Source organism: Equus caballus, chromosome 31 (genome assembly GCF_041296265.1).
Source record: "Equus caballus isolate H_3958 breed thoroughbred chromosome 31, TB-T2T, whole genome shotgun sequence".
Classification (NCBI taxonomy): Eukaryota; Metazoa; Chordata; class Mammalia; order Perissodactyla; family Equidae; genus Equus; species Equus caballus.
Genome location: NC_091714.1, coordinates 16,681,486 through 16,825,664, shown reverse-complemented (window position 1 = coordinate 16,825,664; position 144,179 = coordinate 16,681,486). Strand labels below are relative to the sequence as shown.

The following is a 144,179-nucleotide window of genomic DNA, read 5'->3' as shown; positions in this document are numbered from 1 at the left end:
GGATGCAGGCCCTTCTCTTCCATCAGAGATCCCACCAGGTCCTTTTAGGCCCTCCCATCAGAGGGAGAATCAGGACCTGAGTGAAGGGAGCAGATCAATTTAGTACTCTCTTTAGTCCTGAGCCTGAACGATTGGTAGCAGGGCCTGGGGCTGCCTGTGACGTGGTAAAGGGAGGAGGACATTGGTACAAGCTGCTGGACCCAGGGTGGGGGTGACAGGTGAGGGAAATACATGCCCCTCAGTGGGGGAAGGGCTCCAGATGGGGAGTGACTGGGGAGCTGACCCAGGACTTCCCCAGCCACTTGGACCCACACTGTTTCTTTTCCAAAGGCTGATGATGCCCCCAAGAAGCCTGTGAGAGTGCGGTCTGTGTCAGCAGCTCTGCCTTTGGTTGACCACCTTTGGATCACCTGCTGTTCATTTCTAGACCACCAGGAGCTCAGATGCCACCAATCCAGAGGCCACCATCAGATTACAATGAGACAGTCCACGCAGCATCTCAGGTCCCTTGTGGCCTTCCGCAATGCTGCTGCTCAGTGCTGTTGCTGGACACGTTGTGCCCGTTCCTCTCGGTGCTCAGTGATGGGATTCCTGCACTTCAGCTTGAACTGCTTGAACAGGAAATCTCAGCAAGGAGAACATTTTCCATCTTTTCCTTTGATTGTGGAAAATCAGATTCTTTTCTGCATCCTGAGCCTGTTCTTGCAAACGGTGTTGCCAGAAAAATATTGTGTAAGACTACAGAACCTCAGGGATGCTTTCTCTGTCCTGAGAAACAACCTCAGTGTCTTTCAAACAAACCAATACTTTAGTTAAGATTACTTCCTCTAGTCATTTATTACCTTATAATAGTATTCAAATAAATATTTTTATATTCTAAAAAACTTAATGTTGTAATTTTCTTTTACCACTCAGTAGGGAATTCATGGTATTTCACTCTTCCTCTACATTATGGGGCAAATGTAACCTGTGGTTCTGCTAGATTTCTTGTAGAAACAGAGAGTTTAAGGATCACTCTTAAATTAACAAGCAGTCTGGATGTCAGTCTCAAACTCTATGCGAATACATTGATGCAAACCAATACCCTGGGAGTTAAGGAACGAGAATCTTCCTGATTTCACCCCACAGCCCCCTGCCCCAGCGGTGACTGTCCTGTGATCCCTCCACCCTGGCTCGCCTCCTTCAGTGAGAAGTCAGTCTTCACAGCAGAAACAGCTCTACTTCTAAAGTTGTTTTGTTTCTCCCCAACAAGCATCAGAATCCAGAATATATAACGAACTCCTACAAATAAATAAGAATAAGTAATTCTCCTAACATTTGAGCAAATGTTTGGAGCAGTTCAGAGAAGGTGAATAAGCCTGTAAAAAGATTGACCATATCCCAGATCATCAAGATCACAGAAAAGAACAATGGGCACCCTTGCACACCCAGTGAATGGACAAACTGTGAAATGTATCAAGTGGTGGACAGGAAATGGAATAACAGGAGTTCTTATACATTGTTAGAGGAGTATAAGTGGTATTACTCCTTTGACACACATTTCACCAGATCCCAACCTTGGACGCTATGGTCTTCCTACGACACAGCCATCCTATGTTGGTTCCAGACGGGCAAATGTGGACCGCAAAGCATGTAGAGATATGATTGTGTATTGGAGTGTCGTGTGTCATAGCTCAAAATGAGCTTTAAGATATCCAAGTGAAGTAGAATATATTTTTCAATGTTGTTAAAATATCTCTGTATTTCTGTTTCTATTTCAGAATAGGTCATCTGAAATGTCTATTAAAAATGAAACCACCAAAATCCCAGATGAAAAAATTTTAAAACGTTCCAATATATAGTTCAATACTTTTGTTTTAAGCCTCTAAAATTTTACTTTGTTGGTTTTTGCAATAAACTTAGCCTACGTTGACGTTAGGCTTCATATTTTTAATCTTTCTCTTTCTTTTCACTTTAACGATGTCTCTTGAAAGCAATGTATGTCACTGGGTTGTTTTTTAATCCAAAATGAGAATTTCAGTATTTTAATTGGTGAGTTATAATTTACATTTATTATTATTACTAGGATATGGGACTTATTTCTCCCATCACATTTTTCGATTTTCATGCTTTTAAAAGAAAATTTCTCCTCCGTACCTGCTTCCCTTCTACTGAAATGAGTTTCCTTCTTTGGTGTAATTGTTACACGTTCTCATTTTTGCTCCTATTGATTGCCCTTAGCCTATGACCCATACTGATCTGTATTCACATTTACTTACTTATTACCACTGTTTTTGTTTATCCTTAATAAGAAAATATTTGGCGCACTTTCATGTGTCTTTTGTGTGCCGCCTCTGAGGCCATTTTTCTGATATTGTCTAGAATTTCATTTGTGAGATATTTATGGGCATACTTTTTCTTTTCTGTTATCTAAACTCTCCACCCCCTGCCCTTTTTTAGGCAACACTGATCTTTAACTAATTATTTGGTCACTCATTCTCCTATTTCTCTTGTGTTTCCTGGATGTGTTTCCCTCACTATTGGAGTAGTTTGTTCAAAAGTATTTTCAACCTGAATCTTTATGGGGAAAATATTCTTTAGACTTTATAGGTTCAAAAATATTTTTAAGCACTGTGGTTTCAGGATTCTTAAGATTTTTCTGTTTTCTGTCCCTTGGTTAATCAAACACTAATCTGGATACTGCTCCAAGGGGGCTTTGCAGATATGATTAAGGTGACTAATTAGTTGACCTTAAAATAGGGAGATTATCCCAGATTATCTGAGTGGGCCCAATGTAATCCCATGAGCACTTACACGGAAAGGACTTTCTGTGACTGGAGGCAAGAAGGATGTGGCAGAGGGAGAAGTCAGAGAGATCTGATGTGCTGTCGCCGGCCCTGAGATGTGGGGGCCATAGGCTAGGACTGGAAAGAGGCCCCAGGAGCTAAGGAGAGCCCCTGGCTGGCAGCCAGCAAGGAAGGGAGGGGTCCTTCAGTCCCCAGACTCCAAGGAAGGGGATTCTATCGACACTCTGCAAGAGCTGGGAGCAGATTCGTCCCAGGGCCTCCAGCTGAGAGCCCAGCTTGTTGGCACCCTCGTTTTGGCCTGGTGAGACCCAGAGCAGAGGAATTAACCAAGCCAGCTCAGACTTGTGACCCACAGAACTGGGAGAGAATGAATACGTGCTGATTCGAGCAGCTAGGTGTGTGGCAACGTGTTATGGCTGCAGTAGAAACTAATACAGGCACCCTCCTACCTAAATGAGAATTTGACCGGATATAAAATTCTAGGCCCCAAACTCTTCATTCACATGTTTGAAAGAAATTCTCCTTGGCCCTCCTGCAACCAGGATTGCTTTCGAGAAGTGGCTATTGGTCTGCCTCCTTCTCACGTCTGTAGTTTCTCAGGGATCATTTGGGGAGGGGCCAGAAGACTGTGCTCGTCTCCGTCCAGCTGACTCTGCTCTATCCTGTGCTGCCAGTCCTGGTCTCGTGGGGGAAAGTTTTAAAGTTTTTTCAACCAATCGATCAATAGATGCACTTAAAGGTGTGACAGGCTTATTGTGTTTCTTTTGTTCAGGTACTGCTGGTCTCCTGTCCCTCCACCTCTTATAAAAATCAAATTTATTTAGGTGTAATTTACAGACAAGACTCCCCTGCTTTGGGGCTACAAGTAGCCGGAAGTCCCTTATCTGTGGGAGTGTGAGAGAAACGTGGAGGCCTCTGGCCACGTTACAAGGCGTGTCCCCAGGCTGTGGGAGTAAAAGCAGATGAGTGATGCTGCTTCAGCCAGGACTCATCCTACCAGCCTCTGAATTCTAGAGAGAATTATGTGTCCAAGCAGTACCATCTTCAGGTTTGCAGAGGCAAAAGACTAATGATATTTTCAGTGAAACACTTGAGCTTTTCGACAAAGTGAGTGCTGGACCCAGATTAAGTCTCTTTCACTAGCGATCACTTTCATATTTTATACATTTCATAACATCAGCCCGCATAATCCTAGATTTATTACAAATATGATAGATATTTTAAGAAACTATCCAATCTCTTTCAGTCATTGGAAACACATATCAATTCTAGGCTTTTAAAAAATAGCCACATTGTAGAATATTAGCACCCTTTAAAAACTGAACTCAGCTGAATCACTCAGATTATTAGATATTTTGAGGACTGTAACAGAAGCTTAATGAAAAATTTTAAATAGTTTAAAATACATTTTTAGAATATACCTAAAAGGTGTGAATTATAGTAACACTTTGCTTTGAGGAGCAATCATTCATTTTGGATTTAACGTGTAAAGTCAGGAGACTTGCACCTTTCAGAGCACAAACGAGCATGAAAAGCCATATGACCAGAGCTCCTGCATATGATGCTGACACAGCTCCTTGCAAGGTGAGCATTTTTCTGCCTAGAAACAGCATAATTGGCTGTTGAGCTCTAGCTGGCAGACACCACGTGACATGGCAGCAGCAGGGCCAGGAAACCAGGAAAATGTTCTGCTAGAAAGTAAATGGCTTCAAGTCTTTTACTGCAAAGCACTTTGGCTAAAGTCCTCTAACTGCCATCAAGCTAATGCAAAGGGCACAACAGCAACAATGACGAACGACAGTTAAGCCTCTGCTTTCCGCAATATGGATGAAAATTCTCAATAGAGGGAAGAAACATTTATCTGGGAAAAAAACGCCTATGGACATAAAATGAAAAGATAGTAATAAGATATTTTTCATGAATGTGTTCTGTTTTATTAGTAGGCATGTGCTAAACATTTAATGACACCTCTAATCAGACAATAATTTTATTTTCCAATTTTTTCTAATTTTTTGTGCATTACAAGGCATTTTCTCTTTTTTCCCCACAATATTAGAGGTTGAAAAAATTGCTCCTGTCAGAGAATGCCATTGATTTTAATTACTGTCAAAATGTTTCTTCTCTCTTCATAAAAGTCATCTTTATCTCAAAAGGGACTGCTTGCCTTCTGTCTGATTGCTGCTTGTAGAACATTCTCACCCAATGTTATTTGAAATCTCTCTTATCCCTCTCTTTTTTTGTAAGGACCTTTCCTGGTCTCCATTTTGAGCCAAAAAGATTCATCTTCGTGATGGTAATTTTGAGACTCTCTGCTTGCCCCCGTGGAAACTTGAAGCCAGTCCGTGGTCCTCCATGGCTGAGTCAAAGGTTACCGCAAGCAATGCTCATTTTCTCACAAAGCCAGGTTTACTATTTGGTAGTCATTGGTGGGAAAGAGAATGGACTGGGCCATAGCGTGAGCGGTTAAGGACGTGCCCTGGAAAAGGAGAGGGAGAAAAAGGAGGAGGAGAATGAGAAGGAGGGGAGAAAGCTGAGACGGAGTCCTCTGTACCACAAACAGGTTCAGGTGGTGGTGCACGGCTATTGCTCACGGGACGAACACCTGCCCAGGATTGTCCCACTGATTTATCGCTGTCACCTCGGCTCTTTCTATTAGCCGGGTGGGGGAAACTGCTCTCGATGTTTCTTGAAGACACTCCACCTAGGCCTTTCTTTCAGAGCTCAGGATTTTGGAAAAAAGAAAGGAGTCTTTTCTATTTTCTCCTCTGCCTTGAATCTCTCCTGAGGGAAAACCTAGAAAGCTACTTGCTTAGATGGTGAGAAGGGAAGGTGGAAGTATTAAGAGAAAAATCTAGTGTTTGTCTTTATGTCACTGCCATAAAGTCGACTCAGCTGACATAGGTCAGATTAGGTTTTACTCTCTTGAAGTTTAATGTGGATAAGAACACATGAGAATCATTCACTGCTCCTCTTCCTGTGTGTTCTAACTGGCTAAGAGTCAAGATGAATTTATCCATCTTTCACTGAGACAGATGCTATTTTAGGCTTGGAGTTTTGGCTTTCAGTCTCCAAAGCGAGAAGGATGTGTAACTCCCATGTTAAAAGCACAGCTGAGTTTACATGGGAGGGAAATTTACAGGGGCCAGACGTGAAAAGAGAGCTGAAAAGCAGGGTGGTAAGACAAGGGTAGACACTAGCTTTCCAGAGGCTTGTGGAAGGGCAGAGGGTGGTGGGAGGGCAGATAAGGGAGGTGGGGGTGTTGGCCTCAGTGTGCAAGGGCCGTCCTCCATAGATTTTACTCCTCCAGGGATCAGAGATTAGGCTATTGGGTATATCAACATGAGAAACTGGAATGGGGACACCATGTAAAGCTGAGATATAGTGAAAAGATGGATTAGAAAAAAATGTGCTCGGGGCACAGAGAGACAATGTGAAAGGAGATGCAGGCAAAATTCTGAGTCTTGGCCTGGGTTCTGTGAGTAAAAACCAAACAAATGAATAAAAAATTCTTCTCTCACAATTAATAACTATAGGCTGTTCTTACCTGGCTTTCAGTTTAGAATTTACTCTGTTGAGAAGTTGATGCGGGATTCTTCAAGCCACAAATTTAGAGTTCAAATGACTCCTGGTTAGTGGAGCTCCCTGGGCGTCTAGCAGAATCAAACCCAGTACCCCTCCAGAAGAACACCACCTCAAGCAGGCTGCAGAGATTTCCTGCAGATAAGGCCCTGCCCAAGAAAAGCTCATAGTTTAAACTTACAGAACACGTCAAGACTCAAACCACAGTAGGCGAAATAAGCCCATCCAAGACGGTAGGTTAGGCCCTCAGGAACGATGCGTATCAGAACTACCAGAAGAACTATATGTATATTTATCATCAAAGGCACACAGGAAGGAATAAAAAACACATTACCAATAATGGGTCACCATCAAAAAAGACCAGCTGTATTTGAAATAGAATCAGAAGAACTTTCTAGCAAGAAATAATATGTTTTTTAAAATTAAAAACTCAACACACTGGTGAACCAGAATACTAGACCCAGTAGGAGAGAAAATCAGTGAACTGGATGATTAATCTGAAGGGATCATTCAAAAAAATTCATTGGAGAGATAGGGGCCAGCCCGCTGGCATAGTGGTTAAGTTCAGTGTGCTCCACTTCAGCAGCCCATGTTCGTGGGTTCGGATCCCAGGCACAGACTTACACCATTCATCAAGCCATGCTGAGGCAGCATCCCACATACAAAAATAGAGGATGATGGGCACAGATGTTAGCTCAGGGCCAATCTTCCTTAAGCAAAAAGAGGAAGATTGGCAACAAGTATTTGCTCAGGGCCAATCCTCCTCACCAAAAGAGAAAAAAAAATTCAATGGAGAGAGTTTCATTCTGAAACTATAAGAGAGAGGTATAAATTATGGATCTACAAGTTGAGATGGTCCAACTTACATTTAACAGGACTTCCAAAAGCAGAGAAGAGAGAGAATGCGGGAGAGGAAATTTTCAAAGAGCGAACAGCTAAGTATTTCCCAGATTTTATGAAAGACATTAATCATCCATTTCTGAAAACACAATAAATCCCAAGTAGGATATATAAAGATCAATTCACTCCTAAGAACATTGTGGAGAAATTGCAAAATACCTTTAAGATCTTCAAAGAGAAAACCTTAAAGGAGAAAAAATTTTAAAGCAACTATTGACAAGATTGCCTTCAAAGGAAAGACCATGAAATTGACAACAGATTTCTAATTAGTTTCAAAAATTTCTCAGCCATTACCTCTTCAGAAATAACACTTCCCTACATTCTCTTACCTCTCCCTTTAGGATTCCAACTAAATTTGGAGTAAACCTCACTGTGTCTGCTGTGTCTCTTACTCTTTCTTCTCGATTTCCCCAGCCTTTGGTCTTTCTGTAACTCATTCCACACAATGTCTTCTGATGCATGTTCCAGTTGATCAATTCTCTCTCCAGGTGTATATAATCTGCTGTTAAAGACATCCACTATGTTGTTTATTTCAGTTATTCAATTTTACGGTTATAGATTATCCCATAATCGAAATATCCTCGGTCACTCTTAAATGATTTCCAGTTCTATATTGAAATTTTTTAATCTTTTTTTAGCACCGTAAACATAGTAAGCATAGTTATTTTAAAATTCCTGCCTGATAATTCTAAAATCTAAGGCTGCAAGATCTAACACTGTAGTCACTAGTCACATTCGGCTATTGAGCACTTGAAATACGGCTAGCCCGAATTGAGTTGTGCTGTAAGTGTAAAACATACAACTGATTTTGAAGATTTAGCAGAGAAAATGCCAAATATTTCATTATTCATTTTTATATTAATTGCATGTTGAAATAGTGATTCAGGTTAAATAAAAATTTGAGTTAAAACATATTAAATTAAAATATTTCTATTGCTTCTTTTTACTTTTTTAATGTGGTTAGTACCAAATTTAAAATTACATGTGGGCACACCTCATTTTGCTGTGTTTTGTTTTATGGCACTTTGAAGATACTGCATTTTTTACAAGACCCTCCACCAGCAAAAAGAGTATGACCCGCTGAAGGCTCAGATGATGGTTAGCATTTTTTAGGAATATAATATATTTTAATTAAGATATGTATGCCACTTTTTTAGATATAGTGCTATTGCACACTTAATAAACTATAGTATAGTGTAAACATAACTTTTATATGCACTGGGAAACTGAAAGATTCATATGACTCACTTTATTGCGATAGTCACTTTATTGTGGTGGTCTGGAGCTGAACCCACAGTATCTCTGAGTTATGCCTGTATGTGGCTCACATCATGGCTCGCATTATAGTTCTGTTAGAGCACTGACCTAGAGCTTCTGTTTTCTGTTTCTATTGTAAGTTGCTCCTGGTGCTCCTTCTTGGTGTCTTATCTTCTCATGTGTTCGGTTATCTTTGTCTGTGTGCTGGGCAACATATTTCTTAAATGGCTGTTGAATTAGAAGGATTAGAAGTCTAAGATGACAGTTCCCTCCTCCAGAAATGACTTTCAGTTGGCATTTGGCATATCAGGCATTTGGCAGCTGTAAGTCCAGACTCACTTCCAGACATTTCAGGAATTGAGATATTTTGGCCACGCAGAAGCTTCGAGGCTGGACTGCAGTCTGTTTGAGAACCCGCAGTTCACCTCCACCCCCAGGGCCCAGCCCCTCAGGATCCCTACCCAAAAAGCAGGGAGTTTATCGGGGCCCCCACCCTTGGCAGCCCTGGACTGCAATATTTGTTTGCTTGGCCCCATGGAACTGTCCAAAGCCTGCATAAGCCACCAAAAGAGCTACTCCTTCTATGACCAAAAAGCTGCTGGTTTTATTCCCACACCACATGGCCACGATTAGGAAGCCATCACATATGGTAGGAAACCACTGTAATCAGGAAGTCACAACGATCAGAAGCCACAGCTGCTCCTGCTGGCTCGGGAACCACACTGCGGCTGTGATGATCTGTACAAACGGATGCCATGTGCCATGCGCCCTGCCAACAACACCTCAAAGCCTCTGACCAGAGCCTAGGGTCGCTGCTAATGCTGCTGCAGAAAAACCAGACGTCTCCACAACTGGGCCTGGCAGCGGGAGAAACTGAAGCCTCCCCTCTACTCCAATTCTGCCACATTTGAATCACAGAATCTAAATCACATCCAGGACGCTGGTTGTGAAGGATTCTGGGAAATGTAGTTTCTAGTTTCCTCTAGGAAGGTACACTAGAAAGACGATGGAATGGGTGTTAGGTACCCCTTTCCCCCATCTAACCTGGGTACACACAGTTATGATGCTATTTATTATTCTTTGGTATTACTTAATGAGTTGTTATAAGGCAAACGCCCAATATCCACCATCCAGGTTAGGAAGCAGAATTTTGTCAGCTCCCCAGAAGCTCCCCAGGACTGCATCCCAACCTAACCTCCTCCTTTTCCCCCAAAGTAAACACTTCCGTATGTTTACACCCAAGGACAACTTTGTGAATAACTCCAAACTATAAAATGTTTGGAGTTGCCCATTTAAAAAAACTGTATATATGGGGCAGACCTGGTGGCGTAGCAATTAATTCAGTGTGCTCCAGTTCCGTGGCCTGAGTTCACAGGTTCAGCTCCTGGGTGCAGACCTACATCATTCATCAAGCCATGCCATGGTGGTGACCCACGTACAAAAAATAGAGGAAAGATTGGCACAGACGTTAGCTCAGGGCCAATTTTCCTCACCAAAAAAAAAAAAAAAAGAAAGAAAGAAAAGTAGATGTCTCCTAATTCCATTTCAATCCACAAATTTCTCCCTTTAGCTGTTTTTCTTTTTTTAATTCTAAAATTGATCTTATTTATTTAAATTTATAACATACGCAAAATGACACTATACCTTGCTTGTTGATGTATCATATACACGTAAGTACATGCACATCCATATGTCAATATCTATATTTCTACATCTGTGTATACTATTTCTATAAAGGTGGTAAGACTAGTAGTGGCTTCATGCATGGGGTCTGGAATCAGGCTGCCTGGTTCAAAACCTGTATTTATGTGGCCTGGAGCACACAAGTTTTCACAACCTCTCTCTCAAAGCTTTTATTTCTCTATCTGTAAAATAGGTGTAATGATAGCACCTTCACAACATTGCTGTGGGGCTCAGATAAGATAATGCCTGTAATAGACTCAGCATAGCCCGTGGCTCCTGAGAGCACTGAGGAAATTTCAGCTCCTTTTTTTAAGGTGGCAGAAGATCTAAGTGCAAACCCGCCTGCTTATGCCACCTTGGCAAGACACTTCATTCTCTGGGTCTTGATGTCCTTGTCTTTCTGATGAGGGAGTTGTCTTACATGCTCTGTAAGCTGAGCTTCTGAGCCAACATTCTCCACATCCATTCCTGGAGAAAGTGAGGTGCTGGAAGAAGTTCTTTATCAGCACCTTATTAAGTAAGCAGGTTGGAAAGTCTGGCTTCTAGGCATTTTATTTAATAAATTCTTTTTACAAAGTTTTGTGATTCTAACTTATCTCTAGATGCTAATTAAGAAAAACAAGATTAACAACTCCCCCCCGCCCCCCACCATGAAGCACAAGGAAACAGGAGCAAAGGCCTCGAGTTCAGTTGCTAAAATGAAGAATAGCACCAGAGGGCGCTCCAGTTAAAGAGTGAGATGGGAGAAAGGTTGAATGTGTCCACTCTTTGGGTGAGAAAAAAGGGTGAGCAGAGGCTGGTGGAGAAGGTGGTAGGACATTATCTTCCATGAAAACCAAGTGAAAAGCTGTCATTTAATTTAGTCTTCAGTTCCCCTGATGGGCACGCCTTGGGAGAGTGGTTGTGTGTGGTTTTGTTACCCTGATCCGGATTGTTGTCATAAAGCTTAAATGGTCACACTAGTAAAACCAAAACAAATAACAAAAGCATAAACCTTTATCTTTTGCTACGCGTTCTTATGCAATAGAAAGTTCCTCTAGGATTCCAGTATTTGGTGAATGAGAAAGTGTCCTTTTTTACAGTGTCTGTCAGCACTACAGGCTTTCACGATACTTAGGGGAGATGGCCCCTCGAAATGAATTAGCCTTGTGGCAGTATACACACTGACTTAGTCACCAAGGAAAATTTAGGTTCAGAGAAATGCGCATGACGCCTGTGATAAATATTGGACATGGATCAAGATGGATGGGTAATAATTGAAACATAATTCATCAAAATTGCATTATTTAACTGAACCATTTTTTTTTAAGATTTTATTTTTTTCCTTTTTCTCCCCAAAGCTCCCCGGTACATAGTTGTATATTCTTCGTTGTGGGTCCTTCTGGTTGTGACATGTGGGACGCTGCCTCAGCGTGGCTTGATGAGCAGTGCTGTGTCCGCGCCCAGGATTCAAACCAACGAAACACTGGGCCGCCTGCAGCGGAGCGCGTGAACTTAACCTCTCGGCCATGGGGCCAACCCCTAACTGAGCCATTTTTAACTCTAACAGAGGTAACACATTTTAAAAATTAGAAATCGCCCCAGAGAATTCATAGAGACTAGAGCTTCTTGAATGTTAAAATCTACCCAGAGGTCTTAAATTATCTTCTAATATCTGTTTATATGATAATGGTTTCTATTCTGTCCTATATTCTTTCTTCCCAGTTTACATAATTTTAAGGGAACAAATGAAGCTCTTTATGCAAATGACTTCTTATAATTCAATAAACTGCTCTAAGCTTCAGAAATAATGAACATTGAGGCAAATGAAGCCTTTCATAGTTAACAAAAGGTTTCCATTAACAACTGCTGTCCATCCTCATCTCAGCACTGCGTGTTTAGACAATTGAAAGTCCGGAAAGTCTCATCAGCTGTAACTGGAGCTGACATGATCATAAAGAGTAACGGCCATTCCAGCTCTGACATATGAAAGTTCCGAAATCTGAGCAGACACTTGTACAGCGCCTCAGCTACTGCCATAAAAGGGAAGGCTTAAACACAATTGAAAAAATCCTTTTGGTCACCAAGAGCTATCAAAGAAGCTTGGATGCTTTGCTCAAGAGCTGATGATAGACTTGCTTAGTGGTTAGTAACTGATGGAGTGCTAGTTAACGTTTAATCTGAAGGTCTAGTTGTTGCACTTACTCTGAAGATCTGTGATACACTCAATGATTCAGATGTTACTTTCAGGTGGACAACTCTCTGCCTGGCTCATGGCTGATCCTCTTTGAAGGGACACTTGGTCCTGGACCAGGCTGGTATGAGTGGAAGTGGAAAGTTTGTCCCATTTTGAGTTCATGTAAATGTAAAAATCATAATTTTTAATTGTTCGCTTCTCAGTAGTCATTATCACTCCCAAGTGTGACTTGACCTCTTTTTATCTGAAGCCCAAGCGTAGGAGTATAAGATGTGGGGGGTGGGGATTTAAGAGATCTGTAATTCTCTGCATCTCACACCGGGGTGTGTGCACTGTTAGTACATGGCTGAGTGTCAGGGAGAACAAGAAACCACAGGATCAGCCCAGGAATCGCCCCAGAGAATTCATTTTAGTGAAAAATTTATACAGGATAAGCTGACCAATTTATGTTTATATTAAAACAAATCCAAGTGTGTTACACAGCAAAATGCAGAATTGCACATGATTTTTTAAGCAAAAATGAGACATCAGAGAAATTTCTCTCTTGTGGAGGACCCCTGTGGGCTGGGTTCCTTGGTCCTTAGGAGTAAAACAAATCCTAGCTGTACTCAAGGACTCATTTGGAATTTGTGTTTAACAGCCTCATTTGATGTCCAAGGAAATAAAACACAAGGAGTAAAATTCCAATTGATGAACATGATTTGGGCTTTATATATCTTCCCTCTCTGATTTAACCCGAATATATCTTCCCATTCCTAACCTCGGCCTTGGCCAACTAGAAAATTCAGAGAATGCACGATCTAGTGGGAATGAAGAGCATGATTTTAGTCCGTCTCTGCCACTGCCCACTGTGTGACTGAGCACGGGATTTGATGTATTAGTCCCTCAGCAATAAAGAAGTGCTTTTAAGAGTAAAGAAATCACAAGTAAAGAGATTGAAACAGGTATCAGAAACCTCCCCAAAAAAAGAAAGTCTAGGGGCCAGCCTGGTGGCACAGTGGTTAAGTGTGCACATTCCACTTCGGCGGCCTGGGGTTCGCTGGTTCAGATCCCGGGTGCGGACATGGCACTGCTTGTCAAGCCATGCTGTGGTAGGAATCCTGCATATAATGTAGAGGAAGATGGGCACGGATGTGAGCTCAAGGCCAATCTTCCTCAGCAAAAAGAAGAGGATTTCTGGCAGATGTTAGCTCAGGGCTAATATTCCTCAAATAAATAAATAAATAAATAAATAAATAAATAAATAAATAAATAAAAGTCTGGGACCAGACAGCTTCTCAGGAGAATTCTACAAAATATTCAAAGAAGATTTATTACCTATTCTTCTCAAACTATTCCAAAAAATTGAGGAAGATGGAAATATTCCTAACACATTCTATGAGGCCAACATCACCCTGGTACCATGGCCAGATAAGAACAACACAAAGAAGGAAAACTACAGGCCAATATCACTGATGAACATAGATGCGAAAATCCTGAACAAAATATTGGCAAACCGAATAGAACAATACATTAAAATGGTCACACACCACGATCAAGTGGGATTCATCCTAGGGACATAGTGATGGTTCAACATCCACAAATCAATCAACGTGATACACCATATTACAAAATGCAAACAAAACCCACATGATAATCTCCATAGATGCAGAGAAAGGATTTGACAAGATCCAACAACCATTCATGATAAAAACTCTCAATAAAATGGGTATAGAAAGAAAGTACCTCAACATCAAAAAGGCCATATATGTCAAACTCACAGCCAACATCATACTCAATGGGGAAAAAGTGAAAGCCATCCCTCTGAAAACAGGAACAAGACAAGGGTGCCCACTCTGACCACCCATTCAACATAGTACTGGAGGTTTTGGCAAGAGAAAGGAATAAAAGGAATCCAAATAAGGAGTGAAGAAGTGAAACTCTCACTGTTTGCAGATGACATGATTTTATACATACAAAACCCTAAAGAATCCATTGGAAAATTGTTAGAAATAATCAACAACTACAGCAAAGTTGCCTGAGTACAAAGTCAACTTACGAAAATCGGTAGCATTTCTATACTCAAAAAACAAACTAAAAGAATGAGAACTCATGAGTACAATCTCATTGACAATCACAGCAAAAAGAATAAAATATCTAGGAATAAATTTAACCAAGGAGGTGAAAGACCTATACAAAGAAAACTATAAGACATTACTGAAAGAAATTGATGATGACATAAAGAAATGGAAAGATATTCCACGCACATAGATTGGAAGAATAAACATAGTTAAAATGTCCATACTACCTAAAGCAATCTACAGATTCAGTGCAGTCCCAATCAGAATCCCAAGGACATTCTTCAGAGAAATACAACAAAGAATCTTAAAATTCATACGGGGCAGGGGCTGGCCCCGTGGCCGAGTGGTTAAGTTCACGCGCTCCGCTGCAGGCGGCCCAGTGTTTCGTTGGTTCGAATCCTGGGCGCGGACATGGCACTGCTCATCAAACCACGCTGAGGCAGCGTCCCATATAACACAACTAGAAGAATCCACAACGAAGAATATACAACTATGTACCGGGGGGTGTTGGGGAGAAAAAGGAAATAATAAAATTAAAAAAAAAAAAAATTCATACGGGGCAACAAACGACCCCAAATAGCCAAAACAATCCTGAAAAACAAGAACAAAGCTGGTGGCATCGCAATCCCTGACTTCAAAATATATTAAAAAGCTATAGTAATCAAAACAGTATGGTGCTGGTACAAGAACAGACACATAGATCAATGGAACAGAATTGAAAGCCCAGAAATAAAACCACACATCTATGGACAGCTAATCTTTGACAAAAGAGCCAAGAACATACAATGGAGAAAGGAAAGCCTCTTCAATAAATGGTGTTGGGAAAACTGGACAGACACATGCAAAAGAATGAAGGTAGACCATTATCTTCCCCCATGCACAAAAATAGATTCAAAATGCACCAAGGACTTGAAGGTAAGACCTGAAACCACAAAACTTCTGGCAGAGAATATAGGCAGTACACTCTTTGACATCAGACTTAGAAGCATCTTTTTGAACACCATGTCTACTCAGAAAAAGGAAACAAAAGAAAAAATAAACAAGTGGGACTTCATCAGACTAAAGATCTTCCGGAAGGCAAAGGAGAACAATATCAAAATGAAAAAACAACCCACCATTTGGTAGAAAATATTTGCAAATCATATTTGCTATAAGGGGTTAATTTCCATAATGTATAAAGAATTCGCACAAATGAACTATGAAAAAACAAACAACCCAAACAAAAAGTGGGGAGAAGATATGAACAGACATTTTTCCAAAGAAGATATACAGATGGCCAATAGGCACATGAAAAGATGCTTAATATAACTAATCATTAGGGAAATGCAAATCAAAACCACACGGAGATATCATCTTACACCTATTAGAATGTCTATAATCACCAAGACAAAAACCAACAAATTTCGGAGAGGTTGTGGAGAAAAGGGAACTCTCATCCACTGCTGGTGGGAATGCAAACTGGTAATAGTCACTATGGAAAACAGTAAGGATATTTCTCAAAAAATTAAAAATAGAAATACCATATGACCCAGCTATCTCACTACTGGACATCTACCCAAAGAACTTGAAGTCAACAACTCAAAGGGCTTATGCACCCCTGTGTTCATTGTAGCATTACTCACAATAGCCAAGATGTGGAAGCAACCCAAGTGCCCATCAACTGATGAATGGATAAAGAAGATGTGGTGTACATATACAATGGAATACTACTCAGCCATAAAGAACACGAAATCGTCCCATTTGCAAGCACATGGATCAAACTTGAGGGCATCATGTTAAGCGAAATAAGCCAGAAAGGGAAAGACAAACACCATATGATTTCACTCATATGTGGAATATAAACAAACTTATGGACAAAGAGAATAAATTAGCGGTTACAGGGGGAAGGGGGGTAGAGGATGGGAACAAGGGGTAAAGGGGCATACTTGTATGGTGTGTGACAAATAATGATGTACAACTGCAATCTCACTATGTTATAAGCTATAACGACCACAATAAAAAAAAAGAATGAAGAAATCTGAATACCCATTGTACCTGCCTTGTGTGATGGTTAGAAAATCAAATGAGGTAACAGAGGTGAAATGGAGTTTGAGGTGCTATAAAGAGAGATGGAGTCCACTTTTCAAGAAATGCTGTTGAGGAAACTGGATATCCACATGGAAACGAATAAATTTGGAACCTTACCTAACACCATTTACAAAAATTAACTCAAGGTGGATCAAGGTCCTAATGTAACACCTAAAACAATAAAGCTCTTAGAAGAAAACATAGGAAAAAGCTTCATGACATTGGATTTACAATGATTTTTTGGATATGATCCCAGAGGCACAGGTAACAAGAGAAAATAGACAAAGTGGAATTCACAAAAACTTAGAAATTTTATACAACAAAAGACACTAACCACAGATAAAAATTGGTAGCCCACAGAACGGGAGAAAATATTTGCAAAATCATATATCTGATAAGTGATTAATATCTAGAATATAGAGAGAAATCCTAAATCTCAACAACCAAAAGACAACTGGATTAAAAAATGGGCAAGGACTTGTGTAGGCATTTCCCAAAGAAGATATGCAAATGGCCAATAGGCACTTGGAAAGATGTTCAACATCACTAATCTATGGGGAAATGCAAATCAAACTATAATGACATCCCGCCTCACACTCGTTAGAATGATTACTATCAACCAAACAGAAAACAGCAAGTGTTAGTGAGGATGTGGAGAAATTAGAACCCCGTGCACTATTGGTGGGAAAGTAAAATGGTGCAGCCGCTGCGGAAAACAGTGTGGTAGATCCTCAAAAAATTAAAAATAGAATTATCATATCATGCTGCAATCCCACTTCCGGGTATATACCCAAAGAACTGAAAGCAGGGTCTCAAAGAGATATTTGTACACCACGTTCACAGCAGCATTATTGACAATATCTAAACCATGAAAGCAAGCTGTGTCCGTTGACAGATGAGCTGATAAGCAAGGTGTGGTATATACCCGCAATGGAATATTATTCAACCTTAAAAAGGAAGGAAATTCTGCAATATGCTGGAACATGGATGATTCTAAGGACATCGTGCTAGGTGAAATAAGCCAGTCGCAAAAAGACAAATACCGTATGACTCCACTTATATGAGAAACTTTAGAGTAGTCAACATCATAAAGGCAGAGTATCATGGTGGTTGCCAGGAGCTGGAGGGAGTGGTGAGGGGAGAGTAACTGTTGAATAAGTGTAGAATTTCAGTGTCACAGGATAAAAAGCTATGGGGATGGATGGTGGTGGTCACACAACAATGTGAATGTGTTTAATGCCACTGAACTGTGCCCTTAAAAATGGTTAAGATGGTAAATTTTATGTGCATTTTACAAAAATTTTAAAAAAGAAAGAGATGGAGTCCAAACACTAGAATCCAGCGCTTGAAGGCACTTTGACAAGGGACGGAAGTGGGTTTACCCTGAGCCATTCCGACTTCAGGCTAGTGTACCTACTCGGCTGCTGTTCCGTCTGGTGATCTGTGCTTGGTGATGCGTCACTTCGCCTCCGCTGCTAAGCTTTGCTTTGTTCCTTGGCTTCAGGCTTCCTCCTGATTCTGGCCCCTGGATGCTAGAAACTCACACCCAGGCCACCAAGATGGACGGGGAAGAGCAAGAGTGAATCACCACCGACCCATCACCCACTGTTGGGAACCAGGGTCCCATGGAGGGTAAGCCCCTGGGTGTGTGATCACCAGCATTCCTCTCTAATCCTCTCAGGAATGAAGTGAGGTTGGGTCTACACCTTCCCTCTTTTTATAGATGAAGAAATTGAAGACTATAGAAGTTAAGTGCTTCACTCCTGTGTCCTTCTATGTGCAACGCCTCCCCAACTCTTGGCTGTGAACTCCTGCCCCACATTTAGGACCCAGCTCCCTGTCACCTCCCCCAGGAGCCCTCCAGTTTAGGGGCCCATCCCAGGTGCTCCTGTGATGTGGCACACGTGGTTCCTCACTTTTCTCCCCAGCATTTGTGCCTCTGTCCCCTGAGATGGATTGAGAGCGCTGTGACAGCAAGATCTATGCATATATGAGTCAGTGTCCCTGTCACCTGGTGCAGACTGCCATAGCAAACGTCCCAAAATCCAAGAATAAATGAGTGAATGGATGCCTGAATGAATAAATAAATAATGTTTTAAAACAGTGGGTCCTTAAGTGAGAAATTCACTCTGGTTTATGATCCCCTAGAACTTCTTATCAACCACCCTCTTCTCAGCTATTAACAGCCTTGGCCGCATCCCAGCTGGCAGGGGCTCAAATATCATGGAGAAAATATTTAGAAAGGGGAATTTGCTCAGATCCTCTGGCTCCAGTCCAATCACCGTTTCCAAGTCATTGCTGAGCCTCGTGCTGGAAAGTTCCTTGAGGGGGCAGTGTCTTGTCAAGAATACAGAATTTGGGGGCCAGCCCAGTGGCTCAGTGGTTAAGTTCTCATGTTCCACTTCGGCAGCCCGGGGTTCCCCGGTTCGGATCCCAGGTGCGGACATGGCACCACTTGGCAAGCATGCTGTGGTAGGCGTCCCACACATAAAGTAGAGGAAGATGGGCACGGATGTTAGCTCAGGGCCAGTCTTCCTCAGCAAAAAGAGGAGGACTGGCAGGAGTTAGATCACAGCTAATCTTCCTCAAAAAAAAAAAAAAAACAAAAACCAAAAAACCCCACAATTTGAGTAGGAACAGGTCAGTTGAAAGCAGCTCCTCTGTTGGCAGTTGTTCTCAGGCCTCCATAATTAATTTTATACTAATTAATTCTTGTGTGCTGTGCAGAAGGAGAGCAAATCTCTGCAGGTCGGGCTGGTCTCAGAGAAGCTTTTAACGGCCCCCAAGAGTTCTCTCCTTGTGTGGGATCAAATAACCAGGACTGGAAGGGGCCTCCTCCAGAGAGGTTGAGAAACACCCTTGAGCACGGGCCTTGGTTTGCAGGGTCAGAGGGGGCAGTCATGTGACACGTCACCCACTGCTGTCATGACAGTGAGAGAGCAGCACAGCTGTGCCCCTGAGACCTTAGCTGCCAGCAATGACCCAGAGAGGGACACGCTGAGGGCAGAGAGTCTCCTGAAGGGTTTGAGCTGTGGGCTCCTTCCAGTTTCAAACTTGGACCATTCTACTTGAAAGTGCTATTTTACTAGCTGTGTCCTGGCTGCACCTGCGTCAGGACAACAGGCTGCTGACCTGACAGCTAAGTAAGTAACTGGGATGCACGTTCACCTCAGCCTGCTGGAAGGTCACAGAGCTGTTCCTCAGCATCCCCCAAAGCGCTCACCCAGGGCATCTCTTTGATTTGGTTGGGATACAAGGTACTGATGTTTGTCCTTCCAAGTGACCACTGTCCACTCTATGAAGCAGGGCCGGGCCCAGAGCTGGTTCACTCATTTCACTTACAGGACACTGTCACGTGGACGCTCTGTGGTCAGTATGTTACACACATGCATTCCTGTCTTTGATGCATCCAGGTAGATTGGGACCCAGTCCCACATCTCTGTGATCACTACTGTAACAGACAAGGGCCATGCAGAGGAGGAACAGCATAAAACATCACCTCCTCAGAGAAGCTGGCTCTGACTTCCCACGCCAGGTCGCATCTCCCTCTTAAGCCCCTACCTCACCTTGTGCATGAACCCCATAGAGTAGGACCATGTCTGTCCTGCTCAGCACTGTATTTCTGCCACTGAGCACAGTGATCAGCACATCATAGGTGCTTCATGCATGTTTGTTGAATGAGGTAGGAAGCATGGAGAGAGGTGGTGGCATTTGAGCTGTGTCTGGAAAAATCAGAGGAGTTTGCCAGGAGAAGTGAATGGATAATTTCTAAAACAAATGTGCTTGATTAAATGTATGTCCCTCCTGGTTAGCACAAGGAAAATCCCTCATGTTTACAGGCACTTTTTTTTTGAGCAAGTCTAGCCCTGAGCTAACATCTGCCACAAATCCTCCTCTTTTTGCTGAGGAAGACTGGCCCTGAGCTAACATCCATGCCCATCTTGCTCTATTTTATATGTGGGACACCTGCCACAGCAGTGCTTGATGAGCAGTGCGTAGATCCGCGCCAGGAATGAACCTGGTGAACCCTGGGCCGCCAAAGTGGAGCGCATGAAGCTAACTGCTATGCCACCGACTGGCCCCTGTTTGCAGGTACCTTTGAGGGAAGCGGGAGGCATAGGCAGATGCAGTGTTCTTCATTTCCTCACGGGGGCACCAAGTATTTGTGATCCTTCCTTTCGACACACTTGGGAAACCAATCTCGTGATGAGAATGGGGCTTGCTGATCAGGGCGGGATGACAGAACCTGCTCTTCCTCCATTCCTGCTCCATCCTCCTCTGAAAAAGCTGCCAGCCCCTCTTCTCCACCCCAACAAACTGTGAAGAATTAAGACTTGAAAGAAACTTTTGAAAGGTTGCTTTTCCTTTGGTTAGTATTTTTTTTTGGCTGAGGAAGATTTGCCCTGAGATAACATCCGTGCCAATCTTCCTCTATGTTCTTAGGATGTGTGCTGCCAGCACAGTATGACTGCTAACAGTGCCGTCTAGGTCTGCGCCTGGGAACCGAACCTGGGCCAATGAAGCAGAACGCACTCAACTTAACCACTAGACCACCAGGGCTGGCCTGATTAGGATCTTTTATTTTACCTTCCTCTACTTTCTAATTGGGGTGAATGTATTGGGGATAGGGCCTTTACCAGTGGCAGTCTAAATTAGGAATCTTCAGTTCATGATTCAGTTCAATTCAACAAATATTTAGGAGGGGGGAGGAGGGAGTGAACATTACGGGACCCCTGCAGCATGTCAAGGTCAGTGCTCCCTTAATCTCCATGGGGGGAGGGTGGAGCCTGTGAGAGCAGGTATTCTCTCTTCCGGCTCCCTGGCAGCCAGGCAGATGGCTTGTAGCCTGAGTGCGCTGACTGGATGCTTTCGGGGATCCTGACTGGAAAGAGTGGCCCCCAGTGCAGGGAGAGTCAGGGACACTCACAGGAGCAGCGTGGAGAGAGTGCCCAGTGGGGCAAGCCTGGCATCCTAAGCAGAATGTTCCTGTCGGTGGTCCTGGCTGAGCCTGGCCTGGTCCCTGCGGTTTGCAAGCCTGGCTCTCCAGCCCTCCCATCCATCCTGAGAGATGCCCTTTCAACAGACTCTTCCTGCTAAAGATGGTTTCTGATGTTTGCAGCTGAAAACCCAGCTGACGCTGCCAGGAAGAGGCAGAACCAGGGTTCAGATTGGGTCTCTCAGATACTGTAAACTCATTATTTACTCTTTTATACCCAAAAATGTGATTGGAATCTGAATGACTGCCAATCCTGTCCAGTTTAAGCCTTCATGGGAAAGTGATTTACAAGTAGATCAGTGATCAAAGAGATGAATGGTGATCACACACATACATATTCACACACACATACACACACACACGTTTAAATTTATGGGCAAGCTTCCATGAAAGAAATTGGTTAAGCTTTCTATTGCTGGCATTTCCAAAGGAGGTGAGCAGACATAACACTTACAGGGTGGTGTGAGTGCAAGAGGCAAGGGCGGGCTATGGAAGGGACATGTTGGTTAAGAACAGATTTGGGAGTCAAACATTTGATTCAATCTTACTATTTAATACATCTTTGTGACTTTGGACAAATTGTCTTCTTTGGACCTTAGTTTTCTTGTCTGTAGAATGGGGATAATAATTCCTATCTCATAGACATTCAAAACAGCACACATATTAGTACCGAACCCAGTGTCTGGCACATGGTAAGTGCTTGGTCAATGGGAATCATTATTGTTATTTAAATATGTTGCCTAGTTTAGTTCTCACAGCAATACTGGTAAATGGATGTTTGTCCTTTCTTGAATGAGTTTAGCAATCTTACTTGTTGGCATAACCTCTTTCCCCGTCTATAAGGAGCATGTGGGAGTTGGTGAGGAGCAGGTGAGATCAGGAGGAAGCCAAACATATCTTTATGAAAGTTCTCTTTGAGCCTAAGATATCACCTGTGTTGGCTGTTGTCAGGTTTGTTATTGAACTGTTAGTCAACGGTTAACTTGACCTGATCATTTTACTTGCTGTAATACCCAAGAGAAATATAGATTTAAAAGAGGCTGCTATAAACCAAGGCCCCTCAGCATATCATGACAAACCATGACACAGTTCCCCTGAACTGAGTTGGCCGTGTTGCCCCTGGTCTCCCGACACTCAGGTGCATGATACTCCCAGGCGAGGCCACAGCTCTGAGCATCCTGCTGTAGGATGCTGCTCCTGCAGTGCAGCGGGGACCACAGGCAGGTTTTGAGCAGCAGCAGCCAGAACAGCCCATCTCACCAGCAATGTGATGATGGCTTTGGAGGAAGCAACCAAACCCACTTAGACAATAAGTCAAGCAAAGCAGGCATTAATGAATACTGAATAGTCATCCACATTGTATTCTATTACATGAGGTAACAGATGAAAAGTCTTTATCAGCGTGCTAAGCAAGCAACAGGGGTATGGGAATGCTAAGTTCCCTTCTCCCTTTCTTATATAAACCCTTTTGGTGGCTTGTAAAAATTTGTCATCTGAATTAGCTCATATAATTCTATCAATGACTTTAAGAGATGTGTGTTGTTTTTAATCTCTGCTTTACAGAGGTAGAAATCTGAAATTTTGAAAGATTTTTCCAGGATTGTGCATTCTGGAAATGGTAGAACAGGGCCTCAAACTTAAATCTTTTGATACCAATCTTGTTTTCACTAATTCCTGACTTATGGGTCATCTACCACATCCCTGGAGCTGGGCTGGGCACCAGGGACCCGAGTCTTGGCCACGGCCCCCGGCGGCAAGGACTGGTTAGGAAGAGCCTTTCCTTTGCCATCCTGTCTGAGACAGCACCATCTTTTTTTCTGGCCCTAATTAATGATCCATTCATATCCCAAGGCCAGAGGATGAATGGCTATATTCAGGTGTCCAATTTATGGTAATTTTCTTTGGAAACCAACCAGTTTGGTCTCCATTTCAATCTGCCCACGCACTTCATCAACTCTCAAAATGATGTGGAATGTGGGAACATTTCTTACAAGGCCCCAAGGAGGGCATGTCAGGAGCCTGTGACACCCTGACTCTCTTCAGTCTGGGACACAGGGAGGGAGACCCCCAGAGTCAATGTGGGCCCAGTGGTTGTGTTGTTTGTTTTTGTTTTTAGTTTTTTTTACTCCTTTTGTTAGACAAAGCTGGGTGTGCTGCTTACCTGGTAAGAGACAGCTGCTTCACCTGAGGCTTGTAGCATCTCAGAGGGGTCAGGGTAAAGATGAGTATTTAGTGAGACTTTGAAGTCTAGTTGAATGCAAGTCTTTCAATGTTTTGCTCGATTAGGCTTGAGTTACTGTTTTAAAATTTGGGAAATGCTGCCTTGAGAGGAAAAGGATTAGAAAACCCTTTTAGGGTTTGGGGCTATTGTCCAGGTCTTCCTCTGGCCACATGGCAACATAATTAGTCCCAAGAAGTCCAGCTTTGGGATACACGGACCGAGACCCCGTGACCTGTCTATGAGTACGTGCGGACACTGTGATTTTTCTTAGTTCACTACAATTTCCCAATTTGGTCTAAGGATAAATCCTCTTTTCCTCCCCACCCTCCAACAGGTGGAAGTTCCTGGGAGCAACATATACATGATACAATAATAATTATGCCAATTGCAGTGATGGTAACATCCTATGTTGATTTACCCCTGACTCTGTGCAGGCAACTGGGCTAAGCACCTCACATGGACTTCTCTCATTAAGCTCCATAGCGATGCTGGGAGGTGGGTACTGTTTATTCTTATTTATAAATTGGGACAATGGAACTTAGCGAAGTTAGGTACTGGGACAAGGTGTTAAGAAGAGCTGGGGCCAGAATCCAAGCCCAGGCCATCTGAGCCCAAAGCCTTCACCGTTATGCTGTAGAAGCCCTCTCTACTTTTAAAAGTTATTGTTCCTACAACTCATTTCTCCATGCCAACATCCACACATTTGCCCACAAGGGAGAAGACTGACTGACTCTCTGGGGACAGAGTTCCTCTCTTCTCTCAACCTGGCGGGAGTTTCACTTCCATCCACGTCTGAGTGATGAGTAGATCCCCCGCTCTCGGGGTGGAGCTGCCCCACGTCTGTGCTGTTCTGCCTGGTTCCCAATTTCCCTGGGGAGCCTTCCAGGTGAAGATGGTTTCCCCAGTAACACAGTCCACCCACTGGCCCCTCTGCCTGTGGGAATGGATTGCCTTGTGACTCTTGGTTTCTTAAGGGTGTTTCTGTTGGGATATTCCTACTGCTCTGATGCATGCTATGACAAATTAGTAATGAAGAAGACACTTCCTTGGGGTAGAAGGAATGAATATTCAATAAATAAGAGAAAACTGTCAACCCAAACTGTGGCTGCCATAGAGTGGGAGGATTTAGAGCAGCTGGTTCATTTATTTCCCTGGCTTTAGGCAGAGATAGCTAATTGTTCCAGACAGAAATTCTACCAATTTAAAAGTTCCCTGTATAATGAGATTCCACTGTTTCCTATAACCTTGTTGGGTCATTATTTATAGCCAATTGAATAAACAGCTAATTGAATCTCCCACCTAGCAATCTCGAATTCATTTCTAATTATTTTCCCAGGGAGAAGTGGAGGAAGGGTTAAACACTTGGTAGAGGGGGTCACACTTGCTCTGCTTTATTGTCCTAGGAACAGCGACTGCAGTTGGGGACAGGACTCGCTGGCCTTCACGGAAGGTGGAAGATGAGGGGAGAAGTGAGCCCCAAGCTGAGGCTCAGAAAGTGGGGGGCCACGTCCAAGACATCAGGAACCATGATCATAGAACTTCTGGAATCTCCGTAAATGTCCTATTTAGCTAATGCCTTTGTTCCCATTGTGAAGACACTTTATAAAGACAGGCTCTATACACTTACTTCCTGGGCAGCAAACAAGAGGAGGAGGAGGTAGCAGGGTGATGGCGGAATTGACTTAGGGGACTGAGAGAGACCAGTCCTGGGGCGGAGTGAGACAGGGCTGCTCTGTCAGGAGGGGATGCAGCCTGAGTCTCGGCCACCTGAACTGACTAAGAGAAAAAAGCGAGGGGAGTGATTCGGGGTGTCAGAAAGGATCCTGACATTGAGTAGCAGAAAGACACCATGAGAGCCGACATGAGTCCTACTGCGGTCTTTAACACCCCCGTAAACCGTGAGTTAAGTTCACGGCATCCTGATATGTCTCTGGTGAAACTGTGCCTCCTCCCGAAGCATGGGGGTTTTCATTCTTTTTGTCGTTCTAGTGAAAGATTGTTATGTTATATGGAAAGGAAAAAGCAGGGAGAAGAAGAGGAAGCAGATTTCTTCAAACAGGTGGACTTTAAAGGAGTTTTTGGGAAGAGAAGCTTTCCATCTAGAAGGCAGATTTCTATAGAGCGTATTCTTTTTGTTTCCTTTTTCTCCTTTGAGATAGAACACACAAAAGTACAAATTTTGACGTATGTTTATCTCCATGGAACCAGTACCCAGATTAAAATCAATGTTTCTAGCACTCTGAGCCTTCGTTGCGCCCCTTTCTAGACAATATCTCTCTCCTTCAGAGGTCACTACTCTGTCACCTTTGACTCCTTTTTGCCTATTCTTTAACTTCCTATGAATAGAATCCTACGGTGTGTTCTCGTCCATGACTGTTTCTTTTGTTTTCACAAAAATTATGAGAGTCATCCCGGTTGCGTGTGCCAATAGTTGGTTCTTTCTGAAATGATGAGTGGTATTACGTTATATGACTATACCACAATTTTGTTGTCTATACCAACCATCCTGCTGTTGAGGGATATTTGGACTGTTTCTGGTTTCTAACAACCATCGGTAAAGCGGCTATGAATTTTCTTATCTTTTAATATTAACTTCTCATAAAATTTTCAGACGTGTTTCCTAGAAAACATTTTGACCTTGACAAGTCATGTGAAACATCAAACATGTCATTGAAGGCCCCTACGTGTAAAGGACAATGACAATTTCGAATGGCATCATTCTTTTAAGTAAATCATAACATAGGAAAGCAGAGCATCTGGCATTACTGTCCCCTTTGGCACACAAGCAGAAGAGTCCACAGCAGTGTTTTTCATACTGCAGACCAGGAACCATCCGTGTGTTGTAAAGCAAAAAAGAAATTTTTTTAGGAAATAGAAAATAGGAGAAAAATGCAAACTCTTTGCACAAGGTGAGGGCAAGAATCGTATCTTCAGACCCTGTTTCAGTGGTACATGCATGTGTTTTCTGGTAGCAAGGATGAAGGGAAAATTGTGCCAAACCATGCCTAGGACAGGACCCTGAGTATGGTGGAAGTCACAACCTCTGTCTGGGAAGAAATTAGCATTCCAGATAAAACACTGAAGTGATTTTCTGGTAAACTTCATAAGATTAAGAGCTGCTCAAGGAAACTTGTTAGCTACCCACCCACTTGACTGTCAGTGAATATCAGTCAAGAATCCAGCAACCTCCGGCCGGCCCGTGGCCTAGTGGATAAGTTCGCGCGCTCTGCTTTGGCAGCTCAGGGTTTCACTGGTTTGGATCTTGGATGAGGACCTAGCACTGCTCATTGGGCCACGTTGAGGCAGTGTCCCACATGCCACAACTAGAAGGACCCACATCTAAAACATACAACTATGTGCTGGGGGCTTTGGGCAAAAGAAGGAAAAATAGAATCTTTAAAAGAAAAAGAAAAAAGAGAAAAAAAAAGAATCTAGCAACCTTTACCCAAACGTTTATTTTCTCTTAGTAACAAGTCTAACGATAACCATCTTCTTCTTCATAAAATGTCCCCACCACAAATAAATCTTTGAATGGCCTACCAGAGGCCTTTTCCTTTGTAGCAAGATTGTAAAAATAACTGAAATGTGTTCATAATTAGATTGATGAAAAGTTTCCTTAATACTATGTAAAACATATTTTTTTCTGTGGGTCAGGATCAAAAAAGTCCAAAAGTCACTAATTGAAAGGGGACAGGTCAGGGGGACTGATGAGACAGAACACGTGGGACTCTGCAGTTTCCCAGATTTGGCGCCAGATCTCTGCGGTGGTCAGACACAGGTTTACAGGGTCTCTCATCCTCAGGTCACACTGTCAAGAGGGGAGACAAGGGAGGGGCTCCCCAAGGGAGCTTCAGCTGCGCACACAGGTGAGGCAAACAGGATCCACGTCAAGACGTCACCTGTGGGACAAGTCACACCTCTGCATGGGTGGGCTGAGTGGCCTCAGTCAGAGTTGACCAGTGTGGCCAACAGGTGGAGGGCAGGCTCTGAAGGGCAGAGAGTGAGAAGACGGAGTTGGCAACAGCCGGTGGGATAATCATCCGTGGGTCTTGTGTCTTCTTGGAGGTCCTGGCCACGACAAGCAGTATCTTGTGGCCTCACCAGATGGTGAGACACACGAAGGCAGGAAGCTGCCTGTCTTGCTGCGTGATATGTCCCCTAGCATATAGGGGGTATGAAATAATCATCTGTAGAGTGAATGAATGTGAACTTTCTCTCACCAAGGGATTCTGACATGTCTCCCTCTGCCCAGAAGTCCTCTCTGTGCTTCCTCAAGTAGGTCAGGGCCCAGCCTGTGGCTGGTTGGGGATTGATCTTCCTGGTTCTTGGGTTTCCATATTACCTGCTTCTTTCCCAAAGGGCCAGGGACTGGAGCCTGACAGGTCGGGTTTTGACCAGGGCTCCCCAAATATGTGATTACCTGGATTCTATTTCCAGGGACTTTGTGGAAGTTGCTGGCTCTTAGGATGACCAGTCAGAAGAAGGAGGAAATTAACAGAGAGAAAATGAAAGCATCGATGATTATTATAAGCAGGACAGAAGATAAAGGAAGTCCAATTTACTGTATCAACAAACAGTGAATGAAATAGTAGACGAGTAAATTCTTGATGATGACTGAAGATACCCGAAAATTCAAAAAAAGGGCTCACTATGTGATATATATTGTGTTGGTTCCCTGATATATACATTTTGAAATCACAAATTTTAGACCATAAAATCTAAAATCATGTTGCGTATCTCTTAGAGTGCTGACTCTGCTGGAAGCAATTCACCTGGGTTATAAAAACCACCTTTCAGAATGGGCTAGTTCTAAATATTCCAAAAAGTATGTCATCCTCTCTCCTTTCTCCACATAGTTGAATATTTAAAAGCATATCGATGATTTTATTTCATGCGCTTGTTTCTGTTGTGTCTTAGCCTGGGTTCTGCAAAAAGCAGAGGCTGAACAAAAGCCTTATGTATGAGGATTTTCTTGGGGAGTCGAATCCCAAGGAAAGAAGGAAGGCGGTATTATTGAGTTGTTTGCAGCACTCGTCATGGTCACTGGATCATGTGGGACCACCTGAGAAGCCACGTGACATGCATCTTGGGACTGTCCATCAGGGGAGGCAAAGGGGAAAGACTGCCTACCAGCTTCTGTTCCCTGTCGATCGTAGGCTTGTCGTGTAAGGTGTTAAGTCCTCCATATTCCAGGTTAGAGGGGTGCAGACGCCAAGAGGGTCCCTGAGGCATCTCGCTCTGTAGCGTCAACAGAGAGGCGCTGGTTTGGGTGGTGAGAGCCTCAAGGTGGCGGTGTGGCTGCCCCAGGTGACATTGAGTGGAGCTGTTCCAGAGCTGATACCCCAGCGAGGCTGAAATAAGAGATGGGTGAGGCTGAGGGGATCCATGTGGTAAATAAGAGGTGACCAAAACAGACGGTGGAGCAGGGACACCACCCGAGGGGATTCCTTGGGACAAGTTTTTGGTCAGCAGGATAAAGGATAAGAATATTTAGACATATGCTTCAGTCTCGGTTTCTGGTTTTTGCAGGTAGGGATCTTAGTAAAGTCTTCTTAACGTATCTGCTCAAAGCTAGAAAAAAGAATGCAGACTTCCAGTCGTGTGAAGATTTACCAGCAGACCTCAATTTTGAAAGCTATCCAATAATGGTGCTTCGTAAGGCAGGTATTGTCCCCAAGAGACCCTATCCAAACCCTGCATATTGATGTGATTCCAACTCTAAATTTCCAGCCTGTCTTCTGAGCTAAGGGTCCATTTACTTAATTACCTTTAAGAATCTTCCCATAGGGGGCCAGCCCGGTGGCACAGTGGTTAAGTTCACACGTTCTGCTTCTCAGCGGCCCGGGGTTCGCCGGTTCGGATCCTGGGTGCGGCCAGAACTGGGAGGGAGTCATCTCTGACTCTTTCTCTTTTGCTTGCTCCCCAGAGTCAACCAGCTGTGAAGTCCTGTCAACTGTGTCTCCTGAGCATCTTCAAGTCTGTCCTCTCTTTTGTGTTCACTGAGGTGGCTTGGTTCAGGCCCTCATCTCCTCTTGCCTGGATTGCGGCCACAAATGGCCTCCTAACTTGTCTCTCCACCTTCAATCTTCTCTTCCACCAATCCTCTGGGAACACTTCACTGACTATCCAGAGACTAGGGGATGACATGAGAAGGCATGTGGCCTGGTAAGCCCCAACCAACACAATAAAGAAATTGTCTGGGTGGTTTTTGTCACCATTCCGAAAACTGGCTCTTGCTGGAAGTGCAAGTCCACCAGTAAGTGTGATTGATTCCTGCTGTGCCGTCCTGCCGTGGTTCATCCGCCTGTGCCTTCTGGGAGTGGGTTCTTGGACCCTCAGGACGGTTCTTAATCCCCCTTAAGCAAGTGTTTATGACGTGCTGCTGCAGTGATTGTGTGTCTGTGTCTGGTGGTGGCTGGAGGTCTGGGGCTGATGTTGGATCCACAACACAGAACGTTCCCACAAATTCCACAGGAACGTGCCCAGCAAGGAGACAGTCACTGCCCAGCAGGGCCTTCCTGGCTCTTAGCCTGGCCTTGATTTCTTGTCTCACTTGCTGGTTAAGGGAAAAGAAGAGGATTTTAGTCAAACTCCCTGGGGAGAGGGAAAAGTTAATTGAGTGACTGTTGGAAAGCATTGTTTGAAAGTTTGAAAACTACTGAGCTAGGACAGCCCTGTACTTAATAACATGTAAACTATCCCCTAATGTTGTAGTAATAAGGATTTCCCTGGGCCAGCTGTGTTCAATCTTGTGAGAGATGTAGAACGTACAACACATATTCCCATCAACACGCAACTTATACACATGGACCACAAATACAAGGTCAGAGGACCAAGTGCTAAATTGTACAGGGTAGAGATGGAGTTGGTTAGAAAAGGAGATTTTATAGCATCTTGGAAAGCTGATTGTGGAACAAAATCTACAAAGGAACCACTCTGGCCTTATATTGTGTTTTAGAACTGTAGCTCACAACACATTCAATACATTTGTTTGTCTAGTTTTCATAAAGTAGTATGGTAAGAAAATATTTTACCTGATTGGAGTTCCATTGAAAGCTCATAAGGCACCTTTTTTTGTAATTCTAGTTCCTGGCTATTTTTCTGTGATGCCGAAACATGAACATAGAGAGAAAAACTCAATCATCTGTGTGGTTTCTGCTTACTTTGCATTATTGAATTTTAAACTGTTCCTCCAATGTTGGCAGCACATAAACTGAGACATGGCAAACGACAGAGCTTCTAATCATGGGTTAGTGAAAGCTGGAAGGAAATAATCCTGTACATGTGGCCTTCCATCACTGTTTACTGTATGACATCGAGATTAACGTTACTTTAATTAGCATCATCACTGTGGCCTCAATTTCTTTAATGAAGGCCAGGTTCAATCCATTCCCGATTTCACAGCTGTGAATGAGTTCCATTCTTTGTTAATATTTGCATGTTCCAGAGGTCAGGTTTTTCTTTCTTTATGTACGAGGAATTTTTCTTTTTGTGTCATGTTGAGGATATTTACCTTGTTGGTTTGATCGAAAGCTGAACAGAAATAACCTTTGGGACCACTGTTCCTTAAGCTGAATGGGCTCATTTGACTTAGGGTGAAACTTTCCAATGTCTAACCAAAAATGATTTGTTCTTAAGACAAATCTTAGATGATTCCTTCAGTTCGGTCAAACTCAACACGACTGTTACGGGCTGAATTGTGTTTCCCCCAGTTTATGTGCTGAGGCTCTAATCCCCAGGATCTCAGAATAAGACAGTATTCAGAGACAGAGTCTTCAAAGAGGTGATTAAGAAAAAAAACGAGGCCCTTAGGGCTGGTTCTAATCCACTCGGACTGGTATCCTTGTAAGAAGAGGAAATGTGGACACACAAAGAGACACCAGGGATGGGCACAGACGCACCACCGTGTGAGGACGTAGGGAAAAGGAGGCTGAGGAGAAAGGCCTCAGGAGAAACCAAACCTACCGATGCCTTGATCTTGGACTTCTAGCCTCCATTACTGTGAGAAAATACATTTCTTTTGTTTAAGTCATCGAATCTTTGGTATTTTCTATAAGCCTGGAATTTGGGGTTTAAGTTGTTTCTTCAGCTCGACTTTATCACAACCAGTGCAATTTCCACCCTCTTAGTTCACCTGGGAGTGTGAACTTAGCCACATATTTGGACTCCCCTCACTTCACAATGTCACATCTGACAGGTCATTAGTCCTTTCCATTCGACTTTTGCAACATTTCATAGATCTGTCTACTCTCCATTCAGAGTTGCCACAGCTACCTCTCTGAACAAAAGATGACGATGATGATTATGATGATGGAACACTGTTCCAGTGCCTTACAAATACAAAGTCACTTAATGTCACAACCTACAATCCAGGTACCATTATCATGCCGTTTTTCAGATGAAGAAATTGAGGTACAGAGAGTTTAAGTAACTTGTTCAAGTTCACACAGTTGCTCAGTGGCAGAGCTGCGATTTGAACCTTGTCAATGTGGCTTCCATTGCTTTCGAATATTTTTATGGCATTGACCACCCTTCAAGTCCCAGTGTCCCCTCTCAGTCTCTTCTCCCCTCAAAGACAACCCTCTACCCTTGACCACTTCTAAGCTTTCACTCTAGCTCCAGTCCGGATTGTTTCTGTTCTCCAAACTATTCCTGCGTTTGCCCACCTCTGCTTTATTGCTCAAGCTCGTCAGCCAGAATTGCTCTGTTTCCCATTCCGTCTCCCCCTGGCCCTGCCTGTCAACATCCTGTGCATCCTGCAATGCCCTACTCATTTGCCACCTCTTCTGGGAAGGCTTCCTTGGGTCATCTTCATTCAGCTCTCCCATAACCCCTTGCTATACTTCCTGTGGGCACTCATGGTTCACTTACTTGTGCACATGTCTATCTCTCTCCCTAAAGGATAAACCTTCCGAACTCTGGGGCCATTTTTCTTTGTCTTTGGATCTCATCTGTAAGTAAGAAGCACACTGCATTGTACACAGTCATTGGATTATAAATGCTGATTGCAATTAATTTAAAGGAAAGTTTCCTTGACTGCCTTGCTGCGAAACAGAAAATAATAGTGTTACCCCTTCTCACTTTGGCCACCGTGGCTTCGAATTTCCAATCACACTCTCTGAAAACGACTTTATTAACATTAGAACATGTTTCCTTCATTCCTCTCTCTGTTCTCATTTCTTGAGTTTGACGCTCTACTTCTCATCTGTGTCATGTTAGCAAATTGCTCCTTTGGTCTTTATATTAGAACTGAATTTCACAGGATTTCAATTATTTCTTAGCTTTGGTTTATTGATTAAGGGTAGTCTTTTATCCTGGTGGCATTTTCCAGCAAATGGTAATAAATGTTCCAGAGAGTTTAAAGGAAAGAGAAGGATACTGTACCTGCCTCTCTTTTTCCCTGAAAGCCTCACCTTTGAACATTTTGTAGGCACTTTGTCCTCTTCTCTTGGGGTGGGCAGAAAGCTGAAAGGAAAGTGGAGTTTGATCACTTCTGCCACAAGTATTTCTGGTTCAAATGCAGGATGGATTTGAAACTTGAATAAAACTGGATTTTCTCAGGACCTCCGTTCATCATTTTTCCTAAGATATGTTTGTGTTAATCGTATTCCTACATTGGGCTGCATTTTCCATGGTATGGCAGCCATCCTCCAAGATGGCTTTCAATGATCCTCACCTCCCGGTAGTCACGCTTTTGTGTTGTCCCCTCCCACGCTAAGTAGGGGATCAATTCTGTGTAAACAGTAGGATACTGGAGAAGTGATGGGGTGTGACTTCCAAGGCTAGATTATAAAAGACACTGGGGCTTCCATTTTACTCTGTTGGACCATGTTCTCTGGGAGAAGCCAGCCTCCATGTTGGGAGGAGGTCCATGTGGCAGTGAATTGAGGCCTCCTGCCAACAGCCAGTGCCGACTGAACAGCCATGTAAGGGAACCATCTTGGAAGCATATGCTCCATCCCCAGCCAAGCCTTCAGATGATTGCAGCTCCAACTGACATCTTGACTTCCATTCATGAGAGACTGGAGCCGGATCTGCCCGGCCAAGTTGCTTCCAAAATCCTGGCCTACAGAATCTGTGTGAGATGATAAATGTTTATATTTGTTTTAAGCCACTAAGTTTTGAGATAATTTTCTGTGCAGTGATCAATTACTAATATACATAGCATGTAAAGTTTGATTTTACTGGTTCTTTGTGAATCCACAGTCTTGTGTATTTGGTTCTAACAATATTTTTGGCAGTATATAGAGTATGAATCTTTGTGTGGTAGAAGTAAAAATCAATGGTAAGCCAGGAAAAAATCACCACAGTCGGTCAGATGCTCAGAAAAGAGAAATTACTTCAATTTCCTGCCTCAATTTGCATGGATCCTTGGAACTGGCCCAAGATGTGCTCCCCTTACCTGCTCCACCCCAAGACTCCTTTGCTCCCTCCCTCAGCCACCTCACCCCTCTCACAGGTGCCAGAACTGCCCTCAGGACTCAGAGGCACTCAGCAATACCCAGGTCAACCTGGACCTCCACGCATCTAACGTCTACCATGGCTCCCAACTGCTCTCATGGGGATGCCATAACTTTTAAGAGCTTTGTGAAATATTTTCATCATTTCTAGAAGGAAAGGCAAGATGCTGAGAAACTGCTATAAATGCAAAGTCACCGAAGAGGACAAATTTTCTTTTGGCAACTAGAGGAAAGGGCCGACAGCAGTGACGTCTGCGTCACACTGGGAAAACAGAACATGAGTCATTCATTACCTTAATAGAACGAACTAGCACCAGACACAGAGGACCCACGTGAGGGACCTCCTTGACACTGTTACCTGAATGAGGAAGTAAAACCACCAAAGGTAACTTGCGCAAGGCAGAACCTCAGATTGCGATCTGGCAGAGTGTCTCTTTCACAAGTACATCTGGAGACAGCCACACGTGGGCTGGATCAGGGGCTGCTTCCCTCTGGCCTTGAAAAAGGTGGCCTCGCCCACTCCTGGGTTTTCAGGAGGAGCCTCTGGCCACCTGGGGAATTCTGCATCACCTGCCTGGGACACGGAATCTTTCCCCTCTCCTCTCCCTCTCTCCTCCCCCTACACTCCTCCTCACTCTGACACACCGGCACAATTAAAAGCCCATCTTTACAATTCTAATGGTGCATTTGAGGCACTTAGTGAATTCTTGGAAATTCTGCATGGCTTTACAGGCAAGGAGTATGGAAAACATTGTGTAAAATTCTTTAAGGATTAATTCTATTACTTAAGAAAGATAAAAAATGAAACATATATTAAGTGTATACATGTTCCCTGTAAAAATGTTTAAGAACGCAAATCATCTCTAACTTAAATATTTGCCGTGGATCTGCACCACTTAGAGAGAAATGAAAGTTAAAATCTGCGTGGTTAACGTATTCAGTGTTCAAAACCATCCTGGGTAATTTAGGCAAGAAAATATACTTCATCTACTTTGATTAAATCCACAAGCTGCCATAGCTGCCAAATTTTCACTTGGCTCCGTACTACACAGGGTCTTTGAAAGATATTGTCAATGATTCCAGAGTAAGGATGTGTGCAACACCTGCCACGGCCCTGGCCACATCCCTTAGGGCTTTGGTTTGTGATGCTCCTGTCATATGAACAGGTCAGACTGGGCTAAACATCCATTGACAATGGCCTTTGGGGGTCTAAAGCATCCCTGGTAACTTGTCTGAGCCCCTGGGTCTAAGGGATGATGGAGGGTTCCGGTCCTTTCATGTCTTCTTGGATGTTCGGGTCTTCCCTGATGTTCATGGTCAACTCCACGCCTGCCTCTGGGACAGGGTGAGCTGTGTGCCCCTCCAGCTCCTGCCTTCTCTTGCTGGATCCCCGAGGCTGGCCCACCCAGACAGGCTCCAGGGAAGACAACACACTCAGAGACAGAATGGGGTCTGACTGCCTTTTCCACTTCACAGCATCCATCAGTGCTTTACAAAGTCGACCCCCATGCCGCCCCACCCACGCCCCAACAAGAGCTATTGTGTTATTGAAACTGCTGCGGGCACTTCCTGGGAATGTGGCATTCGTCAAACAGAAACCCACAAGGAGAAGTATGAACAAATCCTACAAGTGTTTGCTCCTGCGGGGCTGCCTGGGGAGGAGAGCACTTTGCGCCTCTTGCCCTTCGAGACATGCTGGGAGCTGCCCAGCGAGTCAGCACCAGCTCACAGCCAGGAGTCACATTCACACTGCTCCATACGGAAGGTCTGGAAGGGAACACCGTTCTCCAGGAGGACAATCCATCAGCCAGGGCAGAAAGGCCATAATTGTGATCGGTTCTCTGTTGAGGCCTGGACACCAAGGTACAACCTTGGGCAAATTCTGAAGGGGAGGCTTGTCTTATTGTCTCCCTACTTTGAGGCCTCTCTCCCCTGGCACATCCTTACCAGGTTTCTCATCCTTTCCTCTCACCACCCCTGTTCCACAGGTCACCCTGCCCTTCTCACCCCTGGCCCCTAATTCCCCGGCCTCTGGCTTCACCCAAAGCCACCCTCCCCTCCACCCTTTAAGACCCTCCACTCTTCACCTTCTCACCTTTTCCTCCAGGGTAGTAATCCTAGAAGGTCGGGACTCATGTGCCAATCAAAAAGACCCTAGTACCTCTACGACCTTTCCGCTTTTGAGGGAGCACACTACATCCTAAGATGCTCCGTACCCACATCCTAAGATGCTCCATTGCACGTGAGTAAAATTCACACCTCTCTGTAACCCAATAGTGACTACGGGGGCAGAAAGTGCAGCCTTGTGGAGGGGACATGACTGTGGGCTGGCTTGGAGACCATCTCTAGGGCAGGGGAGGTCTTGCTGCGCTAAGCCTCAGATGAGACACACCATTTGGCACATTGTGGAATCTGGCACACCACAGCTCACCGCTAAATAGGACTTAGGAAGGGCTTTTGTTTTGTTTGTGTAGTTTTCTTGAATTTTTACTTAGTTGTCAACTTTTTAAAATTGGGAGATTCCACGTTAAAAAAACCTGTAAGTCTGGATTCTCTTGAAAACCTGAAGACGTGGCCATGTGGGGCCTGAATGCCTCCTAGGGCACTTGAAGAAGGTTCGTGTATTTGATACGCAAGTGGCGGTGCTGTGCTCCCACCTGGGAAGGCCTTGCTGGTGCAGACAAGGTGCCCCTGGCTCTGGGCAACTGGTGGGAGTTTGGAGGAAGTCAGAGTCAGGATTCTCTGCTCAAAACTTGCAGGCCTCGGGGCTGGCCCTGTGGCCGAGTGGTCAAGTTCACGTGCTCCGCTGCAGGCGGCCCAGTGTTTCGTTGGTTCGAATCCTGGGTGCGGATATGGCACTGCTCATCAGACCACGCTGAGGCAGCGTCCCACATGCCACAACTAGAAGGACCCACAATGAAGAATACACAACTATGTACCGGGGGGGGCTTTGGGGAGAAAAAGGAAAAAAATAAAATCTTTAAAAAAAAAAACAAAAACTTGCAGGCCTGGGATCAAAAGAAGGTGACAAATGTGTAAGTGACAAACTTGCACCTGAATAAACACGGTTGCACAATGAAGTTGATGTCAACACTCCGAACAAACTCAGAGCTGTACTGCTCGGGAAGGTCCTCAGAGGTCAAGGAAAATGAATTCTGGGGAGGTGGGGCCTGGCGCTCAGGCTGGTCTCAGGGGCGTGTGACCTGTGCAGTCACACAGGGCCCGTGCTTGGAAGGATCTCAGGCTCGGTGTAATGGTCTGCTGATGATGTCTTGAAATCACTGATGATCTTTGACGGGTCCCACAGTTTCATCTTGCTCTCTGCACCCTCCCCAAATTATGTAGCCAGTCCTGGCAGAGCTCGACCAGGCAGGACCCCCTACCTCACCAAGGAGATATTTTTGAGACTGGATGCTTTCAAGAGACATGAAGTGCTGATGGACACCCTACAGCTCTGGTGCTCTGAGCAGAGTGTAATCTTGTGTAATACTGTGCTAATCAGGGGACTTGGAGAATCTGGTCAACCGATGACAGAGCTCCCAGGAGAATTTGGGACCAACTTAACTTATTGTTAAGCAACCAGAAAGCTGGTGCTGTCTCAAGAAGGGTGAAATTAGCGTCTTCTCTGCTTTAAGACATTTTGCAGACTGTTGGAGGGGCCGACAGAGTCAGCTAGGCCCACATGTGGAGAAACGCTGGTATGAAGCTGCAATTCCTTGCAGGCTTCACGTCCAAGTACGAGCTTTGGATCCCTCTGGAGAGTGGTCTACTCAGGATCGCTACTTCCCTTCCGAAGGAACACAGTATAAATATCAAGCTACCACAGCATTAACTCAACCATACGCTTTGAGAACTTAAACCCGCAAAATGAAATATTTCTGCAGGTGTATTATATCTGAGTCTTTGGCTAAATCTTCTAGTTCCTATACAGAACTCACAGTAATTAAAAAGTGACTTAGGGGGGACAATCCAGTGGCATAGTGGTTAAGTTTATGCATTCCACTTTGGCAGCCTGGAGTTCGCAGGTTTGGATTCCGGGTGCTGACCTACACACTCTTCATCAAGCCATGCTGTGGGAGCATCCCACATACAAAACAGAAGATTGGCACAGATGTTAGCTCAGGACCAATCTTCCTCAGCAAGGAAAAAAAAAAGTGACTTAGTAGGTTGTTATGGGTAGAATTGAACTATACCTCAGAATATGACCTTATTGAGAAATAGGGTCATTGTGGATGTAGTGAGTTAAGATGAGGTCATACTAGAAGACGGTGGACTCTTAGTCCGATGTCACTGGTGTCCTTAGAAGAAGAGGGGACACCCAGACACGTGAGGGAAGTCAGCCATGTGATGATGATGGAGGCAGAGACTGAAGTGCTGTGGCTGTGAGCTGAGCAGCATCAAGGCTTGACAGCCACCGCCGGAAGCTGGGAGAGGCGAGAGAGGCTTCTTCCCGCAGATTCAGAGGGAGTGTGGTTCTGCGGCGCCTTGGTTTTGGATGTTGAGCCTCTAGCGCTGCGAGAGGACAAATCTCTTTTGTTTTAAGTGGTCTTGTTTGTTATAGCCGCCCTATGAAACGTGTACGTAGGTATTCCTCATATACACATTTTTTCTTTTTGGGTAAATCTAGTTCTTTCTAGATGTACACATTGAAAATTTTTAAAAGAAGTGCTTTATATTTTTAGATATCTGGATCTCACTTTAAGCTCCCCAAATTTTTGCCTCACTAGTAGAAGTCAGTATTTTACATGGATACTGTCATAGGTAGTACTATAATACCCAGTGATTCTAAAATAGTCTGTGAGTACTACACTAAAAAAATAGCTGTCATTGATGAGTGTGCAGGAATCCTGGAATGTAGTCATGGGCAGCATCGTTTTTGTCTCTCGTCCCTTAAATTTCTCTGTGGGCCTAGTCCTGTCCCCTGCTCTAAAGGAAAGAACTAGAGCTTTCTGGTCAATTTCAGAGTCTTTCTGGTCACTTTCGGTTCACTAGGCTCAAGCCAGGCATCAACAGGCTCAGATCCATACAACCTCAGAGCTTGAACCTGCTCCCGAGTGTCTTTCTTCCTGGAGCTCTGGTCTGAGCAGGCTGGGAACCCGGCTGTGGCGCTGGTGGGGAGAGGAGAGGGTGAGGGTGGGCCTCATTGCCCTCTCTCTCCTCCCCAGGCAGCTCCCAGTACGTTGGGTCCTCCAGGGCTGGAGTTCAGGGCCCGAGAGGAGGTCCAGGGAGCAGGGAAGTTGACTTTTCGGGATTGAAATGGCAGCCTCACCCTTGTTCATGTTAACAGCTGGCTTTCCTTCTTAGAACTCATCACCTTCTAACATGCTTTATGTTTTGATTATTTGCTATGTTTGTCATTTGTTTTCTGTCTCCTCCCACTAATATATAAGCTCTGCCAAGAGTAAGTCTGTGTTTTGTTCACTAACGTATCCCGAGGTCCTAGAAGAATGTCCAGCGAACATTTGCTGAAGGAATGTATGAATGGAGCAAAAAGATGTGCCTCACCCTCCGGGCTTGACAGATTTGGAAAACTAACTATTTTTTTCTTGTGCCCTTTTGTGAGTGAGTGGGAGTCCCCCCACCCCCAGCCGAGTCCCAAACTCCTGTCACTGGGGTCCCTCACTTCCGGTTCTTTAATGTGGATGAAACATCTCTCTTGCCTCTGGTCAGTCGTGGCTCCCCGGCCCCCGTCACCTGGAAGCACTTCTTTAGCTGCCTTATGCTGAGATTCCTGAACCCTCCATGAAGGCCCTTCCATCAGGACCCATGATGACCTTTCACCTCCTCGGCTCCCTCCCAGCCACACCCGGTTCTCACTGGTGCTCCACTTTTGGTTTGCAGGAAATACTCATGCTTTCTTGACTAACTCTGGGAGTGGCCAGTCTCCACGCAGCCACTCTTCTTGCTCTGCTGGCCCAGCAGCCGGCCAGCCCGCCTCCGTCAGGTTCCCCAGGCCCACCGTGTTCCCAAGTGCTGCGTGAAGTGAAGCCCATCCCCTCAGGGCTCTAACATCGAGGGCCAAGCACCTTCGACCTGCCCCCTGGGGCGTGGGTGAGGGAGACTCCCAGCAACAACTCTTCCCCTCCCCCGCCTCCTCCCAATTAATACCCTTAATGTGAGAGACGGGTTTGAGAATGGCAGGATGACTTCCTTTTTGCAAGTCCTGCGTGCTTCATGGCGGTCTCACCCACTGCTTTGGCATGTGGTGTCTATTGGCATTTGGAGTCTCAGTGAAATGTGATTTGATTCCTGTTGCCAGGACTCACTCTGTACCAGGCCCGTGTTAACCATTCTGTCACACAGAGTCGAAGGGCGTGATCTCATGTGATCCTTCTAACACCTCTGTGAGACAGGTACTATTCCTGTACCCATTTTACTGAGGCTAAGACAATTTAATGTCTTGCCCAGATCGACCAGCTACTAAGTGATGGAGCCCAGATTCAAATCCAGGTCTACCTGACTTCTGAGCCTAATAGAGATTACTGTAATAGTCAAGATTTTCATCAGTCTGTAGCCCTAAAAACAGAACTTTAAAATATTAACAAAAAGTCTTCCTACAGCCTATATTGTTCAGAATGATACGTCTTTATTGAAAGTGGGAGATAGGGTTCAGGGTTTACCCATAATCGCCCAACTCATTGTGAGTCAGAGACTGCTAATGGCCCATCAAACCCTGTGCTCTCCTTTTCTCCTTGGGAACCTAGCTGGACTGGATTCCCCAGGTCCCCTTGAACAGCAGTGGCCCGTGGGGCAGCGTCTTACCCAGCAGAACGTGATGCGTGCTGGTTCCTAGACCTTTTCCTGGCCTCGTCTGGGAAAAACTACCCCACGCTGTCCTCCAGGCTTTCCCTCTTCTGAAGACTTGATTTGATCGATCAACACCCAGGACCACCTTGAAATTCTGGAGCTGAAGATGCCAGAGCTTTCATGAGCCTGGGTCTCTTTTTACTTACTTTATTTATTTTGTGAGGTAGATTGGCCCTGAGCTAACCTTCATTGCCCGTCTTCCTCTTTTTGCTTGAGGAAGATTTCCGTTGAGCTAACATCTGTGCCAATCTTCCTCTATTTTGTATGTGGGATGCCACCACAGTGTGGCTTGATGAGCAATGTATAGGTCCACGCCTCGGATCCGACACAGCGTACCCTGGGCTGCCAAAGTGGAGCATGCAAACTTAACCACTGTGCCATAGGGCGGCCCCCTGGGTCTCTTTTTAAAGGACGTGGAGGAGAGCTGTTTATCTATCCAGAATTAGTATGTGACTGCAGAATAAACTTCTAAAGTGCTGGAGCCATTATGTATTTTGGGTCTTTGCCATGGCAGTTAGCTATTCTAATGAACACACACTGCGTTACTGACTTGTACACAGGTGCATAAGCAGAGCATGTGGCTCGTTGGCCAGATGGCGACAGTGTCACACAAAATCCACGCACGGTATTCATTTCCCAGGAAAATAAATGTAGTGATTAAAGCTTTTCTGAATGATTTTGATATCGTTTTGTGCCATTTAATGACACTGGAAGGTGTCCTGGGGGGTTAAGGAGTCCATAAATAAACATGAGCCACATATTATCTTGACCACATCAGGTGAACGATCCTCATTAGCATAACTCCCTCAATTGCACTCTAATTTCTCACGTGCACTCAGAAAATGTGCGAAAACCTCCCAGAGGTTTGGCAAAAGGAAGTCATCCGTCTTCATCCTTCAAATAGAACCATCACTGCTGTCCTCTTGCTTGTCGGTTTAAAATTTAATTTCACTTCTGGCTGTCTTAACCACGTCCAGGGGAAATGTGACATCTGGAGAGATAGCTATTTAAGCGAACAAACAGTTCAGCTCTTTAAGTAAGCTGAATTAATTTATTGGCCAGCACTGACTTTCCCCCTTAGGAAGATCAGCCAGAATTCTAGCTCCTTCTCAATTACCCTGGGATCCGCATCTCGTTCCCGGGATGTTACGTTCGAAAGGATTCCCTGGACTCGCCTGACTAGGGAGAGAACTGAGTACGTGAGAGCCTGCTGAGTCAGAGCATCAGCTGTACGAGGGGGGCTGCGGGGGCATCAGATTCGTGGGTTTGAAGGAATCTGAGTGGCCCTTGACCAGGAGGATCTTTTCCTGCTGTGCCTCAGTGGCGTTTCTTTGTCTCAATGCAATGGCCAGATGCGGGGACTTCATAAACATTTGCTAGAGGAGCGAATTTTCACTAGAGGCTGCATAACATAGGGGGCTATACTCGTCGGCTCTGCCCCTTACTAGCTGTGTGATTTTAGGCAAATTATTTAACCTCTCTGTGTTTCTATTGCTTCATCTACAAAATGGTGAGTTGCCATGAGGATTAAACAGTTGGGAGACGTGAAAGCAGCAATGATGACAGTAGCTGGCATTTGGTAGGCTGTACAGTGATGTTATTGTTATTACAGTGGTGGTATTAGCATTCTCCTTGAATACTTTCAGATTGTTGAAGTGGTTCCCAATATTTCTCTCTTAACAAACTGTCTAGAACAGTATAGAAGTTACAGCTTATCAAGATGATACTTTTAGGTCCAAATAGCATTTGGTATTTAAATATCTTTATGCTTTTAAAAAAATTAACATATGTAATCACGTATTTAGTCATTAAATTTACCGCTTGTTAAATACCATGCTAGGTACCAGGACTGTCAACTAATATGAAAAGACAAATCATTCTTTGCTTTTCTTCTGCAATTTTATAATCTAAACCCTGTTGGTTCAAAATCATTTTTTCCAGCCCCACAAATTTTCTGAAACTACTTTGACTTCACATCTTAAATCCATAAACCTTTATAAGCTGGTCCTTTCTTGCAGGATCATTTTCTAACATCCTTTGGCCTACTAACTAGGTATTAGGTCCAGTTTCCATTAAATAAATCAACTGACATTCAGTTGCATTTGTGTAAGAATGAATAATTCCACTTTTTTTTTTCTTGATAAGGAAGATTGGCCCTGAGCTAACATTAGTGCCAATCTTCCTCTGTTTTATATGTGGGTTGCTGCCACAGCGTGGCTGACGAGTGGTGTAGGTCTGTGCCTGGGATCCAAACCTGCAAATCCAGGCCACGAAGTAGAGCGTGCCAAACTTAACCATCATGCCACAGGGCTGGCCTCTCTATTTTCTTTTTTTAAAGATTAGATTTATTTTAAAAAGACATCTGAAAAAGATTACTCCTAATTCTAAGTGTGCTACTTTGTATTCATTTCTTTCTTTCTCCTATAAAGTGAAAAACAGGAACCATTTCAACACAGTAGGATAGTTCACCATTTATCATGGTAAGACAATTCAAGATTTCAACATAGCAGAGTAGCGAGTGCTTGTGGGAGCCACTGACTAGAATGTGAGTGCTGAGGCTGTGAGCCCTGGGAGGTGTCTCCAGCAGGGCTGGAGTAGGTGGCTGAGCTGTCACTCTCTCTTCTGGGTCCATGGCAGACAACACTAGTGCCCGGTGACATTAGAGCCTGGACACTGCGTCACAGCCCAACTCCAAGCAGAGGCCCCTGTGAAGCAGCATGAGCTGCCCTGTCAGATGAAGCTGATTTCCTCCTAATTCTACAGGAGACCACACTTGGCAGCCAGCCCACACTTACCTTCAAGGATCTGTCTGAGTTTCTAGGGCTGGAGTAAAAAGTACCAGAAACTGAGTGGCTGCAAACAGCAGAAATTTATTCTCTCACAGTCCTAGAGGATCGAAGTCCAAAGATCAAGGTGTGCCGGGGCCACACTCTCTCTGAAGTCTCCGGGCGAGGATCCTTCCTCACCTCTTCTAGCTTCCGGTTGCAGCCGCTGATCCTCGGCATTCCTTGGCTTGAGGACGCATCTCTCCAGTCTCTGCCTCCATCATCACACAGACCTCTCCATGTCTCTTCACACCGTCTTCCTCAGTACATGTCTGTGTCCCTGTGGCTCTTTCCTTCTTGTAACACCAGCCATGTTGGATTAGCGGCCCACCCTACCTCAGTATGACCTCATCCTAACTAATTACATCTGTAATGATCCTGCTTCTGAAAAACGCTGCGTTCTGAGATTCTAGCAAAGACACGAATTTTGGGGGATGTAGACGCTATTCAACCCAGTACAGGCTCTTTGCCTTCTGGCATTATCACACAGCTGGTTTCTCCCAGTCAGTAGCTGTCGCCTCAGTCCTGGAGGAAGAGAAAGAGGGCTGGGGATGCGGAGAGAAAGGGTGGGAGCCAGCGGACAGGGGAAAGGCTTGGCAGAAGCTCTGCCAGCACAGGGCAGTGACAGAGGCCAGGGCACTGGGAACATGCACCTGGGGGAGGTGGGGGCCTCGGAGATGAGGAAGAGGGTACATATCCCCCACTCACAGCTTGGCTCACAGCCTGGAACCATCCCGAAACTGCATCCCAGGATTAGCAACTGCAGATGGCCCAGCTCCCCTCCCCATGTGTGGGGTCTGGCTTGTTTCTTACCCAGCCTGATTGCTTTTGGAGGACAAAATAGGGGATCCAGCACAATAGGTAAATTAGAGTCTTACGCCATTTCTCAGAAAGACTATACATTTCCTGGTTCACTAGAATCATGAATTTACTAGAATTTTCATTTGCTGAAGTGATGGCTGCAGACACAGTCGCAGCTCTACGATATGAGCAGTGATGGCTTTGGAGGTACCTTGAGGCTTCTCTTCATTATGCTCACAGCATTTCTGGGTTTTTCTGTACACAACCTCTTTCTGCGGGTTCAGACAGCCAAAGGGCATTGTGGAATTTTTAATAACTTTCTCTCTCTGGGTTGGGCAGTGGGGGCAGAGAAGGTTAATGCCATTTATTACTTATTCTACAGCTTATTGCTTTGCTGTCTGCACTGAGGACGTTATAGACACACTGCTTGGTTTATTTTCTGTGCTGTGACATTATTGCTGTACCATGACATGCGATGTTATAATTTTGGTCTGTTTTCCCGACATTTATGCATGCAAGACAGTGCAATAGATTTTTCTGTTATCTTAAATAGGAAAGCTGGAAAGAAATGCTGTTCTCCACTTTTTCAACATATTATGATTCCTAGGATCAACATAATTCTCTGCACAAAGATTTGACAGACTATACTCAAGTTTGGTATTTTTTTCTAGTTAGGTAATTAGCTTTTTTGGTAGTATGATTGATTTATTTATATGTACAATTATATAACCATGTCTGATCCATTTTTGTTCTATAATTGAGGCTTTTTTGTCTGTCCATAAAGATCCACTGTTTTTATATTTCAAAACAGTTGCCAAATTGATTCACCAGTTTCAAATTGGACAATGAAATTCAAACTATGACTGAATAGCACATTTCTATAGAAATTGACCTATTTGATTCAGTACTTATGGGGCAGTAGATGATGATGATTCTGAGGGTTTTGTGGAGCAATGACACAGAGGAGAGAGCAGTTAAGAGTGGGAAAGAAGGGAAGAAAGCTGAGAAGAGAGGGCAGTGTTTGGGTAGTATGTTTGTCACATATGATTGTCCCCAAATGGTCTGGGGCCGTGGTCCTCAACCCTAGCAGGATGGTGGAATCACCCTAGAATTTTAAACAGCACCAATGCCCAGATCAGCCCCCCAGATGCTTAGATTTCATTAATGTGTGTGTGTGGGGGGGGGTCTAGCTTCGGATGTACGTCCCACGTGGCAGGGAACAGGGAACTGAGCATCCAGCAGATGTCACAAATCATTGCCGATTCATTTCAGAGGCTTTCAGTTCTCAAAGCAGAGAAGAGGAAAGGAAAAAATGCCTTTATCAATAAAACAAACCTTGGCTACTCCACATTTGGACCTGGAGATCCTTGTGAGGGGTGGGCTTGTGTTCCTCTGGGGCTGACCACCCCCTGAGGCTTGCTCACAATGACCCCAGGCTCCACCAGGAAAGCTAGAATGGAAAGAGAGGGGAGGCTGTGTGTCAAAAACCCGGCGGCCCTGCCCTAAAGACCCTGTGCAGAACTGAGAGGAGGCTGGAACATTCAGTAAGATTTTACTTAACAACTAGGCCAGCAGATAAAAAATAAGATCCCAGCTTCACTACCCAGAAAACCTCAAGGGAAAGGAAGGGGTCCCTTAGCTTCTTGGAGCTTGGTTTCCTTATCTTTCAAAGGAGCATAATAATCAACCTTGCAGGTAGATTATCATGCAGGGTTGTGGGAAAATTTAATGAGATAGCATTGAAAATAAAGTATCTGACACATAACAGGTGTCAGGGATGGGTAGTTTTTGATATTAGTAGACCCAAGCTTCTATCAACCTGGGTCACCTGCCCCACATAAGACTAGCTCAAGACTTGCTGACCCTGGCTGTGGGTCCTCTTCACTATGGGGGACACCTACAAGCCTTATTAGGTCTAGACATCACCTCAGAGTCTAATCATGAGGCTTAGGAAAAATTGCTTCTCCCACCTCCCTTGGCAGTGCCTAAGGAGTCTGACTTCTAGAAGGACCTTCCAGTTCTTGAGATAATTGACACTGGGAATGTCAGGCCCTTCACGAATATCCAGCCATCTGTCCACTGGTATGGAGCCCATTGTAACACAAGGAAACACACTCAACACAATGCAATGACCCCACCAGCTGTGAGAGACATAAACAAAAACAGGGATGTGGATTTCTAAGGAAGAATTTTCATGTCATCCTCCACAGCACATGGTGTGCAAACAGTGCGGTGGCCATGCAGCCCCATTAGAAGTTGAACATCTTTTTGGGTCACTAGGATTAGCTCTATGTTTATCAAAGATTTCCAGAAGGGGAGATTAAAAAAACAGTGCCTCATTCTCTCAAGCTGGAGGACAAAGCCCGATTACTATTGCTATTACATTTATAAGCCATTCATAATTAGAAAACGAGACCTGCAGGATTGTGCTTTTCAGAGTGCGGTTCCTAAACTGATGCCAGTTGGTGAACTGTTTGCTTCTGGGTCATGGTAAGGTAAGTACAGAACCAGAGAGCCTATGTTTGGAAGGTTTATAGAGACATTTGACATGGTCACGGGACCAGTGGTAGAGACTAGTGTCAGAGAACGGGGTGTAGACCAGCCAGCGTTTTGTCAGACTCACTTGGAATGACGAAGATGGCACAAACTACAGATAAGTTGTGCACCGCAGGACCCCCCCAGGCCCACAATGACCTGGGGGAAAGTCAAAGTTGGTGTTTCTCCACCGATGCTGGAGGTGGTAGCTTTCAGAATCACTCCTACTTATGCAGATGCAAAGCCAATGGCTAGGGGATCATGACCTGCTGGTGGCAGAGGCAAGTAAGAGTAGAGTTGGGGAAATGATTTGATTTCACCACTGATTCCTCAGCTGCTGTCTTATAACAGCCTCAAACCCACGAGGTGTTGAAAAGCTGAAACTAAACACTGGAGGCAAAGGTGATTCAAGATCCAGCTCGTGTGTAGGACCTTGGGAGAACAGGGTGACAATTGTTTCATTTTTTACCATGGAGACAGTAAAAACCCATGGAGTGTCTCAGTAGAGGGAAGAAGTATGACTTCCTATGATTTAAAAGAACCACCACTACTAGATGGGGCCCAGACTGAGGACAGACGAAGGAGACCAGCATTTTTATGTATTCGTATTGGAGAATCACAAAAATGTGTCCAGCCAGAGACGAAGATAGCTTCACTCATTCATTACTTTGGGGCTCCTACCATGTGGTAAGCATTCTCCTTGGTCCTCAGAATACAAACTCCAATTGGCCACGTCCTCATCTTCAGGAGTTTGCAACCTAATGGGAGGGACAGATGACCTACAAGACTCTTCTGTTGGGCAGAGTGAGGTGGGTGTGTGAACGGGGTGGGGTGGGGGGTGTTTAAACACGGCCTTGTGTGCAATGCTAGTTGTTTGGACGTTAGCCTGAAGGGAATGGGGAATAAAGAGGGAATTTTAAGCATATGACATGATCACATTTGCTTTTAGAAATCTCTCTGTGGGAGCGACACAGAGAATGGGTGGAAGGCAGGACAGACAGACAAGCTAGGAGAGCACAGGAGGAATCCACGGGAGAGCATGGGGAAGGGGAGGAGGGGACGACCTGAGATCCAGACAAACATGGGACCATTAGGACTTGCTTGTTAATTGGATATGGTGCATAAGAGAAGTGTAGATGGTTCTCAGTTTCTAGACTGGACACAGAATGAATGGTGTCAAAGAGTCTGGACAAAAGGAAACCAGGCAGTGAAGCAGGTCCAGCCTGGGAAGAAGGCCATTTCAGTTTGACTCTGTTAACTTGGGGTGGCTGCCAGACATCCAGGGGGAGGTGCCCACAGAGGGAGAAGCTGGATTTATGCATTTACCTCCATTTATTGGGACTTGTCAATCAGGAGGATAACGGAATCATGCCTCAGAAGGAGTTGGAGCAGGGTCCCTGTGGAGAGGTCTTCCCACTGTTCTTGTCCCATCCCTGAAGTCAGGATGAGCCTGTGGCCATAGATTTTTTGGGCCATTGTTGGAACAGTGGTGAGTCAGTCCTCTCCCCTGGGTTTGTGATCTCTTCACACATAACAGCAAACATTGTTCTCTGTGCTTTACTCCCACTAACTCATTTCCCCTCAGGACAGCCTATGAGACAAGCTCTACTGGTCATTTGATGGATGGAGAAATGGAGGCACAGAGAGGTTAGGCAACTTGCCAAGGTCACACAGTGACTAAGTGGCAGAGGCCAGATTCAATCCAGGCAGTTGGGACTGGGGTTTGTCCTGGTAACCACCACAGTATACTTGTCCCCAAGCTGGGGGCTCTACTAATCGCTAATGGCCTTGTGATCTTTATCCTCCAGGCACCCCACCATTTCCTGAGAGAGCATGGAGGTCGAACAAGGGTGCTTTTTAATGCCCAGAATATTCTTCTTTTTTAGTTCTTTTGTGGCGTTTCCAGGATGATCACACACATGGCCTATCTATGTTGGCCATTTTGGGTCAGAATTGTTTAACAGAACAGTTAATAACTTAGTGATGACAGAAAGAATGGGCCAGGAAAGTAAATAACCAGCCTGGAGTGTGCCATTAAGACTATGGAGAGCCAGCGTTGGTGCTCACAGGAACAGTTCTGGCTGACATCAGCGTTTTTCAAACTCTGGGTTGCAACCTTTAGTGAGTTGGGAAATCAATTCAGTAGATTGTGAGCAGTATTCTTTAAAAATAATGAAGCAGAACAGAATGGACTAGAACGTGTCAGAGTGTATCACACGTAATATGGGTGAGCTATGTGTGTGGATTGATATGTAGGTCATGACATAAAGTGTATTTCTTGGTGGTTTGCGGTAAAAAAAAAATGTTTGAAAAGTTGTTGGCGAGATGACCCTTTACTGTGCTGACCATCCATGACCAAAAAAATATTCATGATTTTCTTCTCTAATGAACTGACACAGGTGTACATTTGCGGACTTTAGCGATAAACACATTTGCAAAGGGCATTGGCACTAAACCTGGGAAACCTGGAGATCTGAAGCTCACACTTCAACTCTGCTCTCGCTCACGATTTGGGGAGTTTGTGGCAGGTGGATGGCAGGTTGTCAACGTGGAAGCTTCAGCAGGAGACAAAATCCCCTGGTGAGTCTGTGAATGAGCAAAGAGCAGAGGATAGGATGTGCGAACCGTTTACCTGCAAGGCGGGGATGCAGGAAAGGGAGATCAGAAAACTCACTCTGATGGAAGAGACAGGTGGGAGGACAACCAGGGGAGCGTTGGTGTGGGAGCCAGGAGACGAGAGAGTTCGAAGAGCAGAGAGAGGTTCAAGATTGTCACATGTGGCAGGAGGTCAAGTTCGCTAAGAGCTGAAAAGCACACATTGAAATGAGCAACACGGAGCTCGCTGGTGACCTTGGTTGTGCCTTCAGTCGAGAGGTGGTAACAGGACGGCAGAGGGCCGAGCAGAGAGAGAGGAAGACAGAGACTGGGAGAATGGACAACTTTTCCAAAACATTGGGAGTGAAAGGGGGAGGGCAAGATGCCGTCAGCTGGACAGAGAATAACTGGCTCCTCTAGGAACAAGTTCAACCCTAGTTTTACAAGAGACAGAATATTCCACCGGCTAGGCTTCCCGGAAGGCACAGGGATATTTAATCTTTGTTAGAAGGGGCGAGATGAAGCTATGGATTTCCCCCAGACTTTTCATCATCTCTGAACAATCAGGTAAGAATTTCTGTCAATCGCTGAGACAAAATTTTAGAATTGTGACCATGACTGCTGCTGCGCTCGTTCTTTATGCAAGTGATGGTTAAGTTCGTTTGGGGATTATGATTCTAAATTGTAGTGCCCAATACAATCCAAGGCCCAGCTTTAGGAAGAGAAAAAAAAAGAGAATGAAACAGTAGCCAAAAGAAAAACTACTTTGATACCTTGTTAGCGACATTGTTGCCATCACGCTAGAAAAGTGCAAGAATGGACTGCATTCTGACAACTGAAAATGCTGTGGGCAACTGACAGAATCCCAAAGGAAAGATTAAATTTCTTCTTCTGATAGGATGAAAACCAGAATTAAAACTGCTTTTGATGTGTCTTTTTGCTTTATCAAATCTTTGAGAGAACTCGAATGCAGGCACCTTATGACTGACATGTATTACTCAAGACACGAATTCCGTGTTGAGCCTTGTGGCCCTTGGGGCTGTAACTATCACAGATCAAGGTAGGTTAGTAGATGTTGTATAATTATTGCAACATCTAGTCTTTAAGGAGTAAGGAAATTTGCACCTGAGTATAAACATTTGTATTTCATCCTTGTTTCCCTGGGGAGTGAAGAAAGCCCCGGAACTCCTGAATAAGTCACCTCGTCTAACAACCTTTGGGCATAAAGTTTGTTTTCAGAGACGAAGGATCGGTATAATTCCTAAAACAAACTTGCCCCAAATCAGAGAGTAAGTAAAAAATGTCCAAGTTAAGAAAACACAAAGCTATGCAGAAAGGATATTGACAAATGAACATTTCCTATGCTTCTCTCACAGCAGGGAGTAATTGCCTTAAGGTAAAAGCTCATCTCTTGTGTTCTAGAAAGTTCTTAAGCCATTCAATTCACTTAAAAGTATTCATGGTTTTGATTAACGAGCACTTTAAAAAACTTGTCAAAACGAGTTAGAAATGAAAGTGTTTGCTTTGAACAAATATATGCATTGGCCTTGTGGATCAGAAATATCACTGGTTTTGCTGAATTTAAATAGTCATCTACATAAAAGAGTCTCTGGCCTGGGAATAATGCCCTTATTCCCAAATAATTTGTCTTTGGCTTTTGAAATCTGCAGCAACAGTATTTCTATGGTCTGTCTAGATGTGAATATTGAGTTTTAATTATTCAAATGTGGAGTTAAGCCTGTGTGGGTGTTTGCAGTGGGGTCGGGGCTATAGAGTTTAATTCAAATGTAAATTATGCCCCTGGTGGAGCCAGCAGATTTATAGGAAGAGGAACTCTCATTGTAGTTCAACTCCTAACTGAAAGTCAAGCTGACGCATTTGGGCATCTGAATGTCAGTGTACCTGTGGAAAGAGACCCATGCCTCACTGGCTGTTTTTCTACAAGTAAAGATGCCTAAAATCCTAAATTTCTTCTTAAATGTCTCTTAGTACCTGTCATTTTTGAAGTCGTTAAGTGAAAGCTGAGTTCTAAGCACAAAGGAAAAAGCATCTATGCAGTGAGAAAAAACTGACACAAGAATTTCTCGGAAAGAACTTAGACAATTTTTATAAATCCTTTGAAGTCATTCTTGAATGACTGAATTCATTGTGCAAAGACTCAAAGGAAGGAGTTGGAGGTTCCCACTCTTTGCCGTGTTCCTGGATCACAGGCACAATTTTCAAAATAAATTGGTATGGCCAGGTCCTTGTGCCAGAATGAGGCAGAGATTTTATATGGTTTCTCCTTCATTAACTAAAACTTTAGCTATTTTGGTTTTGATTGAAATTCTCCTGGTTAGTTGAGTTGGTGAAAACGGGTGCTAGCTAACTGGGATATGTGCCCGATGTGTGGAGAAAGACAAGCTTATTCTGTGTGGGGAGACCGCTGTTGACTGCCACCCTCCTCCTCCTCCTGGCTGACAGAGTCCCACCTTTTTACTGCACAAAAATGGGGTTCTCCTACCCAATGCGCATAAACAAGCCAATTAATTACAGCAAAACTTTTGGGAAAAGAAATCAGCTTTATTCTGTGAGATCAATCTGCAGAGAGACAGGGGGCATGTGCCCTCAGGTTTGTCTCCCCAATTCAGGATTTGGAGTGAAATTTAAGAGGTTGGGGAGAACAAGCTGGCACTCAGAAACACTGGTGAGACAGGTTTTGATTGGCAGGCTTCAAGCATTGATGGTAAGGTTCTAAACATTGATGGTAAGGAGGGGAAGGGATTTTAACACCGATCTTCCTGAATGAGGGACCCCTCACTTTTGATCGGAGTCTGACTTTGAAGTTCCAGTCATGTCCCCGTCCTTTGGTTCCATTGAAACCAGCAGAGAGTCAGCCATAGATGATTAAGTAGCTAGGAACTAAAGTTTTTTTTTTCTTCTTGCAATTACTAATTATAGCTTTTAGCTGTTTAACTCACCCATTGTTAACTGTGCTGCTCAGGCAATATGCTATCTGACTCCCACTAGGCTCCTGTAGATAACATCTCCCTGGAGCCTGGGTCACCATGGGAATGGATGTGAGCTGTTTTTCAGGAATTAGAACCCCTTGTCCACTTCAGGCTGGTTGAGACCACCAACTCATCAACTGTGCCCACACAGATGTCCGATAGGCGACCTTTTCACGTCAAGAGACTAAAAACTCCACCCTCAGATCATGCTCACGCCACCATTTTGTGAACATGGGTCCTATGAACATGGAGTCTGACTGCACTTGCACAGACCATCAATTCCCTCACCTCTCCTCACCTGCAGTCACCTCTCTCCACATTTCAGAACACCTTGCCCCCTATCCCATAAATACCCCTGAGTCTCTATTTTTGGGGAAGCGAATTTGAGACTCATGCTCTCGATTCCTTTCATGGCTGCCTTGTGAGTAAACCCTCTCTCTGCTGCAATCTCGTTGTCTCGGTGTTTGGCTTTCTGGGAGGCAGGCAAAAATGAACCTGGCTCAGTAGCACCATGGGGAGGAGAATCTCTGGTTCCATGGTCATTTCAGGTCAAGATTTCTTCTTCTCTGCATGCTCTGGCTACATGACTGTACATTTTACGAAAGACAATTTCTTAATCACTCTGTTGATAAGAGATGGGGTTTGGGGGCTGGCCCTGTGGCCGAGTGGTTAAGTTTGCGCGCTCTGCTTCGGTGGCCCAGGGTTTCACCGGTTCAGATCCTGAGCACGGACATGGCACCACTCATCAGGCAGTGCTGAGGCAGCATCCCACGTAGCACAACCAGAAGGACCTACAACTAGAATATACAACTATGTACTGGGGGGCCTTTGGGGAGAAGAAGAAGAAGGAAAGAAAAGAAAAGGTTGGCAACAGATCTTCGCTCAGGCGCCAACCTTTAAAAAAAAAGAGAGAGAGAAAGATTCAGTCTGTTGAACTGACTCTAAATGGGTCTGTGGTTGCAATCTTGCTGAGATGCTCACCTCCTTGGCTGTGTGTTCAGAGTTAAAATGATCTACGATGCCCCAAGGCAGGAGTAGTTGGAGGTGACGTGGAGAATGGTCATCAATCTCCAGAGGCCAATCCTGGTAGTTCTCTCTCCTTCGTCTGTGACAGGCTGGTGGGAAACTGACCATCTTAAGGACAGCTGGCCTCTTCCATGGGGCAGAGATGTTTTAGCCTTGATCCTCTTCTTATTATGACAGGGGTCCAGGGCCCACATCAGCCACCCTATTTTGCACAATCCCTTCTGGATCCTTTCCTTTCCCTCTTCAAGGCCTGCCCTGTCCTGATGACGGGCTTCAGGCATGGAACATTTTGGGAAAATCCCTTCTCAGTTGCTGGAAAACCACAATTGAAGGAACAAAGCCAGTCATAAATCTGGGTGGAGCAGAGCTGGGCACCAGTTGATTGCAGAGCTAAAAGAGCCAGGAGAATGCTACTGGCTACTTCACTTATTTTCCGTGTCTTCGCAGCTGTCAGTCTAGAATCCTCTCTGCCATAGAAAGTCTTCAGAGGAAATTGACTTGATTATCTACTTTATCTCTGACAAACTTCTTTGAGTAGCTGCCAGTAACTCTTACCAGCTTCTAAAAAAAGTTCATAAAAGCTACTTACTGTGTTTGAGCATCTTTGTGGTTTCTTTCAGTTGCCTACACAGAAATATATTATGTACAACAGAAATATATTAGTGTCTCCCTATAATTTTATACACATCCAGATGCAGTTTTCTGTTTAGAGCTGCCTTCACCATCTTTTTGCCCTAAATCTTATAATAAGCGCATTCATTTGCAATTCTACTTGGCTGTATGATGTTTTTAAAGTAGAATTAGTCAATGCAGTCGCTTTCCCGGTAAAAAGAGGTTGTTTGGAAATGGTATAGAGAGAGAAGAAATTGGCTAGACAGGGATTGCAACACTAGAAATGTAGGACCAGGGGCTGGCACCCCTGGCGGAGTGGTTAAATTCTCGCGCTCCACTGCAGGTGGCCCAGTGTTTCCTTGGTTCGAATCCTGGGCGCGGACATGGCACTGCTCATCAAACCATGCTGAGACAGCGTCCCACATACCACAACTAGAAGGATCCACAATGAAAAATATACAACTATGTACCGGAGGGGCTTTGAGGAGAAAAAGGAAAAAATAAAATCTTAAAAAAAAAATAAATAAATGAAGGACCAGTAAACTGGCACCGACTCTTTCAGAGAAATGCTTGCTGCCTGGGTGTCCCCATCCCTTTAGCCGAGCGGTGTGAAGGCTTGATAGTCTTCTGTCCTTTCGATATAAACATAGCTTAGTGCTCTGCCTATCAATAAACAGACACGTTGTAAGGAGAGAAAAACTGGTCTGAACAGAATCTCTTAGGCGCGGTGATTGCTGATTGCAGAAACATCGCCTCGTCAATTTCTCTCACAATCCGAGAGAGGAAGTGGCGTGAATAGGAGTGTGTTTTTGGAGGAGTTGGGTGGGGCAGGGAGGGGAGGAGACACTTCCCCGCCAACCGAGGAGTCGGTAGGGCGAGGAAAACCGCGAGGAACCTGCGGCTCAGTCCCTCCTCGTCCCCTTCCTGGCGCCTGGCGGTCCCCTGTCCCCGGCGTCGCCGAGCCGGGGCCACGGGAGGCAGCGGGTTTCGTGCGCTTCGGGACCCCGGGAGGAAGCGCGATTCCCTGTCTCCAGGAGGAGAGGACACGGTCCCCGGCTCAGAGGACCATCTCTGGCACCAGACCCACGCCAGTCCTCTCTGGCCCCTGCACACAGGCGACCGCTCGTGTTTACGCGCGCACACATTCCTGCCTCTGCGCGCAACTCCCACGCCCGGGCCCCTCTGCCTGCCAGGCGCCAGATCCGCCTCCCCGGCTGGAGCGAGAGGGTCCTCGGCTGCGTCTTTAAGGCTGCGGTCCCCGCCCCTCCCGCCTCCCCGCCCTCCCCGGCCCGCCCTCCTCGGTGTCGCCGCGGCTCCTCCCGACCTCCCCACGAGCCGGGCGGCGCGCGGTGCAGGTGCCGGCGAGCCCCTCGAATGCCGCTGCCCGGCCCGAGGTGGTAGCGGCGCCGGGCGCGCTCCGCCCGCCCCTCCTCCTGGCCGCATCGGGCTCCGGGAGCGCGGGGACATGTCGGTGGCGACAGGCAGCAACGAGGCGGCCGGCGGGGCCAGCGGCGGCGGCGCGCGGGTTTTCTTCCAGAGCCCCCGGGGCGGCGCCGGCGGCAGCCCGGGCTCGAGCAGCGGCTCAGGCTCCTCCCGGGAGGACTCGTCGCCCGTGGCCACGGCGGCCGCTGACGGGCAGGTTCAGCCGCCGCCGCAGCAGCAGCAGCAGCGGCGCCACCAGCAGGGAAAAGTGACAGTGAAATACGATCGCAAAGAGCTTCGGAAGCGGCTTGTGCTGGAGGAATGGATCGTGGAGCAGCTGGGTCAGCTGTACGGCTGCGAGGTACCTGGGCGCGGGGCGGGAGGGTCAGGGGCCTCGTCCGCGGCTCTGAGCTCACGCAGGAATTCTCCAGGGCACCAGCTCCCGGGTGCGCGCCTCCCTGACTCTTGGGGACCCAGCGCTGGGAGCGAGATGCGGCGCTTTCTCTCTCCAGGGTGCCCTCTGGCGCCAGGGTGCAGAGATTGGGACGCTTCTGCCTGGGTTCAGCGGCTGGGTGCCCGCAGAGCTGCGGGCCCCCTTGGTGGCCCGGAGGAGGGTTGGGTCTTTCCAAGCGCGTTGCTTTTCTCGGAGCCCCGGGCGCTTTTAGGCTCCAGCTGCTGCTACACCCAGCGGAGCCCGGAGGGGCTCACCCAGCTCACGCCTAACCCAAGGAGAACAGCACTCTGCTGGGGTCCTGGCAGCCCCGATTTTTGTGGAGAGGGAGCAAGGGAAGGGACTTGAAAGCTGCTTAAAGGAGAGGAGAGGTTCTGGGGATCTCAGAGGCGCCCTCGGTTGCTGAAATTCTACATCAATATCGTGGAATGAACGCTTTCCCTTTCCCAACCAGCCCAGACGCGGGTCCCCATAATTCATCCTTGCGTTTACCAACGCCGCGCACGTTGGGCTTTGTTGAAGCAGCTTTCTTGTTTCCTGCCCAGGCTCAGTTACCGCCTTTGACGGGCACAGAGTGAGAGCCTTGGACGACCTCGAAGGGTGCCAGAGTGGAAGGAAGGTGGCCCTACGGGTGGTGCGTGGGGGGCCCGGAACCCGCCAGCTACCCCTCTGCCAGGACATTGTGACTTCCCACACACAGTTCAGGGGCTAAGGTGATACTGAAGTCTCACTGACGTGTGTACATTTGGTGTAAGGAAAAATATTTAGAATAAGGTGTAAGAAATATATGCTAGAAAAATGATGGAAGCCAACAGAGCCTTTAATCACTAATTCTAAAGGAAGTACTATATTTCTCTTAACTGAGTGGAATTTGGAAACAGTGGAGGAATGAAGGGGATTAATAATTAAGAATATGGCTTCTAAGTTGAAGCAAGGTTGTGTGGTACAACTGTTGCGCTCTTCAGCAAAAATGAAGGCCAGATCAACTCACTGGCTTGGGGTATTCTGCATTTCACACATTTTATGACCTGTTGTGAATACATATTTTCCTTAACATTCTTATCGCAGCCTTCTCATTAGGGACCACTGATGAATGATTATGATATAATGAAGCTTGACTATATGACTAATGGCCTTGTAAAACTATATTGTTTCTCCAGCCCTTATAAAAAGCCATTTTAATTGCATAAATAAAAACTGGCCAAAATAGGAAGTGTTCATGGGATTTTTTTTTTTATAGGAAGTTGGTGAGACTCTTTAAATAAACAATATGTTTGATTTAGATGGGATCCTTGTTGGATGGATGGATGTGTTCAGTCTTGCCTCTGTAGAATCCAATTAATTTTCGTTTATTTCATACTGACCTTTATAATCCGTTTTGGATTTGGAGGTTTGAGTTAATAGAAAAGCTATTGTTGAAATTAACAATGCTTTAGGAATGCTCCTTTTATGGGAGGGTAATTAGAGGTAGCTTGAGCAACTAGAAAGAGTTCCAGCCCTTTAGCAAGTTGGCAAATCACATCTTTTAAAAATTCTTCACAACAATTGGGGGGAAAAATGGAGGATTGAATGTTCTCTGTAGTGACCATGTAGGTTAGGGACATCTTTTAAAGGGCAAACGTGACTTTGAATCTTTCCCTTGTACTTCTCTCATTTTAGACTTTCTAGTGGATAGCTCTGAGATTTGAAAGAGAGATTTTGTGATGATACAAGATGCCGTAGGCTGCCCGCATGTCATTAAAATGTGGCGAGTATTTCTCTTCCAGTTGTTTGTCCTGTCATTTTAGGTTGAAGGAATATAAATCATTGAGAAGGCAATTTGTAATTACTAGGCTGATCGTACATCTTCATGTAATGATACAAAGCATGTGGACTAATAAGTAGCCATATAAAGGATTGTCTTCTTCCATGTATTTCTCCACTGGTAGCGCTCTATTTTTAGCTTGAGTCCTCTGGTCTGGTAGCCTTTCTTGCTGATAGCTTCAAGTCTTTTAGCCTCTGGTTTGTAAATCAAGAAGGACCCACCCTGGCTTATAGTTCTGAATCTCATGAATGTAAAGGTGAAGGAAATGTCCTTTTTACACTTAAAATTGGCAATGTTTTCAAATGTTTATTGCATGACATTGACACAGGAAGCTGACTTGCCCAACTTCAAACTGGCTGGAGGCCTGAGCTATCTGGCAAGTTGGGGGAGAAGATGAGCAACATATTTAATTTCAGATGACCTTGTATCAGCACTTGGATGACCTGTCCTTTTCGGAATAGAAAATGGTGATCTTTTGGAGTGGCATAGAGCATGATATTTACAATTGGAAAGGAGTGGGAAGAAGTACACAGAATAACTTCCTGGCTGTGGTCTTGTCTAGAAGTTTGCCGAGATCCATCAGTTTTGTATGGAGAATGATAGAGAGACAGCACCTGGGGAGTACTTACTGTGCACCAGGTGCTGTTCGAGAAACAGTGTAGCAAGAATTGATTTGTCTCTACAACAGCCCTATGAAGAGGATTTTACAGATGAGGAAACTGAGACCCAGAGAGATTAAGAAGCTTTCCCAGGTTCACATAGCTTGTAAATGGCAGGGACGAGGGGAGGGGTGAGGACCCGGGCAGTGTGGCTGTGAGTCCAGTTCACCAGGCCTGCCTGTAGCTTTGCAGGGTCTCATGCAAGAGAACAGATGGAGGCCCTTGTAGCATGTGTCGAAATATTTAAAAATAATGAATTTAGCTAACGTGCATTTCTATAGAATTGATTCTACCCACCTACCTTGACAGCGATGTCTTCATAATGGCCCGGAAGGTTTGAATCTTGCATTCTCAGACTTCCCAGAGCTCAGAGCTGGAATGCACCTGGGAGAATCTTCCCCCGCCCGGGGTCTGCTTCGTTTTGTTCCCCACTTGCGGTTCAGCCCCACCTGGAGACGGGCGTTGTATCCGCCTGCATGTCCAGCCTCTGTCCACACCCTCTGCCACCCCTCAATCATGCCTCTGGCTCAGACCAGTGGGAGGACAGATCTGGGAAGAGCCTGTTCATGCTCTGGAAGTGGCTTATATTTGATCAGGGAATTCTGGGGACCTGGTGTGTAGCCTAAAACCAGACAGAAGGGCACCTATTCTGGATTCGTAGGTCCAGTTTGTCTGGGGAACTCTGGACTGACTCTGCAGGAAGATGGGTGTGGCAGGAGTGGGACCCAGGACTGTGGTTCCTCTTACCCCGTCTAAGAGTGATATCGTTAAACACCACATCATGCAGCCTTTGGATGCACAGATCAATGTTGTTATAGCTTCTAACATGATTAGTTGTGTTTATAGTTATTTTCCATTCATCTTCTTGTACAGGTAGTTAAATTTTCAGCTAGGAATTGGGTTATAATGGAGCTGTTAGTTCCATCTACATCCAGATTGAAGGATTTCTGTTAAGACATTTTCATATGTCTTCCAAACCCTGACAGTTTTTGAGAGCATTTGAAATCTGGCGTAGTGTCTACTTTGACAAGTATTGCAAGATGACTTCCTGGATAAGTCATATCAATTTTTACCATCGTTCCCAGCATCAAGATAACATCTGTACTTCCAGTTTTGCAATTAGATTTGCTTTGGAAAGAAAAGCCTGTTGTTAACCTCAGGTTGTTGAAACACCCATAGCAGCCTGGCCGTAAACAGCCTTGTGCACTGAGACTATTTCCAGCTTATCCTGAATGTCCATTGAGACGGCCTCTCCCTTTGCTGCTGCTGTCTGCATTTTAAAAAGTGGCTTCTGGCGTATTATACCTGTTCGTTTTCCCTGACTCCCTACCACCCTCATTCTGTAAATCAGTGCTGTTAAAAAGTTTTTGATGGTGACCCTACAGAGAAATACCCTTGAGATTGCTGCTTGATACCTACACAAACACACGGATGTTTGAAAACAGAGATTCAAGAGCACCGCTTCATGTTACTCTGTATGCTAAAGAAAAAATTACAAAGGTAATATAAAATACGACTTTATTAAAGTTTCAGTACAGTATTCTGTCCTATTTCATGTTCCAAAATTGCTGGTTGTGAGCCTTTAAGTTGATTTCATAACACATTTTGGATTATGGCCTGCAATTTAAAAAATACTCTCCCTGAAATAAGGCAGAGAGAGAAAGACAAATACAGTATGAAAAAAGCCTAGGCTCACAGATACAGAGAACAGGTTGGTGGTTGCCTGCGGTGGGGGCTTGGGGTGGGTGAAATGGGTGAAGGGGGTCAAAAGATACAAACTCCAGTTATAAGATAAATAAGTCAAGCAAATGTAATGTACGGCATGGCAGCTACAGTTAATAATACTATATTGCGTATTTGAAAGTTGCTTAGAGAGTAAATCTTAAAAGTTCTCATTACAAGAAAAAAACATCAGTAACTATGTATGGTGATGGATGTTAATTAGACATATTGTGGTGGTCATTTTGCAATATATACAGATATCAAAAAATTATGTGGTACACCTGAAACTATTATAATGTTGTAGGTCAACTGTACCTCAATAAAAAATATACTGCTCCAAAAAGTGAAAATCCTAAGTATATGTAATAGTATTAGCTGACATTTATTGAGCGCTTTCTATGCATCAGTTACGGTTCATATAATCTTAGTAATAACATCTGATAGTCCCGTTTTGTGGATGTGGAAACTGAGGTACAGAGAAGTCAAGAAGTTGCCCCAGGGCCCTCAGCTGGGATGTGGCAGAGCAGGGCTGTGTCCAGGAGGTCAGACGCACTTTGCCACTGCACTGTACTGCTTCTCCATGAGGGACGGAGCCTGGCATCTTCTGTGAACTCCCACATGCTGCCTACTCCCTGGATGTGGCTGTTGTAACTTCTGAGTTGACCGATACTGCATGTGGGGGATGCCAGCCCCAGTGGGCTTGTTCTTGTCCCTGGATCAGGGCTCTTGTTTTAATTTCAGGTCCTTGCTTTGTATACAGACTCCCACTCTATAGCATCAAATGACCCTACTTTGTGAGGACCTCTCCCGGAAGGTAGAAACTACTGCTTAGAACTCAGTTTATGGATTATTCGGTGAATCCCCATTTGTTTAGGTATTTGAGAATGAACAGACTTTTAAACAAAACTGCTCTTTATTTTTTTAAATCTCCATAAATTCAACCTGTAACATATTAAGGGATAAATTAAACGAGTCAAAAGACTATGAATAAAAGAATTCTAAATTGCCAAAGAAAGAAAACTGTACGTAATGCATTTCCCTTTGGAACAAGGGTTAGGGAAATTTGGTGTGGGGACAGTGGTTAAAGAGTAAAAACTGTGAAGCCGGATGAATTTGAAGTCAGATGGCGGCCCAGCATTTAGCAGTCATTGGAGATTAGGCAATTTCCTTAGCCTCTCTGAGCCTCACTTTCTCCTTCTGTTTAAGGGCATCCTCCTGGCTTCTTTACAGGGTTGTTATGAGGACCGAATGGGTAAGACACGGAATGTGGTAGCTGGTAGTAGCAGGTATGGGTCAGCGTTGTCATTTGAACCACAACCAGCCAGTAACCATTGGTTATTCTCTGTGATGTGGGGAGAGGACAGGAGGGGGAAGAAAGCAAGGTATTCACATCTATTTGGTGATAGAATTTAGAGAAGGATGTGTGGGTACTTTGGAGTCAGAGATGTTGGTGTGTGTTTGAACTTGAACATGGGCAAATACTCTGTGTATCATTCCCCTTTTTCTTAGTGCCTTCTGTATTCTGGACATTCCTGTGGATTTTCATGTATGTGTAGAAAAGCTGGACTTCAACAATTTGAACGCAAGACTGTCTTAATTTTCTTTGTGCGTGTCCTGGCAGAGCACAGGCCTTCAACCAGTGAGCGTTTGTTTGAATGAATGAAAATGGGTCGATCTTCAGAAAACCTCTGAAAAGTTATCAATGTTTCAGAAGGAATTAGTTGGTGGTGTTTCTCTATTATAGTCAGGTCTAGGGAAAAAATTGATCCATAGTTTTGCTACAATAACTCGTATCGTACTCTTGCATCATTACAGTATTATTTCAGCCCTGTTGAAGAACACATTTACCTTCATTGACTTATTTGCTCCCAACAGGAATTTGAAGATAGTAGTGGCAGCTAATCGACTTTTAAGCTTAGAGTAAGAGGCTGCTTTAGAAGATTTCATCTTCCCTGAGTCTCCTGTCCTCTCTTTTTTTCCTTCGTGCCCGCTGACACACCATTTCTGCCTCTACTCCCTCTGACACGTGTTTGCTTCCCGTGTCTTCTGTTTTTCTCCCACTTTTGAAACAACCTGGCTCCATGTGGTGGAACTTGCCTACCTCCCAGCTCTCCCCCAGGGGCATCTCTTTCTCGATGGAGGGAAGAATGAAATCGGAATTGTTGGGTTGTCCACGTGGCGTGTGCACTGTGTGCATGATTTCATTTCGTAGTTCACTCTCTCATCTCTTGTTTCCTGCACTTGGCTGTTTCAAACCTTCCCCCGTCTTTTTAAGGCACCTTTTCTGTCATCCCCCTTTTCCCCTCAGCCCGTGTCCTCGCAGCCTCCTCTTTTTCAAATCACCTCCCAGGCACTTCTTCCCTTAATTTCCCTCCGGTCTTGGCTGCATTTTCAACATACACCAGTTGAAGTCTTTCTCTTCTGTTGACAACAATCCCCCACCACAAAAACGCTTCCCTTTCGCAATCCTGTATCCCCTCTGGTTGCTGCTCTTTCTCCTTGCCTTACAATCTATTTTTACAGAACTTTCTCAATCTGTGACACATGCTGTTTGTCCACCACAGTGTGATGTTGGCTCCACCACGGCTCCCCTGATGACCTTGTCTCTCAGTCCTTTGGGTTTGCCGGGTCTTTATTGTACTTGGCCTTCTGCATCATTAGGTACCCTCCATCATTTCCTTTGGAAGCCTTTAGCTTCTGAGGGAGTCCTTTCTCTGAGTTCTCACCCTGTTCTCTACCCTGCCAGCCTCCTTTCTGGATTTTCTTTCTATGCCCACCTCTTCAATGCTGATGTTGCACAGGGTCTGCCTTTGGGCTCCTGCTCTGTCTTTGTTTTTATCACTCCTGCACGCTCCGTCTGGGTGATAGGAATATCCGAGTGAGTGGCTTCAGTTGCTGTCCATATGCTGACAACTCTTCAGTCTATATTTTTAGCCCGGATCTGTTTTCTGAGTATCAAACATATTCAGAGAGTTTTGAAATGGACACCACCACTTGGATGCCCCACGGCAACCTCATATTCAATTGGTCTGAAAATGAATTTCTTATCTTCCTCAGCAAACCTGCTCGCCTTGCTCAGTTCCCTCCAGGAATGGCAGGCACTGCTGTCCACAGATGTCCCCACTGAAGGTTATGCTGGTGTCCTTCTCTTGCCTCTCCCTTGCTGGTCACACCCAGTAGTCATGAAGTCTCATTGATGCTTGCTCCCTACAGCTCCGGAATCCTAGTCCTTGACTTCTCACCACCTCTGCTTTAGTCCCACACCTTATCATTTCCCACCTGCATTGTAGCAACAGAGCTTTTAGTCTCGTTTCCCTCGAATTACTCCCACTCCTGGTACCTGTGCTCCTGTCATGGCTCCCAGCCTCTACCATTGCTGCTGTGTTACTACGACCTCTGCCACTAACACAGCTCTCGGGTGAGGGCCGGGGGACTGACGCATTTTATCTCCTACACTCAGCCCTCCTGGGTGGTATTATCTTCATTTCTTCATGTTATAGAGGAAGAAACTGAGATCAGAGAAGGTGTTCTTTGTCCTTGTCCAAGGTCATGCTGACTCTTTCAAAGTCAGGTAGCCATGACGCTATCATTGCTCCCAGCAGCGACATTTATTAAATTCTTACGGCATACCCTGTCCTTCATGAGGTCTCGTTTAATCCTCGCAGGGATTAATTAACTCTGCAAGGTAGGGGAAGACAGCGAGGTCTGGAAAGCTTGAGCAACACGCGCTGGTCAGAGGCCACAGCACTCTCAAGTGGCAGGGTCAGGAGAGGACCCCTGTCTCTGGTTCCTGGGCTGGGGCCTCCTCCTTGGAGCCCGTCCCTCCAGCTCTCCTCACCACAGTGCTTCAAGGCCACCTGCATGCTGCCAGAGCGATTCTAAAATCCAGACCGGATCCTGTCCTTCCCACAGGCTTCAGGATGAAATGGGAGCATGTCAGCCTGCAACAAGGCACAGGGGCTTGCCCTGCCTGCCTCTCCAGTCTCATCTCTTGCCACTGTCCCCCACCCCTGCTTCTTCAGTTATCAACTAAGATCCTAATTCGGGGCAGGCAGGAACCCATTCTCACTGGCCAGAATGATCTCTCCCTCCCTGTCTACCTCTTACCTGTTTTTCAGGCTCTGCTCATGGTATCTTCTCCAGGAAGCCTCTCTGATGTGTCTCCTCGCAGGCTGGCGGGCTGACAGGTCCTTGCCGGCTTATGCTACCCCCCTTCTCGGCGGCACCCTTTCTGTAATCCTGCCTCCTACACTCACTGCAGCTTCTTGAGGACTGAGTGTTGTGATCCTTGCAGCCCCATGCCTCTCACACACCTGGCTGTGCTCAGGTGTCCCGTACCTGGCTATGGAGTGAGTGAGACAGCCTGGCGCTCAAGGGCAGTTGGCAGCATCTTTTGGTACTGTGCATTCAGAAACACCTACCCCAGATTAATGGTGTTAATGCTATTTGGCTCTGCCTCTCTTAAAAACCTGCTCCTGAGCCAGCCCCAGTGGCCTAGTGGTTAAAGTTTGGCACGCTCTGCTTGGGGGCCCAGGTTCGGTTCCCAGGCATAGAACCACACCACCCGTCTGTCAGTAGCCATGCTGTGGTGGTGGCTCACATAGAACTAGAAGGACTTACAACTAGAATGTACAGCTATGCATTGGGCCTTTGGGGAGGAAATTAAAAAAACAGAGAGAAAGGAAGGTTGGCAACAGATGTTAGCTCAGGGCGAGTCTTTCCCAGTAAAAACAAAAAACCTGCTCTTTCATCGGTGACTTGAAGTTTTGGTTCTTTTTCTTGGCTATGAATTCTGTCTCTGTAGTCCTTTGAACCTGGGAATTAAAGGAAGTTGATATGGAATAAAACACAGACGTGCTAGTGATGAAGTCTTCAGAGGACGTCATCAGAGGTGACTGCCATTCTTCTCTGTAATTTTAATTTTTCAGTATGTACACGCATCCTATTTTATTTGCACAGTAATTGTTCATTTCTTGGGGAGCAGAAATGCAGGCTGTGCTGTGAAGTGGCGAGTGCTTTTCTATCAGCAGTTAAGATTTCAAGCAACAGGCTCACACAAGTCTTGAAAGAACAAGGAATGAAAGCCAGGATTCCTGCCTCTGCTCAAAAATTTGGGCCAGTAAATTCACACAAGCACTTAGTCAGAGCTGGCATTCTGGAAATCTGTTCCCCTGCATAAAAGCTTAGAAAAAGAAGAGACCAGCGTGTAGATTTGTCTGTAGAGCATCACTTGGTGGTTGAGGGAAAAATGATCCAAGAAGGGTCTTTCCTTTTTGAAAGAACCCTTAGGACAAAGTGTAGAAGGAACTGTGGAGGGCTGGAATATTCATTCATTCATCCAGTAGGTATTTTCATAGATGCGGAAAGGGGAACAAGAAGTCTTCATCCTTTTAAACTGTGTAGGAGAAAATGTGGAGAAGCGAAGGGAGCCCTTCCATTCTAGGAGGAGAATGGAGGCGGCCAGAGGATTGAAAGCCCTGGAGGCAGATGCTGCCCCTGGTCACAGCTGTATTAGTGAATTCCACACGTTTACTCACCTTGGAGGGTCGTGGAGCTCTTCCTTTACTCAGCCTATTCCAGGAGAGGGTCTGACACCTTCATTGACATTATAAAGTAAATGGCTAACAACACTCCAGTGATCTTTCCTTTTAAAAGCAAGTAAGGTCCTAAGGAAAAGAAAATAATCTCTCGACAGCCGCACTTGGGGAGTTAATAAACCAGGGCAGGCTGTATGATTTGGGGGCAGTGGGACCTTGTTGGCATCTGTGAAATCTACGAAACCAAAACCTGTCACTTGTTGCCAGCATGATGTTGTGGGGAGGGCCCTGGCCCCAGAAACTCTGTTCCAGCTGGGCTGCTGCTTAACCTGCTCGGTGACCTTGGCAGGTCATATTCACGAGAGACAGAGACTTTTGTTTTCGGGGTTTCTTTCTTCATCTGAAAAAAATGAGGGAAGTGTCAGGCTTTCAAGCTCCAGCCTTTAGAGCTTCTACGATGCAGCTGAAGAAAGTGAGAGTCTTCAAGAGAGGGTGACATTGAAATCAGTAATAGAAGAGTCTTTCCCTCTCAGTGCAGACCTGAGACTAGAATTAGACCAGTTCACCGAAGGGTCATCGGATTTGCATAGCTAATTTACTGTAGCTAAAGTGGCAGTGTATCCATCCTCCCCTTGGCGTGACCTCTTATGCTATGTGATTTGGTGGGAACATAAAGATCAGACTGAGAAGACTTTAAAAAAAATTATTTAATTTTTTTGAGGTCCTATTGGCTTATAACATTGTGTAAATTTCAGGTGTGCATTATTATATTTCAGTTTCTGTATAGACTGCATCGTGCTCACCACCAATGGTCTATTTTCTTTTTTTTTTTTAAATATGTTCTTCCCAGGTAATTAATTTTCTTATAATGTCCAGCTACTTTTTTTTTTTTTAAAGATTTAATTTATTTATTTTTTCCTTTTTCTCCCCAAAGCCCCCCGGTACATAGTTGTATATTCTTTGTTGTGGGTCCTTCTAGTTGTGGTATGTGGGACGCTGCCTCAGTGTGGTCTGATGAGCAGTGCCATGTCTGCGCTCAGGATTTGAACCAACGAAACACTGGGCCACATGCAGCAGGGCGCGCGAACTTAACCACTCGGCCACGGGGCCAGCCCCCAATGGTCTAGTTTTTATCTGTCACCATACGCATGTGCCCCTTTACCCCTTTTGCCCTCCCCCCACCCCCTTCCCCTCTGGTAAACTTTTTTTTAAATCCTCTTTCCCCCTCCAGCGCTTCCTCCCCACTATTGGCTTCCAAGTTAAATTTGAAATTTGACAGATATTCATAGCTACCCTATCTGCTTCTTCTTTTTTTTTTCTTTTTCTTTTTTTTTTGCATTTAATTGGGTTAACCTTTAAGAAGAGCTGGCATATTTGACTTAAACATTTAAGGCATATAATTTATAATATTGTTTGTTGGGGGACCTTTCCTATTATTATGTGTCCCTTATTTTGGCAGCTCATAATTAACTAATCCTGGTATTTATTTTAACTTGAGGCAGGTTTGTGTTGAGACGTAAAATGGGCATCTGAGAGGGTGTCACAGCAGCTTTAGGAAATAAAATTTTAAAAACACGAAGGGTACAAATTAGCCTAAATAAGAGGCTGAATAAGTTTGGATTAAACAAATTAATTTTCCCTGAGGAATTTATTCACAGAATGTCATTTCATAGTTAGTTTTAGAACTAACATGACAGGATAGAAAAAAGAAACTGAGATTTTTCGTGGACTGTTCTGGTTGGAAGCAGAAAGCAAAATATATTACGTTTATTAAGCATAACATATGTTTATTTTGTAGGATGATAGAATCCATAGACTACCGTCAGATAATTCCATTCAATCTACACAGAAGCTCTGTGATGTAAGTAGTTATCTCAGTTTTACATGGAGGAAACCGAGACTCAGATGCCCGAGTTTAAATTGCCAGTGAGAGGAGAAGACTCTGACTTAGACACAGTGGATGTCAGTTTCACCTTCCTCCCCTGGATCATTTCCGTTTATTCTAGCATCTTTGGTCCAAACAATGGGCAAGGCTTTTCTGCTTAATTATTTGATGCATTTTCAAATATGCTTCATCTTAGATGAACGATTCCATAATTTTTTCCCATTATTTCTTACATGAGAATTCATCTATTTCTGAAAAAAAATTCAAATCCATTAGTTCTCAAGTGTATATATCACAGTGAGTGTGCTACTTATTTCTTTGATTTGCACAAGCAGTTAGCATTGGAGTCCTTACTCTCCATCTATCCACTTAGATGGAATTTTGAGGTTAAAAGTTAGAAACTCACTTTGAATAAGTAGGAGCATACAGAGTGGGTATCTTATCCTACATGTTTGAAAGTACCAGATGGTATCATTGACATGGTACAAGTAAAGAAATAATACTTCATCTAAATAAAATGTGAAAAACCCTTAACCATTTCTTTTGCTTCTGCTACAGGATGTTTTTGTCAGAGTTGCTGTGGTCGGTCACCTGTTAATATCTTTTATATTTTCTACATCAGTCGTACAGCTGACTTACCTGCTTCATTCGTTTCTGCAGATATTAATTGAATCAAATCTGTTTCAAACCAAGTAGGTGTTGAGTTTTCAGATGGGGAAGGATGGCTTTTCTGCTTGGTTCTCGTGAGCTAATCCTCTCCAGAACAATTCTAATTAGTCAACCGGTTTTTCTCCTGTGTGTGACAGGGTGTGGCAGCACTCTGACAAGTCAAAAGAAAATGAGTCATTGATTTGGTGCTGAAACATGATTATGCTTGCTAGAATGAAAACACCCTAAAACATTACAACTGAAAAAATAACGTGTGCTTTCTCTGGTAGACAAGTGCCTTTTGTTAAGCGAAAATGTTCCATTTCTTCGTCAAACTCCAGATGGTTCAACATTTAGTAATCTTACACCGGAAGTATCTAGGTAAACAGACAGACCATCACCTAAACTAGCCTGAGACTTTAAAAGCATTTACCTGCCAGTCATGTCTTAGATCTCTGGAACAGTCCCCTGTTAGACTTTGGAGAGGGAGAGTGGGCTGCATTCAATAAGTGGAAGATCCCCAAGTTGAGTTAACTCATTGCTCTAAAGAAGAAGAAAAGGAGGACCTAGTTAATTTATCATGGACACCTTACTATAAACTGACTTGCACAGAACAATTTAAAACTGTAAAGGAGGGCAAAGAATGCGACACAGAGAAAATAGAAAGCCTTTAGTAAAGTGAAATTCAAACTCTCAAGCGGGCCGTTATGACTAAGACCCTGACCCACCCGCCTCCAGGTGCAAGGCTGTGCGGTCTGAGCACACAGGGTGGGTGTGGGCCAGAACCTCGCCTTCCTCTCAAGCAATTCAGCCTCCCCTCTTTCTCCCTCTGGCCCCACTTTACAAAATCAAAACAAACTGAAAAGTTCCTAGATAGGTTCTTACTGGTGATATGAAATAGATTGTCTCATTTCAGAGATCCCTATTGGCTGTAACCACGGGCTCTTTATCCTTTGCACCTTGCGTTATAAGACAGACCCTCACTCCTCCCTGGGGCAGGAGTGGGTTGGGTCTGCCCAGTTGAGTCAGGCAGGCTCCCCCCACCCGCCTTCATCCACAGAGTGCTTATGAGTTGTCATCCTTAGCCGCCTCTAATTTCCCCTTTTAAGTGATACAACCCTCTCAGGAGTGTTTTCAGGATTAATAATGTTAAAAATCATCCCAAGAAAAGCCCAGGATATTTATGAAAGCACCATGAGCAACAACTATGATCTTTTTGCCGTTATTAATTCTGCCTTGTTCATACGTATGTATTTTCAAATTAAAGGTACATCCTTTGACCAAAAAGAGAGCAGAGGCTTTTGGTGTTTTTTCATTTTGGATTTTTTTTTTTTTTGGTGGTGTTTAGGCCTTGATTGAAAATTTTGGTCACACACCAGGTTTTATGAATATAGAATAATCTAGTCAGTACCTCAGAATGAAAAATCGGCTTGAATTGCTTCAAGAGAATTACCTTCTTGGAACATCAGCCGTATCACATTTGAGTTAAGTAATAACAGGTAACATGCATTCTGGATAAAAATCTTTTTCATGGGGTATCTTTTATATGTGCCTAGAAGTAAAACTGCAAAGATACATAATGAACATTAATGATGTTGTTTTAGTGTCATTATGAGTAGTTTTTATTTTATTGATCTGTTTTGTACAATGACGTGTATTCCTTTTATAAGAGAAGAAATCTAAAGTTGTGTTTTAAAATAGATGGGTGTGATTACCCAGTTTGTCCCCAGTAAGAAAAGGGCCCCCCTCTGCTGCAATGATGTGAGCTGTCTCCTGCCACAGGGCTTTGCAATGGCAAGAGCAGCTTCCGGGGTGTTTTGCTTTCTCTTCTTTTTGAGGTAGCCAAGCAGTTTTTATTTCTCATTGCAAACAATTAAGGGAAAAAAGAAGCTAACAAGTTTGTTCATATTAGATTCTTTACATTTTCAGAAGAAGTAGTGATAATGATTTTAGAAATTAAGGCGTCTCTATCTTTTTGGGTGGAAAGATCATCTCCGGTGAGGATGGTGCCACCATCCACAGGACAGAAGCAAAGTTAGAAGGAAGATGGGATCATCCTTTACCTTCTCTCAGGAGCCCATCCCTTCCTCCTGCTCAGGGATGGACTTTCTTCTGCGTCTTCAGCCTTTCCTTCATTTCAGGAGACATAAGGCTGTGCACTTGAGATCTGTGCATTTCATGGTACGTGAATTACACCTCAGTAAAGGACCAGAACACACATACACACAAAACGCTCCCTCCTTTCTCCTCCTCCCTTTGACCAGATTTGACAGAGGGTTGTGTATACTCTTTGTCCTCATTTTGTCACTTTCTGCTCCCCTCTCAGCCCACTGCTGTCTTGCTTGTCTCTCCTCCCCATCAAGAGGGCTCGTGCCTGCCGTGTTGCTCAGTCCCAGGGCCTCACCCCCGTTCTTGTCTTTAGTGCCCTCAGCGTTGGACTGCCCTCCTTCCCAGAGCCACACTACCCATTATCCATCCATCAGCCGTCCCAACGTCTGTCCATCCTTCCATCAGCCATTGTGCTTTCCATCTGTCCGTCCTTCCAGTATCCAGCCATCAGTCCCCCATCCACCCTCTGCCAGGCCCACTTTTTTTTTTTTAACAAATAAGCTATTTTTCAGGTTTACAGAAAAATTATGAAGCTACTATAGTTTCCTTATACTCCTCAACTGGTTTCACCTATTAGTAACATCTCAAGTTAGTATGTTATATTTGTTACAATTAAGAAGCCAATATTGATACATTATTAACTAAAATCCACACTTCATTCAGATTCCTTAGTTTTTACCTAGTGTCCTTTTTTCTGTTCTGGGATTCTAACCTGGATACCACGTTACATTTAGTTGTCACGTCTCCTTAGACTCCTTCTGGCTATGACAGTTTCTCAGTCTCTTCTTGCTTTTAATGACCTTGACAGTTGTGTGGAGTTCTGTTTAGGTATTTTGTAGAGTGTCCCTCAAATGGGATTTGTCTGAGTTATTTCTCATGGTTGGACTGGAGTTGTGGGTTTTTGGGACAAAGACCACAGAGGTACAGGGCCATTCTCATTACATACTATGAAGGGGCATGCTGTCAACCTGACTTATCACTGTTGACATTGACCTTGACCTCCTGACCGAGGTAGCGTCTGTGAGATTTCTGCACTGTAACGTTACTCCCTTTCTGTCTTTGCAGACTGGGTTCTTTGGAAGGAAATCTCTGTGTGCAGTCCAGACCTAAGGGGTGAGGAGTTATGCTCCCCCTCCTCTGTCTCTACATAACTTATGTGGAATTCTGCTTGGAAGATTTCTCTTCTCCCCATGTGTTTATTTAGTCAATAATTTATTTATATCAGTATGGACTCATGGATATTTATTATGTACTTTGGGTTATAATTCAGTGCTTCTGTGTTTATTTTCTTGCTCAAATTGTCCCAACTTTGGCCATTGGGAGCTGTTTCAATTGGCTCCTTTCTCCATTTGACATACTCCCCTCATTATGTGTGTGTATGTGTGTGTGTGTGTGTGCTTAACACTCCCTTACTTTCTGGCACTATGAGATGGTCTGGGTTCATCTTGTATATTTCTTGCCCCAGGCCTAGAATCAGCCATTTTTCCAAGGAGCCCTGGTTCCCTTTATTGGAAAATGGTGTTAGAAACCAAGACTTGGGTGCTAGGTGTGCTTATTGCTACTGGGGTGTCATTCTTTCTAGGGTTTCTCAGCTGACAGAGCAAGGAAATATATGTGTGTATACTAATCTGTGTATATGCACGTATCTTTAAGTATTTCTATATATAACCATCAGTATCTATACTAAGCTAAACAGGAGTTCAAGCTGATGTCTCCGACTCCAATCCATTACCACATAGCTCATTCTAGCTTCTTTCCCTTGCCCATCTGTAAACTGTCACTGCAGTAGTGAGAAACCTGTGGTTCTCACCACCTGCCATCCATTGTAGTATGCGTGTATAGCAGTATCGGAATTGTTAACCCATGCTCTGTGGAAAGCAACTTTATCAACTAGGGTGCAGGGCTTATGTGCAGTTCCCTTTACATTTAGTCTTACAGACTCCACTCACTTCTAGACTTAGATCAGCACCTTTTCCCCATACCTCCTCAGTGAGGTTATTTCATATATTTGTAATGTAGTTAGATTGTTTTGTCACATTTTACATTCCGTCTTGGGATCCACCAATCTCCTAAATGATTTTTTTAAAAAAAATTTGCAAACGTAAAGTTTATTCTTTATGCTGTAAAGTTCTGTGGACTTTGACAAATGCATAGTGTCACGTATCCACTCTTATGGCATCATGTAGAATGGTTTCATCACCCTAAAAAATCTCCTGCACTTCACTCATTTAACCCTCTCCCCTTCCCCCCAAGCCCCTGACCACTGATCTTTTTACCATTGCTGTAGTTTTGCCTGTTCTACAGTGTCATATAGTTGGAACCATACAGTTTATAGCCTTTTCAGACTGGCTTCTATGACTTAGCAATATGCACTTAAGATCCATCTATGTCTTTTTGTAACTTGACAGCTCGTTTCTTTTTATAGCTGAATAATGTTCCATTGTATAAAACGTGCCCTAGTTTGTTTGTCCATTCAGCCATCGAAGGACATCTTGGTTGCTTCCAGTTTTTGGCATTGTGAATAAACCTGGTATAAACATTTGCCGGCAGGCACTTGTGTGGCTGGAAGTTTCCAAGCAATCGGGTCAGTATGCCAGCTGCACTTTTAGGTGCCAGGGGTACAGCAGTGAGCTGGAGAAGCAAAGCCTCTGTGCTTTGAGAACAAACACACATGAGCAAACCCAAATAGTTTCAGCTCGTGCGAAGTGCTGTGAAAGAAAGAAAACATGCAATGGGATAAAGCCAGAATGACTGTGGCCAGATTGGTAGCACCAGGAAGGCCCTCTCTGAGGAAGTTTGTCACGTTTGAAACTAGACCTACATGATGAGAGATGGCACCCCCTGTGCAAAGACCCAGAAGGATGAGCTTTCTCACAGTGGCCTCAGTTCATGCTAAGACCCTGAGGCAGGATGGACCTTGACATGGTTGAGGGACTAGCGACAGAAAGAAGTGTGAGATGCGATCATGAATGAGAGTATTTTTCTAAAAAAACTTTTACTCGTAGTGCAACAAAGTACAGAAATCCTAAGTGTACAGATTGATACATTTTCTCAAATTGAATCCACCATGTAACCACCATCCAGATCAAGAAATGGAATGCTGCTAGCACCCCGGGAGTCCCTGCTGTCCCTCGCTCCTTCCGTCATTAGCCTCCCACTCCACTCCAGGGTGAGCTGATTGACTTTGCCTTGTCTTAGAATTTTTGTCTGTTTCTTTTGTTCAATATGAAGTGTGTGAAATGAACCATTTCAACATGAACTGGTTGCGTGCCTTTGAGGTTTGTTTTAGTCACCATATAGCATTCCATGTGTGAATACATCACGATTGTTTTATCCATTCTGCTGTTGATGGGCATGTGGGAGGTTCCCAGTTTGGGGCTATTCTGACTTGAGCTGCTGGGAACATGTCTTTTGGTGAACATATGTCTGCCTTTCTGTTGGGTTATATACATAGCGGTGAAATTGCTGGCTGATAGGGTATGCATGTGTTCAGCTTTGCTGGGTATTCCCAGATGATTTTCCTAAGTAGTGGTACCGACCTGCATTCCCACCACAATATGTGAAGGTTCCAGTTGTTTTGCATCCTCGCTAACCCTTGATATTCTCTTTTTCATTTTAACCATCTTTTAGGTATAGAGGTATTGCACTGAGGTTTTAATTTGCATTTACTGAGGACTAATGAAGTCCAGCCCTTTTCATATGTTTATTTGCCCTTCAGGATTCCTCTTTGTGAAGTGCCTGTTCACCTCTTCTGCTCACTAAAACAAACAAACAAACGAACAAACAAACTTTGGGTCGGATTGTTTGTCTTCTCTTCTTCTTACTGATTTTTATATATTCTAGATACTAATCTTTATATATCCTAGATATTAGTCCTTTGTCAGAAATAAGCGTTGTAAGTATTTTCTCCCACCTTGTGAGTTGAGATTTTCATTCTCTTCATGGTGTCTTTTGATGAGCAGAAGTTCTCACTCTTAATATTGTCCAATTTATCAGTTTTTTCCTTTATAGTTAATGCATGTTGCATCCCGTTTAAGAAGTCTTTGCTCCAAAGTCATGGAAATCTCCTCCTGCTGTCTTTTGGCTCCTTCGTTGTTTTGCCTTCTACGTTTAGATCTTCATCTATCTGAAACTGATTTGTGTGTGCTATAATGTAGGGATCAAGATTCATTCTTTTCCACCTGGACGTCCAGTCGACCCAGCACCATTCATTGAACAAATCATCCTCTCCACACTGCATTGTAGTCACAAACCAAGGGACCTTGTGTGTGTGGGTCTATTATAGATTCTGGTAAGTGTGTTGTAATGTTGGGTGGGACCTTCCTGTCTTGTTCACTCTACTCCATCTCCGTTTCCTGGCACAGTGGCCCATGTGCTGTGAACGGTCAGTAAATATCAGCTAGTTGATGGACTGTTCTTAACTTGCATTTTAGGCAACAGTAGTTAAAATCGCTAGCCTCAGGCTCAAAGAAAAGATGCTCAGATTTCATGTTAGAGAGGACTTTGACTAGTTAATTATAGTTCTTCAACAGGCCCAAATATGGACAAGTCCTGCTGCCCAGAGTCCTGGGGAAGGCCAGTCAACCTCAGGCTACCCAGTCGATAGTACTGTATCTATTCAACCATCCAGTCGGCTACCCAACAAATATTGGTTGCGGGCCTACTGTGTGCCCAGCATAAAGAAGAACTATGAAATAATGGGATTCTTACCAGAGTTTCTATTTTTAATTTTAGAACATTTCTTGTTTCTTTCTTTACAAGTTAAATGCTCAGTGCAAGGAGGGTAATTTTTGGAATTTTCTTCTATTTCTGGGATAGCTTTGTAGTTCTATTATAGTTATTTAAAATTTTTTGTGTGTGACAATCTGGGTAAACAGGCAACAGGCCTGAGAATTAGAGCTTTTGTCTTGCTATCAGAATATTTTAAAACAAAACTCTACAGAAGAAAAGAGATTTAAAAAAAAAATTTTTTTAAAGCACAATTATTTCATCCAGCGAAGTCAGCGAGAGGTTAAATACTTTTCTTGTTTTCCGAATTTGGTGCCAGCCCAAAGACCACATTTAGAGAAATAAAGACATGCATTTTCAGGAGGTTGGCATGGTGCTTAGGAGGGGCCAATTAACGTGGTTACATCAGACTGCGTTTCAAGTGGGTTATGTGCTGAGTGCTACTGTGTGCTCCTAGTACCTGTCCACTGGGCGACTTGTCCATTGATGGCTTCTCCTCGACCGCCATCTTGCTTGGTTATACCAGAGCCCTAATTCATGTCATAGGGCCTCTCTGCTGCTCATCTCCCTCGGGGATGTGAATGAAGAGAGATGGGGTAGACAGATGCCCTGAGCTGGGGCCAGCTCCTGCATTAGCTGCTGGAGGTGGGGCTGCCTCCACCAGCACTTCCTTGTCCGATGCTGCCTGTTTCTGGTGGTTTCCACTTCCAGCTGCTCAGAGCCCTTTGTGGACACTGGGAGCGACAGCCATGGAGCTGGGCCATGGCCAGCTCTGCCCTCTGCCTCAGGAAAAGGGCATAGCGTGGCAGGAGAACAGAGCGTTTGTGCTGTCAACTATCACTTACGTGACAGACGTACATGATTCGCTCTCTAATTTAGTCAATGTTGGTTCTGTTTTCTCTATTTTTCGGTTTGTCTCAATTGAATGTTTGATATATTTAGTGAAACCTCACTTATCTGGAGGCTGCTAATTCTGCCACCTCAACCACTGGGAACACAGCAAAGAACCTGAAAGAAGGCAGAATGGGTAACCTTGAGAACCTGGGGAGCGGTCCTAGAGTTTATGTTCTTTTTTGATTGGAGAGAGCCTTTGGCTGTTCCTAGAGCTTGTTGGCTCTTATTTTAGGCACAACTCTAACAAGTCTGGTTTTCTGACTTCTTAGTTCACTGTGAGTTAGAAGCAACAAACGAGGCTTCTAGAAATAAGTACTGGGAGAACGTCTCGAAGCGACAGCTGACAGCCTGGCAGTGAGAGAGTTGACAGAGAAGCTATAAAAAGCTCATAAGACTGGAGCCATCTTATAAAAGGCACAGAGAGCTCTATGCTCGTCAGTGACCTGGAGGGGAATACAAGGCAATAGAACGTCTGATCACAGGGCTGACCTGAGTCAGTAAGAAAATATTCAGTTAAATTGGTGGCTTCTGCTTCAGAAGGCAGGAGTATTACAGTGTAATACATGAGTAATACATTTAGAGAAATTTTCAGAAAAAGAGTTTAAATGTTGGTTATCTGAAATAATTTGCTTATATAGAGCCATTATTTTCAGGATACTAAATAAATAAATACTTTCTTCCTTCCCTGTCTCTATCTCTACCCTCTTCCCCTCCCCACTCCCCTGACACCCACTTTTTTTCCCACCTTGCTCTCTCATTTTACCACTTTCTCTTGCCCCTTCACTTTCTCTCCTCTCCCCTGCACCTTGCCCTCCCAACACAATACACTTTCTCATTTGTCTTTGCCTTTCAAGGACACAAGTATCCAGTGGGTCACTGGTAAACGTGCAACAACTGGCTCTCAGGAGGAAACCCCCCTGATTTATAGCGTCTGCCCATTTCCTTGGTGTAAATAGTCCCGCGTGGTTGATTTCAGGCTGTCACTGTGAAGTCAGGGCCCCTGGAGCAGGAAAGAGTATTTCCTCTATATAGATACAATAGACATAAGTAACCTCAAGAGCATAGGTAAGCCTGAAACGTAATAAAATTGTTAGAAAGTGATGTGTTTTGAGTATTCATTAACTTTGTTTTAATTATTAATTTACTTGTATGTTTATGTAGTTTAATTTTTAATAATGACTGTGTTTACCAGCTGTTCTGCAAAATTCCTGAAAATTTAAGTTGTTGTCTCTCTCATGAGCTAGCACAAGCCAGCTGCAGCATGTACCTAATACCTTAGAGCTGAAGGATGCTCTGTGATCTTATTTGAGCCTAAGAGCACCATAAACTCTGTGACAGAATCCCAGCAGCTCACAGTTAACAGGCCCTAGAGATCGTCTATTCTGACCTCTCTGCCTGACACATCAGTTCCATCTACAGCCTGGTGAAAGAAAGTTCCAGAGCTTCTGCTGGTCGGATTTCTCATGTCCCAGCACAGCATCCGTGATTGACGTTCACAGTTGAAAGTTAGGGGACTTTGCTCAGGCTCCAAAGGACTGGAATCTAATCTCTTTCTCCTGTCGCTCTAATTTCATTCTCATGAAAACAACCCGATTCCTGATTTCGTCATTTAGCGCCAGACGTATTTTATTTGAAGGGATTAATTTAAAGACCGCTGAGCCATGCGCTTAAGTGAAATCAACAAATGTTTATTAGCACTTATGTCCTAGTTATTCAGAATCTCTTCTACTTTTTGCTAAAGAATTTATTTTACTTATTCATCACCCATCTTTAAGGGACATTCATTATATGGGTTTTACTGAACCAATATATGTTCATTATATGGAATATTCATTCATAGGTATATATTTAACATAAGTATGTATATATATACATGATATGGTACTTTTGACATTCAGAATTAATGGTTCAAGTTACTATAGATAGAAAATATTTGATTCCCTTAGGCCAGTAGATTAGAGAGCTTTCTAGAAGATCTCTCTAATCCCAGGCGTTGGTGCTTTAAGTAAAGCTGTATTTTCGAGTGTTTGTTAAGGCAGCAGACCACACCTGGCCTACTGTAGGAGGCCCCCTGGGATGGTGGGAAGAACACAGCCTGCAGAATGAGGCACACTGCAGTCTAGAGCCCAGCTCTGCTGCTCACTAGCTGGTGGTTATTCTGCATTTGGACTATTGACAACTGCTGTTATGGGTATTTCTTCTTTCCTTAAGAAGCCTTGGTTTATTATGGGCCTCAAAATAGAAGCTGCTTAGTCTGAAGATAAAGTTCTTTGGAAATGCCATACGACACCTCTCCTGGTAGGCAAATTTGCTGTAATAGGGAACAGTGGGAGTGTGGGGGGGCTGTAACTGGGGTGGGGAGATGGGCACGTGACAAGGAAAGTGAGCACAGTAACTTGAGAGGACTGTGAAGCCACTCCAGGTCCCTAGGAGGCCAGATTCGCCACATGGCTGGATGTGGGCACGAGGTCATGCTCTCATCTGTAAGGCCTGGGCATCTTCTTGGTCCTCCCATCAGCCATATTGCTGTTTAAGTCGCTCCGTCAACTCATCACCTTAACTCCAAGCCAGTACTTGCCCTGGTTTCCCTCTTTCCCAGATCACTGTTACCCCAAAATATCTGGAGTTTTAGGTTTTTAAAATTTTGAAATAATTTTAGATTTATAAAGGAGCTGCAAAGACAGTACTGAGTTTTCCCATATCCCCTTCACTTGGCTTCCTCTAATGTTAACATCCTATAATCTGACACATTTATCAAAACTAAGAAATCAACATTGCTACGATACTATTAGCTAAATACTGTCTTTATTCAGATTTTCTTGGTTTTTTCCCTAATATCCCTTTTCTATTGCAAGACCTAAAACAGAATATCACTTTGTACTTAGTGGAGTGGTGTTTTTTGGTTTTTGGGTTTTTTCGTCAGGAAGATTGGCCCTGAGCTAACATCTGTTGCCAGTCTTCCTCTTTTTTTCACTTGAGGAAGATTGTCACTGAGCTAACATCTATGCCAATCTTCCTCTGTTTTATGTGGGATGCTGCCACAGCTTGGCTTGATGAGTGGTGCTAGGGCTGCACCTGGGATCCGAACCTGTGAACCCCAGGCCACTGAAGCAGAGCGCGCAGACTTAACCACTATGCCACCAGGCCGGCCCCACAGTGGAGTTTGTTTTGGCCTCCTTCTCTCATGTCTCATATCCCACCAACTCTTTGAGCCACCTAATCCAGTCCCTTATATCCACCCTTCTTTTCTATTCCTGTGACAAGTGCCTGGACCCAGCGGCAGCCCCTTACCAGTCCCACAAGGACCCTGGTACATTATTATTGGACTTCTGTCCCCAGATGCTTTCACTTTCTTGCGAGCTGCCTGGAGCTGTCAGGTGAACCATCCTAAAGATGACTTTTCTCAGGTGGCTCAGGTCTCTCCCTGAATGAAAGCAACTCCCCACACACCCCCTCTGACCTTCCAATGTCGAGTTGCACCACTTTTCAGCTTCCTCTTCAACTCTCTTCTGCACACAGATGGGTCTCTTGGCAGCCTCCTTGCCAGTGCCTAATATCTCACAATTGCTAACCTTGAGACCTACTGTGTGCAGGAACTATGTTAAGCTCCTCACATGCTTTATCTTAGTCTTCAGGACAGTACTTATGAGGGGGATCCAATTAGGAAACAGAGGCACAAAGAGGATTAAGTAACTGGCCATGGACACACAGCGAGCATGTGGTTGAACAAGCATTTGAATGGAGGGCCTCTGACTGCAGACCTTACGTTCTTAAGCCCCCCAGTCTCTCATCTCAAATTGCGGATGGCCCCATGAGTTTTGCAATACCGTTCCCAATATTCTCCTTCCCCAAACCCTCCTTCTCTCTCAGTTAGGATCCTGTCCATCCTCCAACGCCCAGCTCAGATCCCATCTCCATGATGTTTCCCATTTTAGGCTGAAATCAATCTGCTTACTCAGCGCTTTGGTACTTATAAATCAATTAAAAATAAATGCTATAGTGTTGCTCAGCTGGCACTTTACAAATGCTGCCCTCGGTGTGGTTTCTTATGCACGTACATCCTAGCTTCCTCATTCGACTGTAACGCCCTAGATGGTAGAAACTTTGGTTTATAATATCTTGTGTCCTCCACAAAGTCCAGCAGATATTCCCTGTTCAGTAAGTATGTTTTAGATAAGTGTGATTTCCTGGAATATCATTTGATAATAAATAGAGAAGAGAGTGTTTCTTCTTTGGTCTCATTCTATCTGAAACAAGAGCTTGAACGTTGCTTTCGGTGCTGCTATGGTGTTTAATCCCTGTTGGCCAAATAATAAAACCAACAATAAGAATAGTAACTCACATAGTGCTCATTACATGCTGGGCTCTATTCTAAGGCCTTCCCCACACCAAGTCTTCATCTTCTTAACAAACCTTTGAGAGGGTGCAATCACTAGGCCCGTTTTAAAAGGGTGGAAACCAGACATGGAGAGGTGTGGTAACTCCCAGAGAGCCTCGAGCTGCTGGTGGAGCTGGAAAGATTGTCCCCTGTGGGCTGGGTCTCTCGGACCTGCTTCAGTTGGGCCTTTGCCAGCAGAGGCCACAGGCGGATACAGAGCTCACTCCTCTTTTTGTGAAGTCAGAGTGGTCATTCATGAAGGATACAGAACTTTGATGTGTTGAGCACATTTTGGGGAAAGTGAGTTCGTTGGCATCGTGAGCCTTCATAAATATTTAACCCTTTGCCCTTTATGACTGCTTAGTAATTTCCTTTGTAAAGTATTACTTGAACGATCAAGAGCAAATATACAGGCAAGCTCCAAGTGTGGAGATTGGGCGGGCGTTTCTAACTGCGAGAAAGGCGCTCTGACATTTCCTGGGGGGTGGTTCGGCACCCCCCAGGGCGGAGGGTAAGTAGTTACCAGATGCTAACTTTGTGTGCTTTCCCTGTTCAATGCTTAATCATTTTACAGCAGAATGTAACCGTAACACATGGCTTTTGACTCTGTTAGGTTGAAGGCTGGTGTTTTTCTCAGCAGAATTGGTTAAAATAAAACCTGGGTGTCATACGGTTGGCATGCTGTTGGGGAAATGCAGTTCGAACCACAAGCGCAGCATAACTGTGGTATTTTTAACTGCTATTTGGTTTGCCCAACTTAATTGCCACGGTAGGTCTTGAACTTTCCAAAGTTCTCTCTCTTCTAAAAAGATCTCTAAACCTGCCACACCTAAGTCACAGTTACTAAAGAATTCAGCACTCCACTGGGGGGTGTTTAGAACTGGACATGGCTTGTGTTCTTTTTCTTTTCTTCTAGGTTAATCCTTTGATCCATTACCTGGGTTTTTGGGGGAAGAGGTCCTCATGATTGGGTAAATAGGATGGACCCGGCTGGGTACCACTAGCTGAGGGGGTGTAGGTATAGGGGGCAGACCCATGGGATGCTTGTGGTCAGCCCTGCAGACTAGTCTGGCCAGGCCAGCCCTGGAGGCCATCTCTGGCTCCACAGGGGTGCCCTTGGCCTCCTTGAGTTACCAAGCCAGGAATTGCTCATAAAAATCAAACCTGACACAGGATGCCCACGGTACAATTTGTGTCTGGCTGCATTGGCAGTCACCTCTGTCCTGTTTCCTGCTTCAAGGCAATATCTTTCGCTTTAAACTGAACTTTCCCCTTGATTGTATGTCTTAGTGCCAAAGGGACAACAGGAAAACAACAGCCTGCTTCTGTCCATGCTAACTTATTTAAAATACCCAGAAGTTCAGGGCTCAGTAAATGCGAGAACGTCGTAGCTCCTTTGAAGGAACTGTTCTATGTCTAAACCGCGATCTGCTTCTTTCACTGATATTTTGGTGACTTCGTGGATTAGGGTCTCAAGAACCAGCAGCGCTTTTGTGATCATCTTCAACGAGTCCATGTTCAGACACATCCCTTTCAGATCTTAGAAGCGAGGTTCTCCTTTTGCCCTGTTGTTGGGGGTGAGGCCCATGGAAGGGCAGGTCCCTGGCGCTGCCACTGGTGTCTGGGTTTAGCAGACGACTTGAAGGAGTGGCTGATTCAGGAGAATGCTGTTCGCTGTGTGGGGGAACCCAAGGGCGAGGCATGGGTTTTATACTGACAGATGAGGCCGCTCAGGGAAGCGGGAACAAAGATGGATCAGAACAGCCAGTTATTTAAGGCAGATCGCACCTGGCAAGGGATCTGGCCTCCCCCATGTGTCAACTAGCCTGTCTCTGTCTACCTCCTGGCTTTCTATGGTCCTGACTCCATGTCCTGTTTGTTGCCTTCCCTTCACCAGAAATTCTAAGATCGTGTTTCCCAGCCTGCAAACTTGACCTAGTTCCTGACGGATGTCTTGCTGGATGGTCTTGTAGATGTTTTGACGCTGTACTGCCCTCTGGACAGGATTAAGCTTATCTTAACACTCAGCAGAAAGGGTGCAGGTCTTTCTGCCTATGTGGTGTGTCGGTAGGAAAGGGAATGAGCTGCTTCAAGAGCTGCATCTCGACGGTTCCAGAAGAAGCAGTAAGATATCCCACTTCTCTACCTGTTGTTTCTGTGAAGCGATCTGGGGAGCAGGGAGAAAATGAAGTGAGAGTTTGGGTCCAAATATGGGTCCCACTTAATGCAACTTTGGGCCAGGTTTATATCGGGAAGGGAACTATCTTGGTAGATAAGAAGTGACGATTCTTGCCCATGTGACCGAGGCCTGGACGCTGTCTGTTGACAGCAGAGCGGGTAGACACAGGGTCACATGTGGGGTGGCTGAGGGTGTGGAGCTTTTGGCCAAGGGCAGTGATTTCACGCTGAGCTGTGCCTTCTCCCCTTTCCTTTCTCTACCATGTCCCTCTCTTTCTCTCCCCGGTAGAGGGAGATAGAGGGCGGGCAGGGGAGAGTTACTTTAATCAGGCCAATTGGACCTGAATCAGAACCCCTGCACTGGAGCTGCCCGGTGACTGTCCGGTGAGTGTATGGGGACAGACCTCATCTCCAGGCCCTGTCTCTGTGAGAGGAAGACGGGCCTCTCTTTGCTGTCTGCGTCTTCCCTCTTTGCTGTGCTCTTAGCCCTGGTCGTGGTATAAATATTGTCCAATGCCTCATTGGTCTAATGTCTTATGTCGCTCTCGCTCATGAGTGTGCTTTCCACACATGGCTGAGTACTGGGATCATAATCTCCTAGAGGGCTTTGTGTATGTCTCCTGGTACCCCGGGGTGGCCCGTCACCACTGCCTGCAGATCCCATGGGTCTTTTGTACAGAGGCTTTGCGCCCTCCTGGTCTACCGCATCCTGTGATCAGAGTCTGGCACACACTGGAAAGGTTCGCAGTGACCTGTGTCCAGCCCACCTGGAAGCGGTAGCAGCAAGTCTGCAACTAAGGGTCCAGCTGGTCTGTCTGATACCCGACCCAAGTGGGAGGCTGGAGGAAACCCCAAGTGTGGGCAGAGGAGCGTGTCGGGAGGTCACGGGGACAGTGGAAGCCCTCTTTGGGCCGATGGAGAGGGGCAAGACCAGCTGGAGAACCTGGAGACTCTGGGCTACAATTGGAGGGGCCGGGGGTTATGGCAGGAGGAGATTTGCTGCTCTCCTAAGATGCACGATCAGCCCTTGGAGTTCAAGTCTTCAGTTTGAGTAAAGCCAATACGACCGACTTCTAGACCTACTGGAAGTATCCCCACCAAGGAGCTGACTGTGTGTCTAACCGCACAGTCACTGGTGCGTTAGTCTGACTGTTTTGTTTCCCTTTGCGTTTTCTTGGAATCGTTAAAGATAAAATTGCTCCTGGCTTTCAAGATTATCACGCTGATACAAACCACTGTACCAGAAATACTAAAGAGGGTCTTTATGCTATTGGTTATTGTGTTGCTATGAGTGGAAGTGATCATCTAAGATGCAGAGATAGCTGCCCTTGCTTTGTCTCCAACATCTTGACCTTGATGAGATGCGGAGGCATCAGCTATGGAAACGTGGATTTTCTAACCTCACAGGTGACTCATTTCTTCATCCACAGGGAAGGAGGAAAATGAGATCGTGTATCACTTGGATGACTGGCTCAAAAAGACAGAAGCTCTAGGCAAAGCGAGCTCTCCCGGGAGAGTCGCCAGCTGTGCTTGTGAGCTTTCTAGACTCTCTCTGGTACTATGAGTACAGATGTCCTTTTCAAAGCTCTGCTCTGCTTCCTGAAATACCCTCCCAACCCACTTCCTCCTGGGAGGAAGGGCGGCCTGAGCGTAGAGCCAGCGTGGGGAGGGCTGGGCAGGGGGTGCAGGGAGGGAAGACACTGCCAGCCACCAAAGGCTTCATCCTCACAGTGCAAGGAACAGGCTGCCAGGCGCGGAGAGTCCCAGTAAGTGTCTGGACTTGGGGGCCTGGCCACCCAGGCCTGTCTTTTTAAGTAGAAACTAACTGCAAAAATATGCATCTCATGTGAAATCTCTGTCATTGGTTCATGGGCTATTAAAAATAATTGGTATTACTCATGATGATGCTTTTATATATGTGAGATGAAACAACCTTATTATTTTTTAGGGTGGTTGTAATGAAACTGAAGACTAACATCTGCATGGAATGAGTGAGAAAAAGGAAGGTTGGAGTCCCAACTGGTGCCCCATACTGACTGCATGACCTTGGAGAAATTACTTAGCATCTCTGTTCTTCAGTTTGCTTATCTGTAGAATTGGGCGTAACAAAACGGCTGATGTGAGAATTAACTGAGGTGATTTGTGTAAGAAAGCGTTTAGCTGAAGAAACTGAGCCTCAGTTTCTTCATCTGTAAAATAGGGATATTAGTTTCACCTACAGGAAAGTGTTGTCGCGAGAGCTACACAGCATAGTGTTTGGGGGATGTGCCTGAGTGAAATGGAAGCACTTAGGAGTGTAGGGCTGGTTTCCTATTTCACCCAGCATAGCGCAAGGAACTCTGCACAGGTGACAGGTCGGGAAATCTCCTGAGCCTTCGGCTGCTTTCTCTGATGTAAATGTTGTCACAGCCGTGCAAGCCCTTCTTGGAAGAGTCATTTTAGGCATGTACCTGGAAGACCTCCCTCCGTCACTTCAGTGGGCGACACAGGAGAAGCAGTCTGTGCAAGCTCCTTGAGAGCACGTGACGGGAGATAAGAGCGACACCGGGTTTGGGACTGTCGCCAGTGTGGCCGGGTAGGTTGAGTGAAGCGTGAAAACCTGGGGTTTGCATTTGAAGGAAGCCTGGAGGCAGAGCCTGGATGCGGAGCTGTTCTTTTGGCGTGATGCGTTTTTGCTGCCCAGTGGTGACCCCGGACCATTTCCTCAGAGCTGAGAGGGGCTCTGCGTGCAATAAGAGATGACAGTGCCATTCTGCACCGCCCCAGAAAAATTAGTCCATGTCCACATTCTTCTCACAGTGCGTCTGAAATGAGGACAGAATGTCAAAGTTTAGGTTTAGTCGGGTGACAGGAAGGTAGAGAAACTATGGCTTCTCCCTTAGGAGCTAATGGTCAGATTTAAATTTAGTAGTAGGTGATGGATTTTTTTAAAAAGTGAAATCAAGTAGGCCTGTCTTCAGAAGTGCAATTTTTATCCCCCCCGTTTTGAGTCTTTATCGTTAAGCGGCTGACTGCTCCCTGGGAGGCCGGCTTTAGGAGATATTCTTGATCAGGATTGCCCTGCCCGGTGTGGAACTGAGCTCCACTCTGGGAGTTGTTAGTCTAGGCTACTCGTCATGGAGCGGGCAGTGGTGGGCATTTTCCCTTTCTTTCTGCTTTAAGATTCAGGTTGTCCTGAGAGAAGAAATGTTAACAGTGCGGTAGAATGTTTTTAAAATCTTGTCTTGAATATTTAATTGTTAATTATCAATGGTCTCTTCACTTTGACTCTATTTCCTGTTTCCCTGGGTATCTGACTTCTCAAACTAAAAAATGGTTTCTTGCACATAATGGTTTTCTTGCTTATACTTTAATTAGGAAAAATGTCACCTCTGAGCCTAGCCTTCTTGTTTGTTGCGATAATAAGATGCTTTGTCCTCGGCCTTAATGGTGCCACGCTGGAGAGCTGGGCCGTGGAAGTTTGCTCAGAGTGTGTGTGCGCCATCTTTCTGATCAGCAGCACACTTTGCGGGCATCTTGTTTTTATTTCATTAATGTGACTTGATTTATTTTTGATTGGGGGCTAAGACAGGTTTTCTTTTTCATTGCTTCTCTGACTTGAGACTTGAAATAAAATTACTTTGTGCGGCAAATGGTTTGCATGATATTGATCCCCTTTGTCTTCTTCCAAAGCGAGACGAAGTGGGAAATAGGATGCTGGGTAGATGAAGGGTTAGTCGCTGGGCAGTGCTGAGCGACTCCAGCCAACTAGCTTGGGTGTAAACAATGTGAAAGGAAAAGAAAACTTCATCTTGTCATTTCACTAAAGTCAGTCATTTTCACCGAATTGCTTTACACGTATAGGACTTTAGGTTGTGGTCAGCAAGAGAAGACATTTAGTTAGCATGGTGGCCAAGGGCACACACTCTATGTCCAGACCTGCTGAGTTTGTATCTGGCTCCATCACTTCCAAGATGTGTACCTTGGGGCAAGTTATGCAACCTCTCTATTTTCCCAACTGTAAAATGGGGATACTAAAAGTGTATAGATACCTTATAGGGTCATCGTGAGGATTAGATGAAATGATTCGTGTAAGGTGCACAGTATAATAGAGCTTGTCACCAGTAAGCACGCCATCACTGTAGAAATCCATAAATACCCACTGAAAGCACAAATATTCTACTGGTTTTTAGATTATATCCTTCATGATTACTCTGATAACTTAGACTTATAACATTTGAAAGAGTGATTTTTTTTTTTAATGAGTTATCTTGGATTATTAGCAGGCAACTCTGGCTAATGTTAGTCATAAATTTCACTAAAATTTTCTATAGTACAGGTAGCCCTAAAATTATAACAAGGAAAATGAGTTTGTGAAAATGAGTTTATAAATCCAACTTTCACTCTTGATTGTGACAAGAAGGAAACAGAATGAAAAATAAAACATATTTTGTCTTAGGACGTCAGGGAAGTTCAGAGTTCAGAAAAATGCTTTCAAATGTCATAGTACATGAACAGTTATTACAAACCCACTGAGTGTTGGCTTTGTAGGGGAGGAAGACAATTCCTCTACCCTCTAGGTCCTTCTGGCTGGCCTAAGAATTAAATTGACATGAGGCAGAATAACAGGAAAAAACAAACACATTTAATAACATGAATACATGGGAGAAACCCAGGAAAACTGAGTAACTCGCCAAAATGGCCAAAGCCACCAACTTAAATACCGTCTTTAGTTAAAGACAAAGGAGGATGTTGGTAGTAGTGGTTTGGGACTTCAAAGGGGAGGAAGGCAATTTACATGGAGATGGAAAAGCAAATGTTTGGTAAAGAAATGTTTGCCGGGCCATCTATAGACAGTGTGACCCGAGTGAACTTTGATGAAAATGAGCCAGCAAGGTTTCTCCCAGTCTGTTACATCTGGAGTTATCTGCGGAGATAGCTCCTTCCTGGGTCAGGCCTTCTATCTGAAATCCTTTTAGGCAGTTAGAGGAGAGGTCAAAGTTTCTTTCTGAGTCTTTTGTTCTTAAAAATAATTAAACCAAACAGACACATTCTGGAGTGGCCAATTCAGATCCCCCCCAGTTTCTGCCTGAGTCATTAAACTGTGAAATTTCTCGAGATGAGTAAGTAAAATATAGGAAAGTTTCAAAGACTTGGGTAAAGTCTCACATTGATGCAAACATGTATCAGCCTCTTTTTTTAAGCATCTGAGAAAAGCAGGAGAGACTGCTGTGACGCAGTGCTCACTTTGTGACTGTTTGCACATTTCTCAAGTTTTGAGCTGTCCCCTGTGATGTCAGGTCAGTGATTCTTCTGGCTTCTTTGAAGTAGAGTTGGTTGTCAAAATTTAAGCCAGGAGGCCTGCCCGGTGGCGTAGTGGTTCAATACGTGTGCTCCGCTTCAGCAGCCCCAGCTTCACTGGTTCCGATCCTGGACACAGACATACACACTGCTCATCAAGCCGTGCCGCGGCAGCATCCCACAAGAACTAGCATGACTTGCAACTAGGGTATACAGGGGCTTTGGGGAGAAAAAAACTGAAAACCAAAAGAACTTCTTTCCCCCTGCAAAACTGGTTTAAAAATCAAACAAAAGAGCCTATTGAGCTGAATTGATCAGGTAAAATATCGTTTTCTTCTTTGACATAAATTGGCTCAGAAGTTCATGTCTGGGCTGTCTGGTGACTAATCTGCAGGTGTAGTCACACGTCCAAGAGCAGGAAACACTGGTGAACAGGGACCCAGGTTGCGTGTAATGTCCACAGATGAGCGGCTCAGCTTTTGGCCTGCCACATCTTTGAACTGAGGTGGCCCTTATGTGGCATGTGGAGGGGCTGTCTCACTCACTGACACCCCCTGATTTCTCTTGGGTGGGCACATCCAGGCACCTCCTGGTAAGTCCAGTGCCCAATCCCTTTGTCCCCTCCCCCACTACACCCTCCTTATGACCATACGCTGTGATCCGCCATTACTTACACTTTGGGGGCAGCATTTTTTAAGGATATTTTGAGCTGCTTTCTGCTAGAGCTATGGATAAGTGACCTCTGTTTTGCCCCCAGGGGGCCCTCACTCCGAGTTCATGTCTGCTTTCTCCATGGAATGAAAGGTTCCTTGGGAGCAGCCACAGCATCATTTATTCACGGTTTCATCCCAGAGTGTACAAGAGTACCTTGCACATGGCAGCCACCCTGAAAGATTTGTGAATGAGTTAATGAACGAATGAGTTTATGTCTTTGAGCAAACCAAATCTGGGCTTGCATGGCCTGGCTGAGATTCATGCAATCACGAATTTACATATTGACTTATCCATTGGGATGGGAATGACTAATTCCTGCTCGTAGCCTTGATACCCAGAGCTGGGCAGCCAGGACCTTCTCTTGGCCAGCCGTATCATCTGTTGTTGGCTCTTGGCTATCACATTCTGTTACAGATCTTTCCTTCTTTTAATTCCATATTATTATTAACCATACCTAATTTCTAATGTGTGTGTTCTCACTTCCCCGCCTCTCGGCTTAGCTGGGTTGCTTTGGGCAAGTTACTCAACTTCTTTCTGTATTGCTTTCCTTATCTATAAAGTGACAGCGATGGTACTGTCTCTCTATAGGGTGGTTGTGAGGAGGGAAGGAGTTAATGCGTGTGAAGTATTTAGAAAAGTGCCTAGCGATACTCCGCTCTGATCACTAATAGTCACTCCACTGTCATGTGCACGTGCAGAGCTGCTCCTGAGGCCCCGTGCCCTCTCTCCTTGACTCTTGGCCTTGCCAACTTCCTCACTGATTTCCTGACTTTGCTCAACTTGCCACAGGGACCCTCCTCACAGCAACTGTAGCAATTTTCCAGCAATAGGCCACTGTGTCCCCAGCTCTTGGCCGGTGGCTGACGCTGCATATCAATAAGAAACTGCTCATTAGAAGATGCTGGGGTCCCCAGCTTAGCCCTGCTGCTGGGTATGGGGCTCTGGGCTCCACAGACTAAAGGCTACTACTGCATAATCGTTCTGCAGCCTCCTGATCTGCAATAGGAACTTGATGATGGTTTATGATGCCAAGAGTCTGTGACAAATCAGCTCAGTGTATCGGTCAAAATAGGCTAGGGCATGTTGCAGTCAGTAGCGACGCCAAATTTCAGGGGCTCAAAGTACCAGTCATCTTTCTCACTCCTGCTGTGTCTCTGATGTTGGCTGACCTGGGAGTTCTGCTCCTCATTGTCACTCAGGGACCCAGGCCCACGAGGCTCCATCTAGACATGCGCTTCCTTGATTAGCAAGGTCAAAGGCCATGGGAGTCACCCATTGGCTCTTAAAGCTTCCACCGGGAATGGCACACATCACGACCACCTCCCAGTTTATTGGCCAAAGCAAGTCAGGCTCCGAGTCTAACTTCAGAGGGATAAACAAAGCACAGACCTACCCTGTGCCAGGAAAGAGCCACCAGAACATCTGTGACCAGGTAGAGACATCTTGCTGACAAATGGAATTCTGTCTAGTTGTCACTGTCACTCCTTGAAAAGATTATTCCTTGCCACATCTCCACCCTCGTTTTTAAAAAACCATTTTATTTAGTCAGGGAGAGAAGAGATTAATTCCAGGAAGCTTAACAAATGAGGTTTTCCTTTGTGATGATCTTCCAAAGCCTTCAGAAACAGGTTTCCATTCACCTGAAGGAAATGACTCTGCCGTCTGTCTGAGTAGCAAATGCCCCATGTAATTGAGAGCCAGGCCTCAAAGGGGAGTGTTTCTTGTGAAAAGCCCCTCAGGGGACTCAGTTACTTTATTGGACTTTCACCAGGCTCTCATATGTTCAGGGTTTATATGGCCTTTCATCCTGGCTTGTGCGTGGGCTTGTCATTGCACGGATAAGCTCCACGGCAGGTAAACCTGCTTTGATCATCTGCGTCGGAAGTGGAAATAAACCTTGAGGGGGTAACCCCTGTGCTCAGCCAGGAGCTGGAGCTGGGGTTCTCTGGTTGTGTGGTAGAGTGGTTGGTTCGTAAACAAAATGGCGGCAGCTTGAGAGAAGGAGTGTTGCTTTAGAGAATTGGGGGAGAGCGAGGCCACCTGAGACAGCCAGTAGAGAGGCCCTCGCCCAGGCAGGCCTGGAAGGCCAAGACCTCAGCTAGCCTGAGGTAAACAGGAGGGGCACAGTCAGGAAATGATTACAGGCCAGCACAGCTGCCCCGAGGCTCAAGGCAAGACTGCAGACGGTGTGGTCAGACCAGGAGATCCTTCTGGGCCAAGTCAGAATTTTAAGTTTAGCCAGAAGCCATTGAAGTGAGTGGTCAGATCTGAATTTTTTTTTTTTTTACAATGACAAAAGTTTATTTAACAAAAAAATTCAATATGAAAATATGCATGGCCTGATTTTTATATCGTAGTAAAACAGGTGCTGTGGAGAGGGGACGCGTGGAGGCCATTGGCTTCTCTGGTGAACATAGTCATTGTTTATACTGGTTCTTAGGCTTCTGACATGGTGACGCTATCCCCTTGTCTTCCACCATCCAACGTTCTGTTGCCTGTTAGTTGCCATCGCCACACATTCATCTACGGCAGGATTTGTAAAGGCATCAACTCCCTAGGATGTTCCCTGGACACGCAGCCCACCATTTAATTTCAGCGTTAACTTCTCATCCATAAATTTTTTCATCTTGGGAGAGTGAGTTTTGCTCATGGTGTCCACTTGGCGAACTCAAAGATGCCTCGAAATGAAATTCCTTGGAATTTTCTTTTAAAGTTAAACTTGATTTATTTGTTATCTTTTATTTTTTACATGCTTGACTTCTTGGTATTGAAGCTGGGTACCTGAGGGTTGCTGTAAATATTCAATAAGAACATGATTACCCGTCCACCTTGTTCTCAAAACAGACACAGGGGAAAAGAAATTAATCTTCATAGTTTGCTTTCTAGTTTAACCTGAGGGGTGACTCAAGGGTCACAAGGATTTATGAGCTTGTTTTGCAGAAGAAAAAGACTGCCTTTAAAGAAGTGGCGATCACCAGATAACCAGCTGCCAGCTGCAGTTGATGCCCAGAAGTCTGGTTGCCCAAGGGCACATCTGGAGTGAAAGAAACATGATTTCCCCTTTGTTTCTCTGAAACTCTTCCTGCCAAGCCCCTTAGCTCTATAAAGACCCCCTGCTTTCTTCTCTTGTTAAGGCTGATTTGAGAGAACTTATCCTCCTGCCTTCGTATTTTGGCCAGTTCGAATAAACCTTTCCCCATCTCCAAGCACCACTTCTCAGCGATTGGCTTACTGCTCATCAGGCCCACAAACTTGAGATTAAGAGGTTCAATATCAGCATGATTTATGGCTCCACAGCTAATGACTTTCTGTAACATTTCTGCTTTAAACCTACAGTTATATTTTACCCTGAATAACCACATTTAAATCTGATCCTTTCCAATATTTTTCACCCACACAGAAAATTCAACAATGTGGAAAAACCGAAGTAGAATATTTATACTCTAACATAAATCAGTCACTATGGAGAGAGATCTGTTTGTTATCAGGGTTTATTTATATCATTAGGTGATTGCTACAGTTTGTTGTCTTGTCAAAATTTAGCTTTGTATGTATGCACTTAAAGCAGTAAGGGTTTCTAATTTAGAACAGATTAATCTACTTCAGATTTTGCTGTTTTTATGATGAGATAATCTATTTAGCTGAATCTTTCTTCTTTTGGTAATAGCTTAATTAGATGGTCAGACAGATATTTATACAACACATTCTAAGACTATAAATTTTGTTCCTTAATGGTTGAAGCAGATTAGAATTTTGCAAAAAAGACTCCTGTGGCTGCTGCATGGAGAGGGGGCTGGGTGGGCATGCCCAAGGTCAGGAGAGAGTTAGGAGGCAGGAGGGGGTCTAGGGCCTGGATCAATTTGTTAGCTATGGGATGAGGAAGGCGGACTTACCAGTGGATGGGTGTGCTGTCCAGCAGGAAGGCGACAGTGGTCATTTGCTGAACCCACTGTCCTGGTGGGCAGGCACCCCTGGGAAGTGAGAGGGGATGTCAGAAGCTTGGTTAGTGGTGAGTAGAACAATGGGAGCGACCTTCTTGTAAGGTGTTTTAATTACTCTTTGTTTGCCCGCCAAATTCCCCTTCCTGTGAGTTATTTTCTCTGGATATAACTGAAAGCAATCCTTGAGGGTCTGTGCAGTTCCTTTTTCCCTAAAGTGCCAAACCAAGGGTGATAACATTTAAACTCTTGAGTCCACTCCCCATCCCCTATCTTGTGCTTCGTAATATATTTCTTTTTCTTGACACAGGGCCAGCCCAGACAGAGGTCCTAATGCAATAGGGCAGATTGCAGTATTCTCTGATGACTTCGTTGACATCCTTATCCCATTTTTCATGGTCACTGTTATTAGATTTGAGGGAGACTCTGGTCTCTTGATTGGATAAGGAAGACACCTGGGTGTCCCTGATTGAATTTGGCAAACGTTCTGGTCTCCTTGTAGAGGACTGGGGAAATACCCACCTCGCATCTGCAATATATTATCAAACCATCTTTTATGCTGGCGAGATTTCTGGTGATGGCTAAGCTCATGTTGATGTAGACTGTTTTAGCTTTTCTTTCAGTCGGAACATTTTCTGACCACACATTCTAGGGCTGCTCCCATTTGGAGCCTTTAGAACCTTTCTTCAGATGGATATAGAATGCTTTATTATCAAGTGTTCCTCTGGGTAGGTTCAAAAGCCATAGACACCTTGACAACAACAAACACAGTTTGGAATCTTAATCCTGGTGTTACCAAACCAGGCTCATTTTGCCTGCCGCATGATATAATGATCACTGAGACGATGAGTTTGCAACAGAGAAAGGGTTTGTCCACAAGGTGGCCAAGAGAGGAGACAAGAGAACAAATCTCAAGTCTGCTTCCCTGAAAATGGGGATTAGGGATATTTTTGGGATAAAGAGGTAGTGTGGTCTGAAGTGAGGGGATAGATGATTGGAAGTAAGGAATCAATGATCTGCACAAGTGTAATCAAGTTTCATGGCACTTCATAGGATGCGTGTTCACAAAATGGCGACCTTAGCGTGATCTGAGGTTGGAGTTTTCAGCCTCCCGATGTCAAAGGGTCATCTTTCAGTCATCTGTGCAGGCCCAGTTGATGAGTCAGTGTGTCTTAACCAGTCTGAACTGGACAAGGAGTCAACACTCAGTTCCTAAAAACCTTAAGCACCCGTTACCATGTTGACCCAAGCCAGAGATGTCATCTATAGGGTGAGTTTAGTAATGGGTTATGTAACTACTTCTGCAAACAGACAACTGACTATAGTTAAAGCTAGTTGGCCCCTGGTTTCACTGGCTGGTTCTATACCAAATCCAACAGCTACCACCCCCTTCCTCCTAGTTTTTGGAATTGAATCACACAGACCGGCTCTCGGTTGTAACCCCCTCACTCCCCTTCAACACAGAACACCTCCAGGACCCTACAGGAAGGTGAAGGCCAAGATGGTCACTGTCTAGCAAGGCCTTCCAGGCTCTTGGCCTGGCCTTGATTCCCCATCTCACTTGCAAGTTAAAGGGGGAAAAGGATTGTTTTGGTCAGACCCCTTTTGGGTCAAGCTGCCTGACCCAGGACAAATCATGGAACCTCTCGAAGTCTTCATTTCCTCACTTGTAGTAATAGGAGCCACTACCAGGGCTGAGACGAGGAGTAACTCAACTCTTGGTTGTAAAAGTCACAGGCACTGTGCCTGGCACAGAGGTGCTGATAAATACTAGCTATTATTACTTTGAAAAAAGAGGACTGTCTTATTCAGTTTTGCACTTCTTGACCAGACTTAACGACTGCGCTTTGTGACAGTTTGTGTTTTAAACAGATTTCTTAAAGAAAATAAACATGTTGGCCCTAAGTCACTGATACATAGCTGATTTTGGGTTCAGGACTTTGCCTTTTTATTGTTAATCAATGGACATAATAGTCTCTACTGTGGGGCTTTACTGATCCTCAGAGGGTGTAGATCAGGTGTTTGCTGAGCCGTCTTTTGGATAGAGGCCAGTAACTCTTAACAATTGCATAATGAAACTTATATATTCTGAGCTGTATACACAAAGGCGTCATCCAAATATGATAAAGAACTTGAACCAAGACTAGTCTTCTCTCTGGCCTGGTTCCACTGTTGACTTCCTCAGAATTCACCTGTCATTGGTAAAGCACTTACTATAAGACAGGCACTGTGTTAGGCAAGGGACGTGCTATTTAATCCTTGAGACAGCCCAGTGACATAGGTTCTACCATTGTTTATTCCCATTTGTGGATGAGGAAATTGAGATGCAGAGAGGTGAAGGTCACAGAGCTAGACATTGGCAGAGTTGGAACCAAAACCCCAGTCTGCTGGCTTAAAGTCTGCGTTCTGAGATACTGTGACTACTTGAAGGTAAAGGTGAGCTTGGGTTTGAGAAATATTCCTTTGAGAGCAAATATTTAACGGTGCGTCAGCAGTGTGCAAGATGATGTGTCAGGTCCGCTGAAAAGGAGCCTGCTTTAAGTGTCCAATTACATGTTGTGGCCAGTATTGCCGTTACTTATTTTGGAGGAAGAAAGAGAGCTAGCCAAACTTTTTTTGTCTAGATTCTGGTTTCTTGATCTCTTTGGAAAGATTTACTCATTCACTCATTCATTCTTGCCACTCTTCCTGGACACTCTATGAGTTCACGCGGACTAACTACAAGCAGGCCCTACCACGTACACTATGTTCACCTGGTCCATCCGCTCTTCCCAAATGACAGATTCATTCACCAGCATCTCCTCCACAGCCTCATCTCAGCTGATCACCTTGCTTCCTGTTTCATTGGGAAAACAGAGACGAGCTATTTTCCTGATAGAAAATATTGGGAGCTTCCACAAGCTCCCACATGCCCCCACCCACATCGGTGCCCATGCGCACTGCTCATCTCCTCTTATGGTGGATGAAGTGCCCGCATTCCAAGCAAGGGACCCTCACTGATGCAATGGACTGCATCCTTCTTGCCCACTCAGGGATATTGCTCTGGTAATTTCCCCTCACATCTCCCTAATTGTTCTCTCTGCTGGATCATTCCCATCAGAGTATAAAGAGGCTATTATTTCATGCTTCTTAAGAAAATCCTCAAACCCTTTCTTGATTCCACTTCTTCCTCTAGTTGGCACTCCCTTTCCTTTTCTTCAAAACAAAACTCTTTGAAAAAGTTTTCTGTATTCTTGAATACCAAACCCAGTCCCACCCCGCTTTGTCTCTTGAGCTGACTTTAGGATTCTGCTCCAGCGCTGTTCGTTAGGTCACCGTGACTTCCGTGTTGCTTGATCCAATGATCCATTCTCAGTCCTCATCTCACTTGCAGGATCTGACACAGTTGATCAGTCCTTCCTCCTTAAAACGTATTCTTCATCTCGCTTCCCAGATGCCAAACTCTTCCCATTCTCTATGCGGGTTCTCCCATAGCTTTCTAATTTCTGCACATTGGAGGCCTCAGGGTTTTGCCCTTAGACCTCTTCTCTTTCTCCTACCATTTCTCGGGGTTCTTATTTATCCTCAGGGCTTAAAATACCATCTATATACTCATGAATCCCAAATTCATATCTCTAGTCTGGATCCCTCCGCCAGACTTCATTCTTATTTATCTAACTGCCTCCCTGACATCTCCACTTGGATGCCCAGCAGGCAGCTCAGCCCTAAGATGTCCAAAACCAAGCTCTGATCTTCAGCCCCATCCCTCCTGCAACTGCTCTTCCTGCCCGTCGTGCTCATCTCAGTGATGGCAACTCCATCCTAACAGTTACTCAAGTCAGAAACTTTGGAGTCTTCCTATCCTTGTGTCCTGTATTCAGCTGGTCAGCAAATCCCGTTGGCTCTACCTTCAAAATCTACCCAGTCTGACCTCCTCTGCTGTGGTCCACGTCGCCAACTTCTCATGCCTGGATGATTTTAGTAGCTTTCATCTGCTCTCTCTTCCTCCTCCCTCATCCTTATCACTTTATTCACATAGAAGCTGGAGTGATCCTCTTAATGTAAGTCGAATTATATATGTCTTTACACCGATCTACATGGTCTGCCTGATCCGAGGCCCCCACCCCTATTACCTCTCTGATCTTCCACTTCTTTCCCCTTCACTCACTTTGCTCCCCCTCCCCTGGACTCCTCATCCTTCCATATGCCAAATGTGTTTCCTCCTCAGGGCTTTGCAACTTGCTCTTCCCTCTGCCTGGACCATTCTTCCCCTGGCTCTCTGCATGGCTCACTCCTTCACCTCCATCAGGGCTTCACTCACAATGAGCCTTCCACGATCAACTTTTTTTGGATCGCGATACCCTCAACACTTCCTCTCTCCCTTTTCTGCTCTCATTTTCCTTATGGAACTTATCTCCATCTAACATTATTTTGCACATCTAAATTCCAGGAGGGAAAGGATGTTGTCTATTTTATTTTCTACTCTGTTCCTAGTACCTAGAACAATGCCTGGTGTATAGAAGGCACTCAGTAAATATTTGTGGAATGAATTTATCCACCAAATGTTTGTTTACTGCACAAAGAACAGTGCTTAGAATTGGGAGGGACACAAAAATAAATCGAACGTGTATAATGTTCTCAGAGTGTTCTCAGCAGTGTGACAGAAAAGATGTGTGCATAACACCTACTTTTAGAAGCATTATTTAAGTGCCATTGCAATATGAGACTTTAAAAGAGAGAGACCTTATCCTGCAGCTGTTCTGGAAGGGAATGGTTCCAGGCACCAGAGTGGTCTTGAGCTGGGATGTGAGGTGTAGACGGAGATGGAAGAGGATTTCAGGTGCGCATGGCCATGAGCAGAGGCAGGAACTTTCAGACAGTGTGGGGAATGAGTCCCTTGGTTTGGCAGTTCCTTTTGTTTGTTTCTGAGTGTTCCATTTGTGAAGTGCAGTGTGTCCCAGAGGGGTGCTGATGGCTCTCCCAGGGGTCCTCACAAGGCGTAGAAATTCCATTCTTCGGTTTGATTGGCGGCAGGGTTAGACTGATTCATTTTGACTTTTCTCATCCATTTTATGGACTTGACTTGGATGCTGGCTGCTCTGTGTAGTTATTTAATTGTCTCTAAGAGCTGGCCCAGATTATTCATGTTGTACTTGAGCGTGCTACAGGAGGACATAGGCACAGTGGCACACTTGGTCGGCCTTTTAGTATGAATGAGACAGACCCTGAAATATTCTGAGTGCTCAGTTCTCTCTTTCTGCACGTCTCTTTTCTTCATCTCTTGTTTATCTACGGCTGCCCCTGGCAGATGTGGGCCTGGCTTTGATTCATGGAGAGAAGGAAGCTTAGCGGTAACTAAGTCCTGTGTTTCCCAAACTTGCTGCTTATCAGAGTCATCTGGGGAGCTTTTAAAAGCCACTCCAGGCCTACTTAATCAGCATCTCCAGAGAATAAGCCCAAGAATCAATATTAAAAAAAAACAAAGGAGAAGCAGACTATGATGTACAGGAGGGAGGGCACTCTCCATCAGCCTCCGTTGGGTCATTTGGATCCAGAATGTCCTTCCAAGGCAGCCCACCCTGATTTGGAACAGCTGTTCTTGGTAACAGTTCATTCCCCCTTTCCTTCAACTGCCATTCCGGTGACATGGATCCTGACCCCACCATCCCACCCCTCCTTACCTTGGCTTTCATCCAATTCTTCTGCAGACATTTACTGAAGGCCTGATGTGGGCATGGTTTTCTTATCTCCTTTTTTTCTCCAAATTCCTCTTCCATTTTGATTCCCTTTCCATTATCCCAAGAAATGGTTACTCTGCCAATTCATAACCCGTCTGAGGATCTGGCACAGCTTGAGCCAAGATTTGTCTTTGTCTTGCACACCCGTTTGTTTTCTGTTTAAAGAATGTGCATAAAATGATCCCATCAACAGGATAAGTGGTGGATGTAACTTAGTGAAGGGAACCAAGTAACGTCCTACCACAATTTGTATGTCAATTACAAATTGTTCTTTTCCATTAATTAAAGGAAGAACTCTCCAATTGTCTATTAAGCAATAGTTTATTATCTTAGGATGGCCTTTTGAATGTTGCTTTAAAATGATGAAATAACTTTTCCTTTAAAATATTTTACATTTCATTAAATTACGTTGGCCTCTCCTCCCTCTGAAATTACTCACCCTTTTCCCAGAAGGAGACTGGCTACTCTTACCTCAGCTCACCTTTAGCACAAACAGTTCTGTCCTGTGTTAGCCACATAAAATGCCTGGCTTGACTGGCTGTAAAATGTAAAAGATGCTTTTATAATTTGTTCCATAGTTTAAGATCCTTTTTGTTTATTTAAATTGCTGGGTGGTAGATGTTGGCTCTCCTTGAGCGTCCCAATGAGTCAGGGGGAAGTCCACTTAAGTAGTTACGCAGGTTGAATACAATTATTGACATGGACTTTAAAGGTGACATTGAGCCAGTTCATAAATACAACAATTGATCCAAGAGGCTCTCTGTCTGGGATGAATCAATCAATGAAGGCAAGAGTTATAAAAAGAATATATGTCCACTTTTCCTCTGGACTTTCTTTACTTACATATCTAGGGCAATTGCTATTTATAGCCTTTCTTATATAAACCGGCATGACTATCTTATCTCCCATTCTGGGTGAATTGCCAGAGGAAATTAAGTACCTATGCAATTATATGGGTTCCTCTTAATCCTTAACTTGAATATTCTAGAAAATGTGTTTAATGATAGTTTTAGACCTAAACGTTTTATTTGGGAGAGAGCTTCAATTTATTCACTCAGTAAAAAAATTTCACTCTGCGTGTGAGTTGGATACCATGCTATGTATGGGGGTTATAAAAATAAATGAAATACCTGGGGCTGGCCCAGTGGCACAGTGGTTAAGTTCGTGCACTCTGCTTTGGCGGCCCGGGGTTCGCTGGTTCAGATCTCAGGTGTGGACCCACACACCTCTTATCAAGCCATGCTGTGGCAGGCATCCCACATATAAACTAGAAGAAGATGGGCACAGATGTTAGCTGAGGGCCAGTCTTCCTCAGCAAAAAGAGGAGGATTGGCGGCAGATGTTAGCCCAGGGCTAATCCTCCTCAAAAATAAATAAATAAATAAATAAATAAATAAATAAATAAGGGAAACACAGTCCCTGTCCTCAAGAAGCTCTTGGTGTGCCAGTGGAGACAACAGATACACATCATGATGGCATTTAGTATGCTAGTGACCATGGTGAAATTTAATGTGCCAGTGACCACAGAGCTGTGAGAGGCCAGAGGACAGCAGCTCCAGATGCAGACGCAGTGTGAGGTCACGGGCAGTGGTCAGCCTGAACGGCCTTCACTCTGTGTCCTGGTGTGCACTGACACTGAGGATAGAAGGCCTGAGACCCTTCAGCCTGGTCGTTGGTCTGAGCTGAAGACCCCGTCTCACTGAGTGGACAAGTGGGTTCTCCCGTCCTGTGTCATGGACACTGAGGACTAGAGTCCTGGTTGACCCTCCATTTCTAGCGAGGGGTACCACCAGGAGGGGGTCCTCACAGTGCGCCGTCCTAAGCCTGCCCAACTACGAGCCGAGCTACTTGGAACGCCTGGAGGCTGGCAATGATTTATGGTCATTGGGGGCAGCTGGGCAGTCATAAATCTTCAACCCTGCTTGCCTTTAGAACAACTGAGTGAGTTTGCTGGTACAGAGGGCCACGGGGGCTCAAAATCAATCAGCCAGTCTCTCAACAGATAATTACGCAGTGCCTGCCAGGTGTAAGGCATTCTGTTTCCTCTTTCATTTATGTCAATGTTTAGCAGAATTAGAACAAGACATCCGATTCTTGAATCTCATTTCTGTTCTAAGGACTTGATTTTTAAACCTGCAAGGTTGTTTTGAGTATGTCATCTTCCGTCCACATTGTTCCCTGCTCAGGAGAAAATCAATAAAGCTTTGGGGAAAGATTCGACCATCCAACACTTCTTTTTGGGAATAAAAACCTAGATCGGCATAAGGAGTGCCCCCTTGTTATTTGCCATGATTTTTTCCCTTTGAAAAAATAAATCTGTAGTTCAATCAGTTCTTTGGTTGGAATTAAAGGTAAAGCCTGGCGCCCCCTTCTCCATTTCCATCTGCCATTCCTGGTGATCTCAGATGAGTGTCTGTTCCAGGAGCAAAAGTAACAGACGTTGGTGAGATAACAGTTTGCTGCCTTACTAGCTGAAGCTTTCTTTGTGACTGTTATCAGAATAACAAAATTGGAGCTTTTGGAATTACTGGAATTTTATCATGCACCACTTGTCTGCAGTCTAAGGTGAAATTCTATCATAATCAGGCTGATGGCATTTTGGAAGACAGATGAGAATTCCCAGGTAGGAGGAAGGCCTGGATGCTCTTCCCTCCTCGTCCCATCACGAAAACCTAACCGTCTACTGACGAAGCCTTGAACTTCTGCTACTTGCTTCATCCCTTTAGCTTCCAGACACATAACCTCAGGGAGTGACTCAAATCTCAATCCTTAAAGGACGACAGAAGGGTTATAAGGATTACCAGCAGAACTTGCCTTCCTCAGGCCTCAGAGAGGTGGAGGGTGGGGAGTGTTTTTGTGGGAGAGGAGAAAGCTAGGCCTGTTAACGGGCTCGGCTCCTTCCTGGTGAGTTTAAACTGGACTGTCTGCAGGTCCACCCCACATGAAGACTGATCGTTTCCTGTTGTTTGTCTGGGAAGTTACTCCGTGGGGCTCTTCTCACCATCAGCCACTCCCAGTGGACGCCGGGGGGATCTCTGGCTCCACAGGGCCCTTGGCTTCCATGTAGAAGGCGCCAAGTGTTTGAATGGAATTTCACCTCCATCGCTTGCCTGGGATCTGTGAGATTAGGGAGAAGGAGGCAGGTGGCCTGAGAGTTAAAGGGTTGTTTTAATAGATTGGCAAATTGCTGATTTCCAGACTGTTATGGGATGTCTGGTGGTGGGTATCCGGGTGGCTGAAGCATTGCTTTCCAATGTGGAGGCAATGTGGCTCTGACATCTGTGCCCGATTGCCACAGTCGACAAGGAGGAAGACCGGGTCGGGGGCTTTGTGTGCCTTTGCTCTGGCTGCGCTGTTGTCACATGACCTCCCTCCCCAGGGAGAGGAGGGCGGCTCCTTGGTAAGAGATGTGCGAATCGCTCGGCACCCCTGCCAGAACTTCCTTCATCCTTGGCCTGTTCACTGGTCTTGTCTCGTCCTGTGTTTAAGACCAAACGGTTACGAAAGCTGCGGAAGATGGGTTTTTTGACTCATTTTCAAAATGGAAGCCCCAGCAGGAGCTGAGGAACACTCAGGTGACCCCAGCAATGCCATCTGTTCGCAGAGGGTCTCAGGAGAAGCAAAGATGAGCAGAAGCAGAGCAACAGTGGCCTTGGGCAGGGAGAGACCCTCCTGTGGCCTCTGACTTAGTGAGGGCAGCGCAGCAGGCTCTCACTGCTGCCGACGGGCTCCCATAGCCAAGCTGCCGTGTTCTGTCTGCCTCTGTCAGCATCATCTGGGTACAGTTCTGTCTTACTCCCAAACTGCAGGTGAGCATCTTACGTTTTGTTGATCCTTGAATCCTCAGCACCCAGGACAGTGTCCAGCCCACAGGAGGCAACCGATAGCGTAGAATGAAAGTTCTACAAGGGGCATGGAAATCAGGGACCACACAGAAGGAGGGGCTTTCCTTTTTTTGTTGTCACTATCTGTAACGGGATGCCTTTCTTACTTAAAGATACTCCAAGAACATGAAAACACTAACTTGAAAAGATGTATGCACCCCTATAATCATTGCACCAATATTCACAATAGCCAAGATGTGGAAGCAACCCAAGTGCCCATCGACAGATGAATGGGTAAAGAAGATGTGGTATATATACAACAATGGAAAACTGCTCAGCCATAACAAAGAGGAAATTATGCCATTTGCGACAACACGGATGGAGCTTGAGGGTATTATGCTAAGCCAAATAAGTCAGACAGAGAAAGACAAATACTGTATGATTTAGCTCATGTGTGGAAGATAAACAACACAGAGAGATGGAGAATAGGTTGGTGGTTACCAGAGGGGAAGGGGGTGGGGGAGAGTGAAAGTAGTCAAGGGGCGCATGTGTACGGTGACAGATGGAAACTAGACTCTTGGTGGTAAACATGATGCCATCTATACAGAAGCCAAAATATAATGATGTCCACCTGAAATTTATGCAATGTTATAAACCAGCGTGACCTCAATAAAATAAATAAATGAAAAACGCTCCAACCTTCCGAGGCAGTGGTTTGCACACTTTACTGGCTTCCGAGTCCCTTTGGCTCCTCTTACCTGCGGAGACTCCTCAGTTCCTCCTTACATCTTAGGGTCCAGGGGCTCCGGGGGGTTCCCAGGAATCTGCATCTTCACAGGGGGCTTCTGGGGTGGCTGTTTTATGAATCGTGACTTGAGAAAGAGCACGCCAAGCTTCCAGCTGAGAAGCGCTCTGAAAAGAGGCTCTCCAAGTGGGGAACCAACAGTGGAGAGGGGACTCTGGCTCATTCCACTGCTTTTGTCAAACCCTTAGGGCTTTGCACACTTTGATTCCTTCTGTTCCCATCGACTCCCCCAGGTACGCTTTCAAATTCTCTCCAGTACTCTTTGAATATTCAGTGGCATGATTGAAACCAGTTGACAGTTTAACCACTGAGTACTTTTATAGGAGAACCACAAAAAGTTCCTGGACATACATTTAAAAACCAGCTGAGTTTCCAAAGGATCGGATCTTAAACAAACTGTTTTAGCCCCAGGAGACTGGCGATACATTACAGCCACCCCTCATGGCGTCAGGATCCTAATGACTTGCTTCTGTGGAACAGCTACTTTTTTTTCCTCCCCTGTCATCTGGAACCCTTTCCTACCCCAGTCTGCAGACTTAGCCTTACCCTTTGCACCCTAAGGCATCTGTCCAGTTCCCATTTCCAGTCTGGAGAGCGCTCCCTTCCCTCTGTTAGTGGCGGGTGGTACAGCGCCTGGTCTGTTGGTCCAGCCCCTGGCTCCCCACCCCTCTGGACCATCCCCTCAGGTGCAGACGTGGCCTCCTCTGTGACAGCCCAGAGAACAGCAATATTTAAATCAACCATCTCCACCTTATTGTAGCAGGTGAGGCCCAGGCCTCCAGCTGCGGGTTTAACATTTTCTCGGAAATGGTTTCTGATTCCCAAACTTGCCCTAAAATCCTGAGTCCAGGGGCTGGCCCAGTGGCGTAGTGGTTAAGTCCACACACTCTGCTTCAGCGGCCCTGAGTTTGCAGGTTCATATCCCTGGCGCGGACCCAGCATCACTGGGCGAGTCATGCTGTGGCAGTGTCCCACATGCAGTAGAGGAAGATGGGCTCAGATGTTAGCTGAGCAAAAATCTTCCTCTAACAAAAAGAGGAGCATTGGCAACAGATGTTAGCTCAGGGCTAATGTTCCTCACCAAAATAAACCCCCAAAATTTAAAAAACCCTAAATCCACTCAAGTATACCTTACAAAGCGTTTTGGTCCACGGAAACATGGAGTTCCCTCCTGGTTTCCAGGTCACTCTGGGTGCCTTGGCTGCTTCTGCTGGGTCGGCTGCCTGGAGCCATAGTGGTGCTGGAGGCTCGCTGGCTCGCAACCCCACCCTGCTGGTAGGGCTGTGCCATTCTCCCTTGCTGCTCCCAAAGCCGCTGACATCAAAGGGGAGAAATCTGTGCCCCAGCAGTCCTGCATTCTGAACGGCACAGAGCACACGTTGACATCGTTTGTACCTGTTAGGGTCGCATTGTCCAGCTTTGAAACTAAGCCATCGGCCCCCTTGGTCAAGATACTCCAACACTCCTTCTGTAAAATAGAGATGATGATACCCAATTCAGTGAATTGTTCATTCTTTAATTCCAAAAACGATTATAAGGGCTTACAGTGTGCAAGGCACTGCTCTATGGACTTACGGTTTAGGGAGGGAGACCAACAAATGTGAAATTTCACCTGTGTGGTAAGTGCAACAAAGGAGAGGCTCATGGTGTTAGGAACACAGTTTCAGAGGTGGGGAGGTTGACCTTGTCACAAGGGAGACCAAGGAAGATTTTCCTTAGGAAGCGATTGCTGATGTGAGATAATGAGAAGAGCACATGCAGCATGTGCAAAGGCCCTGTGGAGGCCTGAGTGGGGAATGTGGTGAGGGATTGCAAGGAGGCCAGGGGCCCTGCACCCAGAGCCTTGTAGACTGGGTTAAGAATTTTGGTCTTGAGAGCAGTGGGAAGCCACTGAAGGGTTCTCTGTAGGGCAGTGACAGATTTATGTTCTTAAAGTTGCTACCCCGGCTGCAGAGAGGAAACTAGATTGGAGAGGGAATGAGAGTGGATGTGTGGAAGCCATTAGGAGATTCCAGTAACGACTTAGGCAAGAGAGGATTTAGTTTAGACTTGAGAGTAGTGGAGGTAGTAAACGTGCAGATCCAGGAGACAGGTGAGCCATAGAGCTGATAGACTTAGTGATGGATTGGATGGTGGCGACAGAGGAGGGGCAGGTGGTGGGGCATCCTCGGGGAGTGGCCTTGCCTGCAGGGAGTAAGCACTAATTAAATGTAAATTATTATGGTAATTATTTACAAAGCGGCACTCCCTTTGGTTGACACATCTCACACAGAAACTCTGCTGAAATGACCTTTTTTGGCTGTCTCCCTGAGACTGGAATTTGACCAAAGGCAGTTGGGCCCATGTGGCTCGGTGGCCCCAAGCCTTCGCCTGAACCCCGACTCAGGCCACGCAGGGAGGGGGCTGTCTGACTCCTGCCTGCTTCCCCAGACTGAGCCCACACCTCCCGGCTTTCTTGGCCCCTGGCTTTGCTTCCCTCTCTCGTTTGCATTCTCGACTGTTCTTAGGGTTGGCACATGCTGTGGTCTTGTCAGTGGTACCCCTGCAGCTCCTTTCCTGCTGGGACAGCCCAGCGTCCTCCTCTCTGGGAGCTCCACGTGGCGCCCTCCCACACACTGCCCTGGGTTCCAGGTGGAGCCTAGTGCCCGGATGTGCCTCAGTTGGCTGAACATCCAACATCACACTGGGGACCATTTTCACATTCACGTATTGTAGTAAGGATCAGCACGGCCGTTAACGGGAGGGTCAGCCTCTCATTGCTATGCGTTGTCACCACCAAAACAGTAGTCTTTTATTATTATCATTAATAGAATTTATATTTTAGACCAGTTTTAGATTTACAGAAAAATTAAGTGGGAAGTACAGAGTCCCCATATACCCACCCACCATCCCCCCCCTCCTCCCTGTTTGTCCTGTGATTGACAGCTAGTGTTAGTCTGGTGTATTTATTACAATTGAGGAGCCAATATTGATACATTATTATTAGCCGAGTCCATAGTTTACATTAGGGATCACTCTTCGTGTTGTACATTCTCTGGGATTTGGCGATAATGACATGTGTCCACCACTGCAGTGTCACACAGAATAAGTTCAGCGCCCTAAAAACGCCCTGTGCTCCACCTTTCATCCCTCCTTCCCCTGGGCTTTTGGCAACCCCTGATCTTCTTACTGTCTCCATAGTTTTGCCTTTTCCAGAATGTTCTATAGTTGGAATCATACAGTATGGAGCCTTTTCAAATGGGCTTCTTTCAAGGTTCCTCCATATCTTTTCGGGGCTTGATAGCTCATTTCAACAGTAGTCTTTCAAATGGCAAGGGCACTGTGCCTGCTGGTCTGCACCTGGAGGTCTCCATATGGGAATCAATTTCTTTTCAGTGCCTGGCGTCTCTTCCAAGCGGCATTTCTGCATCACCTTATCAGTCTTCTGTGCACCCATCAGTCCTGAACACATGTGGCCAGAGCTGATTTAGGGGCCTTCCCGGATAGGACGTGGAAATGTGTGGAAATTAGTGCTCTGTGTTCAGGAAATCTGGCACCAAGCTGACCCCGGATTCCCATCGGAATGCGTCCGTCCTGAGCAGTGTGGGGAAGGTTTGGTGCTGTGGGATAACTGCCCTCTAAGAACTGGGCTGCGACAGACTTCGAGCTATTGTTACCTTTGTGACACCGTGGGGATAAGTTGAGGATTCCCAGCCTAAAGAGTTCTGCTTGGCCCCTAAGCAGTTTTACTAAAAAAGGTGGCTGTGGGCCATCTTCCATCAGAAGTCAGCCCTGGCCAGATCGCTAAACAGACGGGAGGCAGGACATAGCCAAGTGTGACTTCTTAGGGGCAGGCTGGACGGCCCTTGCCTCTTGCTCTCCTTAGGTGACATGAGCCCTTTCCTTTGGGACACTCCTTGATTCCTTCTTCCCCAGTGTCCTCATCCATTGCCTGGAGCCCAGGACCAATCTGAGCTCATCGCTGACCTGCCTCGCCCACATTCTTGAGCTGCCCGGCCCCTCCTCTTTTTCTATGTGTATGTCCTAATGTCTGTGTCCCCCAGCTCCCTCAGTACCTGCTTGGGAGCCTGTGTGTGGCATTCATCGTGTCATAGGTCCTGCTGTCAGAGCTGAGGGTCTGGAGGGGAGACGCTGCTGTCATTGCACAGGAGCCGTGAGCATGGTGGCAGCCGGTGGCCGCTGTAGCGAGAGCCTTGAGGACATCCCCACTGTCCTCAATTATGCCGGGGCCAAGAAGGCTGTCCTTGCCATCTTTATGAAGCGCCCCAGCCATCGCTTATTCTCAGAGACTTTATTAGAAGCAACCTCTCGCTTTTCTCGTCCCTTTGGCATCATTACCCACCAGCTGTGCATGTTTAGGATCCACAGGCAGAAACACAGAGCCAAGTGCTATTGTTTCCAGAAAGCTCTCCGTATGGAGATTTTTGCTTACATTTTCTTTTCTTTTTTCCTTTTAATTTTTGTGGTTTTAGACAAGTAGGTAACATGTTAGATCTTTACTTGCAACTTTCAGGCATCAGGACTGAAAGATTCCCTGGAAGAGATATTCACGTTGAATTTTTTTTTTTTTTTAAGAGGAATCCACTGGTCAGATGTGCCCAGTCCACTTAGCACTTTGATTTGAGGTCCGGACACCATTGGTTGAGTTTGTCCTGCATGCCCAGCCGCCATCATGCCAGCTTTTTATTCAGCCCCGAGAATTAGGTATTTGCCCCCATTTTACAGGTGTGGGAAGTAAGGGTCAGCAGGGGGAGTTACCTTGCCCCAGCTCACGCAGGTTGTAAGTGGGAGAGATGCAATGTAAACCTGGGCCTGTCTCTCTCCAAGCTCCATGCACTGGGCACGTCACCACCCAGCCCTGCCCGAGGGGTCTCATTTGTGCTGAGAAGCAAAGCAGCCTGGGGTATGTGCTGCAAGACTGAGAGCTTGCTCTCTGGGATTCCCTGTTCACCCAAACTTCCTGGGGCCCTTTTACCACAGAAGGAAGTGGCCTCATGAGCTATTGAGACCAAGGGTAAAACATGTAACACCATTTCTTCCCTGAGTCTGAGTCCTTTTTTTTTTTTCTTATGAGGAAGATTGGCCCTGAGCTAACATCTGCCCTGAGCTAACATCTGTTACAAATCTTCCTCTTTTTGCTTGAGGAAGATTGTCACTGAGCTAACATCTGTGCCAATCTTCCTCTGTTTTGTGTGGGGTGACACCACAGTATGGCTTGATGAGCAGTGCTAGGTCTGCACCTGGGATCTGGGCTTGCAAACCCTGGGCTGCCTATGCAGAGTGTGTGAACTTAACTCCTATGCCACCAGGCCAGCCTCACTAGTGTTTTTTTTTTTTTTTTGAGGAAGATTAGTCTTAGCTAACTGCCACCAATCCTCCTCTTTTTGATGAGGAAGACTGGCCCTGAGCTAACATCTGTGCCCATCTTCCTCTACTTTACATGTGGGGCGCCTACCACAGCTTGGCTTGCCAGGCGCTGCTTTGTCCCGCACCCGGGATCCGAACTGGTGAACGCCGGGCCACTGAAGCGGAACGTACGCACTTAACCGCTGCACCACTGGGCCAGCCCCAGTCCTTCTTTTTTTTTTAACTGTGTCTGGAGAGCCATGATTATCTCTCCAGAGATATTCATTTGTTAAAACATATTGCTAATGTTGGGTTTTAGGAAGGGCAGGGGTTGGGGCGGAGGAAGCCCGCCCCCGGGGCCCATGATACCTGGTAGCTGTCCAGAGGAGGAGCAACCTACATGGAGGGTGGGGAAGGGAATGGGGTTCAGACTGGAAAGCACCTCCTCGCCTCGGCTCCACGCTGTCTGCCGCTTTCCCAGCTCCTCCTTCTCTTGGTCAGCATCCAGGTCACCTCCCCTGACTCCTTGGCCTGGGCGCCCCCTTGCCAAGCGCCCTCCCTCACCACCAGGGACAGCATCGCCAGCAGCTCACACCCACCCACGGTCACACCCGCCTGCTGCTCCTACTTCATGGGTGTGTGCTTGATACCTGCACCTTGCAAAATGCCCCAGCTCAGCCAGCCTCATAACCGGTGCAGCTGCAGGTCTGTCATCTATCTCTGCGTCTATTTATGCATAAATAAATATGCATGTCTTTGAGTGACCCAAATAAGAACAGAATATATTTTGTGCTGCCGCCTCCCCAGTCTAAACCACTGTCATCTCTTACCGGGTTATTTCCGCCACCTCCCAAGTGGTCCTGCTTGGGCCCTCACCTCCCACAGCTCATTCTTCACAAAGCAGCCAGGGTGGTCCTTTATAAAAGGTAATCAGGGGGCCGCTGGGTGGCTCAGTGGTTAAGTTCACATGCTCCGCTTCAGCAGCCCAGGGTTTGCAGGTTCGGATCCTGGGCACAGACCTACCCCATTCATCAAGCCATGCTGAGGAGGCGTCCCACATAGGAAACTAGAAGGACCTACAACTAGGATATACAACTATATACTGGGGCTTTGAGGAGGAAAAAAAAGAGACAGAGAGGAAGATTGGTAACAGATGTTAGCTCAGGGCCAATCTTCCTCACCAACAACAACAACAAAAAAGAGGGTAATCAGATCACACCACCCCTCTGTTCAAACCTCCAGTGGCTTTCCTCTCCTTCAGGGGACAAGTCAGGGTCTTCACAGGGGCTCCACCCCAACTCCACTACAGTGACCCTGGGCTCCTTGAAGCTTCTCAGACACAGCTGGGCACCAGCTGCTTCCCCTTGATGCTCTCCCCTTAGATGTCAACATGGCTTCCACCCTCACCTTCCTCAAGTCTTTTATTCAGATATTCCTCTTGCTACTCCAACCACCCCACTTAAAATTCGAGCCCTCCTCTTATTGCCTGTCCCTCTCTTCTGCTTATGTTTTCTCCAACATGTTTATCACCATTTGCGGCACAATATATTACTCATGTGTTGTTGTCTGTCTCTCCTATCAGGGCTCAATCTCCACGAGAGTGAGGATTTTGTCAGTGGTTCCTCCTTTCTCTCTGGCATCTAGAAAGTGCCTGGGAATAGAGGGGCTCAATAGATAGATGTGGCGTGGGCTTGCCTGGCGTTTCTGATGTAGATGTGCCTCGTTCTAGAATACTCCACATGACCAGAGATGTGACTCTTCGAATCTGCGAGCTGCTCTTGGTTTTATATTGTTGATGGTTAGGGCAGTGGTTCTCGGCTGGGCTGCCGTGAAGGAGGAGGTGTCATGAGTAATTTGTTTGTTGACAACAGTGAAAGTACTAAGAAAGCCTGCGAACTATCATAAAATGAAAACATATTCTAGGGTGTTTGTCAGATAATGTCAGTCTCGCTTACTCGTGACACACTGTGTTTTCTGGAGCAGGAGTAGAGAGCGGCGCTGTGTGTGAGGTGCTGGGGACGGGGCATGTCCTGTGGCTTTTCTCCTCTCTGCCACAGCTGTCGTTTGTGTGTGTGCGAGGGCTCCAGAAGCGAGTGTTAGCTGTGGGGTGTGTGGGTAAGGGAGGCCCAGAGCTGGCTCCCGGGTGGCAAGGACAGCAGCCTCTGAGGATGTTACTCGAAATGTCCCTGCCCTTTCCCATGGGATCAAGTGCAGTCAGGCTGTTTTGATTTTGGGGGTATGATTTTGTGTTTGGCTCTGAGTTTTAGCCATTGGAGGTTGTGTAACTTTTAAAACGAGTGTGTATCAGGGACGCGATAGGAACGTGGGATCAGACCATTTGCCGAAGGTGTTGAAACTGGGGTGACCTATACTTGTTTACCCCATTTTAGTCCCGTTTGAGGCCTTGGTTGAGACCACCCTAGCCCCTCCGAATGGCCAGGTCGCCCCTGCTGATGTGTGCACATCAGGCACTGGACCCCGTGCCCGTGTTAAAATAGGCTTATGGGCCCCCCGATGGCCAAGTGGTTAAAGTTCTGCGCTCTGCTTCGGTGGCCCAGGTTGGCCAGTTTGGATCCTGGGTGTGGACCTACTCCACTCATCAGCCATGCTGTGGCAGTGTCCCACATACAAAATAGAGGAAAATCGGCACAGATGTTAGCTCAGGGCTAATCTTCCTCAAGCCACAAAAGAGGAAGATTGCCAACGGATGTTAGCTCAGGGCAAATCTTCCTCACCAGAAAAAAAAAAAAGGCTCATCTCCTCTCCTTTCACTCAGCTTCCCGGCTCTTTGCTCTTCACTTCCTGGCCTCCCAGGTACCCTCCTCAGTCTTGATTTTAGTACAGGCATACATCGGAGTTATGGGAGGTTCGGTTCTGGACCACCACAATAAAACAATACTGCCATAAAGCAAGTCGCATAATTTTCTTGGTTTCCCAGTGCATGTAAAAGTTATGTTTACATTACACTGTAGTCTATTGTGTGCGATAGCATTATGTCTAAAAAAACGATGTACATACCTTAATTAAAAGATACTTTATTGCTAAAAAGTGCTAACCATCATCTGAGCCTTCAGGATGTCATAATCTGTTTGCTGGTGGAGGGTCTTGCTATCCACGCCATATCTACTATGCGCCGTAAAGTGAAGCGAGATAAAGCGAGGCCCACCCGTGCGTGGCCTCCGCCTTCATGATCCACGGCTACAGATGACTTTCCTGGTCTCCTGGTTTGTGTTGCTGGAGCACTGCTTCCCGAAATGGGAGGTCAATGTTCTAAGACATAAGAGCCGATAGGTCTTCAAAGGTCTGTGGTTTTTCTCTCTTGGTTGGTGTTTTAGGTTGGAAATCGTTTCCCCTCAGGATTCTGGAATCATTGCCCTCCGGCTCCCGGCTCCCAGTGCTGCTGTCGGAAGCCTGGTAACACTGATCCTCCAACTTTCTGTGTGTGGCCTGCTTTCTGTCTGAGAGCTGCCGGGATCCACCTCCGTCCCCGAGCTTCTGACACTCCGCGTGATGTGCTATGGGGTAGCTGGGCGCCTTTGTAAGTGGAAGATGTTTCTTGCAGATTTCACGGCTGATTTAAACATTAAATATTATCATATTTAAATATGTACCACTTACAGCCAAGTGTCAACTCCTTAGGCTTACAGGTCTTCCAATTATAAAACCAAATCAAAGTTAAACATAATTTTGCAAGTTAAACATAAAGTACCCAGCAGCAGAACTCACATGTGGAACATGAGTTGACTGCGATGGCTGGCATCATTCCCTTTATGACAGGGAGTGAGTACAGATCGCCGCAGCTCAGTGTCCCTTGAGCGATGGCTTCTGGCTTCACCTGGTGTGAATAAGTCGCTTATGTATTCCATCCACCCTTTGGCCTTTTCCTCATTAGCCCATGACAATTAACGCAATTCTGCTTGATGCCAACATGTAACCACAGTGCCAGCTTGGCTAGAGGGTGATCATCCAGACGCTTCTTAGAATAAATATGCTTGCTTACAGAAATTTTTTTGGATTGTCATTAAAGTGAAAGCATGGAATGTAAATATTTTCCCAGTGAGCTCACGTAATCCCTAGGATTTGGTTAGCCTCCGGTCTTTTTTGGGTCCTCCCGCAGCTCATAGAAAGGGGAGCTCTCAGAAGAGCTGGCTGTCGTAATAGTGGGTCCCCACTCCCCGTCCTCCTGCCCCCCAATGCTTCTCCCCCAACTGCCACGATGATGTTCACAGTCCCCTAATCCCATGGCACTTCACGTCCTTATTTTGAGATGGAGACTGCAGACAACCGTGAGCCCTGTCACTTTCAGGGAGCTGTTAAGCTGTGTGTCATAGAGCTTGAAAACCATAATCCATTTTCAAGCTGTTTTAGCTTAAGCGTTCCTGCCCCCTTCACTCTTATGGAGAGAAAGGTGTTTGTATTTTTTAAATGCTGACTCCACACTTGACAGGGTTCCTGGGTGCATTTTCTGGCTAGTTGGAAGCGTGCGTGCATGTGATGTGTGGTGTGTGTGCACACGTGTGTGGGTATGTGTGGTGTGTGTTTTTACCACAGAGCGACTGTGTTTCGGGAACCTGCCTCACTTGCATTTCTGCATCCTGGTGTCTGAGCCTGTTCTGAGCTCCCAGCTGTGTAGACCGGCTGCAGGCTGCCGGGTCTACCTGCAGGAGAAATGGCAGTGTGTTCCTGTGCGGTGGCTGGGCGGGGATCCAGCCTCTGCCCCCAAGTTGCGGGGAGGGACGCTGGCTGAACTCTGAACTGCTGGTTGGTTTGTGAAGTGGCTTCCAGGTCCCAGGTGTGTTCCCCGGTATAGCATCTTTCTCCACAACTGCTCGGGGCTGGAAGCCTGGGTCTTCTCTTCACTTTTTCCTTTCCCTCATCCAACATCCAGTTCATCTCCAAATTCCATCTGGCTTTCCCTCCCTATTTTTCATTGTTTAAAATCTTCTTTTTGTTCCTGCCACAACTTGTGTTCAAGCCTCGTTACCTCACAGTGGGAAGAGCATATTCTCCTCTCAGCAGCCTCCTTGACTCCTCGACTCCTCGCCTCCTCCCTTATGCCCAGGGCCCTGCCGCTGGCTCAGCTCTGCCTTCTGGCATCTCCCATCCTTACTCTGAAGCCCTCAGTGGCTAGTCTCTGCACGATGAGAACAAACTGGCAGCCTGCAGGCTGATGGATTTTGTTTGTCCTTCACAACGTTTTAAGTCATTTTTAACCGACTTACAAAAAAATCAGGATATTTTTTACATTAAAAATCTGTATTTTCAACTTGTCCTGTAAACTTAGAAAATCTGGCAGCCCTGAACACATGTTCCTAAAAGATTACAAGAGGTGGGAATGGGGCCTTCTTTGCTGCCTTTCCTTGGGGCTTGTTTTCTCGTTTGCCACACTCCCCACTACTCCTTATAGCACCCCAGCCTGCCTCAGCTCTCATTTCTGTTTCCTGTCTGGCCTCCACAGGCATTAATATTTGCAGCCCAGAGCTGTCTGACTCCCAGGCCAAGGACCTTTCTACACCTCATCTTTAGAACACACCTTGTATTTTTGCCTCCTGTGTACCATTTGGCCTCTTGTGGGGGCTCTCCATCCCCCCAAACCTGTCCAGATCCTGCCATCCCGCAAGGCCAGCTTACACTCCCTCTCCTCTGTGAAACCCTCCCTGCCTGCCCCAGGCGGGAGGTCCCCCTCTCCTTAATTACTAAAGCACTTTGGGTTTCTCTCTCTTTTGGTGCCACCATTTGTCGTTTGTTTCTGTGCTCAGACTGACAGTCCGTCCGGGGCAGGGCTCACAGTGTCTGACGCTCGATGCCTGGGATACTGTGGACTCTGAACAGGTGTGCGACCAGAGAGATGCATAGAAATGATCAAGGGCATTGTTCTGTGGGTACCAACAGGAGAGCCGCTGACTAAATGTGGGATGATGTTAGGTGGTGACTGTGAACAGACTGTTTCACTTCTTGTCACCAAAACCACTGTCTGGGGATCTCTCTTCAATGTGGAGAGACCCCCAACACAGCTAACCTCTGGTCCACCACAGCGGGCTGTGGGCGTAGTCGCTTCCTTCTAAGTGCTTTTGATCCCTCACTGGGGTGATTCGGTGATAGTGGTGGAAGACCAACAGAGAGGAGAAAGAGCTGAAGAGAACTTCAGTCAAACTTAGAATATTTCCATAGGCTTCATGAAAGACATTAAATACCAAATGTACCCAGCATTGCACACCTGATGCTAGATCACTCTGCTTCCCAGGACCCTCCCACAGGGACCTCCGTGACCCGCGTCTCTATGTCCTTCTCACCCAGGCTTTGGTTTCAGCATCACCCACCTTCTAAACTCTCCCCAGCTCCACACTCCCAGTGTGAACACTGAGCTCCTCCGAGCCCCTGATAGATCCGGGTGGGGGTAACGAGAAGCATCGTAGGTTGGTAGAAAGTGCTAGAAAGTGTGGATGCCTAAGGACTGTGAAAAGTACTCAGTCAGTGACTCATTGGTTTGCATCAGTTTTCCTGCTTGGAAAGCCAAGCCCAGGGTTTCCCAGCCACATGCCCCTGGGGAGTCACAGTGACCTTTTAGACTCCTGTCATGCTCCTTTGAGAGGGGCGGGGGCGTTGCCTCCCAGCGTCTGGTCCAGAGGGTGCGTGGACTCTAGGAAAGTCCTGTGCAATGGGGTGAAAGGTTCTATATCTGTGCCATCCTGGGCAGTAGCCACGCACCACATGTGGCTATTGAACACTTGAAATGTGGCTAATGTGACTGAGGAACTGAATTCTTAATTGTATTTCATTTCAGTGAATTTAAATTTAAATACCTCATGTGGTCGCCGTATTGGACAAGCCAGATCTCCAGGGTCGGAGAAAATGGGTCAAATGCAGTCAGAGCCTGAGGGAGGCGAGAGCGCTGTGCAGTCCTGATGAGAGCACGCCTAATTGCCGATTCCTCCCGCGTGGGTGCGACTCTGCATTGCTACACAGCAAAAGCCCGTTGACCAAATCTGGCAGGAATTCAAAGCTGAATAATGTTTGCCGGAAACGCATTGTTGTGCCGTTCTGGGGAAAGCGTGACTTACTTATGATTCTTTCATTTCCTTTAAGAATAGCAGACCTGGAGCTCCCCTTAGCTGGGGTTCCTCAAGCAGCTTCTAGTATATCCTGCTTCCTCTGCTTGATTTCATTAAACCAACATAAACGGATACTGGTGTCCACACCAAGCATAAATCCTGAACCCAAAGGACTGTATCGGGGGAGGACTGGGGAAACGTACACAGCGGGAGGCTGTGTAGACAGTTACACAGATCGAAGCTTGTGGGTTTGTCTCTTTTGCTTGGCTTTTCTTGAACACTGGCAGCTGAAACAGGCTATGGGTGTTTGGGGCTTATATGGGGGTCGTTAAAGCCACACTGCGCTGTGGATGTTGCTGAATTAATTTCACGCCGCCTTGGCCGGAACGCGCACACACAGTGTTCGCCCGGCTCTGCTCTGGAGGCTGGATGGCCATGGTGTCAGCATCCCTCGGCCGGGAGAGGGTCCCTGTGTGACTCGTCCCCACTGTGGCTTCCCAGCTGCAATATGTGTTCCCCGTACTGGGCCCCCGTTGTTTTGTAATCTAATGACTTTCTTTGTGATGTTTCAGTCCCCACCAGGCCTTTCACCGTGGAAAGTCTGGCAAACCCTGAAAGCTGTACAGCTGTTTGTCCCTAACCCTAAATGACACCCATTCTCTCGCCACAGTCTTCCTTTCATCTGGGATTTCAAATATACACAAAAAGAGGAAGTCAGGCGCAGACAGCATCTGGGCAAGAAGATGCCTCATGGTGGAGGCGAAGTGGTGGTGGCGGGGGAGGCTGGTACTGGTGGAGGGAAGCAGCACACACATCCGGTGTGGTCTTTCCCAGTGTCCTGACAACAGGGCATAGCCACGGGATCCTCCCAGCATCCTTTGCACCGTGGAGACCACATCTGTACTCACTTCCCTGCTCTGCCCTTAAAAATGGCATCTCATGTGAAACAGCAGCTTGGGACCAGTCTGAGACAGACTGGCTGGATGGAAGTGTGGGATGGATGGATTATAGTGAAGACCAGCAGCCCAGCCACGTCTAATTGGAGGGTGGTAGTGCCTGTGTTCATTGCCTTGTCTTGATTGAGTCTCCAGGGCCTGGCAGGTACTATCATATATTCTCTCTGTTTTTTTTTTTTTTTTGAGGAAGATCAGCCCTGAGCTAACATCTGCCGCCAATCCTCCTCTTTTTGCTGAGGAAGACTGGCCCTGAGCTAACATCTGTGCCCATCTTCCTCTACTTTATATGTGGGACGCCTACCACAGCATGGCTTTTGCCAAGCGTGCCATGTCTGTACCCGGGATCTGAACCAGCGAACCCTGTGCTGCCGGAGCAGAGCATATGCACTTAACCACTGCGCCACCGGGCCAGCCCCAACCATCATATATTCTCATAGCCAGGCACACATCCCCACCCCCATACTGTTTTTCTGACATCTGGGAAGCCAGGTCATCATGTTTTAATTTTATTCCTATCATTGTGCTTCAGCAAGAAGCAGTTGCTCCCAGTTCTAAGGTCATTAGAATTTTCTAAGGAGATAAGCTTTTTTCATCCCTTCTTGGTATTATTATTAAATTTTTTAAAAGAGATTTTAACCTTAATAAGACTAAGGATGTTAGACTTGCCCCTCTAGTTAGGTTCAATTTTCCTTCTATTTTGTGTGAGCTTTTCAATATGGATTGCATATCTTACAATAATAAAAAAGTAATCAGTACTCTAGCAGCCTTAGCTGTGTGCCAGGGACCATTCCAAACATTTGATATCAATTAGCTAATTTGATCCACACACCAACCTTATGAGGTAGTAGTTGTTTACGCTCCCATTTTTATAGGTGAGGAAACTGAGGTCAGAGAGGTTAAGAAAGTAGCCCAGAGTCACACAGTGGGTTAGTGGCAGAGCTGGCCTGTGACCCAGGATGCCCAGCTGAAGAGCCCACAGGCAGGAGGGTCACCCTTCAGCCTTATTCTCATCAAACATTTAAACTGGGGCTGGCCCAGTGGCGCAGCGGTTAAGTGCGCCTGTTCCACTTCAGCAGCCTGGGGTTCCCTGGTTCAGATCCCGGGTACAGACATGGCACCGCTTGGCAGGTCATGCTGTTGCAGGCATCCCACATATAAAGTGGAGGAAGATGGGCATGGATGTTAGCTCAGGGCCGGTCTTCCTCGGCAAAAAGAGGAGGATTGGCGGCAGATGTTAGCTCAGAGCTAATCTTCCTCAAAAAAAAAAAAAAAAAATTTAAACTTCCTATTTCTATATCAGCCAGTTCTGTTAATAGGTAAATGTTAATTAAGTATAAATATAAAAATTCTGTTGATGAATATAAAGCTTCTCTTCCATCAAGTAGAACTTCCCAGATGAGGCCTAAAACACCCACATTGATAATTACTGGTTTTGGAGTCGATTATCCCATTGAGCTCTCAATCAAAGGATCTAAACAAATTCTCCACAGGAGCAGGAGTAGTCGCTCGGGGTTCACCAGAGGGGTGTTCTGGAACTCTCTGTGCCCGGTGAGGACCTGCTCTCAGGAGCTAGTGTTACTGAGGGTGGTTGAGAAGGAAAATCACGCTTCTGTTTTTCTCGTTTACTCTCACGCTGTTACCACACTCACAACACGTCGACACCAGATGTGGGGTTTCCACACACAAGCAGTCCTCCTAGACGCCAGCTGCGTGTCCTGTAATTTAATTCAGTTCTGCCTGGAGTTGGGCTCAGATCCCGCAGCCTAAGGGCTCTGTCCCACCAGACTGCCCCCACTGCAGATGCCAACACATGTCCCGGGTTGTCACCTGTACTTCTGACCAAGGGCTGTAAACCGGTCTTCCCATGAACCCCTTCCGTGGGTTCGATAATTTGCTAGAATGGCTCCCAGAACTTAGGGAATTACTTATGTTTATCAGTGTATTACAAAGAATACAATAAAGGATACAGATGAACAGACAGATGAAGCGACACATAGGATGAGGTCTGGAAGGGTCCCAAGCACAGGGTCTTCTGTCCCCGTGGAGTTGGGATACATGGCTTATAGATGTGTTTACCAACCTGGAAGTTCCCTGAACCCCCTGCCATTGGAATTTTTATGGAGGCTTCATCAATAGGAAACTCCATTTCCAGCCCCTCCCCACTTCCAAGAGCATGGGAAATGGGGTGGAAAGTCCCAAGCTTCTAATCATGGCTTGATCTTTCTGGTGACCCCCCCCCATCCGGGAGCCCACCAAGAGTCACCTCATTAGAACAAAAGACGCTCCTATCACCCGGGAAATTCTAAGGGTTTTAGGAGCTCTGTGTCAGGAACTGGGGTCAAAGACTAGATGTTAGAACAAAAGATTCTCCTGGCATCCCTGTTTACAAGGGTTTTAGGAGCTCTGTGTCAGGAACTGGGAGCAGAAACCAATATATATATTTTTATTATTCCACCGTAGTGTATCATGTTCCTCAGTTTCCTCAAAAAACTTGGGTCCTCTCTTGTGTTGGAACAGGACAAAAAAAATGATTGAGCACTATTATCTGGTAAATGCATTTTCCTAGAAAGGAAATACTCAGAAAGTCAGACTTACCCCTGGAGACCAGACGACACAGCTGGCACAGAGTGGCTAAGGCCAGGTGAGCACACAGGTGTGGCCCCCACAGATCTCTCTCCATCTTCTGCAGACACTTGGCCATCCTGTGGCTGGGAGGAGTTGAGGTGACTCCTAATGGGAAGGCAAAATGCAAAATTATAGACTCTCTTAAATTGCTTTTTTTTTTTTTTGGTGGGGAAGATTGGCCCTGAGCTAACATCTGCTGCCAATCTTCCTCTTTCTGCTTGAGGAAGATGGTCCCTGAGCTAATATCCTTGCCAATCTTCCTCCATGTTGTTTGTGGGAGCATGACTTGATGAGTGGTGTGTAGATCCACACCCAGAGCCCAAACCCGCAAACCCTGGGCCACCTAAGAGGAGCATGCACACCTAACCACTATGCCAGTTCCTGACACAGAGCTCCTAAAACCCTTAGAATTTCCCGGGTGATAGGAGCGTCTTTTGTTCTAATGAGGTGACTCTTGGTGGGCTCCCGGATGAGGGGGGGGGGGGTCACTCTTAAATTTCGTTTTTATTTCCACGTTCTCAGAGGTATGGAGAAGATCAGGTAAAAGGAGAAACGAGACGAAGCTAGGATCTACTTTGCGTTGGAAGTACAGATTCCAAATGAGCTACGTCTTTCACCTCATTCCAGCTGGACTTTCTTGCCTTCTTTGCTGGGTTGGATGTCTTTGGTTTTTAAACTCAACTTACACTGGCTGAAACAATAAAAGGGGTTTACTCAATGGTAGGGGGCTTCAGAGTATGTTTGACACAGTGACGTTCTCCAGAACTCTCCTTTCTTATTTCTCCCTACTCTGCCCACCATGAGTCAGACTCGCTCCCTTCGTGGTCCATGATGGCTGCGAGCAGTTTCCAGGCTAAGCGCTTCCTCAGTGCAGAGGAGCGAGCAGGGATGCTCCTGCTGAAAGAGCGTCTTTTCCCAGAGCCCCACTGGCCTCAGCTGGATCACAGGTCCTGTCCTGAGTCAGTAACTGGGGCTGGGTGGGGCGATGTGGACTCAAGTGTCCACATCAGAAACCGGTGGTGGAAGCGGGTTTCCCCAGACCCGGAGCCCTGAAGGGAGGCACCCAGCTCCCCAGATGAAGATCGGCAGTCACCGAGAGAAGGGGAGATGTAGTGTGGGAAACTGCACCTCTCCCCGCTCTTTCTAGAACCTGCCAATTCCCCATTGTATACTCATAATCAGTTTTCTGCCAGAAACCGGAAAATTGTCATTTTTGAAAATATTACTTTTTCCTGCTTTGTGACTCTTAAATCTCCTTTGCTCCCAGCTCCTGTCTCTCTTTCTTTCTCCCCTCCCTCCTCTGCTTCCTTTTCCTTCTGTTTTCCTGGTTTTTCTTTCTTTTTCCTGCTTCTCCTCCTCTCCCGCCTCTTCCTCCTGGTCTCTCCTTCCCCCCTGAATTGTCCACCTCCCTTAATTGATGATCTAATAATTTATTTAACTCAACTAAATTATCGGTACAATGTAGTTTGTCACTAAATAGAATGCCTTCACTTTCGCCCCCCAGGAAGAAGAAATGCCAGAGGTAGAAATTGACATTGATGATCTTCTCGATGCAGACAGTGAAGAAGACAGAGCTTCAAAACTACGGGTAAGCAGCTTTCAAAATCTGGAAGCTTCCACGCATGGATGCTTGAATCCACTTGGGTCTCTAGAGCTTGGCATGCCCTGATTCTGCCCTCTGGCAGTGTTGGCCCCCCGGTTTGAGCAATGGCAGTTTGCAGAGAGGAAGGCAACCGGATGTGAGTATTCATCCTCATTAGCGACGTCTCTGATGAGAAAGCCGTTCTTGACTACAGTCAGTTCTCCAAGCACCTTATGGATGAGTCTCTCCAGCCTCATCTTCTTGGGAGAAAGGGCTGGTTCTGCTTCCGGAGATCCTCTTGCCTGGGAAGGAAGTGATGGCCCACAGTAGTGTGAGGAGGCGAAGCTAGAACCGGTCTGTAAGCCCGGGACTCTGGTCTCCCAGTCGTGGATTATATCATTCATAAAATTCATTTCTAGATAAGATTGTTTGCAATGTAATTCTATCTAATAAAATATCCTTTATTAGAGGATGCTCAACTGATAAGCATTCTCGTACGACGGTGGATGTTGGCATGTCTCCTGTTTCTTTAGTCCAGAGCAATAAGATATTTATTTCCCTCCTACAGGAGATGAAATCTATCATCTTAAAATCTGCACTTGGCAGTTTCTAAAACCAATTAACCTTTGACCTGCCATTGTTCTTAACGTTCGCTGATAATTACTGTTAAAGGCTGTTGCTTATCACCAATGGCAAATGATCACTAAAGGCAATTAAAAGGCACATTTTAATGTATTAATGTGTTTAATGTGTTACTAATTACCAGCGTCCCTTGAGTGGCGACCAGTCTCAGTGTAATGATTATGTCTTGTTAATGAATTTGGTTGGGAGATGTTAGCATGCTAACTATGAAAGTTACCAAAGGAAAAATAAAGCAGGAACCAGTTCTTTTGAAAACGTAACGACATAAAAGTTTTCTTAAAATTGAAAACTTGAAAAGGGCTCTAGCTACGGGGAGGGCACCCCTCTGGTTCTCAGCGAGGACACTGAAGCCTGCAGGGCTGTGACAAGCTGGTTTCTGCTTGAGTCACAGCCCGGCTCCCCACTCTCCGAGTCTAGTGTGATTGTCACCGTCTCTCACGGGCTGCCTCAATTTAAGTATATCTGGGTTATTATTAACCAGGTTGGCAGTCTGAAGGAAAGGGGTGTGTGTGAGTGTGTGTGTGTGTATGTAAGCATGTGTGTATTCTGAAGATTGCATGACATTCCTGCACATAAAGTGTGCAAGTTTATGTATCTTCAGATGACCAACAAATAATCAGTAATAATAAAGTGTGATTCTAGACAGCCAGTGTGAGATCTTGATTTACCATTTTAGAATAATACTATAAAGATGAAATGATTTTTAGTTTCACTTTTAAAATGATGCTAAATTTTATAATAAATGCCTGTGTGTTTCATTCTAGGAAGCGCTCATAGACTGCTACAAACCAACAGAGGTAAACAGTCACTTTTCCTAAGGACCTTGTGTGAATTCCTTTTGGTTAAATCAATTTGTCTATTTTTAAAGCCAAACCACAATAACTGGGTTTGATTTGTGTATACCGAGTAGCAATTATCATCGATAAGTGAAGCACATATGTTTCTGAATAGTACTAACATCCTCATTTGTATAAATGTCTGGTTCTGAAAGACTTAAACCTGATGGAGTTGAGTGTGTTGCTTGCTTTTATGGAAAAGCCAAATTTCAGAGGTAATGATGAGAGGGTTTGGAATCACTTTAGTCAAAGTTTTAGCTTTATAAGTGGAGACTACATTCTGTTAGTGTATCGGTATGTATTTTTAAAAAGCTTGAAGCCAATTCTATGGATGCCTTTATTGGAAGAAGAAATTTTATGCTTTGTTTGGATATTCATCAAGCGTATAAATATTAATGTAAACAACAATGGGTATTTGTTTGATTAAACCAAAGCATTTAATGTTGACTCTCATGGCTGAAAGCACAAACCATGCAGAAATGAAGGATTTGATCAGTTCTGAAAATATTGGTAAAAGATGTTCCTGTGATGACTCAGAGAAATGAGAAGAGCCATCAGATGTTTCGGAATCTGTTTGCAACATCAAAGCAGTGGTGGTAGGACTTGTGTTTTTTGAAGTGGTGTAATTACAAAGTGAGAGGAAAGCAGGCTTTTAAAAGAGTGTGTAAAATTTAAACGACTAGGATGTTTTATGATCGTTTGGTCTGAGGCCAGTTACTTATTTGAGCTTTGTTCTTACAATCTCCAGTTTTTGTTTATGTTTTTTTTGAGGAAGATTAGGGCTGAGCTAACATCTGCTGCCAATCCTCCTCTCTCTCTCTTTTTTTTCTTTTAGCTGAGGAAGACTGGCCCTGAGCTAACATCCATGCCCATCTTCCTCTGCTTTATATGTGGGATGCCTACCACAGCATGGCTTGACGAGCAGTGCCATGTCTGCACCCAGGATTTGAACTGGCAAACCCCAGGCCACCAAAGTGGAATGTGTGAACTTAACCACTGCAGCACTGGGCCGGCCCCTTCAGTTTTCCTTTATGTTGATTACATCTTGCAGTCATAGAGATTTTTAATTTTAATTTTAGTTATTAAAATGCATATTTTTATCACGGTAATACATATTCATAATTTTGAAAACCCAAAATACCTTTAGGCTTGTAAAGAAAAAGTAGTGGTGTCTTTGCCATCCCTCGCCACAAGTCCCCCTCCTGAGAGGTATATACTTTATATATTTTTATACAAAAACTTAGGGCTGTTTCCTTGCTTTTCCTAAATGTGCACTTACTACTCTGTTTTTTTCATCTGTTGACTTAAGGGAAAATATGGTAGCTTTCTCACTCTCCACACAATTCATTCCCCTACATCTTCAATAAACAAATAAACAAAACAATGTTTTGTTAAATCAGTAGTCAAGGTTAATAACATTATGATTTAAACAAATATTTTTCACTGCCTAGCCAAATAGTGGAACAGAACCATGGCTTCTTTGTCGTATAGCCCTTTGTTTTTCCTGGAGTTGATAACTACCTTGTCATTTATTTTGTCTAGTACCTATTGATATTTTTCGTTGAACTCTCAATATCTTTGTCAGACGTGTAATATATTTTCTGTGTGCTCAAACGCATCATTTCCATCCTGCCACCCCCAACTTGCCTCCTGGAGCCCCTGGGCAACAATCTGGAGAAGTTATTCTTGGGGTCTACTGAGTGGCTGCTGTCTTGAGATTTCCGTTCACTCCTGTCCTATGTTAGATACTTTGTTTCTTAAATCCCCAGCTTCCTCATTTTAGTTAGAGTTCATCATCCAGTAGCTTTTTGGTTAAGGAGGCATAGAAGGTAAATTTTTTTAATCCTTGCATATATAGAAATGTATCTTGATCCATAGTTTGGATGGTGTAGAATTCAAGGATAAAATCCATTGTTAAAACTCAATTTTAAAGGCATTACTTTATTGTCCTATTACTTCTATTGTTAAGAAGTCTGATACCGTTTCTTTTCTTTTTTTTTTTTTTGAGGAAGACTAGCCCTGAGCCAACTACTGACAATCCTTCTCTTTTTGCTGAGGAAGACTGGCCCTGAGCTAACATCCATGCCCATCTTCCCCTATTTTATACATGGGACGCTTACCACAGCATGGCCTTTGACAAGTGGTGCCATGTCCGCACCGAGGATCTGAACTGGTGAACTCCGGGCCACCAAAGCGGAATGTGTGCACTTAACCGCTGTGCCGCTGGGCCCGCCCCTGATACCATTTCCATTCTCAGACCTTTGTATGCAACCTATTTTTTTCCCTTCGGTTAACTTTTAGGATTATCTCCATATTTTGAAAGTTTACAATGATATGCTCTGGTGTGGATTTTTTCCTATTCATACGCTAGGTGCTTTATAAGCTCTTTTAGTCTGAAGATTTATATCTTTCAGTTTTTCCCAAAAAAGTCTTTTATTATTTGTTATTTTTATTAATTTCTTCTTCAGTACTCTATTTTTCTGGCTCTCCTGCTATTTACTTCTTCTCGATGGAACTCTATAATTTCTTATCTTTTCCCTTTTGTTTTCTGTCGCTTTGATCTTTTACTCTGCTTTCTGAAAGATTTCCCTGACTTTATCTTCTAGCCTTTCTACTGATATTTTAAAATTTCAGCTATCATATTTTTAATATCCAAGAGCCCTTTTTAAATCTCTGTTCACTTTGTTTTAATGTTTCTTCTTATTTCATGGATGCATTTTATTCTTTTCTCTCTTTGAGGATATTAATCAAATTTTTCTTTGCTTTGCTTTTGTTTTTAAGATTATTCTGCTACCTGCATTGTCTCTGTTTTCTCTGAATCCCACCTTTTTTCTGTCTATTTTTGTGTCTTTTTACTGACTTTTGGCAGTATCCATCTTTGAGTGTTGGGAGCCAGTAAGCTGATTGGCCTCTGTGTGTGTGAGCACAGCTTGTCCACTGGTGAGCCTCACTATGGAGTGACCAGGTTGCAAATCTGATTTTTTGTGGTGTATATCTATGGAGCAGGGGGCCTCCTCAAACTGTCACTATTTGGACATCCTTTTTCTGGAGAGATTTGTCCTTTTTTTAAGAGTTTGATGCTCTGAACTCCTACCTGAGGGTTGATAGTCTGACTTGAAACTTTGTGGAAGCAGGGATGGGAAGGAGGCGCGAGACCACCATGTAGACCACCAATTCACTCACCCATGAACTGGCACGTGATGTGGGAGTGGGTGGGTTGCTGCTGAGAGTGGATCCAGACTGGCAGCTGTAGGCATGCCCTTTACTCTCTTTATCATTCCCTTTTTCTTCAGTTCTCCTCCGAGGTGGAGAAATTCATGTTTTGGTGGTTTAGGTGGGGAAGGTTGGACTGCCATGAGCCCCCTGCTCCTCCGAGCTTTTGCAGTCTCCAGGGAGCACAATATTTACACTTGTTTACAGCCATGCAGGTAGATGAACATGGCAGGTCTCGCCTCCCTGGGACAAAAGTATTCCTCATCTGGTTTCTATAAGGCGGCTTGTGAGCTGAAGGGATGTAGATTTGAATGTTTTCAGAATTCCAGAGGAAGAAAGAAAGAAAAGAGACTGGAGTTTACAAGAGAACATGTCCGTGTTCTTTGTTTAGCTCATGGTTTCCAGGAATGAAAATGGTGTAAAATGCTGAGAAATTTCAGTCAAGTTCCTATCTATTAAAGGATCATCTTGGAAATGTTTGGCGAGTGTTGACTTTGAGCTTATTATGTCAATAAAAAACAGATTTTACTGGCTCCTGGATTATGATGATAAAAATAGTGGCTTACATTTTCCCTGAGTTCTCTCGTTGACATGCAGTAACAAGCATTATCTTGTTTAATCCTCACAATCATCACTTGAAGTAGAGCGTTTGCGTAACGCGTCTAAGACCTCACAGCAGTGCGCAGAGGGACCAGGACTCAACCCTGAGTTTCTGACATCTGCTCATGTCCTCTTTTCTTTCCATCCTGCCCGTCTTCCTAAGCTACTTGACTTTGCAAGACATTTAGACATTAAAGGACTTTGTCCTGTCTTAACTAAATGCCTGCAAATTAATGATGTTCTTTTTCAGGTAGCCTTCTCTGGAGGTGCTACTTTTTGATCAAAAGAATTGTACATACAATTATTATGCCACTTTGAGGTTAGAAATCTAAAGAAGACGTCTTTGCTGATTCGGCTGCATTTATTTATAGTCTCCTTGCAGAGGCAGAGTGGGTGGTAGGAAGAAGCCTGGACTTCGAGTCCAGAGTCTTGTGGCGGCACCAGCACTAAATGTGTGTGAATTTAAGCAATTTTCTCAACCTCTCTGAGCCTCCATTTCCTCTTCAATAAACTGGAGGTAATAATAACCACCTCTCTGGGTTTTAAGTAACAATTATTTGCAATGATAGTAATTTTAGTGACAGTAACAATAATAACAATAGATAAATAATTACTAAGCACATGCCAGGCACCGATCTAAGTACATCACGTGTATTAACTCATTTCGTCTTCACAACAAAGCTATGAGATTGACACTACAGTCGTGTGTCGCTTAATGACGGGAATATGTTCCAAGAAATGCATCCTTAGGTGATTTCGTCATTGTGTGAACATCACAGAGTGTACTTATCACAAACCTGGATGGTGTAGCCTACTATACAGCTAGGCTATATGGTACTAATCTTATGGGACCACTGTCATATATGTGGTCCGTCATTGACCAAAATGTCACTGTGTAGCGCAAGACTGTATTGTTATCAGTTAATACATTTTCTATATAAGGTAGTGCTTCTCCATTATATATTAAATATGCAAAATGCCTAAATTCACCAGTAATGATGTTCTTGAATTATTCAATTTGAAGCGCAGACTTTAAAGAATCTGCTAATTTCACAGAAGTGATGTTGTTTTTGGTGTGTCACTCTCTGTCATATACTTCGGGTCCATGGTTTCATCCTATGTGGATCCCTTACTAATAAGAAAAGGACTTGTGTTTCCCCATTTTGATTCATATTCCAAACTGTGGACTCTTGACGTATAAATCTTTACTGACTTAGACCCTTCAAAACACAGCAATATAATTGTGGTCACCACTCTCATGTATGAGTGATTATAAGTGATGGTAAGAATGGTGTTTTTAATTTTTTCCCCCAGAGTAAATGTCATTTCTGATGTAGTTGATATTATAATAGAGTTGATTTAAGGACAGAAAAAGGACGTTTCTGTATAATGCCAGAAGAAAAGGAGAAATTTTATTTTGGTTATTACTTAGATTTGAATGACCAGTAGTGACAGCCTAGTGGACACGTAGAAATCAGGGGTAGGGTATTGGGGCCAGCTAGCGAGGCTAGGCCCAGAGGAGCTTCTTTTCCTGTTTCTCACTCTTACTTTGCGTGATTTTCAAATCTTAGGAGCACACACTGGGAGGTACTGGAATGGTGGGCAGAAAATGCATTTAATATGGGCTTGAGGGCATCTGTCTTACCATCTGCTAGGGGAGCTCCAGTCCAGTCAATGGACTTTTTAAAATCTCTTTTTATAGTGGAAGGTGGCTGTGACATTGCTTTCTGATAAACATCAGATTTTTCTTTCTGTGCGTTTATTTCATTTTTGGGAAATAGAGGCTGTGATATGACCCAGCATTTTAGCAATCAAAGCCTGTAAGTTGATATGCATCAGGGATTCATGCCCAATGACTAGATCTGCGAGTAGGTGGTAAGAAGCGTTCCATGTCTCAGTGGTCCCCCAGGTCATGGCAATGTCATAGCCACAAGATGGGACAGGAAAGGGGTGTCTGATCGTGGTTTGCAAATAAAAATTGACCAGTGTTTTTGGAGAGGCAGGGCTGCCGTGTTGGTCTTTTTGTCTTGGCAGGAGAAAGGCAGACTCTCCTTCTTTTGCTGCGGTGTCATGGTGACTGCATCTCACTTTTCCAACAGGCTTTGGTGGTGGCCGCTGTCAACTCATCCTGCTCGCATCAGCTCCCTATCCATTTAGCATTTTAACCTGTTGTTGAAAATATAGTTCAATTTGTGTTTACGTGGAAGTACTCAGAGCCCAGGTTCATTGAGCTGACTGCCATGGAGAGACGATATAAACTGGCTATTGACAACACAGAGAGGCTGTGTTGGCGATGGGAAGAGACGTGGCTTGGCACTTTGCTATATGCTCTTTATTCATTTGCTCAACAAATGTTTACTGAACATCTGTGTGCCTGTAACTAATCTAGGGACTTAGACAAAGCAGCAAACGTGTACCCGCATCTTTAAAACAATCTGTCACAAGGCCATGGTTAACTATGGTGAGAATTGAAGTGCTCAAAGAATATTAAAGTAGGAATAAAAGGACAGAAATGCCATGGTGTCAGCTCACCCCGTGGTTCCCTAAGTTAGGAACCAAATTGCTTAATGGAATGTGATGTTAGGGGATCTGTACTTGCTAGAGAAGGCCGAGGAAGCTCCATTTCGCTCCAGTTCAATGGGTCTGAGTATCTACACTGGGGAGCCTTTTCATCTGGTCTCTCATGGGGCTTCCTCAAAAAAGACAGCAATCTGGGGCTTGGATGAGGAATGGAGCTTGAATGCTAGAATAATGAGTTGAAAGGCATCCTTTAAAAGCTGTCACTTTCAGAACAATGTTTCTGAATAGTGAGAGAATTGGGAGCTTCCAAAGAAAGACTGGAATTGCTGAAAAAGATATTTTAGGGGTTGTAGCCCTTGGCTATGAAAGCCTAATTATATTTTAGTGTAATTAGCCAAGTAAGTAATAAAGGATTGAGATTTATTAACCAGAAAGATGAGTATCTTTACCTAGTGGCCGAAAGGATTTTGGTCCAGTATACCAGTTGCTCACACACTTCCATTAGGGCTCCTTATGCACCTGGCCTCCTGTGCCCAGGAAGAAAGAGCCAGGATGTGCTGGAGCTGGCATTTGCACCCACATTTGAGCCCACATCCTGTGCTCTGTCTACTTCTCACTGCCTTTCTCTGAATTCCTACTAGGTGAGCACAAGCTCCCCTTGGGAATATATATGAATCTGATTAAGATGGTCTTCATTGAGGAAAATCAACCCAGAAATGTTAGTTAAGCTTGCTGAGGACGTGCAGTCATGGAGAAAAACTCTGCATTTGTTTTCTGGTCTTTATTCAGCACTCTTTGCAAAGTTACGGAACGGTCCACAACACCTTCTTCACTTCTGACACCAGTTGCAAGATCAGGGGTCCCCAAGACCGTACTCATGTTTGATAATTGAGAAGGACCCACAGAACTCACTGAAAGCTGTTATATTCGTGGTTTTGGTTTAGTACAGTCAAAGGCTACAGATTAAACTCAGCCAAGGGAAGGGCTGTGTGGGACAGAGTCCAGGAAAGTTCCAAACACGGAGCCCCCAGCTCTCCTCTCCCATTGGAGCCATGGATGCTGTCAATTCTCTCATCTATGGTGTGTGACCGTATGCACATGCAGAGGATTGCCACCCAGGGAAGCTCACCTGAGCCTGGAACGCCAGAGTTTTTCTTGGGACTCAGTCACACAGATATGGTTGACTGCCCACATGGCTGCCGTCAGTCTCCAGCCCCTCGGGATCTTGAGCTGTTACCAGATGACCCAAAGCGCCCCCCTGAATCACATAACTAGACTCCAGCGTGGTCCAAGGCCCTCAGGTGAACAAAGACACTTTTATCAGGCAGGACCTTCCAAGGGCTTAGAACTCACCTCCCAGGAGCTGAGGGCAAAGCCCAGACCTCTTTTTGGGCAAGGTTCAATTCTTTTCCACACGCTCTTGGAAGCAGGATGACCGTGCGAATAATGATAATGATGATAGCAACAATACTTGTGATATAATATAAGGAAACAAAAAGGAGATGCTGTTATAGGAAGAACCACATGGGTCTTGGCCTGTGGATGCTTTTCCCCTGTAGTTAATGATTGTTTTTTTGAAAGACGTGATGGAGGAGGTACCAGCCTTAATGGGCAGTGGACTTTTAAGTGGTTGGCATTTTCAAGTAATCGATTGTGATTTTATGCCCTTTTCTTTTTTCATTAAATTCAGAAGGAATGATCATATTTTTAAAGCTCATCAATCCTGTATTAAAAATAGCTCCATCTTCTCTCCTTGTGTTCAGATTCATCTGGACAGAAGAAAGAATATGAGTTCAAGGCCATTTGACACATGACTCTGGGATTTCTATATCTTTAGCGAAGGGAGTCACAACCACTAAAGAATCTCACACAGGTTGGAAATGGGTTTCTTTCATTTCAGAGAGATTCAGGTATTTGTAGCAAGTAATATTCTCCCTCACGGGTAATGGGACCTTTGATGAAATGACTTTAGTTTTCTCAGTGATTATAAAGTGGGAGATTATAACTTTGCTGAATTTACTCCATGATTATTTACTGTGGTTGGATTATTTATAGGGGATTTTATTTTACATTGAATCCTAAGTGTGCAGATTCTGAGAAACCTATTAGTACCGAAGGAAGAATTAAATGCCAGTAAGTCTGCATATGGTGAGGGCAAATGAGCTATTCTGCTGCATACAGATAAAGGTGAGAATTTGGGTACAAAATAAATTAGTCTAAGAGCAGTGGTCTGAATCTCTAAATAGATTAATGGAACTGCTCTCACCAGCAGAACAAATTAATCTCTACAGGAGGCAGATAGTCAAGAAAATAAATGGACAAAATAGTGTCAATGGTTTTAAGTTAAAGAAGCGGGGGAAAACCAACCCGGATATAGTTAAGACCTTCAGGAGTTTATGTTGGTAGAAGTGATTGTAATGACAGTAGGCACAAACCCTTACCTATAACAGATTCATAAGCCTCTTTTCAGATAATGAAAAATAACTTCTGTCCTGGTGTGCTCTGCCGGCAAATGGACCTCTCTAAAGATAAACACCCCCCCCCCGCACCCCCAAAAAGAGGGGGCAAAGTAAATATTTTAGTGATGAGTGATGTTGGGGCTTGTGGTGCTGAAGAACCCCTGTGACTGCAGGGAGCAAGTCCCAGTGCCACCCAGGGCTGGGGACACCCTGTCCGACAGTGCTGTTTCACTGCCTGCCTGTTTGTCCTCCTGTGTGACCTGGATATTCAAGCCTATAAAAGTTTACAGCGTGATTTTTAAATGCTTAGCTGGTCCTTTGGGTGAGGACATTTTGCCATTTGGGACAGTTCTCAGGTGTTGTCATCAGGTTGTAAAAGAGGCACGTATGACCCTTCCATTGCCCTCACTTATCTGAACATCAGTGGATCTGGAAATTCTTCTCTCCTTCCACCTGATCACTCCTTGCCTGAATCCCACATCATCTGTTGAATGTCATGCTTTTTGGAAGAAGTGTCAGGTAGTCATGTAAAACTTGCTCGAGTTGACTTGGTTTGGTGTCATCTGACATGAGACTCGGGATCGCGAGCAGAGGGCCCCTGTGAATACACATTTTTTAAGAAATGACTAGTGCATTGATTGGGGTGACAAAGAGGAGACAGGATACAGGGGAACCACTGACCCACGTGGGTCCCAGCCTTGAGGATCCTCGCCTGCTGTTTCTCTCTTCGCCCCGCCCTGGACTCTGAGTAAGGGGTGGATGATATTTTTTGGACAAGCCATTGAGCATCCAGAGTTCTGCGGGGCACACTTTATTGGAGCCTGCGTGATCTACACAATTCCACGTACTGCGCTTAGCGATGCTGTTCACCGAGCAGCAGTTTTAAGCATTTCTTTCAAAGGTCCTTTTGTCAGGAAATACTTCTAATCAAAGGGCCACCACGTAATATCCGTTTATCTTATTTATCTTTTTAAATGACTCCAAATGCTCGGAAGAATGACATAACTGCACTTTGATTAGGCACAAAGCAGTGCTTTGCAATGATACTGTGGTTTCTCCTTTTCCTACTTTCCCATGGACCCATCCTCCTTAAAACAGCGCAGTTTCACCAACTGACTGTAACAGATGAATCACTTTGAGTGACGAGGGAAGGGTCCCAGACGCCCGGCTACGGTGATAATTACAAATGTGTGTCCATCTGCTGCCTCTGGCTCAGGCCAGAGCAGGCAGGAGGGGGTGGAGGCTGAAAGCCACGGGGCCCAGGAGGGATCAGGGCACGAGAGCTTGGAGTCGAGCATGGCCACCACGATGCCATGCCCTGTGACAGTGCCACACGGCCGAAACTCCAGAGCGAGGAAGGACCTTCTGTTTTCACGGCTCTTGCCAGATCCACTCATTTCCCTTTTTTCTTGCTAGAAGTTTCATAAGTCAGGTGGCTGCGTGTTATATGAAGTCAAGTCTCCAAGGTCACTGGGAGCGTTTCTTTCTTTCTGTTGCTTCTTTTCTCTCTCTCTCTCCTCTGTGTGTGTGTGTGCACGAGTGCACGCACGCACGTGTGCATGTGTGTACGAGCGTCCTAGGCTCCTTCCGCAAATGCTTCTTGTCTTTCTTATCTCCCCGAGGTCAGCTAGTTTTCCAGTGTTTAAAAGAGAACCTCTAGAACCTTCCTTCACAGGAGCTGGGACCCGTCGATACTTTGGACAGTTCCACCCCCTCATCCAGTTGATACACAAAGATTCCAGCGTCTCCTCTGTCTACTGCCTCACTTTAACGCCGCAGTTGTATGAATTAATTGGTTCGTGTGCATATTCATTTACTTTGCAAACCTCTGCTGAGCACCTTTTGTACGTTTAGCACTGTGCTAGGAAAACACAGAGGACTGGGACTCTCGCTACCAAGCAGGAGGGAGGGCTATGCACATGGATTATCTTGCATGCTTTATACCTAAATAAATAATCTTTTGCAAGTTTTCTTCTTCAGCTTGTTTATTTTGCCCAACATTAGATTTCTGAGATTCATCCTTGTTGATACAGGAGGCTCCAGTTCATTCATTTTCATTGCTGGATAGCATTCCTGTGTATTAATATACTGCAATACATTTATCCGTTCTTCTGTTGACACCCATTTATGTCCAGTTTTTCACTATTATGGACAATGGTGCAATAAAATAATTTCTTGACCTGTTACCTTCTGTACAAGAGTTTCTCCAAGGAATATACCAAGAAATGGAATTGCTCTTAAATGTTTACACCAGCTTCCATGCCCACCAGCAAGATTTAAGAATTCCCTTCTAACTTCATCATCTCCATACTTGGTATTGCCAACCTTTAAAATTTTTGCCTATCTGATGACATCTCATTGTTTTAATTTACCTTTTCCTGACTGCTGGCTGGTGAGGATGAGGACCATTTTTCTGTGTGCTTATTGGCTGTTCATGTTTACCTCTCAGAGAATTCCATTTCAAATCCTCTGTCTACTTTTCTTTTGACTTGTTTGTGTTTTTCTTGTTGATTTGTGAGTTCTTTATATATTGTGGATGACAATCCTTTGACATTTGTGTGGTTGCAAATATATTTTCACAAACTGGAGGTTATTTTCCCTTGTATTGCCTTTTGTGCAGAGAAGTTTTAAATTTTAATGAAGTCAAATTGATCAGCAGCATCTCTTGTGGCTTGTGCTTTTTAAAAAATCCTGTCTAGGAAACCTTTTACTCCTCCAGTGTCTTAAATATGGTCTCCTTAAATTTTGTTCTAAAACTTTTCACTTTTGCTTTTTATACCCAGGTATTCAACCACCTTGAACTTATTTTTGTGTATGGCGTGAGGCAGGGTTCTAATTTTCCACTTCACCATATTGTCCCAGTGCCATTTGTTGACCAGTTAGTCCATCTTGGGTTGTATATCAAATTTCCCTAATGTATACAACCTGCTTCTGGTTATTGTCTATCCCTGCCCACTGTCACAATTACCAGGGCTTTATAATCAGTTCATAGTAAGGGCGAGGTGAACCCACAATTTGCTTATTCAAAGTATCTTGACTATTCTTAAATATTTGTGTTTTGATTGGCATTACATTAACTTTATAGATTAATTTGGGGAGAAATGGGATCTCTGTGATGATTTGTTCAGGACACAGTAACAGAAACTGTGAATTCCTGAGGGTGAGGGGCAGGTTTGAGGAGGGGAGAAGTAACAGTGAGGTCACTTTTGGTCATTTTGAGGCTGATGTGCCCATGGGACATCCCTGTGGAGATCCCTAGAAGCCACAGGAGATACAGGCCTGGGTCTCAGGGGTGAAGGCACAGCTGGAGAGGCCTGAGAGCCCCCAGTATGAGGGGAACAGCCAGCTGAGGGACAGTGCCTCGAGGAGGCCTGGGAACCAAGCTTTGGAAAATGCCAGCATTTAATCAACTGGTCAGGGGCAGAGGTGGGTGGCCAACAAAGGGGAGAGAAGAGCAGAGGTCAGAGACTTATGTGGAGAATGTGAAGGAAAGTGGACAAGTTCCTCAAAAAAAAGGAGCATCTTATCATCTATGCACACTCACTAAAACAGCTAAAAACTAAAAAGGCTGACAATACCAAGAGTAGGCAAGGATATAGAACAACTAGAACTCTCATATCCTGCTGGTGGGAGTGTACGATGGTACAGCCACTTTAGAAAACTGTTTGGGGGTTTCATAAAAAGTTAAACATACAATTATACAACTCAGCCATTGCATTGCTAGGCATTTACCCAAAAGAAACAAAAAATGTGACCACACAAATCCTTGGACAGGTATATGCATAGGACGTTTGTGCACAAAGGTCAAAAACTCAAAACAACCTAAATGTCCATCAGCAGATGCGTGGATACACAACTTGTGGTATAGCCATACTGTGGAACACTACTCAGCAGTATAAAGGAATGAGCTGCTCATCCACACAGCAACGTTGGTGAATCTCAGAATCATTAAGTTGAGTGAAAGAAGCTAGGCAAAAAAAGTACATAATGAATGATTGTATTTACATAAAACGCAAACTAATTTATAGTTTATAATTTATAGTTATGGACAGAAAATTGGGGCTGTGGATGGAGGGGAGATGAGCCATAAAGGGAGACAGGAAATCTTTTGGGAGTGATGGAAATGTTCTGACTTTTAAATAGATACAGTTTATTATTCATAAATTATTCCTCAATAAAAGTGTTAACTTAAAAAAAAAGAAAGAAGGAAAACAGGGTACCCTTAGCTCTCAAATAAAGAGACCTTGTACGTCATCATATTAAGAAACTAGATGGGGAAAAAAACACCTCTATGATCATGTCAACAGATGCAGAAAAGGCATTTGACAAAATCCAACATCTATTCCTGATAAAAACTCTCAACGACTTATAGAAGGGAACTTCCTAAACTTGGTAAAGAACATCTGTAAAGAAACCTACAAGTAACATACTTAGTGATGAAGGACTGAGTGCTTTTCCCTAAGATCAGCTCGTGCTCAGGGGGTCCACTCTCACCATTTTTATTCAAGATTGTATTTGAGCTTTTAGTCAGTAGATTTAGGCAATAAAAAAGAAATAAAGGCATCCGAATTGGAAAGGAAGAAGTAAAATTGGCTTTATTCACAGACAACATGATTATCTATGTAGAAAATGTAGTAAAGTCTACCAAAAAGCCACTAGAATTAATAAATGAGTTCAACAAGCTTGCAGGATCTGAGAGAAATATATGAAAATTGATTGTATTTCTATATATGCTAGCAATTAACAATCGGAAATTGAAAAAAGATATACCATTTACAATAACATCGACAATATTACATACTTGGGGATACATCCAACAAAAGAAGTACAATATCTGTACCCTGAAAACTATACACCTTGCTGAGAAGATTCATTTTTGTTGCAATATCACTTCTCCACAAATTGATCTACAGATTTAATGCGATCTCAATCAAAACCCCAGCAGATTTTTTTTGGAGAAATTTATAAGCTGATTCTAAAGGTCTTAAGGAAATTTAAAGGCCCTAGAATATCCAAAACAGTTTTTAAAAAGATCAACGTGGCAACTAGACTTTTGGCGGCGACCATGATGCAGTCTATAAAGGAATCAAAATGTAGTGACGTACACTTGAAATTTATATAATGTTACAAACCAATGTGACTTCACTAAAAAAATAAGAAATGTTGCTCAGAAAAAAAAATCAACAAAGTTGGCAGACTAACATTACCTGATTTCAGGATTTATTATATATCTATACTTATCAAGACAGTGTGGTATTGGTGTAAAGACAGACAGATAGATCAATGATTCAGCCATTCCAATCCTGGGTTATTTACCCCAAAGAAATGGAAGCATGTTCCATATAAAGACTTTTGTATGAATTTTTTTGGCAACTTTATTTGTAATAGCCCCAAACTGGAAACAACCCAAATTTCTGTCAATAGGTGAGTGGATAAACAAAATGTGGTACTTCTAAGCAACAGAATGCTACTCAGCAATAAAAAAAGGAATAACTATTAACCCATGCAGCAATATGGCTGAATCTCAAAATTATTATCCTGAGTGAAAGAAGCCAGATTAAGAAATACTTAGTGTCATGATTCTATTTATATGAAAGTCTAAAAAATGCAAATTAATCTAACAGTGGCATGAGGTGGCAATGGGGATGAGTGGGAGATGAGAGGAGCAGGGGGAAAAGAGAGGGATTGCAAAGGGGCATGAAGAAACTTCTGGAAGAATGGATATGTCCTTTATGTTGATTGTGCAGATGGTACACTTGTGGTGGTTGTATACTTTATTTATTTTTTTATTTTTTAATGATTTTACTTTTCCTTTTTTCCCCAAAGCCCCCCGGTACATAGCTGTACATTTTTAGTTGTGTGTCCTTCTAGTTGTGGCATGTGGGATGCCACCTCAGCATGGCCTGATGAGCGGTGCTATGTCTGCGCCCAGGATTCGAACCAGTGAAACCCTGGGCCTCCGAAGCAGAGCGCGCGAACTTAAACCACTCGGCAACAGGGCCAGCCCCTGTATACTTTATATATATGCAGTTTATAGCATGGCAGTTATACTTTAAATAAAACTGTTTACAAAACAAAAGGACACTGGGAACCTTTTAGGGGTGGGGACTTCCGTTCCAACAATTCTGCTAAAGTGTCTCTCATCCTGGACACAATGGCCTCTTTCTTCCCAATCTAATGGCTTTGTCTCTCTCTGTGACTGACTTAACCTCTTACAGCACTTGACTTCACTGAGCACCTCCTCCTTCTAGAAACACTTTCTTCTCTTGACTTCTTGAGATTTCCCGTATCTCACTGGTTTCTCTTTTTCAGTCTCCTTTGCTGCCTCCAACACTTCTACCAGACCTCACTTGTCAGAGGGCCTCCGGCCTTGGTCTTTGGCCTTGTTTTCCTCTCTATTGACACTTTCCTCCAAGTTATCTCATCTAGTCCTGCAATTCAGAGCCTTGTTATCTGCGCTGTCCAATAACATTTTCTGAGATAATGGAAATATTCTCTGTCTACGTTGTCCAATATGGTAGCCGCCAGCCATATGTGGCTGTTGAGTACTTGAAATGTGGCTAGTGTGATGAAGGAACTAAATTTTAAATTTTATTTATTTTAATTAATCTAAAATTAAATAGCCACATGTGGTTAATGGCTACTGTATTGAACGGCCCGGGTGTAGATCGTTGTGTTTGTAAACTATGGGTGGTAACCTATTACCTGGTCATGACCTGTTTTTCTTTCAAAATAAGATAGAATAAAAAGTATCAAGAAGTATTACCTATAGTAAGAGTTATATTTTTTTCATGAAACTTTAGTTTCAGCCTTGTATCTCTACTAGGTTGCTATAACTATGTGTGGGTCACACGTGGTATTTTAATTTTTTGTTTGTTTTTTTAGTGGAAAGCCACCGACCTGTGTTGGTGATGCCCATATTTATGCATTCAGCCATGAGCTGAGACCCGAAGTCATGTTTATGTGTCTCCTTGATATCGCCCCTCAGATGTCTAGCAGGCATCTCGTATCTGTAAATCTATTTTGTTTGGGGGTTTTTTCCTCCTATTATCCCGTTTCAACAAATGGCCCCACCTTTCTTCAAGTGTTCTTCTGATGAGAACGGTGATGTGAATTCCCTTCCCTCCTTCCTGTCCCCGTTCCCTGCTGTACCCTACCCCCACCTTTAGTCCAGCAACGAGGTCTGTTGGCTCTGCCTCTGAAATGGATCCCAAATTTACCCCTTGATTTCCATTTCAGTTTCCATCAACTTACTCTACGCCTCCCGCATCCCTTGCCTGGACCGCTGCCGCAGCTGCAGACTGCTCTCTCTTTCATCCTTGTCTTCGTAAGACCCATTCTCCACAGCACAGCAGCCAAAGGGATCTTTTAAAAACCTCAATCAGATGATGTTGCACTTCTACTTAAAAGCCGCCAGTGGCTTTCCATTGTACCAAGAATGGTCTCTCCTTGTCTTACTGTGGCCAACACGGCCTGGCGAGCTGACCTCCAGCATGGCTCCCCCCCATGCTCACCTTGGCCTTCCTACACCAGCAATGCCCGCTGTCTTGCTGTTTTCTCCATGGCTCTGCATTCGCGCATAACCCAATCCCCCAGATCTTTTCCAAGCTGGCTTCTCTTTGTTAATTCAGGTCTCAATTCAGTTGCCCCTTTCCTCAAAGGGGCAGCCCTTCTCTGATAAAATTAGTGTCCCTGACCCAAGTCTGGGTCATCTGTTTTGGAAGTAAATGGGATATGTTGTTACTTACCTTGAGTATTTTTGAGTAACGTGAACCAAGAGCCATCAATCAGTATTTTTGCTTAGAGATCCCTGAATGTTCTTTGAGAATCATCTGAAACCAACAAAATCTTTCTGTTGCAAGTGGTGTTGTCAAGTTTCTTCCTGGAGAATAAATATTGATCTTGCTCTTTTTTGACTTACTCAGTTAAGTATCTCGTTATGCAAATTTTAATGAACAGTTTAAAATATGCACAATACACTATATTGCATTATAGACATAGAAATTATGCTAACGTAAAATTTAAAATTAGGTTTTTCATTAATGTTAATATATCATAAATACAAGATGAGTTATTTATTTAAACATTTTAATCACTGAGATTATGCACATCACGACGAATTTTTTGAGAAAATTTGAATTTGATTTAAATTACCAAATTACTTTTGTCTTGAAGAAGAAAGGTCCATAGTTTAAGGTACATTATTCTTTATTTGATTTTAGTCTTTATTTTTATCATGATCTTGATGAAAAATGTTATTGAAGTAGTGCAGAAAAATTACCAGAGTTATTAACAAGATAAATGATAGCATTTGTAATTCTGACCTTTGCTTTAAAAAAAAATAAAAAATAAGAAAAGAAATCTACACTCAAATGCTGAAACTTGTCAGAGCAGTCATTTGAGTAACCGATTCCAAAAACAATGAAACTGAAATTGTGCAGCATAAACCACATATTAAAAGGGGCCATAGGAAATGCACTTAACTTTTCGAAATAAAAAGTGAATGTAAGTGGAAACTTGGGCATTATTTCATCCTAGAAGATTCTTTAAATTAGGTAAAATAGTGTTCATAAAATTAAAATAGGGCCTCATTTTACTTCTCATATATTCCATTCTGTCCAAGTGTCAGAAATGGTGGTGATTAATATGTTTCTGTCCTTTGACCTACTTCTGGATAGCTCTCTAAAGGAGATAATCTAAATTGCAGACAAAGATTTATGCACAAAGATGTTAATTATGGCATTGTTTATAATTTTGAAAAGCTGTGAACCTACCAAATATCCAGTGATGAGAGAATTAAGCAGAGTGTAGGAAATCCATACTATAAAGGATCATATAACTATTAAAATTAATTTTTAGGACTTTAATGTGCAAAAAAGCTTTGACATAAGGCTAAGTAAAAATAAAAGGATATATTTATATAGTATGATCTTAATAAGGTTAAAATAATTTTCATAGAAGAAAATGTGTTAATAGTGGTTCATTCTGAGGAATAATTATTGCTGGTTTGTGTTTTCTAGAAAAAGCACGTTACTTTTATAATGGCAAAGAGATTATATAAAGGAAAGAAATTGTAGTGGCTAACAAAATATTAAATATTTAATCTTGTGTTGGAGAGCTGGAGCGTAGTTTCAGGGTTCGCTTAGTCTGGGAGCTCACGCTAAGGGCTGCGACTGGTGGGCGAGATTGTCTGAGAGCTGTTTTCAGAAGGCCACAGTGGAGAGGAAGGTCCCTTAGTGTTTTTGCTCAGTTCTGTCATTTACCACCTGTCACTTGCTGATCGAAGAGTCTGACTGGCTGTCAGCTTTGTCTTTGACAAATAGAAAATAGGAAGCTAAGGTTATTATTATCTAATAAATGTGACTTATTTGGCAGCCAAATATTTTAAAACACAAGGCAGCAGTGAAAGATTTCTGATGGTATAAATGGAACCATTCTAGATTGTTCTCCAGGCTTTGGGTTCTCATCCATGAGCAGGTGGGGGGGTCACTTTAGTGAGTCTCCCCCAGCATGACCTTTTCAATGAAATTAGAATGGAATAGAAATATCGAGTCTATTGGGTAGGGCAAGTATTCATTCTTTAAATTTGTATCTCAGGTGTGTGATTGTGTGTACTGGATTGTAAATGTAAAACTTGTGTCTCTGTGTGTGTTTTTAATTATGATTTGCAGTCAAAAGACTCATTGTGCTCTAGACCTGTGGTTCTCAGCAGGATCCTGGGACCAGCAGCAACGTGGGAGCTGATGAGTAAAGCAAATTCTCAGGCCCCCCACCCCCGCCGGCCGTACTGAATCAGAAACTCTGGGCGTGGGGCCCGGCGCTCTGTGGTTTAATAAGTCCCTGGGGCGTTGCTGATGTACATTCAAATCTGAGTACCACTGGCCCAGCCTCACTGTTCCAGGTGTGGTCCTGAGACTAACACTGGCATCACCTGGCATCTAGCCAGAAATGCAGATTCTCAGGCCCCGACCCGGAACTACTAAGTCAGACTCTACGTGTCCCCTGGGTGATTGAGATGCAGGTGTTAAAGGTTTATCAAAGGTTGAGAAACACTTACGTGAACCACATGTGCCTTCAGGGGCCAAGTAGATAATATCAGTGAGTGAGGGCAGCCTGGTTTTCTCCTAAAGACAGTAGCACAGCAGTAGAAGGCATTGTGGTATGAACTTTGAACACTTCATTTGTCTGAATTTCCTGTATTGTACCCGTTGGGGTTAACACGTCCAACCAAGCTCATCAGCTAAGATTAATAGCGGATGACATCAGTTACTTCAAGCAGATTTTTAAACCCCAATTTTAATAGAGTGACCTCCTCATGTTAACTTCTTCTCATCTCTTTTAGGAATTTATCAAGGAGCTGCTCTCTCGGATAAGAGGCATGAGAAAACTGAACCCCCCGCAGAAGAAGACCGTATAATTCTGGCCCAGGGCGGAACTCTCCCAGAGACCAAGCAAGGGCCCTGGGATCTGGACTTCTCGAAGACTTTTATTAAAGAAGAGTTATGAGCAACGTTTTTTTGGCGGGAGGGCATCTATTAGACATCAGTTGAAGAGTGTTCCTTTTTTTGTTTTTAAACGTTTTTGTTAGTGTAATATTTTAATAACAAAGATATCACTACTCTGGTTTCAGCCCAACTGGGATTATCAAACCAGGCAGACCTCCAAGGATGGGCTGGGCCAGGCAGCATTTTCTTCTAGAAATCAGAGGTTTAGGACCTAACTATACAGGGATGATGGTTTTTTACAACTGGTTGGTAATACTTTTTTCTTTGGTTGTACATTTGCCTCATGTGGAATTTCTCGTACTTGTATATATCTACACACGAGTAAGTTAAATGTAGATGTGAGTTTTATTTCACATGGGTGGACTAAACTTGTGGTCGTCCTTTAATTGGAGGTCACAGCACGTGTGTTTTCAAAAGGCCACTAGCCATTCTTCATGCGAGTGCTGCTGACCTTCAACATTCACTTTATGCACCAAAGTGAATGAATTCTGTGTATCCCTTATTTTCATGAGCTACACTACAAAAACGTTGAGTTGGTCAAGGGCTTATTTATGGACTTTATATTATTTCATTAGTTGGGATGCTTTGCCAGGTCATGTCCTTATTGCCTCATTTGTGGTATTTTAAAGTTTAATGAACCCCTTAATTTGAAGAACTATTCAGATTTCTAGAGAAACGCCCATGCTACTTGAGTGGTCTTTTGCAATGGGAGTGGAAGCACTGTGTAGCGATTAGTTTTCTGCTTTCAGTCAAATACTGTGTATTATTCTCTCTCCATGAAAGCAGGTCATAAGGAAGTTAGCAGATTAGATCTCTTCCTCCCTGGAAGTAGATTCTGGTCACTTCTGTGCCTGGGTAGCATCAGACCAGAGCAGGTGAACTGAGGGTTGAGCCGGTACAGACATGAGAAAGTGTCACCTGTTCTCAAGAACATTGACACAGGAACGTTCGCTGGTTTGTAACAGTGCTGGAGGTTGCGTTTCTGGCTTTGCTCAGTGGCATGTGGTGAGGACTCTGGCTCCTGATCCTAGTTGTGCACCCCAATCCGCTTGCTTGGAGCTGGGTCTGGGGCACCTGCCCTGCCCCTCGAGGTTATACACCAACTCCTTGGAGAAGAATCATAATTCAGATGGATGTGGGCGGGGTAAAAAGTCAGAGGAGAAACTCCTTCCTCCAGGAGCCCCTGCTGCCTCCCCACAGAAACCCCACCTACTGTAAGATGTCTCTGGGTGGCCCTGTCAGAGGACAAGGGTCAGGCGTTTTATATCAAGGGTGCTCTGAACATATTTTATTTTTTAAAAGAACTATGTTTGTGAATTTTCTGTATACTGGCAAGCTTTGGAAAATGTATTTAATTTTGTAATGTTTACCAATGATTTATTTACAAGCTATTTACTCAAATAAATGGAGCTGCTTACAACTCTGCTTACGTATTTGCCTTGCAAAACATGTTACTAGGATGATTTTCCTTTGTCAGACGCTCTGTAACCAGGGTACCCAACACCTATTTATAGCTTTGCATTTTCAAGGTGTTTTCAGGTATTTGATCTTGGCCCTCACCTGAGGCATCTTTGGGTCAGGTGGTGAAAGCAAAGATTTGGGACACATTCCAGGGTTGAGAAGGAAACAAAAGACAAGCTCTGTGCACCTGGCCTTGACTGCCTTCTATTCCAAGACTCTCCCAGGCCATGCTCCTTTCATGTAATTAAAACTCCCTTTTACCCATCTAAATCCTCAAGAAGATTTCAGATTAATTAGGTATTCCATTTATTGTTAGAATGCCGTGTGCCGTGTGAATATGGAAAAATACAGAATATGCAGGATTTCTCTTAGGCCTGACCCACCCAACTTATGGTCTTCAGATGAAACAAGAATGAACTTTTCCTCTAAAGGCCTCTGATCCTACCACATAACACATACCCCACTTTCCTTCCTTTCCCTCACTCGGGGTCTGACTTCCCCTGAGTGCAGGAGCCACAAGCTTGGACCTCCGCCCCGACTCCCCATCCCTGCCCCCATCATGCTCTTGATCACCACGCTCTTCCTTCACTAATACCTCTCACCTGTCCCTTGTTAAATCTTGCCTTGATTGCTGACACCATCTTGGAATTGGCCTCCCCATGTCCAATCTTGCCTCCCTCTGATCTAGTCTCCACCTAGTAGCCAGAATAATCTTTCGAAAGACAGCTGTGACCCCTCTAGCCCCTACTTAAAACTCCACCCTCTCCACATTCCTTACAAGGAATTGGTCCCTGCCTCTCCAACCTCATCTTTTGACCTTGAACTAAGGTCCAGTCCTACTGAATTCCTTGGGGCAACTGGGATGTTCTATGTATTTTCTCCTCTGGGGCTTTGCAAAATGTATTGCCTCTGTCTGGAACGCCCTCTCCACCAACAGGCTCTATCTGGAGAGCTAGATTAGATCTCCCCCTAAGTATATCCACAGCTTCCAGTATTTACGCCATCATGGCATGCGTCCACAGTATTATCACTGTCCGTTCACCTGTTTGTCTCTTCTCTTAGACTCTAGGATCCTTGAAGTAGGGGCTGGGTCTTAGAAATCAAGCACCTGGTCCTTTGCTTGGCCAATCAAAGGGATCAGTGTTTGCCAATTGAATAAATAATAAAAGATTCCTCAAGAAATCTCAACTGTTTTCTTCCCAGCCTGGATAGTGGGTCTTAGACCTGAGAGGACATTTGAATTACCTGGAAGCCTCATAAACAACTGAAGCCTAAACCTTAATCCTGGCCGATTTAATCAGAACCTATAGGAG

The 144,179-nt window shown here is 44.7% G+C and overlaps 1 protein-coding gene and 2 long non-coding RNA genes across 4 annotated transcripts; 1 reads left to right on the top strand and 2 right to left on the bottom strand.

Annotated features, from left to right (window-relative positions):
• The first annotated feature begins 55,223 nt into the window (after nucleotides 1-55,223).
• PPP1R14C (protein phosphatase 1 regulatory inhibitor subunit 14C) lies at nucleotides 55,224-142,825 on the top strand. The gene is made up of 4 exons (XM_023633172.2): nucleotides 55,224-56,159; nucleotides 120,553-120,636; nucleotides 122,037-122,069; nucleotides 141,243-142,825. The coding sequence occupies exons 1-4, from the start codon at nucleotides 55,842-55,844 to the stop codon at nucleotides 141,315-141,317; spliced, it is 510 nt and encodes a 169-aa protein (XP_023488940.1). The 5' UTR covers nucleotides 55,224-55,841; the 3' UTR covers nucleotides 141,318-142,825.
• Nucleotides 67,738-69,049, bottom strand: LOC138921658 (uncharacterized). Its single transcript, XR_011434412.1, has 3 exons — nucleotides 68,938-69,049; nucleotides 68,496-68,676; nucleotides 67,738-68,107 (listed from the first exon to the last, which is right to left on the bottom strand). It is a non-coding gene; the product is annotated as an uncharacterized lncRNA (long non-coding RNA).
• Nucleotides 80,507-93,389, bottom strand: LOC111771434 (uncharacterized). Of its 2 annotated transcripts, XR_002805293.2 has the most exons (4): nucleotides 93,246-93,388; nucleotides 92,679-92,756; nucleotides 85,242-85,595; nucleotides 80,507-82,780 (listed from the first exon to the last, which is right to left on the bottom strand). It is a non-coding gene; the product is annotated as an uncharacterized lncRNA (long non-coding RNA). The 2 variants fall into 2 exon arrangements; XR_002805292.2 differs by lacking the exon at nucleotides 80,507-82,780 and having other exon boundaries at nucleotides 84,041-85,595; nucleotides 93,246-93,389.
• Nucleotides 142,826-144,179: the final 1,354 nt, after the last annotated feature.

Excerpts from the sequence above, each read along its gene's own strand:
- PPP1R14C (XM_023633172.2), top strand. The coding sequence starts at position 55,842 with ATGTCGGTGGCGACAGGCAGCAACGAGGCGGCCGGCGGGGCCAGCGGC. Across the intron at positions 120,637-122,036 it reads ACAGAGCTTCAAAACTACGG|GAAGCGCTCATAGACTGCTA; the intron begins GTAAGCAGCTTT and ends GTTTCATTCTAG. Across the intron at positions 122,070-141,242 it reads ACTGCTACAAACCAACAGAG|GAATTTATCAAGGAGCTGCT; the intron begins GTAAACAGTCAC and ends CATCTCTTTTAG.